Here is a 144,179-nt window from a genome sequence, read left to right on the forward strand (position 1 = left end):
GGATTTTAATAGTTATTCTTGGAGACCAAGTAATGTTGATACATTACTATGCAGATAGCTCCATGTTGCAGCAATGATGTTTTGTGCTTGGATGATAATAACTGTCAAAATGCAAGGGGTTAGTGAACAGGACCCACGGGGAATGGCAGGATGACACTCTATGCAAGACATTTTGCTAATAGGTCTGAGAGCAATTACTGTGTGGTTTATGATCACAACACTTAACCCTCTCACTCTCAGATTGTGGGAACCCTAGCCAGCAAATTGCTTGAGGAAATTTTTGACACTATATAATGTTTTATCACTAAAGTCTATTGAAGGAGCATGCTATGAAGACTGCTAAATATGTCTGTATATCAGAAACATCAACTTGGTCTATAACATAGCTGTTGTACAGGAAATGAGCAAATCAGAGAAGATAGGGGTCTTTTTAATTTACTAGATCCTGAACTAGCCTATTCTGGTTACTTGCACTTATAACTTTAAGTTCAGCTGATCAGCTACTCTTTTCTCGTCTTCATTAACCGCCCCTTCACATCAGCATTGAGATCTCTTCGTGTCATACTTGAGTGTTGTTATGACATTTTGCTAGTTCCTGTTTCATTTGAAGAAAATGTAATTATATCAGTTGTGTTTACAGAAGATACCATGGGCCCTTTACTCATCATTCAATATTCTTCCCAAAATATTCTAAATCTCCTTTCTGCCTTTCTGTCAAACAATAAGATACCTTGGCTTCTCAACCCCATCATTTTTTGTATACACCAACACATGTTCTGTTATTTATTTGCTCTTCATCTGCTATGAATAAAAAGGATCAAGTTATCTTCAGATTAAACCAGAACTAGGAGTGTGGGGGTCATAAACAAATGTAATTATTAAAAGGAAGCTTTATAATTTAGAGATCTGGGAAGAGGGTGACAATATGGTAGAGGTTAGATGTGACATTAAGTCACTAAGTGATTTGGAGATAGGCTCTGAGCCCATAGCATTCAGATGTAATACGTTTCTAATTCCAATCAGCCTGCCTTGCAGAGATTGACAAAAATTATCTTCAAATTTGATAATTATGTATAATATAGGCATTTTTATAAGTAGCCACTATGAGGTCCTTCTAAAAAATTTATGTTTGGATAAGTGAGAATATAGTTTTTTTCCCTAAAATCTCATACAATACACTTGGTATTCTTTTCTGCAATATTTATACTGCATCAATTTGCAAAATAGAAGGACAATTGCCAATAATAATAAGCTTCATTTTAAATGTTTATTAAAGAAAGTCATTTGAGGTACCTATCCAATCAGTTCATAAGAACCTCAGCCAAGGCTTTTTGATACATGTGTGCATTTGTAGTCATTATAGATGTGTAAGTACACTTATTATAATAAATTTCTAGCCTTAAGCAGTAAACTTTTGTTGAGAAATGAGCAGATTTTTAGAGTTTACACAAAGGCACTGTTTAGTCCAGCATTAAGGGTGACATTTTCTTAGATATGATTTTTAACCCCAAAATGTGAAGTCTCCAGGAGGAGTTGGTACTGCATGATTTTGCCTTCCTGGATAGAGCTGTTTGGCTCAGTGGAGGACACGTGCTCATGCTGGGCTGATCAGAATCACTCTCCTGGTCTATTCCTACTTGAAATCAAAAGCTACAAGGTGGTTACTTTTTGCCTTGTGATGAAGCCAAAGAAGCTAATCTCACGAAGACAAGAATCACAAACCGATGAAGAGAAGAATAGGGAAAAGAAGGAGAGGAGGCATAGTATCTAACAGTTGGTTGACTTCATTTTCAATGGTTTTCCACCTCCCGGCTCCAGGCACTTCTGAAGTCTGGCTATCTTTTGTTGCCATGGATTTTAGGAGATATGCACACATTATTTTAATGAAACAACTCCCTCCCATTTAAGAAAATCAACTTAGATTGAGCAGAGAATAGTATCCTCATCAATAGAAAAATTATGATATTAGAGATGGAAAAGAACATGGTGTGGTGAAAACCTACAGAAAAGACCTCAGACTCAAATTTGGGGAATGTAGTTATTTTCTTGGAGATAGTACCAACCATGGGGGTAGAGAGATGGAGTTAGCCAGAAGAATAACAGAATGGACTCCAGAAAGAAAAAACAGTGTCATGAAGGCCATGGATGAGAAAGATCAAGGGGAGTTGAGGGAAGGGAAATAGTTCAGGCTGGTGAAAGATGAGGCTGGACAATAAAACAAAGTTTAGATTTTAAGATGACTTAATAAACCGTCATGAAGAGTTTGGACTTGATCCCGAGAGCAAAGGAGAACACCATAGGCAGGGGTCAGCCACTTAAGATATTTGTAGACCTTGTGGTATTCATTATTTTTTATCCAAATAGCATGGGAAGAACAGGCTGGCATTTTAGGGAGAAATAGATACATCTAGTTAGAATTACTATAGAAATGTAGGAACTAAGTGATGAGGAAAAGCAGAAAAGGACAAAAGAAGATTACATGGTTATAAGAGATATTAGTAGATAGCAGATAAATTGGAATGAAGGGTTAGTGAGAGGGAAGGATCTTGGAGGAGAGCTGGCAGTATAAAATTTACCACATTATCAAGCAAAACTAGTGTCTTAGTTTATTTGGTGTTGCTATAAAGGAATACCTGAGGCTGGGTAACTTAAAAGAGGTTTATTTGGCTCACAGTTCTGAAGGCTGCACAGAGCATGGTGCCAGCATCTGCTTCTGGTGAGGGCTTCAAGATGTTTCCACACATGGTATAAGATGAAGCAGAGCCAATATGTGCAGAGATCACATGGAGAGAGAGGAAGCAAGAGAGGCAGGGGAAATGCCAGGCTCTTTTTAACAACCACGTCTCGTGGGAACTAATAAGTGAGAATTCATTCCCCACCTCCTCACTGCAAGAGGGCATTAATCTATTTATCAGGGATCCCCCTGACATCCCCCACAAATCAAACACCTCCCACTAGGCCACATCTCCAACATTAGAGATCACATTTCAACATGAGATTTGGAGAGGAAAAACATCCAAACTATAGAAAACAGTGTGAGATTTTTATTTCTTTGAGAATCATGTTTTTCTCCCATTTATTCACTTGTATGTTGTGACAAAATAGAAAAAACAGGAGCTATTTAAGATAAGACCAAAGGACCCAAATCACTGTAGAACCTATTCTGTCTGAGAGCACCTGGCTAGTCCCAAAAACTATCCAAGGGGTGAGGTGATCTCTCGTCTAATATAGGGAGGTGTTAACATTCAGAAGCTGTGTTTTTTGTTTTTTAACAAAAGCACCCTAGTTTGAATTCACTTACAAGGCACTATGCTAGGCATTGGAGGATGTATTGGAAGATATATAGAAGACACATCGGAAAACAAGGTATGAAAAGTAACTACCTTCATGGAGCTTATAGACTACTAGGAGAGACAGCCATTGAACAAGGAATTAAAAAAATTATTTATAGTTTGGGAACTGTATAACAGGGAGTTCTGACTAAACTGTATGTGTTTGAGAAACCTTGAGGAAGTAGTGTTTAGGTTGTATTATGAACCAAATAGGGTTCCCCTTCCAAATTTATATATTGAAGCCCTAATCCCCAATGTGATTCTACCAGAAGACAGGGTTTTTAAGGAGATAATTAAGGCTAAACTAGGTCACAAGATTGGAATCCTCATCTGATAGGACTGGTGTCTTCATAAGAAGAGGAAGAGACATCAGGTGAGTGTGCACATACAGGAAAGACCATGTGAGGAAACAGAGAGAAGGCAGCATCTGCAAGCCAGAAAGAGAGGCCTCACCAGAAACCAATCCCACTGGCATCTCGATCTTGGACTTTCTACATCCAGCACTGTGAGAGAAAAAAAAAAAATGTTATTTAAGCAGCTCAGTCTGTGGTATTCTTTTATGGTGGCCCAGACGGTCTAAGATGGATGGCATTCTAAGGGACGAGTAAGAATACACTTGCCACAGGGGGGCAGCAGGGGAAGAGTATATCCTGCCAAGGGAAGAGCATGTGCCTGAGGTGAGAGGCCTTGAGGGTGTTGCAACAACCGAGCGATCTGTGTGGGAGCAAGGAGTGAAGCAGCAGAACCAGAATGGCAGCCTTGGAGCCCAGGTATGTTGACCGCTTTGCTTTTTATCTAAAAAGTATTGGAAAACCCACTGAAAGGTTTAAATTAAGGGAGTAACATAAACAGATTTTCTATGAAAAAAATGTAATCTTGGCTTCAGTCCAGAGAACGGGTTGGAAGGAGCCAAGACTCAATGCAGGAGGTGAGGTCAGAGGCCGGTGTAGAAATTCGGGAGTGACAGTTGTGGTGGCAGTGCAGGGCAGGGGAGTGGATGGACTCTAGAGTTGCTTAGGAGGGGCCATTGACTTGTTTTGTGATTGGTGATGTATTTTGGGACGAGCAGACGGAGGTGTTCAGAATGGCTTTTGGTTTGGAGGCTTGCTTACCTCGGTGGATGACTTACTTAGGGAACCATAGAGGCAAATACTTTTAATGGGGAATATTCTCATTTTTGTGACAGGTGAAACCAAGAGTCCAGTGGGTCTAAACATAATTTAGGCATGGATGATTCCTTCTTCCTGAGCCTGCTCTCTCAACTTCCAAATGAATGAAAGTCCCACTCCTCCCTTGTAATTATTGGCCAGGAAGCAATAGTCAGGCAGCTGATGTATTTAATTATGTCTGCATAAATTCTTATTTAACAAATGTTTATGCAGTGCATACGCTAGTAACTTATTTTTTCCTCACAAGAACCTTATGAGGTACATAATATTATTATCATCATTATACAGCAAACGAAACTGAGTCATAGAGAAATCTGTGACTCTTGCTAACAAACTCTAGCTATTAAGAAGCATACAGCTAGGATTTATTTTTGGAATGTTGATCTATTCTTACCATACCTACTACAATATTAATTGATTTTTTCCTTTTATATGTTTAATTAACTGGAATAACATTGACAACTTATGTTATGGAAGACTCACATGTAAAAAGGCCTGTATCTAGTCCCTTTTGGTTCAAATGAACTCCCAGAATTGGGCCCCAAGTAGGTTCCATTATCAATCCCCACATTTTAGCAGGTCCTTCTTTGGTTTTGAAAAAAAAAAAAAAAAGTGTCACATGCCCTTTTAGAGGAATCCCAAGAATAAACCGTGGTAAATACAGTTGGTGCCAGACAGCCTACGCTAGAAACTGATTGTGTCTGCTTGGGAAGAGAACACAGACAGCCCTGGCAGAAAAGAAGTACAAGCTGTCCTCCCGTCGCCCCAGCGATGCATCCCAATTTCCACTACCTGCTGTTCCCACCTTCCTTTAGAAGGAGACAGAGAACTCTTATAAATCTTCTGCTGGGTTTGTCAAGCCAGGTTACAGAATAAAGCAGAAAACTCCCTTGCACTCCAGACTGCTTCGCAGCTCAGTTGTAGCTGCAGTGTGTGTGTGTGTGTGTTTCACACCAAGATGTGTCTCTTAAAGAAAGGCTGCAGCGAGGTACCATGAGCTGTTAGTGGAGAGAAGGGCTAGGGCACCAACCATCCACACAACTATCACCCTTAGGGGATGTTAGCTTTCGGGCTGCTATTTTTAAAAGTAAAGTTAAAAAAGAAACTTAAAATATGAGAAAGTACACAGTTATAATTTGCTCAAAGAGAATAATAGAAGGATAAAATTGTAAAAATCAAATAAAGAAAAAATAAAAACAAAATAAATAATATAGATGGCATAAAGGTAAAAGAACTGTTAGACAAAATAAATCTAAAGCTTAATACAAGCAGCATGAGACACATTGGTGAGGGCAGTTACAGAGAAATAAGGTATTCTGTACTTCCTCCCTTTTCCACAAAAAGCACCTAAACCTGGTGCTTTAGGCCTTGAGGCATGAGACCCTTGGAAGGATTGCCTCAGTAGAAAGTCTCAGGCAAAAGCACTAGAATCTAGCACCCTTGCCTAATTCAGACATGCCTTCATACCCAAGGTTTTGAAGGAGGTCTAATCAACACCCAGCTACAGTGGGGACCCTAGTATCCAGCAGTACAGTAAATACTGATAAAAACCAAATGATCAAGCAGAAATGTCCATTGCCCTCACCTCTATCTGCCTAGAACTTGCCTTAATTCCACTACTATTGAAGAACATATGGTTCCCCTCTCAATATTCACTTAGATTTTCAGTAAGAAGGTTTAAGGCCACCTATCCTATCTCACGGACATCAAATTTAGCCATAATATTGTTGGTATTACTGATAATAACTGTGGCATTTGTTGCATGGTATTTGATTCTGTGTGTGGCGAGGGGCTGTATTTTGAACATATTTTATTTCTTTTTTTATTAAATGGCACTGATTTAGGTAAGTATGTAGGTAGATTATATTAGTGGCCCTGAGTCTTCACCATTCCTTGTATGAAAGCCCTTTGCCATGTGTATTATTCAGGCTTTGATTTAAATATTAATCTCATCTAGAAACGACCTCACAGATATACCCCGAATAATGTTTTACCAAATGTCTGGGCACCACATGGCCCAGTCAAGTTGACTTATAAAATTAACTAGCCATATGAGTTTGCAGTTGCTCCCACAAAAAATATGAACTGTTTCCTCACCCTTTAACTTAGATTTGGCTATGTGACTTGCTTTAATCATTGAATGTTAGCTGGCATGTCATGACCTAAGGCTTTAAAAGCACTTTCGTGTTTCTACCCGTCCTCTTGCATCTCTGCTATCACTGTGAGATAACGTGTCTGGGATAGCCTGCTGGTCCCAAGGGGAAAATGAGTGACTCATGAAGCAGAACTGAGTTGCTCCAGTTGAACCCAGTCCAAATCAGCCAATTCCAGCTAACCCATAGCCACATGAACTAAATAAAGCCTTACAATTATAAGACTCAGAATTTGTTGGTTTCATTATGCAGTGTTATTGTGCTCCTAGTTAACCATTGCAGCATCCTTTTTTTAGGGCTTTTTAAAAATCTCTTCTATATGTTTAGTTGTTGTAAATTTTCTTATAATATCCAGTTCTTTCATCTGATTTTTATAACAATACCTGAAATTATTGATAGCACAGATGTTTTACGTAGGTTTAATAGCAACCTCATCAATGGTATAATGCTCACTTTCAGTACTGAAAGTTATGAAGGACAAGTTAAACAAAGCTAGCCCTCTGTAAGTGTATAATATAAGGGAGCATATACATTTATGCAAAGAACTAAAGTCTGTAACACAGAGATGTAATCCTGTCAGCCTCCTGTTCAAAACCCTTTGATGTCTCTCCACCAGCTTGCAGAATAAAATCCAGAATTCTTAGTCCAGTAGTCAGCCCTATGCCATTTTATCCAAACTCCTCTTTTTGTCTTGAGTAACCTATATGTTGAAGAGAATTAATGACATACAATTATAAAAGTAACTTACTTTTTAATCTTTCACCATCCAGTTAAACCTGTTTGGTATGTGTAATCCTTCCCCTGCTCCTAGATGCAAACTTAGACAACTTCACTACCTTTTTCTTCCTGTTGGACTTTTTCTTTCTTTTACTCCTATTAAGTTATATATATAATCTAAATTCTGTGACTAAATTTGCCAGTAAAACAGATGAATCAAAACTCAAAAGCTAATGTAAAGTCAAATCTCTTTTCTTTACCTGTGCTGGATCCTGTGAGAAACTACTGCTTGCTGTAGAAAAGAGAGATCTTCCTTTTTGTTCATTCATTTCCCCCTTCACTAGTCAACTACTGTTTCTGACCGTGCCAAGGTGGAACTTGGAGTAGGAAGGAGAGAGAGAGGGTAAGGGAAGTCTCATTGACCAACGCTAAAATAAGATGGCTTCGCGTTTTCTGGTCCTGGCAAATGTTTACTATTTCTTCCTCATATTAAACCTCTCTGAATGCATTTAACCATGAGAGCAAGTCCTCTCCCCCAGCTGCGTCCCCCAAATTTCTTTCAGCTCCCAGTGGTCCCACATAACCTCTTACAGCTGGAGGTTCACTCAGTATGTAAGACTACCATCTTGGGTACAATCCCTTTCAAAGCAACTAACCTGCTTTAGTTTCCATGGCCAGTCGTTCACATTTACATATATCTGACTAGCTATAAGTGGAGCTGTAACTCCTACTTTGCTGCAAAGACCATGGGGCCAGAGTTCTGTTGCAGTCTGACATATCCCTGATGACAGATACACACATTAAAGCCTCTGAGTGGCCCCCCATTGAAATTCCCACCAAATTGATGTGAAGAAGTCAATCAATTGACTTCTTGAAGAGAGAGAGATCCCCCAATGCAGGTTTCTCTCAAGAAATCCTTCTGTCTAATTTTTCCACCTTTATTTTTCAATGTTTTTGCAATGTGACACGCTGAGAAGTTCAAAAGAGTCAGATAATTGGTTTTCAGCCAAATCGTCGGAAATGTTTCATATGGTTCAGCATTCTATTGTATGTGAACGCCTCAGTCAAAACTTCCAATTTGTCACCTGTTTCACTTGTTTCTTAGTATTTCTCATGTGGCTTATTGTTCACTTTTACATGATTCTTGTGCTTCTCCACACTTTTAAGCATCCGTTCCCTCTTATGAGAGTGCTGCTCTTTTATCCACCCTTTTTGCATAAGGCTAAACTCTAGTCTTCTTTCAAAGATTCACATACTTGTTTTTTCTTTGATCTTCTGGTCAAAATCAATATTTCCTTCTATGTTTTCAGGACATGTTGCATCTTTGTTATAGCTCTTAATAAAGCATAGTGTATATTCGAGTTCTCAACCACCATATTTCATGAATTCTAGGATAAATAGATTTTTACACTAAAACGTATTTGGAATTGACATGCATCTTTCAGTGAATGCAGTGATACCTTATAATTACTTGGCAGCATTTTGTTTTGTTTTTCTTCTACTCTGTGTTACATGAAATAATGGTGCCTCTCACAACTGATGGCACCTTAGTAGTCTGTGAATCCCTTAAATTTCAAACTTTGCCTCATTACATTGTACATATTGCCCAGCAATGAATACAGCGCCTTGCATAAACTAGAAGCTCAAAATTTGAATGTTGAACAAAATGTGTGTTCTATATAGTGCTGGTATACTATGATTCTCTTCAGTGTCCAAAACATTCCCTATTACAATTTCTCTCAAATTAAAGAGGCTTTGATGGGACAGTCACTACCTAAAAAGTAACATTTATTAGTCTATCTGTTGTGATTGGAGCTTTAATATCATCAGGAAGAAGTTTAATTTGACTTCATTTTCACTCCATTAAAAACCTTGTAACAATGTTCATAAATTAGACCTCCAGAGTCATAAAAGTGTATGTCATAGTTCCAATCTGCACAATTTAGACCACTTTGGATATTTAGCATAATTTTAGATTTAGAAATCTCTACCATTTATACACATTAATGTTTCTCATGATTTTAATGAGGACACACAAATATATAAATTGTATAATTTTGGTCTATCCTGTTGTCAATGACACTCATAAACCAGGGACACGTTGCAGCAATTAGAGTTCATTTGTTTGCTTGAGATGAACACTATTTTATTGTGAGCTCATCATAGGCTTGCCTTGCCTACATAGAATTATAATTAGATATCATAAATACAGTCAACTAGACCTATTATTTTAGGAAAAAATAAGACCTAAGGGAACAAAATAAACTGAAATAGTAGTATTATGGAATGATTGTGATGCTTTAATGTCTTCCTATGCCCAAACCTTAATTACCAAGATTCTCAATTTAAAATCATTCGAGAACACACACATTTACTAACTTGCAGGAAATTTCACTTGTTTAGAGGAGTGTATGAAGACCTTAGAGTGGAAAAGGGAAAACAACAATAAAGAGATGATAAGTCTGCAGCAATAGGCCACCCTACCATACCTCAAATGTTCCCTTTCCTGAATGCCAATATGAAAACATTTGGGATGGGAAAACTTATTTCATGCATATACTGAGTGAAAACCTTCTCCTATGCAAGTAAATATGTAGGTTTCTACTAATCCATTTATTTATTCTTTCTTTAACTTTGTTCTTAAGTATTTTCTGAGTTTCTCAAGAAACAAAAATAAATTGTTGGAATTCTAATAAACTGTGAGGAAGTTCATCAAAAGATTGGTTACGGAAACAATAGTTCCTAACTAGAAAATTCATGTTCTATTGTATAAGGTTGTTGTGAGTAAAAGTCATTAGCCATGACTAAGAATAGTTGTTTTCTAAAATGTCCTTTTTGCACATATACTAATGAATGTTCACAATAACCCTGGAAAAAGTGTTATCATACTCATTTTAGATTAAAAAAATTGAGTAAGAACTACCATAGGATGAAGCTAAGATTTGAATCTGGGTCTTGATGTGTCTCTGTCTTTCATTCAGTTTCACCACAGACAAGAAATTTCTCTGTAACTCTATTTGTTCTAGAGTGGAATTATTCTTAAGGTTAGCCTTAAGATTATTTTAAAAATTCAAATCCTAAATGCATTGTGTTTAGACTACATTAGCTATTACTTGGTTCACCAGGATATGCTCTACGTAAAATTTTGCTTTCTTGTATGAAAGAATCTTGTAATGATTTAGAGCACTTCAACAATGGGATGAAAATAATTCTAATCCTGGGGCAGGACCACTGGCAGAGTTGCAGAGTTACCCTGCTTTGGAAGAAAGTTTGGACAACTTAGATCTGTAAGGTCATTTCTAATTTTCACGGTTCATGACAACATTGTATAAAGTAGCTGTGATGAAGTAAAAAGGGTAAAGGAATGAGTCATAAGTTCTAGAGTCAATAGTCAAGAGATCAGGTTTGGGCTTTTAATACAAGCCTGTTTGAGGGTTAACTTATTGATAGCTCTCTGTGTCTCACTTTATTCAACTAAAAAATAAAATGGGGGGCAGAATTGTGAAGTTCGCACAGTCACTATTAAAATTAATTGAGCAGTTAAAAGCAAAAACACATAGTAAACTTTAATATACTAGCCACTATATTATGTGTTGATACAAGGTATAGCAGATATAGTAATACACCCAGCATTATTCTTTAAACTGATCTTTAATAGGAACTTGTCCATTCTCAAGAGAATTAGTCTGTTTCCATTATATAATCCTAAGCCTCTCATATGGTTTTCATCCATTTTTTCTTTTTCACTTACTATTTCAAGTAGAAAAGTCTTTTTTTTTTTTTTTTTTTTTTTTTTTTTTTTTTTTTTTGTAGTACCATGTTTGAGATTTCTTTAGGAATTCAATATGGGTGCCTTCGGTCAGAATAATACAAATTTCCTTTAAGTGTTTGCAGCACATTTTTTTTTTTTTTCAGAAGCCTCTCTTTGGGCCCATGGCTCCATGCTAACCTACAGATAACACTAGAAAGTAACTGTTCCCTATCCCATTTTAACTTGTCTCTTCCCCTTCATGCACCTACTATTTGAAATGACTTCTTGTTCAGTGTAGAATATACTTGAATGTAATGGTTAATTATAAAAAAGGAAAAGTAACTGTTACACCTGCCTATGCTTTAAAACAAGTATACTTTACTCTTAACAATAATTATTGAAATAAAAATTTCTAGCATTTATTTGCTGCCAAACATTATTTGTTTAGAGATCATGTAGGATTGTTTTCTGGATCTTAAGCCTACTCCACTTCTGATAGTGTAAGAAGGGTTTGTGGGGGAAAAAGAAGAAATTTCCTGGGCCTCATTTCTTCCCTACTTGTATATTTACCTAACTCTCATAAGCATTTTATAACTTACTAAAACTTATCTGAATGAGAAACTCAAATATCGTAAATAATAAGAGCCCACAATGGAGGTGTTCAGTCTGTGTGGCTCCACAGGGAACAGTCATTGCAAACGAGCAGTGACAAGACTGGAGTAGTGGGGTCAAAATCAGGGCCAGAGCTTAAAGGAGAAAACTTAGCTTATGAGGTGTAGGAAAGATCAGCAATGGTCAGGATCAGATACTCTAAATTGAAAAAAACAGGACAAAATGTCAACATTCCATAACTTGTATAGAATAAAGCAAGCTTCAGCCAGTGAGAAGATAGTACACAAAAGCTGAGAGGGAAACCTGTGGGTCACGACAAATTATTAAGAATAGTGTTAACTTCTAGTCCCTGGTCAATCTGCTTGTATTCACCTATCCAAGACTGTCAGAATCCCCTGACTTTTGCAGTTGCCCAAGGGGAGACTGTATTGCTCCAGGAATAACATTCAGTTGTGGCAGGGATAAGAGAATTCTCCTGATCTATTCCCCTGATCTATGATAGGCAGTGAGACCATGTACCCAAGTCTCATAAAGAAGCAAATTACCAACCTTAATTCTGTATTCCTTCAAGCACTAAAATTAACATTTTCGGGGGAGGAAGAAAACTGAGTATCCTACAACAAAAATCTAACTTTTGTCTTTGCAAGAGCATGCTGACTAACAATTTCACATGCTTAAGGAAAAAATGAGCAATAGTCATCTCTTTTGGAGTCTCATAGAACTAGAGCACATATATTCTTCAACCAACTTTATTAATCTCTCTAAGGGAACAGTGCCTGCTTGACATTGGTTTACAATGTAGTATCATTAAGTTACTCCAAGTCGTTTCTTTGTCATTTCTCTTCTATGTCATTAGTGGTTTGATAGCACCTGCTAGAATTGCCACAGTGAACAGACTGTCCGAGTCTTAAAAATAAACTCTTGTTGGCAAGGGTTTATATTTGCAATTTGGGGTGGAAGTTTGGCACATGAAAGATCAGCTACTTAAATGATTTCTTTTTTGCATTTGTCTGCATGATAAATTTGTTGTACAGAGTTCTCACATAGAGAATAATAAAATGAAAGCCATGATCAGATCATTTACCTATCTCAAAATACTGCTTTTTAGGATAATTCTTTATTCAGTCATAAATTCTTATACCAAAACATTTTGCCACCTTCCTTTCTTTATATTGACATTTTCAATTGTAATTATTTGTGACCTCTTTTCCCTTGTCATTAAAAATACATGCACTTACAAACTGGATTTTGCTTTTAAAGATCTCTTATAGATTAGAATAAAATGTAGCTCTATATTAAACAAGCTTCCTCCACATACACACTTATATAGAAGATTATAAGTGCATTACTATTCAAGCTTAGGTAGTCCAAAATGGAAGTAGTAGTCAATGAAAATATAAACTCATTTTATCATAATTAAAATTATATACACATACTAAATATACACATATAAATTATATACACATATTAAATACACATATTATATACACACATATAAATTATATACACATATTAAATATTTTTTCCAACTCTTATTTTAGGTTTGATGGTACATGTGTAGGTTTGTTTCAAAGGTATACTGCATGATGCTGAGGTTTGGGTTACAACTGAACATGTCACCCAGATATCAAGCACAATACTCAATAGATAGTTTTTCAAACCTTTCTCTTTTCCCACCTTTCCCCGACTTGTAGGCCACAGTGTCTATCTTTAAGTCCATGTGTACTCAATGTTTAGCAACCACTTATAAGTGAGAACATGTAGTATTTGGTTTTTGTTTCTGGATTAGTTCACTTAGGATAATGACCTCCAGCTGCATCCATTTTGCTGCAAAGGATATGACTTCATTCTTTTATATAGCTGCATGGTATTTCATGGTGTATATATGCCATGTTTTCTTTTTCCAATTCACCATTGACGGGCAAGTATGTTTCCATGTCTTTGCTATCATGAATAGTGCAGTGATGAACATATGGGTGCATAAGTTTTTCTGGTAGAATGATTTATTTTCCTTTGGGTATATATCCAATAATATTTGAATAATAAAAGGTCACTTGTCCAAGACTGGTCCCCAGCAAGCTGGCCTCTCAGAAAAGAAGCTGATCCCCTACAAATATCCTAAAAAATTTACTACTGCCCTGTCCTTGAGGAAACAGATCTTGGTCCAGCAAAGCCTGGGACCATCATCCTCCTCATCACACCAGAAGAGGAGATAGAGCTTCCCGCAACATAAATGCGGAAGTGGCAAACCCTGCAGCAAGCTTCCTTTGTCATTCAGCTCCACTGTGTGCCTGGGACTGCAGCCCCCTGATTGCATAGTGTTGAGGAGGCTGGTGCTCCATCCTCCAAACATGTGCACTCACTTGCTAGAAAGATGAGGCTGGAGACAAGATTCCTCCACAATCATACTACTATTGCATCCCAGCCCATGCTCAAGCCAGGGAATTGATGGAGGGTTCTGTAATTTTCCTGCTTAAGAACTTCCCCGAACAGAGGGACTAGTCTTTCTTCCAGGGTTGGAAGTCTGGCTCGACTAGTCCTCTGTGTCTGCCTGAGAATGCATAGACAACCAGAGTCCCATCTTAGAATGCTGCTCTAGCAAGTCTGATGTGTGTGCTATCCAGCCACGTGCCTTGTTGACATGACATTAATAATAGTCACCATACAACTATTTACTGAGCTAAAGGCAAAAACCCAATGAAGTAATTAAATTGTCTTGAATTTAGAACTGGAATTGAAGTCAAAAAACATTAATTAACTTGCCCACATCTTCTTAGATAATATTGATGAGATCAAGTTTTAAACCCAGATTTGTCTTTAACGTCTTTGCTCTGAACCTATATAGTATTATTTCCATGATTTATACTTTTCAAATAGAGGAAACTTAACAACTTTAAGTCCTAAACCAAAAATCTTTAAATCACTGTGGGCTGAACATAAAATTTTCTGAAATGGCTAAAACCACACAAAATGTCCTCAGGGGATAAGTATTTATAATTTTTCTTGAATATATAAAGAGACAGGTGCTCTCATTTGGGGAACTGGAGCAAAACAACAAATGGAAAATGGCATAAGACACATCTAATTTTTTCATTGTATTTTATTTTTTCTGAAAAGAGTAGGCCACATTTTACTGAGATCATGGATTTGTTACATGTTACGTTTGGTCTTCTAACATTCTTCAGTGGATTTTATCTAAAGTAGGTATGTACAGAAAGAGTTGAATAGTTGAATAAAGAGTTGAATACTCTTTACAAAAGAGTAAATCATGTAATCATTGTGAGATTTTTGGGTTTGTCACAACTGAGAAATATTGCTGATGGTAGATGGTCCTCAAGTGTGAAAATGTTCCTTGTGAATTGCTTGCATCCAAAATATACACACAGCATTAAGGGCTGGTTTTTATTTTTTATTTTTTCCAATCCTCTTTTCTTCTTAAGGTGTCCAAGTCACACAGAACCGCAGAATCTCACAGGTGTCTCAGAATTCCTTCTCCTAGGACTCTCAGAGGATCCAGAACTGCAGCCTGTCCTCGCTTGGCTGTCCTTGTCCATGTACCTGGTCACGGTGCTGGGGAACCTGCTCATCATCCTGGCTGTCGGCTCTGACTCCCACTTCCACATACACTTCTTCCTCTTCAACCTGTCCTTGGCTGACATTGGTTTCTCCTCGGCCACGGTTCCCAAGATGATTGTGGACATGCAATCGCATAGCAGAGTCATCTCTTATGCGGGCTGCCTGACATATATGTCTTTCTTTGTCCTCTTTTTTTTTAATTATTATTATACTTTAAGTTCTAGGGTACATGTGCACAACGTGCAGGTTTGTTATATATGTATACATGTGCCATGTTGGTGTGCTGCACCCATTAACTCGTCATTTACATTAGGTATATCTCCTAATGTTATCCCTCCCTCCTCCCCCTACCCCGCGACAGGCCCCAGTGTGTGATGTTCCCCATCCTGTGTCCAAGTGTTCTCACTGTTCAATTCCAACCTATGAGTGAGAACATGCGGTGTTTGGTTTCCTGTCCTTGCGATATTTTGCTGAGAATGATGGTTTCCAGCTTCATCCATGTCCCTACAAAGGACATGAGCTCATCCTTTTTTATGGCTGCATAGTATTCCATGGAAGACATGTCTAATGTTTAAAGGTTGTAAATACGGCAAATAACTCATAAGTAAGACATGTCCTGTTCTCTTATCTTGATACATATATCTCAATAGCAACAAGATCAATGTATATACAAGTGCATTATGTATGCACAAAGCTATGTATTTTTATATGACTGCAAGCCAATAAAATATCAAGAGAGCTTAATTTAATTATTATTGTGCTTTTCTGAATGTTCTCATTAGGCTTGCTGTGCTCTAACAATAAAATGAAGATACATAATTCACAAATACATGTTTTTAATAAATTTATGTTTACCTTCATTTCAGCAAAATCACCAATTATGTAGTTGCAATCACTATTTTCACATAATTTGGCAATATTTACAGCAATCACAGATTAACCATTCTTTCTTGGAATATTGTAGCTCTTTGCTGATTTGTTTTAATAAGTTTTCATTTAGAGAAACTTCATTTTGTTAGCAAAGTAACACTTGGGATTTTTTAATGACATTTTAAAAGCATTCCTTATATTCAGAAATTAACCATGAATTTTACAAATTATGTTTATTCATTGCAATAGGGTAGAATTGGATGCATGATTATCATAGAATTTATTGCAAAAACATTTTAAATGTATCATGTAAGTCACTATCACCTATGCAGCAATTTCACCTCCTCTTAAAGCAATAACTAGGTTCACAGAGTATTTAAGTTTGACTTTAAAATTTTTAAACACTAGAATATTATAAAGAAAATTATAAAATGTAGTATACAGCTATTTCTTTTTCAAATTTCTCTTTAATTCAAGACTACACTTGATATACAATGTCAAGAAAATAGTCTGTAGAGAAATGATTTGGGGGATAATTTGTATCTGATTCTTCTCTTCACAGTCATATAAACGTTTCCATGTGCCTCTTACTTCTACATATTTTAAAATAATGTCATGTTTGTTACTTGGTTTATTTGAAAGTTTTCATGATTTAGGAAAACCTTTATTTTCCAGATTTTTACTAAAAAATCAATCTTTAAAAAGTGAAATACTCAAACTTATATCTGCTGGGAGTTTTTTTGTATTCAATAACTGTGAATAGAACAAATTCTAAATAAATTTTCTTTTCCATGAAAGACCATGATTTACACTTTACTTGATGATCTTTTGTTATTTAGCTCAAGTATTCTGATATGCCTCATATCTTTTGTAAGTTAAGTCAAATTAGTTTAACATTCATGAAACGACATTTCCTCTCATGTCCAAGAATCCTTGGGAAGAAACCCAGCAGGGAGCGAGTTAAGGGAAATGCCTTCATGGTCTGTTCTAGCTCTCCATTGGCCAAGGTTAGTGGAAGCCAGAAAGCACAGATAGAAGCTGTTGTTATGCAGCCCAGAGCTGTGAGATCCCTCTCAATGCTATGGTTGGTGTGCTCATTCCTCAGTTGCTGTAGGTGCTTCTGCTATAGACTTACACCTGCATCCTTCTCAGAAGGCTTGCCCTTAGGTGATTGAGGTTCCCTTACCTGGGGGTGCCTGGAAATTATACATTCTTTCCCCATCTAGGGGCCAATGGCCCAGGCCTGACTAGAGAGGTGCTGCAAAGTCCCTGTTTCCTTGTCCCAAGTTGGAAAAGACTCTGCATCAGAATTTACACTCCAGAGCTTTCCATGGGATCATGCCAAAGCTAGATTTCACCTGAAACCACATTTTTCCATAGCTCCTTTTCATTCCATGTCTTCCTCCCTCACTCCCCTGAAGGTTGCTCCTGGGAGCACTCTCTCAATACATCATGTGTACTCAAATTCCCACCTCAGGATCTATTTCTAAAGAACTTGGCCTGGGAAAGCATGGTGGCCTGTGGAATGTAGCCCTGGAGATCAGCCTCCAGAGTAGAGAGCAGAGTGAGAAGGGTAGAGAGTAGATCTGTAGGAGCACATGGAAGATTCTGACAAACTGGGATATTGTGCAGCTGTGGGAGGCACTGCTTGTTGCCATTTCTAAGTATGCTACTCCAGTCTTCCTTACTAACACTTTCTACATTTGTTAGAGAGTGAAACAGAAATAGCTAGGTGTCACAGTTCAGGTCAATGAGATGCAGGCAGAAATCTCAAGGGGGGCAGGAGGGGATTGTGTCTCCCTAATCAAACAAAGCTGCACTAGGAGAAAGATGTCTGACCCTTTTTCTCTTCCTCTTCTTCAGTCTGGAACACAGGAGCTGGAAGCCTGGAAGGGCAACAGCCATCTGGTGACCACGATCTGAAAAGCATGAAGACGAAAGACAAGATGTTAGGATTACACAGTGAAAGAGATTTCGGAGTCTGTTGTGTCAGCCTGGAATGCCTACCCCTCAATATCTGGTCATGCAAGAAAAATAAACCCTTCTCTTTTTATACTACTCTTGGTCAAACTTTCTATTATTTGTCATCATTTGTAACCCATTCCTATTACAGCAGCCATTAGAAGAATAAAGAAGAGTTATACCAGAGACTCAGAGTTTTATTTTATTAGAGCAACACCCACCTATAACAAAAGATTCACACCTTTTACCTCTAAGCATTCAGTCTAGTTTATGGTTTCTGCAACAAGTGCACTGAAAAATAAAGCCTAGCACTCTGGCAGGACGTATCAATGCATAGACTCTTGATTCTGTGGCCTGAGACAAACTATCTGGAGAGTATAAAGGCCACTCAGCATGCAGAACAACTTTAACAGGTGCAAGAAAATTAGCCAAATGGAAATGGGCTGAGGCTGAGGCTAATTCTTCACATCTTATCCAAAAATTTGTCTGGGAATTATTGACCAGTCCAAATGCTCCTGGCTCTGGTTTCAAATCTTGCCCAAGAGAGGAAATAAGTCTTGTCACAACAAAATATCCAAGTGCCTTTTTGGCAGATATTGTACATGTTTTCCAGGAGGAATAGTTTTCTGGGTCAAGTAACATTCATATTACAGGGACACAGACACAAGTGCCTTATTTAAACAGCAATGCACAGTTTGATAAGTGCTAATACTTCTGACAAGTGTTAAAGTTTAGGATCTATTTTTTAAGCCCTTGTGGGTAATATCTCTTTGCCTCTGTGACATATATATAATTTTATAGTCAAGTACCAGAAGCTATATCTCTGAGATTGAACTGAATAAATTGAGGGTAGAATTATGAAAAATATTGAAGTAACAATAACCAAAATTAATTTATCACAGCCTAAATGAATATGCAAAAGATGTAACTTTCTAGTTTTCCAGCAGAGGTGATGAAATTCTGTTTAGTCCAGAAAAGATGCTTTACAAGACATTTTTATGTTCCAAAGTAGACCATCAGAATATACACTATACATACTACACATACATATACATACACACACACTTCATACACATATACATACCTCATCCCCCTATAATCTTTCATTTATTTTATAGCTTGAACCTAGTGTCCTCTGTAGCTTTGAACAGTTCTTTATGAATCCCATTGCTGAAAACAAAATTCAGCCAACATTTATATAGGGGAGAATCAACCCTGAATGATGTAAGAAATGTATTTCCAGATAAATTATAATTTCTGGATGTAAAATGCTATTATAAGGAGGAAATTTAAAGTTTATTCTCACCAACTACAAAAACAATGGGTCTGACTACCTTAGAAGAGTGTACAAATCAAAGCTTATTTGACTAGTGTGTTTAATACAGTCAATGACTACATGGACCAGCAATTGTGGAGAAACACTATTTTAAAAATATTTTCAACTTTTATTTTAGATTCAGGAGGTGCATATGCAGGTCTGTCACATGGGAACACTCTATGATGCTGAATTTTGGGGTAGAGATGATCCCATCACCCAGGAAGTGAGCACAGCATCGAATAAGCAGTCCTTCTGCCCTCACCCCTCTTCCCTCCGGAAGTCTCCAGTGTCCATTGCTCCCATCTTCTCGTCTGTGAGAAATACTCCTTTTTGAGAAAAATCGTTTAGTTTTATGTTCTCAATACTCAAAAAGTTTTCATGCAAGGTGTAGATACTAGTGAACCACAGAAGAGGGTTCATCTTCTAGTTCAAGTGCAGGGCCTACTTCATTTCCTGTTCATTCACTCATTCATTCATTTAAAACAGATATTGACTAATTACTGTGTGACTGGCTAAGTACAGGGCTTCAAAGACATAAATGGCAAAATTCCTGAAGGAGCTTACAGCCAACTTAGTAGCAAATGCAAATCTATTAGGGAACAATTACAATTATAAATATATGTACAATAGACACACACAAACAGGGCTGTGTCATTGTACAACTCCAGAGGGAAATGTAGAAAAAGAATGTCAAGAAAAGGTTCACAGAAATATTTAGGCAAAATCTTGGAGAATCAGTGAGAATTTGTCAACTTAAAACTGAGTGTAAGAAGAGAATACCAAATGAAATGCCTTGCATAGAATATAAAAATTGTCATGGGAATAATTGTAACCCTAAGTCTGTGGCATAAGGCCTGGTCATTAAAATCCTTGTTGATCACATAAGGATTTGGATTTCAACGAGCAATGGGGCCTTATGGAAGGATTTTAAGTATGTAACATGAGCATTTATGTATTTTAAGAACATGACTTTGACAAATGTAGCTATATTGGAGGGGAATGAGAGTTGAAACAAAGACAGAGATAGCAGGGCAGTAAAAGAGTCACTTTTTGTATTCAATGACTGTGAATAGAACAATATCCAATAATATTTGAATAATAAAAGGTCACTTGTCCAAGACTGGTCCCCAGCAAGCTGACCTCTCAGAAAAGAAGCTGACCCCCTACAAATCTCCTAAAAAATTTACTACTGCCCTGTCCTTGAGGCAACAGATCTTGGTCCATCAAAGCCTGGGACCATCCTCCTCCTCATCACACCAGAGGAGGAGATAGAGCTTAGAAACTGGACTAAAACAGCTATTTCAGTGATAAAGTGGACAGTGCTGTGAAATGTTTAGATGTAGATGTTGGTGGGGATAAAAGATAAATTATCTTAGATTTCTACTTTGGAGGGTTAGGTAGATAATGGGGTATTTAGTAGTATAGGAAATATAAAGGAAACAGGTACATGACAAAGAGTAAAGAAGATAGTTCTATTATGGTTATTCAAAACACACAGGTACAATTTTCTGGTGGGTACTGGAAAATATAAATATGAACCTCAAAAGAAAGGTAGAAAATGGAAAATCACTTCGAGTAAGTAGAATTTAAAGTAAAAGGATTGGATGCAGTCTCCCTCATGGAATACATTTTTGAAAATGGGAGAGAATTAATGATAGATCCTTAGAAAATATTCCCATTTAACAGTCAATCCAGGAATGAGAGGATGCTAATTTTAATTCTATCATTATGTCTACTTTACTTATGTCTTTTTGTGTGCATTTATTTGTTTGAATATTTCAATCTGGATGAAATTCCATTCAATTGGCCAGTATAACGGGAAAAAAGCCTGAATTTAAATTCCATATCAATAAATGTACTAAATATTTTCAGATAAGTCTCATAAAATCAATATGAACCTATATTAAAATATTATGCACTTTTTTATTTGCATCAAGAATTTTGAGACTTTTGGAAGAAAAGATAGATGTAGCATCTGCATAGTAACTTTATACAGATATATATTTTAAATTTCTCCTCACTATTTTAAGACTCTAATACAGTGTTAACACAATTCTTTACGGTGATCAGACCTTAGATTATCAATTCACGAGTGAAAATCTGGAAAGCTGCCTAGGAGAATATAAAAAACATAGAAACCTTTCTGTGAAAAGAATCCCTTTTCTAGGTATATATGTTTTAATGAATATTTACTACTGGGTCAATAGTCTTTTTCATTTTTTTTAAATTTTCAGGGAATCTTAAGGGAGATAAAATATTAAGAAACAAAGGTTTCCTATTTGGAGAATAATAAGAACAACAACAAAATACAGTGTCTCATTTATTAATTGAAAAAGAAAAAATTAATTGAGATGGGGATTTCATATATATGACATCAATAAATTTTACTTTGTTGACTTAGGACAATGTAGCTTTGTCGTTGACAGAGAGTGATAGCTTTGTTAGAGTAACTACTGTCCCAGTTTTACTTTCTTACTGTTAAAGTAGTAGACAGAAGAGAACCTTAAGATTAACATATCTTCTGGCAAAACATTTTCTAAGCCTTAGCATTTGGCACTGTTTTTCCAAGTATGTTTCTGCCCAAGAAAATTCAAGAAAATCATTTATAAATTTCCTTTTTATATGTATAGTTTTATATACCACATTGCCTCATTTGATACTCAAAACAACCTATAGCATAGACAAAGAAGATATAATTATTTCAACTTTAGTGATGAGAAAATAATAAAATAAATTCGTAATTTTTCAAAATTAGCACGTTGCAAGCACTGTGCTATGAGCATTCATCTATAATTGATCTTATCTTCCAGCCAACTATAAGATTAATACTATTTTTAATTTTAGTATCCAGAGGAAGAAACTGAGTTTTAGAGGTTTGAGAAGTTGTCCAAGGTCACATAGCTAGTGAGTGTTAAAAATGGGACCCAACCAGTTTTGTCTGATGCTAAATTCTATGTTCTTAACTTTTGTTCTTCTTTCTGTATATGAAATGGCTTTGCAGAGTTCTTGTCAAAGAAGAGTATTTAGGAAGAGTTAGAGAATATGGATGTTGTAGCAATTGTGAATCACTTTGAAACATATGGCTACTAAATGGAAGAACTGGAATTGAATTCAGGTTTCTGACTCCAAATCATGGGACCCCAAGTCTTAATCTCTGTAGGGTACCCTACATACTGAAACACTTCAGTTAAACAGATGACCAAGTTCACAATCATCCATGAACTCCTTCAATCAGATGGAAAAGTAATTGCCAACTTTGAATTTTAAATTTTCATATCATTATATGATTATCTATGCTGACACCTAGAGTAGTTAAATTTATTTAGCACTGGATGTGTACTCTATCTAGGATTTAAGGACGGTTGACAAAATTTCACTTGAATACTAAACCCAGAAGAGTCATGGCAATAATGATGTCTTAGGAGTACTTTTTATGTTCTAGGCACTGAAGGTAATGATTTATCAACATTACCTTCTTTATTCCTAAAAGCATCTCCATTGTAAGTTTATTTTTTATATATGTGTCACGTTGTAAGTTTATTCTTTATATATTTAACTTTCAAGAGACATCAGGTTTTCAAGGGAACCAGTGTCCAGGAAATGAAATCAGGCTTCAAGAGTTAATAGAATGTCTAAGAGATTTCCAGAAGCAATATATGGAGTTTACAGCAGAATTTAGTGAGACCAAATTGGCTGTATGATTAAAAGGTATTCTTGTCATTCCCAGACTGGGAAGGTGACTAGAACTGAGACATATTCACCTGAATGGCTCAGCTCAGGCCTTCTCTGGGCAGAATGCATTTCACCCCTGTGCTGGCTGTGCTCGCTAACCAGAACCATGTTTTCAGTCCAATGACCCCCTGAAACAGTATGCTTTCAAGGCCTTCAGCTACAAGGTTTGGAAAGTCCTACACTTCGAAATATATTGCAAAAATTATACCATCATGAAGAACAAAGAGAAAGCATTAGAACTCAATCCTATCACAAGACAAAATGTGCTGAAAATGTACATACAGGGTAACTGCCTGTTTTTATTCGATTGCCAACTGTATGATATGAAAGAATCCGTTTGCTCACCTAGTGATTATATATGAAGAGGAGTAACAGCTTCCAAATTAAAATAATACTGTTCCTTTGGTGAGTGTACGTGAGCATAATATTTCATGGAATTTTTTCCCCAGACAGTTAAATTAACTCACTGGAAATGTAGCATACTAAATGATTTCTTCCAAAAAGTAACATGTAATCATTTCTTTTTCAGGCTTGATTAAATTTCCTCTGCCTGTACAAATTTTATATCTGTGCCCAAATTTTATGTATCCATTTCTGATCATTGAACAGAGCATAGACCCTGCATGATCCATCTCTATTATTAGGCAAACTCAAGTAACAGCAGTTCTAGGGCATTGCACTGTATTTGGGGTTATGTTCTAAGGAGTGCGATATACATAGGCTATGTGAATGGCACATACTCCCCAACAATCATACAACAGGATCTCGTTTTTATCTAGTGATAGGAGAGCAGTCTAACTAAAGCAGGTCTTTACTGTAAGTGAAACGCATAACCAACTCAACCTTTCCCATCCCTGTCCCTAATGACCTTCTCAGTAATGTAGAGAAACCAGATATCCTAAATGATCTTATCTCACCTTATCTCTGATCTCACCACCTAATATTCTAATCCCAGCACTGCATGCTAATAATGTAAGTTGTCCATCAATACACTGAATTATTGTTATTCAGGTTTAATATACAGGGCATTCCTATGCAGAGCTGGAGACCAGAGCAGAATCTCAAAGCAGAGTCCAGTAGACAAGTTAGAATGAAAGGGAGATTCCAGTGATGGTGGCAAATTAAACTAGATTGTGAGCATTTACATTCAGAGAGTCACCACTTGTTCCACCAGCAACATAAAGACATGCTTAAAGTATGAGGACAGGCACAGTAGCCGCCGCTGCGGCAATCCTGCCAGCCCTCCTTCTGTGGTCACTTCCCCAGTCACTGCACTGACTAGCTCTTCAGTCACAAGGGGAAGGAACTGGGGATACCACAGACCATTGCCAGAGCTTTGTTGTGGAATCATAGACAAGTGACAGAAATAAAAACTAAATGTGGAACTCTATAGCACTTATTATAGTTGATTATTGCCTACTCCTTTAGTTTGAAAGCATTACAAGCTATGTAGCAAGTTTATGAAACTCTTTAGCTGGTATATAAACTGATTTGGCATTTATTTTTACTCAAATATATGCGAAAAACATTGGAGAAAAATCAGCAAAAAAGGATTTTCTGTCTTAAAATTAAAATTAGGGATATTAGAAATTAGCCATATCCAAAAATCATTATAGTTTAACACTTAGAAATGATGACTGATATTTTCATCCACGCCTAACTTTCAGTGAACTCATAGTAAGAAATAAATGAAACCTCGGCAAAGCTATTAGGACATGTCATTTGAGAAAGCAATACCTAACCTTCGGGATTATATGAGATACTCCAGTGTCTTTGTAATAAAGTCCCCTTCTTCTGCTTAGCTTTGTTTGAATATGATTTGTCATTTGCAAACAAAAAGAATACCAACCGACAAACTGGAATAGTGACATTTCCCATGCAGATTTCTAAGATTTGGGTCATTTTTTTGAAAAGAGATTGGCACACAGTAGGCATTTCATAAATGGTGGCTGTTAATGGCAGAGTAAATTGATCATCCTAGGTTGACATTATGTGTTGTATCCTCAATGAAATAAAGGCAATGGCTATTCTGTAATGTTGGAACCACAGAAAGAGTGACAGATTGGTGAGGGATGAGGACATTGGATGTAGAAACAAAATTAATGCTGGTGGTCAAAAGATGCCAGATGTCAAAGCTGTGTCACTCTCATGTCCCAGTCAGCTATGCTGCCATGTTAATTCCAGGTGTAGCTGTTTAACAACACACAGTGCCTTCAACTAGGGTTAGGGTTAAGGTTATGTACAGAATGAGACTCAAACTGAGTTTAGTTCTAAAAAAAATGATTTAATAAAGGCTCCCTTGTAAAATTTATATATAAAACTAATAAACATTTAAGCTAACTTCCAAGAAAAATGTTAATTCTTTGTTAAAAATCAGAATAATTGTCACTCTAATAATAAACAATCTATTAAAAAACATGTTTAGGGTAAGAGAGACTATCCCATAATAGGATTAGGCCAGTCATGTTGAAAATAATTGAACAGTATTTCTATTTATTTATTTATTGAGACAGGGTCTCACTCTGTCGCCTAGGCTGCAGTGCAATGGTGTGATCTTGGCTCACTGCAACCTCCACCTCCTGGGCTAAAACCATACTCCCCCCTTCACCCCCCAAGTAGCTGAGACTACAGGCATGCACCACCACACCTGGGTGTATTTTTTGTAGAGCTGGGGTTTTGGCGTGTTGCCCAAGCTGGTCTTGGACTCCTGGACTCAAGCGATCTTCCTGCCTCAGCCTCCCAAAGTGCTAGGATTATATGTGTGAGCCAGTGCACCCAGCCATATTTTACTTTTATCCATTGATTTAAATGATTGAAAAGTTGAACTATAATTATTTTATAAAGACATGAGGTTAAAAATCAGGTATCTAAACTCAAAAGCAACTAAATATTAATCTTGCCTGTACACAGGACTTAATATGATTTAAATATGCATATGAAAATATAGCACATACAAACCTGTCCACATGAATTAGTTCAAATTGTCACCCCAAAACTGTCTTTATGCTCTGAGAAAAAAATGTATAAAATGAGAAATACACGCATAAGGGAAAAAATAATGTGTGATAAACCATGATAATAGATAAACGCGGCTATGATCTCTGTCACACATTCTCATCACAGTCATGTAGACATTTGTGGTTTGTGTTATAATCATCTTTATTTTAAAAGGTTGAAGACTGGTTGTAGATATTTTTAATCAAAGAATTTTACCTTAAATAGAAGGAATTACATATACTTGTATGAATATCATGACTGACATCTCTAGTTCCTTTCCAAAAATAAAGCATCTGCTGTCATAATTTGAAAAATAAATAAGCAAAATGTCTGGATTTTGGAGGATACATGAGCAATGCACTGAAAGCATCCCTCTATAGTTTACATCTAGTACAATTTCCAATCAGTAGAGGGCTCCCTCGTCTGTGCAAGGCCCACAGTAAAAATGCACAGTCTGTACATGCAGCAGTCACACATCATGTGCAGGTTCACGCACGCACACACACACACACACACACACTCTCTCTCTCTCACACACACACACACCATCTAGATTAATAAAGCTGTCATTTTTCATTGTTTTCAAATCACCTTTAATATCAGTTGAGTTTCAAGCTTAGGGGAAGGAACACACAGGCAGCACCCATTGGCAATATGTTAGAACATTCTCTACCTAAAAATACTGATAGGTGTTTACAAGTTTTCTTCATTTCACTGTGACATTCCTCAGCTCTGATGTGCATTTGGCTGCTTTCCTGAATTCACACATCTCTCTGCTCATGTGCTTGTGCATTTTGCAGAAGTGTCACTACCCAAGTTTTGCAAAATAACGAACTCAATCTTCTAAGTGACGTTGCTGAAGCTATGTCTTTATTACGCCCTCCAAAACTTGAGAGTCAAAAATAAAAATTAGAAAAATGAAGCAACTAGTAATGTTTGCTTTTGACTGAAGTCACTGAGTCCAGCTGTATTTTTCCCCACTGAAAAATAGATGAAGACATCCTAACTGGGTTGAGTTTTATTTGGGAATTTTTTCCCCTCTCCTTAGCCTGTAGGCTAGCTGATTCACTGATGCACAGCGAAAATGCCAAAAATACGCAAACCTCGCTGGGGTAGAAATTTGTAACAGAAAGGGAATTTCTGGCGGTGTAAAACCAGGGCTGGAATAATCTCAGACTGTACCCCCAGGCCAGTTTTCATGATACAGTTAAAAACTGGCTGGGCTGCCAACAGAATCAACTGTTTAAACATCTTGCTGATTGTTTATGGTAGTTGCCCAATAGATGCTTAAAAACATTGGTTTTCATGGACCTCTGGTGGAAACCTCTTATACCCAGCTGATCCTAGGTTATTATTCATATATTTGCTCAGTAGCCAGATCCAAGAATTCATCTGGAAGCTCTTAAAGGACAGAGAAGAGAAAGAGTCTATGATTTTTCAATTCTAGAATCACCATGTCTGAGAAATTTTTCTTGCCCACACTTTAATGCTCCCCACAAGGCCCTCTGCTTAATAATCTCACCAGTTTCTTTATGTGTCACATATTTCCATTGTCTACTCTAGCCTGCAGTTTAAAATGGGGACATTTTGAAAGGAATGTGCTGCTTTTTGCCCTTTATCCCACTTGCTCTTGCTAGAGTTCAACCTTGAAATGCCTCATCCCATTAGCTATATGTTTCCGGGCCTTTCCAGAAGGCATCTCACATATGCTTGAAACAGATCAGTCAGCTCTCAGGTGGCAACTACCGGATACAACAACCACTTTGGTTCAGGATTAGGAAGCCTGATTATGCCACAGATCTGAACCTTGTTCAGCAATCCAAAACTCCTGCCAGTGAAGCAGATATTTTGATCTCCTCTCCAAAGCTTGTGTTGATCTCTCCATTGGTTTCAAAACTGGAGTGGAAGAAAGAAGCATGATTAATCCTATCTCTGCTGTCCAATCTCAACAGCCATGTATTATGATCTTCATAAAGAAACTAAGATTCAGAGAGGTTAAGCAACATGCAAATATCATCCATTAGTAAGCGGCAGCCCCAGAATTCAAATCCACACTTTCTAAGTCTTAATCCTGTGCTTGTTTCACAGCTCCTGTAACATTAGATAAGAAGCTTACCCTTGCTCTGCAAGGGTTCATATAAAGATTAGTATACTTCTGCCTATAAAACATGAGATAAAAATATAATGGCCTCATAGACTGAAACGATACACAATTCTAAATAAAAACCAATTCTTTTGTTTCGACATTCAAAGTCACCTACTCTTTATGACCACTACCCTCATTGCAAATGCCTCTATTCTGATGTGCTTTTCCATTAAATAAGATTTGCACCATCCTTCTTTGGAGCCTTTGCTCATGCAGGCCTTCTCACATTCCCTCTATTCTTATTTCTCATTCATCCAATTCTCATTAATGCTTCAGAACCTTGCCTCTAACAACTTTCACCAGTTAGCTCAGGTTTTCCTCTTACAGCTATTGTTGTAAACCTCTGTTTGCATTTATGCATCTTCATGTTATTTGGGAATTGCAAGTGGATGTACCATTTTCACATGTCTGGATAGTAATCTCTTGAGATTATGAGTAGTCCTCGCTATATATGTAGATATTAAGGGGGCTTATTTATACCAGATATAGGCCATACAATCTCATCACTTATAGATGCTTTTTCACTGTATTGATAGATTAATGCTCCCCTTTAAACATACCTCTAAACTACTCAAACTCTATAAATGTATCTCCATATATCCCTGCAATTCTCTTTTTGAAACTAGAACAAAGTAAGGGAATTGTTTCTAAAAATTTGAGCTTGAAGTAGAAAAGAGGAGGATGAAAAAATAATAAGTAACATTTTAAACTTTTTCTTACTCTGTTCTATATTCAGAAAATGTTTTAATGATACAATTTTGACATCTGTAGTAAGACAAAGTTCCTTTCTTTTAATCACCAAGTCAAAGAATATTTCCATTGAGCTGGTTTCCATGAACAATGAACTCATATATTTCCATTGACTAACAAAGGAATATTGACATCAAACATATATATTTAATTATGGATGAATATCGATACATGAGCATGGAGTCCTTAGGAAAATTACAAATGCCGAAGTACTTTGTAGAGTATTGCATAACTGATTTTATCAGCCAGAATAGAGGATGGATCTCATGTTCTAAATATTTAAATTTTGGGGACAACTTAACAAGTTTTCTTTCATGGTCATCATTTTTAGAAATCTTTCTATAACTTAGGGAAGCGTTATAAATAATACAGAGTGGGAATATCCTAGGGAGAAATGAGAATTTCTGATTCTAAGAGGGACAGTACATAATTTCATCTCATGTACCAAATCTGAGTGGTTGGCAGTGGCTGTCGAGAATTTAGAGTGCTATGTTGATGAGGATTCTGGGTCTGGGGCCAGGCTCTGTCATGTCACGAGTGATTAGTAATGTTTGCAATAAATGCAGAATTGTAAGGGAAAGCACATATCATATTTTGCCGCTGCTGCTGTATTGCTGAGATTCTGCCATTTTTTTGTTCTTCTTTGGTGTCCAGGAAGGGCTTAGACCCATGAATGTGAATATTATAATGCCATATGGGGACCTACAGTAAAAATATATGAAAACCTCTATGTTCAGGGTACGCCCATCCTGGGATATGAATGGTAGTAGATCATAGGCAGTGTTGTGTAAGCAGATTGCCAAAGTGATGGGGCGAGGGACAGGGGAGAAGGCATTTGCTGGTTTCCATGCTGTAAAGACTTTTGCCCTGGCTGATTCCAAGCCACCAATGTGAGGTCATTAAACTCAGAGCTGGAAAGACATGTGTACAGCCCAGGCCAGTATGAGGAGGCTACAGCCAACCAGTAATTATAAGTGAAATTCTAGGGTTCAGGGTGCTGAGTAAACTCTGGGCCATAGAATAGAGGACAGACATAGGGATCCAAGGAAGGACCAGAAGGCCATAGACAGATCAGCTGTGTGCAGCTGGGGAACAGTATCAGCTATAAATCAGAGCTCAGGCCAACATTTCAAAGTTATGACAACATAAGAATCAGTTTCAATGCCACCCTCCAAAAACATACATTTTACTTTATCTACCAATATAATGCATCTTCCAGGTCCATATGCTGAGACAGCATAGTATATCAGTAATGAGCATGGTTTTTTGTTTTGTTTTGTTTTTGTTTTTTGTTTTTTGTTTTTTGTTTTTTGTTTTTTTTTTGAGAGACAGTTTCGCTCTTGTTGCCCAAGCTGGAGTGCAATGGTGTGATCTCAGCTCACCATAACCTCCGCCTCCTGGGTTCAAGCGATTCTCCTGCCTCGGCCTCCCGAGTAGCTGGGATTACAGGCATGCGCCAACATGCCCAGCTAACTTTGTATTTTTAGTAGAGACAGGGTTTCTCCATGTTGGTCAGGCTGGTCTCAAACTCCTGACCTCAGGTATCCGCCCGCCTCGGCCTCCCAAAGTGCTGGGATTACAGGCATGAGCCACTGCGCCCAGTCCTAAATGCATGGTTTTTAGAGCCAGACACCATGGGCTTGAATTCTAGCTCCACCATGTATTAAATATTAGCTCTGAAACCTTGAGAAAATTACTTAGCCTCTCTGTGCCTCAGTTTTCTCATCTATTAAAATAGGGATATTAATAGCACCATCGGGTCATTTTAAATTAAATGAGTTAGTAACTGTAAACCGCATAGAACAACGTGTGCATTTGCTGCATGGAGACTGATGCATAAGTGCATAATAAAGGTACATAAAATGTAGATTTGCAACTTTTATCAAAATATCATTTTCAGTATATAATTTGCCCTTGAACTTAGGACAGAGGCACAGGATAGCTATGATAAAAATGCTCACTAGTGTAACTGATTAACTACATTTATAAGCATAACAATTTCACTTGTCTTTCCATATCATCCCATTTATCTTGGGAAGATAAGTAGGAATAACAATTATAATAGCAAATATACACCATTTTTAAAGTTCCATTTTATAGTAATTTAGATTTTTTATGGCAAATTTAGTAACAAGGCCAAAATTGAGATGTTTTTATTCTTACAGATTTCATTTTACATTGAAAAGCGGCACTGTTTTTCTTATGCTGAAGAGTTTACTGAAGAAACTTCATATCAGAGATTTAGTGTTTTAATCTATAATCGATTGTGCATGTAATAAAGGACATTTTTTCCTATTGGAAATCTAAAAAATATGTCAATTTCTCAAACATAAATTCATAAAATAAAAATTCTGGCAGTGGTCAAGCTCATTATACCACAGTGATCCTGTTTTCCTCAGCACTAGATTTAACCTTCTAACTCTGTAAATTTCACATTTAGCCAAGTTTTTAGCTAAAACAAGTTAAAATAGAGCAGAAAGAACCTTTCCTGCCAGTTCTATTCAGTAGCATGTTAATCAGATTGCAGTAATAAGTATGAAACAATGCATGCAATTAGCAGTGGTTAATTTGAAACTACTTCATGTCAGTTTCTTTCAGAGCAATACGTTAGTAGAGTAATTATTTATTACCCTGAGGACATGATCAATGATATCCTTCTATAATAACTTCTGCAAAAAGAGTAGCCATCTTCATTTGCATAAAAGGAAGCTATAGAAACTGTTTTTTTTCTCAGCTAAATAAAAGCAGAAAACTGTTTCTAAGCTCTTTCTAACCATTTCATTAGTAGTAATAGATAAGCAAATCATTTGTTACACTTCAATATTTTTATGGTAACATAATGCTGAGGGGAAAAAAACAGCATTAATGATTTAAATCCACAAAGACTATCTTTATTGAGAAAGGGGAAAATGACCCATTTCTAAATGTCATTGTTGTCATTAATGTGTATGTGCTAGGCCCTTCCACACGCATGGTAATTCACTAGTTCCTTAGTTGGAGCTTGAGGATAGAATTTATGGCAAGCCCTAAGTGATAGCAAACACATAGCTATCACACAGCTGAGCCGTGGTTGGGCAAAGGCAAGAAAAAGATGTCCGTTTAGCCAGGTGGCCACAATTAGATGGTGCAGTTAAATAATTGGGAAGGTGATATTAGAGGATTCCATCTTGGCTTTCAGAGTCCACTGTGTAGGAGGCAAGAAATCCTGTATGTCTTCATGTCCAATTAATTCATCTTATTATATAAAATACCCATCTTTCTGAGGAACAAGAGAAATATTTCACCTTTGGCAGTAGTTAGTCTGGACAATGGAAAAGAGGAGACTGAAAAATGGAATAGGCTGGAAAGGCCTAGTACAGCAGAAATGGTTAGAATGATGCACAAGTCTGAGAAGGATCCTCCACATTTTACCACCCCAGGGGCCTCCATTCATTTGGAGAATGGCATTCTACCAGTTGGGCAGTTGACAGCCTGCACATCTATATGTGAGGGACCCAAACTGAGACGATGATTTGGGGCAGAGGTCGAGGTCAAATTTCAAAGTAGGAGGACCAAATGAAAGACACAGGCAGGTTTTAGAGTTCAAGTGAGGTAGGGGTCTCCAAATTCTATTCAAGATGTCCTCAGTATTTAGCCATTTGTGCAAGGATTTGTAGCTCTAATAGAGTCAAAGATAAAGCTAAACTGGTGAAATTACCAGTCATATTGTACCTTACGTACAGAAAGTCAGCAGAGTAACATGTGTGGAAGAAAGAAATTTTCAAATGTATAAAATGAAAATAGCCAGGCGTGGTGGCTCACGCCTGTAATCCAGCACTTTGGGAGGCAGAGGCGGGTGGATCATCTGAGGTCGGGAGTTCGAGACCAACCTGACCAACATGGCGAAACCCCGTCTCTGCTAAAAATAGAGAATTAGCTGGGCGTGGGGGTGCATGCCTGTAATCCCAGCTATTCGGGAGGCTGAGGCGGGAGAATCGCTTGAACCCAGAAGGCAGAGGTTGTGGTGAGCCAAGATCGTGCCATTGCACTCCATTCTGGGCAACAAGAGCGAAACTCTGTCTCAAAAAAGAAAAAAGAAAAAGTGAAAATAATAATCTTTAATAAAATAAAAATATTTGCTTTTAAAAGTTTCGAAAGGATTACATGAGAATTGTGTACATGGTGGACTTTTATGTTACAACCGCTCAGCTCCTTTTTGTTTTTCCAGGAATAGTGTTCCCTTTCTATGAGAGCCATCCTCCTTCCACACCATCATTTCTGCTGAGTATTGTTATACTTGTATATTACTCAGGCAACTTGATCCTGTATTATCAATGTGGGTATGGGAGCTACCTGCCCTGTCAGGCTAGTTTGAATTCTTTTTTGCAATGTTTTGCATTCAAATAGGGAAAGAAAGTAGCATCTGGTGTGGTACCCATGAAACATAAAATGAAGAGCTGTCAGCAGCAATGTTACCTATCATATGGAGGAAGATGGTCTGCAGTAGGACAGAAGAGAGCTGGCATGGAGAGAAGGAGAGAGAAAGTCCTGATGAAATTCAGTTCCCTATCATTTTATTTTTATTCTTTTAGGGACAGGGTCTTGTTCTGTCATCCAGGCTAGGGTGCAGTAGCATGATTATAGCTCACTGTAACTTCGAGCTCCTGGACTCAAGCAATCCTCCCACCTCAGCTTCCTGAGTAGGTAGGACTACAGGTGCACACTACTATGCCCTGCTATTTTTTTTTTTTTTTTTTTGGTAGAGATAGGGGTCTTGCTATGTTGCCCAAGCTCTTCTAGAACTTCAAGCAATTCTCCCACCTTGGCCTCCCAAAATGCTGGGATTACAGTCATGGCCTGTCTGCTTTATCGTCTCATTCTTGAGGCCCAGTGGAACCCTTGCTCTTCCTGCAGTTTATTTAGTCAACTCTTCTTTCAGTATTGTTATACACTCCAGTGTCCTTTCAATGAATCACCTTCTCTCCTTAAGCTACTTTGAATTAGTTATCTGAGTAAAGCAGAATGCACTATACTCTGCTTAGCATGAAACACATATGAGGTCTAAAGAAAAGAAGATGAAGAAGAAAAATAGAAAAAAGAGCAACATATTGAACATAAAATCCTATTAAGCTTATAGATATCTCTTTGTAGATGAGTATTTAATTGCTTTCTAATTGTTTCAGGTATATTAATCATGCTTTACTAAATAGTATTTGACTTTTTAAAATAAGATAATATATATTGTATATTAAGTTATCTCAAATAATATCCACTACAGTTCCAGCCTAAAAATAGTAAACAAAAAAAACTAATTAACTGATCTAATAATTTGCTTTTGTCCATTCACTTTTTAACTTTTCTAAGACTCTGGGTCACCACTTAATGCACCAGAAGTAATAACTTCCTAATGGTGTGCCAATGATAGACAGGATCTAAGGTACCTCTGGGGAGCCATTACCACTTTTTCCATCAGATTTGGCACAATATTTACATGATTCCGTGTGTTACTAATTTGACAAGAATGGTTTCACTTCATGAAAACCTGAAGCATAAAGTAGAATTTGGGGCAGCTTCTTAGTTTATCCACCAGCCAATAAACTTAGTAAAACCTAGAGTAATAGCCAAGTCCCAGACATCTAAGGAAAAAAGTCCTGAGAATCAAGTTGTTGAGATTTTTTAGACTTCTCATCCAGTACATGGGATAAGTACAGTTAGCAGCAAAGAGAAATGTTTCCTATTTGATTTTATTAACTGATTGATATGAATTAATGCATTAAGATATTTGATTGTGTCATAAAATGTGTATATGAGCATCATGATTCAATTTAATGTACCTATTACTGGTTGATGTGCCATTATATTAGGCTAAATTAAAAGATTTTATGGAAAAAAAATTACAATTAAAGACTCAAAATTGATTGCATTCATAACTTAAAAGAAGATATTCTGTTCCATTAATATTTTGAATAATTAAAATAATATATCAGAAAACAATGTGGAAAAATTGAGAGGTAGACAAGGTAAAACAAAGACAAATAGATATAAAGTCAAAAATTAAGTTCACTTTCTATGTTAAATCAGTATTTTCTCTTTAGCTCAAGTTTTTAAGAACTGAACGAGTAAGAAAAGTCACATAGTTAACTGCTTGTCTCAGCAAGTAAGTTTTAGGTCACATTGTCATAAAAGAGATGAATATCCCTCCTTTCTTCTTCCAAATTACAAAACAAATTGATTCCAAATACAGCATTTTAATTTTTTTAAATAATGTTTTCATAGACAATAAGATGACACTTTGAATAGACCATGAAAACTCTCTAAATGCAACATGTGCCTTATGAAGGGTGGCCATTTGTCCAAGACTGAGGGATTTCTGGGTCATGAGACTTTTAGTGTTAATATGAGGACAATCCTCCAGGCAAACTGAGGTGGTTGGTCATCCTACATGAGCAAATTACTTAGCTTATTTGTAAACATAAGTATCCAGAAGCAGATTTTTTTTTAATGTTGTGATTTACTCTTGAAGACTTAAATTTTCTTCTCTCCCATTTTAAGTAGATAAAGGCTGATTACTATAAAGATATATGGCATTGACATATTGGGATTTTTCTAAGATTTCTTATTTCTCTTAATTCTAAGGATCAGGAAATATTCTACTTTTCCTACTGGCAGTGTGGTCCACGGACCAAAACCATCAGCCTCACCTAGGAGTTTATGAACAGTTCATAATAATAAAATTAAACACAGGCATACTGAGAACACAGAATCTATATTGCTAACAAATTCCCAGGTGATTCATATATGCAGTAAAGTTTAAGAGGCACTGATCTAAATTCTCTTAAGAATTTTCTAAATGGACTCCAGTTTTTCTCTATTGTCAACTCTTTTGAATTCCTGTCTAGTCCACTACAAAGCCAATACAGCCTCATTAGCTCAGCTGCAATTAATTTGAGATGTGTAATCATTTGACCTGGGTTGGACTGAGAATTTTGCCCTGCAACCCTTGCCCTACATATAAAAAGGAGTTATCTAAGTAAGAGGGCAGAGTTGGAAAAACCTACCTTTTTAACTTGTTAACAAATTAATTCTTCGTAAAGTATTGAATGCTATCTGGAAATTAAAATAGGCCTAACAGGACCTTTATTTGAAAACTTTTTGTTTGCAGGCAATTCAAATTAGTGAAAGAAAGAAAACTATATGGGATTAAAAAATATTTACACAGCCATCCCCCAGTTGGCCTGATTTTGTGAAGTTTGATTGAACATTTTAGCAACTCCTGTCTAATTAGTTAAGCTCATTTAATGTACTTTCCTGATACATTATACTGCAAAATTGAGTCTAACTCTTGGAAGAAGCCATACTCTTTTAGGCCTCCATGTTTTCTTTGCCTTTTTGTTTTCTGATTAGGAATCCCCTCCGCACCATCCTCAAACCCCGTACCTGTTTTCTGACTGGAAAACTCATACTCATCCTTTAAATGTCATTTTAAATGCTATTTCCTAGGTAATCAATCATCCAGGTTTAGGTTCTCCCCTAGTGTCTCACTCTCTTTCTGTCTTTGAACAGTGTTTAACATTTATTACATTGAATTATTAAGGTTTGTATGTGAGAGACCCTCTAAATGGACTATTGAGTCCTGCAGGCAAATTACCTTTATAGGCTTAACAACCAACTCTGACTATGGGCTTAATAGGTATTTGTTGAATGTCTGAATGAATGAGAAACTGATTGAATGAATGAATATGTTTTAAGTGATGAAAGCTCACTGAGAATGAACATTTTTAATGTTCTTATATATTTATTTCAATAAATTCTTAATGTCCTAGAAGAACCAGAAGAGAGAGGAGATACAGACATGTGTGTCTAGAAATCTGATGCAGGTCCATCATTTCAGTACACATAAGCATGTTATGGAAGCTGAAACTGAAGTAACTGATGCTTTCTGCATTATTTCTTCAAAGTTTTCTTTGTTTAAAAAGTCAGCCCATTTGTACCACAAGGCAGATTGTTCTATGGTTTGCTCCAGTTTCCACTAGTCCTGTGCTATGATGACGGGGCACACACTGGCTTGGTCTTTCCAGTCTCACTGTAAGAAGATAGACCTTTAATCTCCTAATGCATTACTGGAATGAAGACTGGCGATTGAGATTTGTTGACATTGGCAAAAATGCCATTTAAAGTTTACAAAGAGCTATGAACTTCAAGGATGAAGACTGAAATTTAATTTTAAAGTAAATTACACTTTTGGAGAAGATTCATGCAAATTGTTAGATGTGAATTTAAGTCAAATGCTTGCCCATAGTTTTTGGAAAATACCTATCTATATGTATGTCTTAAAATTAGCAAAAAAGCACCATTCCGGATCAAGAAGCATAGCGTTTTATTTAGGAATCTAAATTAACTATATCTTAGTGTACTTAACACCCTTGCGGATTTGGGAGCAGGGACTGAATCTCAAATGCCTTCAGAGAGAAGGCTGATAAAGTAAATGAGTGAAGTGAGCCAGGTGGGGCTTGAGGTAACCCAAGAGTTTATGCTATGTCGAAGGGGTAACATTTACTTTGCCTCAACAGATTATGATCATGCAGAAATATGACTTTAAGATTGCCATATATTTTAGTTTTTCAAAAGAAGCTAATGTTCTAGACATTTATACAAAATATCCCATCATTTAAATGTTGGCAAGTAATTCATAATTTTAAACCTGTGTGAGTTAAATAGAATATGTCTGCTGAGTGGATATGGCTCACTAACTAACAATGTATACCCTTTGTTATGGAGGAATGTCTCTCTTTGAAATCTGAATTTAGACTGTTCTGACTCCATAAATAATTGGATGTCCTTGCATGGTAGAATGTGTTCTGAGAGAAGGTATTTCCTAGTTGTAGTGCCTAGTTGGAAAAGACTGCAGAAGGGTCATGTAGACTCTGTCTGGAAAGAAACTAGTCAAGGATAAATGCAATGCAATCTGAAATGGATGGGTGATATGTTACCCAAGGTAATTAGTTAAAAATAAATAATCCTGCCGGGCGCGGTGGCTCACGCTTGTAATCCCAGCACTTTGGGAGGCTGAGGCGGGCGGATCACAAGGTCAGGAGATCGAGACCATCCTGGCTAAGACAGTGAAACCCCGTCTCTACTAAAAATACAAAAAATTAGCCGGGTGTGGTGGCGGGCGCCTGTAGTCCCAGCTACTCGGAGAGGCTGAGGCAGGAGAATGGCGTGAACCCGGGAGGCGGAGCTTGCAGTGAGCCGAGATTGCGCCACTGCACTCCAGCCTGGGCGACAGAGCAAGACTCCGTCTCAAATAAATGAATAAATAAATAAATAAATAAATAAATAATCCACACTTCAAAAAATGTATTTCAAGACTCCAGTGATAGTTCCTCTGGGGACATCGAAATCTGTGGGGATGTTTCCCCTATGGAAAATAGTTCTTTTAAGTGTGGCCACTTTTAATAGGTGATGAAAGTTTCTCTACACCACACTTCACATCCGTCATCCCTGAGTCTTGTTTAAAGTTACAGTGTGATCTATTTTGTGCTATGGAAAATTTTAAAGCACCTATACAATGTTTTAGGAAGAATAACTAGTGAAAGAGCTGTCTCCTTTCCCTAAGACCATATTGGAAATTCCAGCAATAGCTATCAGTGAAGAACTGTTGTACCCAGTAATAGAAATCTATTAATAGTAGGTCATAGCAAAGGCAGCAGCAAAACACAGCAATAAAAGGCAAGAGAACCCAACATATAGCGTTTCCATGAATAAGCGCACTGGGAATTTTCCCTAACCCCCAGATAACTGGGCATAAATTGGCAATCTAATTTCTGGCAATAAAGCTTAAAGGGGAGTAATGCCATAATCATATATATTGTAAAAATTGTTTCTTGTATTATACTTTTAGGATGATGAGGCTTAAAATATATAGGTTACACTCTACAACACAAATATTTCATAATATAATGCTTTGAATTTTGTGAAACTCAATTAACAATTTTATACATCTGCAATCTAATATTGGTATTTACTAATATCAGCATTACTGCTGTCAGTTTTACAAGAATAAAGTATAAAATATGTGGCTTGTCACCCATGTTTGCTTTTTGCTCAATTCATTGGTGCTATTCTTACAGCTTAGCAGTCTGACAAACCCAAAACATTCCTTCTTCTCCTTGCCCTTCCAGAACCTCCTCTATAGCACCCCATATGCAAATCTACAATACAAGATCACTTTACTAAAATAAACTGAATGAATGTTATAAGCTATATGAATAGCAAGAAATAATACAGAATCTGTCCAAATTAAATGATTTATTTCAAGATGTTGGCATCATCTTTTGCTTCTTAATAATCATAATATCTTTACAAAAGAAATCGTCACAAGCTGGGCACAAATACAGGATTTATATTTTGTTTTTAAAGATCATCTCTGTTTATTGCAAAGCACTCACTCTTCCAAGATCTTCCACTGCCTTGTTTCTCTAGCTCTTCTGCAGATAGTCATTCTGTTTTCCATTCCAGTGTATCAAAAGAAGCTTGAACCCTATTTCTTACATTTTCATAATTTCATAATACAAAACATTTCTTACACTGATTGAAATGACTCAAATAGACAAAGAAAAATTGGATGACCATAATTTTTAATGCTTCCTCATACTTCCACTTGGTCAGAATACAACTTGACCAATGGACTCTTACACATATGCATGAATTTCTGCTATATTAAAAAATCTGTACAAGAGGCAGTGTGGGATATTAACTCAACTTCTTTTTAAATCTTATTGTCTTTGTCTATATTGTTTTGTTATCTATTCTAATAGAGGATAAATAAGGCATCTCCAAGTTGTTATTCAATTAATTACTCTCTATTTTCATATCTTTAGAGAAATTCACTTTTGATGGCACTTTACTGAGAAGCAGTATATGGCTTTGGAAGAGGGAAGCCAAGAGGAACAGTCAACAATACTAGAGGGCTTTACCTCTTTAGAAAATGAGTAGGACAGGGAAAGACACATTCATTTCAGCTTGGATCATTACCACACTGGTTCTGTTCCTCTGTTTCTAGGTGATAGAAACAATTAAAATGGAAATCTGGTTCAAAGGAGATAAAGAAGAATAGGTCATTGCCCATCACTCTGAATATCCAGACACTAGTTCGGCGTGACTCATCTATCCACACTGTGAAACCAGTCTGGAGGGCTGAACTTCTCACATATCTATAAATGATCACTTGTTTTATACTAAAAGGCTAGTATTATATCAGCTGTATTAATTGTCACCCAAATTAAAGTTTAAATATTATTTTGTTTCCATTTTGATTGGGGGAGGGATGGCTGTGGGGTTTCTTTCTATTCTAGCAATGAGGAAAGACCAAGGTGACTTTGGAGAGGAAGTTGCCTTGCGATACTATCATTATCAGTAATTAGCCACAGTTAGTAAGCTTCTATTAATCAAATCCACATCTGGAAAGACTTTAACTAATTCTGTGAGATGAACAGTGTTTGCAAAATTTAAAGCTTGGAAGGTAACATTGCATAATTTTGCAAGCCAATGCAGGGCAGAAAAGAGAAAAAACTCCATCATTAAAGCATAAATAACCTTGTTTAATTAAGCCTATTATCTATAAATTATATATAACATTTATATACATACATAGAATAATCATAACTATTCCCTTTAACAAAATTGGAAACTCAAAAAAAAATAACTTCTACATATATCCCTCTCATATATTAGTTAATGAGATATGATAGCAAATGTCTAAGCATGTTGTAAATAAATAGGCACAGGTAAAAATCTTAATTTTAGGGAACTATGAGTGTAAATCCTTGGCATTTCTAGGCATGAGGGAAATGTCCAAATTCTAAGGAAGAATGTAAGGGGTGAAGATGTGATATTACTATCCCTTTCCTCTGCCCTAGAAAAGGAGAGATGAAATATAAAGAGGAGGTTGGGCAGCACCTACTCTCCTGTACCTTTAGCCAAGTGTTCTGGGGACAACAGAGAGGTACCAATCCATTCCAAAAAAAAAAAAAAAAAGTCTAAAACTTGGAATTTTTATGTCCAAACACAGAGCAATTTTATCCCTGAAAAAAATGTCCCCCTTTGACTCATCCTAATATTAGTCAACTATACAACCCACGTGTACTAGTCAGAGTTCTCTTAAGGGAACAGAATTAATAGGATGTATGTATATATGAAGGGGAGTTTATTAAGAATTGACTCACACAATCACAAAGTGAAGTCCCACGATAGGCTATCTACAAATTGAGGAGCAAGGAAGCCAGTCCGAGTCCCAAACCTCAAGGGCAGGGAAGCCAACTGTGCAGCCTTCAGTCTATGGCCAAAGGCCCGAGAGCCCCTGGCAAACTACTGGCGTAACTCCAGGAGTCCAAAAGTTGAAGAACTTGGAGTCTGATGTTCGAGGGCAGGAAGCATCCAGTGTAGGTGAAAGATGAAGACCAGAAGACTCAACAAGTCAGCTCCTTCCACCTTTTTCTGCCTGCTTTATTCTAGCCACACTGGCAGATGATTAGATGGTGACCACCCACACTGAGAGTGGGTCTGCCTCTCCCAGTTCACTGACTCAAATGTTTATCTCCTTTGGTAACACCCTTACAGACACACCCAGGAACACTACTTTGCATCCTTCAATTAAATCAAGTTGACACTCAATATTAACCGTCATACCATGCTTTATTTAATTTTACTACCTCCTAATCCAAGACTTCCAAGAAACCATATTTATACCTAAATTAGCACAGTACCTACAGTATCTGCTTCCTGGTTTAGATGTAATGAAAAGAACATCAAGTCTTGAGCCTACCATTTTCTAGTCAGGGAATATTGGGCAATTAATTAAACCTCACTGAGTCCTGTTTTTCTCCTCTACATTTTTTTGCAAAAGTCAAATCATTTTATGCTTTCTAAATTGCTCTACGAAGGAAAAATAGTAATATTCTCACAAAATAGATACTGAGGGATGATTGTATTTGCTTATATATTTTTCTTTTATTGTTCTTTCATCCTTCTGACTCTATCTGAAACTTACCTCTTTCCCTAAGACATTCTTTTCATCAGAGCATTGTCTCCTTCTCTTTTTTTGTCACCATGACCATGGAGGTATGGCAAATGTCTTCCTTGCTTCTTATAGCTACTTTCAGATTACTGTCTTCCCCTACTCCCTGAAATCCCTGGATTTTAAGCTTATACAATCAGAATATATCACTATATATATCACTGAATATATCTCCTGTCCTTCCTAATAGATTTGCAGCACCTTGGTCCACTTGCCTTCATTCTGTAAAAATTTTAATCCCCTATTCACTGTCATTTCTCCTAAATACTGCAGCTCTACAATCTTTGATTATTTTAAGATTCATAAAGACAATCTTTTCAATAACTTGTCCCTTCATTTATAAGTCAAATATTTATTGAGTGCCTCAAATTTGTCAGGCCCTAATTTCAAGGTGGGAGATAGAGCAGGAAAGCAAAAAACAAAATCACTGCTTTTAAGGAAATGGCATTCAAGTGGAGGAGATAGATAATAAATAAAACCAAAAAGTAAAAATATATAGTATTTCAGATAATGATAAGAGCTGAGAAGAAGAAAAAGATAAACCAAGAAACATAGCTATGTAATGTATACGTTTGGGGGCAGGGTGAGGAGGGTTTGAAATTTTAAGAGTGGTCAGAAAAAGTGTCACTAAGAAGATGACTTCTGAATAAGGATATGAGGGAATTCAAAATACAAAGCCTTTTTATCTTCTTGACCATCTCTCCTCTAATAGTCTGTTGCCTACCCTACCTCACCAATGTGTCCCCATAGACACAACTTACATCTTCTCAATACCAAGGAATGTACCCTTCCGTTCTCTCAGTTCCAAGCACGCCACTCTCTTATCACCACCCCTATCATTCCAACCCCTACCTTCGTACATTCTAGCTCATACAGTCCTTCATTCCCACTGGATCTAGGGTTAGTTAATTGTCTTACCAACTTTTTATTATTTCTCATCCCTCCTTTTGTTTTTACTTCTTTCCTTAATTAGTTGGTATTAATGACCCACTACTAAAATGACTTTCTTGTATATAATATTAACCCTCAACTGCCCTGCCTACTCCCTTTATTGTGCCCACTTGGCAGAATTCCAATCTTGATTAATCTACTCAATCTTGCATCTCAACAGCTAAATGTGATAATTACCTCATACATACTTCGATCTCTTCAAACTTTTAATAGTTCCTCTGATTCCCTCAAACTCAATTGAGGATTATGTGTCTTAACATTTCTGAGAAACTTAATTTCTGCATATTTCCAACATTACATTTACCAACCAACCCAAATACAGCTAATATACTCTGCCTTGTTTCGTCTCAGCAAGAATAAACTGTCCATGACTTTTATTTATTTATTATTTATCTATTTATTTTTTTTGAGATGGAGTTTCACTCTTGTTGGTCTGGTTGGAGTGCACTGGCGTGATTTTGGCTCACTGCAACCTCCACCTCCCAGGTTCAAGCAATTCTTCTGCCTCAGCCTCCCAAGTAGGTGGGATTACAGGTGCGTGCCACCACACCCAGCTATTTTTTTGTATTTTTAGTAGAGATGGGGTTTCATCATGTTGGCCAGGCTAGTCTCAAACTCCTGACCTCAGGTGATCCCCCTGCCTCAGCCTCCCAAAGTGCAGGGATTACAGGTGTGAGCCACAACGTACAGCCCATGACTTTGTTTAGGATGAACTCCTCCTTTAATAGACATAAATTTTTCTCTAATCACATTAAATCCCTCATTTTACTAAATCCCCCATCAGCACACAAACATACTATAATATTTTATATCAAGAGAGAAAGAAAGAAAAGAAAGAGTGAAAGTGAAACAAAGAGGAAGGAAGGAAGGATGGAAGGAAGTAAAGAAAGAAGGAAGGAAGGAGGGAGTGAGGGAGAGAGGGATAGAGGGAGGGAGAGAGGGACGGAGGGAGGGAGGGAGGGAGGGAAGGAGGGAGGGAGGGAAATTCTTTTCAACTTCATATTCCTCTTCAACCACTATACCATATCTCTGCTTCCATTTACGGAAAAGCTTCAAAATAGTTGTGTGTACTCATTGTCTCCATTTCCTCTTCTTTCTTCACTCTGGAACCCACCAAGATTAGGCTTTTGTCTCACCATTCCGACAAAAAGCTCTGGTCAAAGTCCCTGCAATGTCCATTTTGATAAATCAAGTCCTGCATTCATAATTTTTAACTTAATTCAACCTATCTGTGCCTTCCACACAGTTGACCACTTGTTCTTGTAGTACCCTGTCATTTGGCTTCCAGGACACTATTCTCCTTGTTCTCCTTTCATCTTATTTACTATACCTGGTTATTTTACTTTTCTGGTCTCCTATCATCTTATAATAATGAACCTTTCCAGGGCTTAATCATCAGACCTCTTTCCTCTTTTTGGCAAAACCCACTGACTTTCATTTCACCCTATGGATGTAAATACTATGCCTATACTGACACTTGCAAAAATTCATATTTCCATTCAGTACCCTTTTTGAACTGCAGATTCTTATTTTCAACTAGTCACTTTACCTCTCCTCTTAGATATCTAATATATAACTCAAATGTAACAGCTGCAAAGGTGACTTCATTTATTTTCTTCTTCCTTCCAAAACTATTTTGCTTTTCTGAATCAGCGACACCTATTTCCTTTAAATTGCTCAGGTCAAATTTCCTGGGGCCATTTTCACTTTTCTCTTTCTCTCATACTCTAAACTGTGAAGGAAAAAAATGCTCTGGAGTGATTCATCAGGCAAGGAAAACTATTCGGCTCAGTGCAGTGGCTTCCACCTGTAATTCCAGAACTTTGGGAGGCTGAGGTAGAAGGATCACTTGAGCCCAGGAGTTCAAGAGCAGCCTGGGCAACAGGGTGAGACACTGTCTCTTCAGAAAGAAAAAAAAAACGAAACTAGCCAGTCATGGTGGCATTCACCTGTGGTCCCAGCTACTTGGGAGGCTGTGATGGGAGGGAGGTTGAGGCGATAGCAGTCACGTTCATGCCACTGCCTTCCAGCCTGGGTGCAGCAGAGCCAGGCCCCATCTCCAGAAAAGAAAAAGAAAAACTTTACTCAAAACTATTGCAATAAGGATCAAGTCTATTGCAAAAGGAGAGGTAGGTTGAAACAAAAAGTAGGAGAGATTTCAAGCTCAGGTGTGAGATAGTGCAAAAATACTGGAGAAAGTTAGCCAGGAGGTTGGTCAATGCCAGTAGACCATCTGTGTTTGCTAATTGTCAGTTTTTGCCCCCTTTCCCTTTCACAGAGACTGGGAGATAAGGGCCCTGTGTTTCTAGCTTATTACATTTAAAAGAAAAGGTGTCCAGGTCTTTTGGAGAGACATTCCTGGGTTGCAGAAAATTTACGTTTCAAAGAAATAGAGAAGGTTTTTAAGGTTGCAAAATTTCTAAATGAAATGCCTGAAGAAAAGGGAGGCCAAGGGCCTATACTCAGAAAAAAGCCTGTCTAAAGTTAAGTCAAGATGAAGGGAAGTCACAGCCATTTTAGTCAATATACAATCAATCACATATCTATCCACAAAATTCACTTCTTACAGGTCTTTGCTCAAAGGTTACATGACTAGGGAGTTTTCTTGATCTCTCTTTATAAAATAGCAGTCTCCCTCACAATTTTCCACTACACATGCACACCTGTCCATTTTATCACCCTTCGAACTGTGGCATTTATTTATTTAGTTAGCTCATTTTTTCTATTTTATAAATTTTTGTTGTTTTTTAGATTCAGGGAGTATATGTGCAGATTTGTTACATGGATGTTTTGCATAATGGGGGTTTGGAGTTCTATTGTACTCATCACCCAAATAGTGACCATTGTACCCAACCGGCAATTTTTCAACCCTCATGTCTCTCCCACCCTGCCTGCTTTTGGAGTTCCCAGCGTCTATTGTTTCCATCATTACATTCATGTGCACCTAGTGTTTAGCTCCCACTTATAAGTTAGAATGAGCGATATTTGATTTTCTGCTTTGGAGTTAGTTCACGTAGGATAATGGCCTCCAGCTCCATCCATGTTGCTGCAAAGGACGTGATTTCATTCTTTTTCATGGCTGCATATTGTTCCATGGTGTATATATACAACATTTTCTTTATTCATTCAACCATTGATGTACACTTAGCTTGATTCTATAACTTTGCTATTGCTATTAGTGCTATGATAAATATACAAATGTAGGTGTCTTTTTTATATACCAATTTCTTTTCCTTTGGGTATATATCCAGTAGTGGGGTTGCTGGGTTGAAGGGTAGTTCTATTTTTAGTTTTTTGAGAAATCTCCATACTGTTTTGCATAAATGTTTTACTAATTTACATTCCCACCAAAAGTGTATAAGCAAACCCTTTTTTCTGCATCCACAACAATATCTATTGCTTCATGACTTTTTAATAACAGCCAGAATGCAATTAATAGAAATTGCATCAAATCTGTAGACTGCTTTGGGTAGTATGATCATTTCAACTATGTTAATTTTTTAAATCCATGAACATGGGATGTTTTTACATTCATTTGTGTCATCTATTATTTCTTTCATGAGTGTTTTATAGTTCCTCTTATAGAGATCTTTCACCTCCTCAGTTAAATATATATGTATGTATTTTATTTACTCATTTTTGTATCTATTGTAGGAATTGACTTCTTGATTCGGTTCTCAGCTTGAATGTTACTAGTGTATAAAATTGCTACTAATTTTTTACATTGATTTTTGTATTGTGAAACTTTACTGAAGTTGTTTATCAAGTCAAGGAGTCTTGGAAGAATCTTTTGGGTTTTCTACATATAATAAGATTCTGTTATCAATGAACAGAAATAATGTGACTTCCTCTTTTCCAAATAGGGTGACTTTTATTTCTTTCTCTTACCTAATTGCTTTGGCTAGGACTTCCAGTTCTATGTTGAATAGAAATGATTAAAGGGGATATCCTTGTCTTGCTCCAATTCTTAGGGAGAATCCTTTCAACTTTTCCCTGTTCAGTATAATGTCAGCTGTGGGTTTGTCATATATGTCTCTTATTATATTAAGGCACATTCCTTCAATGCCTAGTTTGTTCAGGGTTTTATCATGAAGGTATGTTGGATTTAGATGAATGCTTTTTTTCTGCATCAGTTGAGATGATCTATGGTTTTTATTTTTAATTCTGTATATGTGGTGAATCACATTTATTGATTTGTGAATGTTGAACCACCTTTGCATTCCTGGAAGAAAACCCATTTGATCATGATGAATTATCTATTTAACGTGCTGTTGGATTCAGTTTGCTATTATTTTGTTGAGGACTTTTGCATCTGTGCTTATCAGGAATTTTGGCCTATAGTTTTATTTTTCTGTTATGTTCTTGTCTGATTCTGTTATCAGGGTAATAGTGCTTGCATGAAATAAGTTAGAGAGGAATACGTCCTACTTTATTTTTTGGAATAATTTCAATAAGATTAGTATCAGCCTTTCTTTGTATGTCTGGTAAAATATGCCTGTGAACCCATCTGATCCTGGGACTTTACTTGTTGGAAGATTTTTTATTACTGAATTACTTTCATTCCACATTATTGGTCTGTTAAGGATTTCTTTTTCTTCCTGGTTCAATTTTGGGAGGTTGTATGGTTGCAGGAATCTATCCACTTCCCCTAGGTTTTCCAGTTTGTGTCTATAGTGATGGTCCTAGTAATCTATGATAATCTTTTGCATTTCTATGGTACCTATTTTAATATTGCCTTTATCATTCCTGATTGTATGTATTTGAATCTTCTCTTTTTCTCATCGTTAAACTAGCTAGTGGTCTATCAATTTTGTTTATCCATTTAAAGAAACAGCTTTTTGTCTTGTTCATCGTCTTTATCATTTTGTCAGTCTCAGTCTCATTTGGTTCTAGTCTGATCTTTGTTATTTCTTTTCTCCTGCTAACTTTCAGTTTGATTTGTTCTTGTTTTTCTTTGAGTTGTGACATTAGGTTGTTAATTGAGATCTTTCTATCTTTTTGATGTAGGCATTTAATGCTATAAACTTTTTTTAGGACTCCTTTTGCTATATCCCAGAGATTTTGCTGTGTTGTGTCTCTATTTTCACTCATTTTGGAAAATTTTTTTATTTCTGCCTTGATGTCATTGTTTACCCAAAAGTCATTCAAGAAAAAGTTGTTTAGTTTTCATATACTTGTGTAACTTTAAGATTTCCTCTTAGTACTGATTTCTAATTTTATTCCACTGTGGTCTAAGAAGATATTTGACATGATTTTGATTTTTTTGAATTTACAGAAATTTACTTTATGGCTAAGCAGATGGTCAATTTTGGAGAATGTTCCATATGCAGATGAAAAACATGTATGTTCTGTTGTTCTTGCATAGAATGTTCTGTAAATAGATATCTATTAGTTCCATTTGGCCTAGAGTCCAGTTTATGTCCAGAGTTTTTTCGTTGACTCTCTGACCTATCTAGTGTTGTCAGAGGGGTGTTGAAGTCCTTAACTATTATTGTATTGCTGTCAGTTTATTTTCTTAGGCCTAATAGTATTTGTTTTATGAATCTGGATGCTTAAAACATTAAGTGTTAAGTGTTGGGTGTGTATATATTTAAGATAATTAAATCTTCTTATTGTATTGAACACTTTATCAACATATAATGTTCTTTTCTTTTTTCTTTATACTGTTGTTGGCTTAAATTTTGTTCTGTCTTTTATAAGAGTATTTACCCCTGCTCACTGGTTTTCCATTTGCTTGATAGATCTTTTTCCACCTCTTTACTTTGGGTCTTAGGTGTCCTTATGTGTGTCTCTTTTAGGCAGAAGATTATAGAGTCTTGTTTTTTTATTAATCAGTTTGTGGCATTTAAAACTATCTGACATATTCAGATATGTAATACATTTACTAATTTCTTTCATATTTATCTCCCCCTACTTGCCTGTAAACTTCATGAAGACAGGTACTGTTTTGTCTCCTGCTGGTTCTCCAGTATCTAAAACAGTGTCTGATGCATAGTATCCACTCAATAATTATTTCTGAATGAATTAATGAATGAAATGCCAGATTACTTCTGGCAATTAAATACACTTATTTGAGCCCCAAAGTGCCAAATTTCACATTACAAATATCTTTGAAAAATCTGATGAAAACTGTATATTCTTTCTGCAGAATGATACACATGAAGATGCACTCACTTGATTTTTTGCTTGTGATTTCAGAGAATAGTATGGATTTCATAAAGTCCTAGGGTTTCATGTAAACTCTAGGATCTCACTGATTCCGGGGAAACCTCTCTGGACTACCGAGTACCTGTAACTGTCTAAATATTTTGAGTCCCAGCAATCACATAGGCTTACTAATTTATACACAACATACTTCTACTGCAATATATTTCAACTTAGGAAACTGAAAGTAATGCATTTGAAGATCACACTCAAATCCTGCTAAATTGTCCACAAATGGGATGGTGTCAAGATTTCTTATAAACTGCTTCAGGAAAAAAAATGTTTTTAATATTCTAATACTTCGTAATATACTATTCATATAATGCCAAATAAGCATGTTTTTTATTTTCCTCTTTGAGAAACAGTATAGTACATGTCAGATTCTTAATTTCGTTTCTATATCTTCGACAAAGACCTGCGATCAAGGACAATCATTTCTATTATACTATTTAATGCCGCAATTATTAATAACTTCAGAATGTATGAAAAATGCACAAACATCAACTTACTGTTCATAAAGAAGAATCTGTTTTAATAAAAACCCATCCAAATATGCATAGCTTAAATATCCATTTCCAGAATGACTATGTAATTGTGTCAAGTGACTCAGTATTTAAACTCATTGATATAAAAGCCTACATTCACTTAATAAAGCCCTTTCTCTCAGTCTGCAAACGAGTATTCAACCTGGAGAGGCTTTTGTTTACCTGAGGTACATTCTTTATTATATTCTTGGATAGCAACTTGATACTGATTTCAATAGGCTAGAAAAATAAATTATGGAATATTTCATCAGAATGAAGTTTATATGCCCATTTAAGAGTATGGAGTTGGACAGGGCAAAATGATGTGTGTGAACGAAGAGAGTAGAGAAATAATGTTTAGGGTCAGTGAAGAACATCCAGGCTATGATACTGTTAAACATCAAAGGGGCCTGATTTTCTCTATTTGAACTTTGAACCAGTGGGAAAAAAGGAAAAATTGTGAAGCAGATACAATCAATGTATCACTTTTAATCCTAATAAAAGCTTAGGTTAGAACACACAGATTAAGCTTGAGACAATTAAGGACTTCCTAATTCTAAAGCCAAAAATTAAATAGAATAATTTCCAAATCACAGGCTGTGCTTGACTTTGCTTGTAGGGACTTGATGCTATAAATGTATTATAATGAAGAAACTAACAAAAATATATGCCTCCTCTGATTAGGTAGGTCCCATGAAGAATAGAAAAAAGCGCTTAGCTTTACAGCCCCAGTTTCTAGGATGAGGGAGGTATAGAAGAGATAATTAGCATTATATTAACGTATTCACAGAAGGGGACATCAGAAATGGGGTGTTAACGTTCACATTTAATTTGAAAGGAGGATTGTGCTATCTAGCCAAGGTGGACCACCAAGAGGGAACTTGTAGAAAACAAGAATCAAGCAAAAAGAAACATGAAAACTTATCCAAGAATGAGGGTCAAGGAGATCACTGACAAGGTAGCAGCAGACTAGAACCCTCACTAAGATGATTCTATACTTTCAGGCAGCTTTTCACACATGGCTATGACTAGACCTCATACAACCAACTTTTTCTGCTAAGATGTAACTTAGAAATCATTTATTTATTAGAATCATGTTTCTTATTTTGACACAATACTCCTTTTGCTAGAATTTTTATTTCACTCACTTGTGATCTAAGATCTTTAGCACTCTTTAAAAGCTTCTCATTATACGCTTGTTTTTTAAATACTCAAAAATTCTACTAGGTAGATTCATACTTTGAACCTAGGAGAAGTAACTTCTATTCTACAGTTCTATCCTGTGTATGCCAATCATCGATTACTGCCAAATTATTTTATACAATTTTTAAATTTAAAGACTGACACAATGCATTTAAGTGGGAAGACAAAGAAAGCCCAAATAAAGAAGAATATATTTATGCAATCAGCTTCTCCACCAAAGGCAACCATTCTTAACATTTTAGTGTAGGTCTTTCCAGTATCTTTTTTGTTCATTATACTTTTTCTTTGAATCAAATGGTAGCACTTTTTAATATTATTTAATAGCAATATTCAATATGTATTTTCTTAGGATAAAACACATTTTCATTCACAGACATCTACAAATTCAACTAACATTTACTGAACTCTTCCTATGTCTCAGGCACTGGGTTAAGCACTGGGTCTTTGAGGTTGAGTGAGAAAAACAGGCCTAGGCATAGCCTTCATGGTGCCTAAAATTAATGGATAGAGAGACAATAAATAAGTAAACAAACAAACAAATTAATCAACAAATACCCTGTGAGCCAACATGCTATTATATATGGTATGTTCTTATTTTATTTTCTTATTGTTTATTGAGAAATACAATTTATTTTTACATATATCAATTATTGGTGAATTAAAGATCTACATGTAATAAAACAATAACTACCTGGTAAATGGAGTAAGCACAGTCTACCCTATCTCTTCTACTGAATACAGCTATGAAACTCGGACAGAATATGTGAAGATGAGAACTCTGAAAAGTAAATAATATAAGGCAGATGAGAAAGATGACCAGAATTTGAAATATCAAACTGGCAGTGGGTTTTACCCAGAAGGCACTGGATCACAGAGATCACAGTATGGAAATCACAGAGAGGGAAAAGTTTAGGAAAATAGCCATAAAGTTGCTTATGGACGCCTGGGCTCACTCTCCACCTGTGCATGAATGGATCTAAGCTGAAGCATACCAAAAACCTTGAGAATTAAACTAACAGATAGTCAACTGCCCAGATTCCATACTGGCCACTGGGGCAGTGCACATAGAAGGAAACGTCAAAAAGGGGCATTACTGTTTGTATTTAATCTCACAGTTAATATCGGAATGATACTGCAAAGGCTTTGAAACTGAATTGACAAGGGAACCACAGCCTACAGAAAGTGTGTCAGAACTGGTGAACTGTCAAATCCAAATAGCTTGCCAATACAAAAATTATCAACATTCTCTACATAATTCAAACAAGACTCAGAGTCTCACATCATATGCAATGTATCCAGAACACAATTCACAATTACTCAGCATTTGAAGATCCAAGAAAAGCTTACAGAAGCCAGAAGAAAAATAGAACAAACTGCAAGAAAAGAGGCGTCAGCCGGGCGTGGTGACTCACACCTCTAATCCCAGCACTTTGGAAGGCCAAGGCAGGTGGATCACTTGAGCCCAGGAGTTTGAGACCAGCCTGGGTGACATAGTGAAACTCTGTCTCTACAAATTTTTTTTTAAAAAAGATAGCTGGGTGTGGTGGCACATGCCTGTAGTCCTAGCTACTCAGGAGGCTGAGCTGGGAGGATAGCTTGAGCCTGCGAGTTTGAGATTACAGTGAGCCAAATGGTGCTACTGCACTCCAGCCTGGGTGACAGAGCAAGACCCTGTCTCGGAGGAAAAAAAAAAAAAAAGAATAGAGGAGAAAAAGAAAAAATCTATCAACTCAAAATTCCATATTCAGTAAAATCACTCTCTAGCTGAAATTAAGACACACTCAGATGAAGGACAAATAAGACAATTTATTGCCATAACACCTGCTCACAATGAAATACTAAAGGAATTTGTTTAAACAAAAGAGAAATAGTGCCAGAAGAAACTTAGAGCATCAGGAATAAAGAAGGGGTAGATGTTCAATATACTGACAAATATAACAGCTTATCCTTCTCTTTTCGAATTTGAAAAATATATTTGATGATCAACTTCTAGCAAGACTTAAAAAGAAAAGTCCGAGGTACAAAGAAAAAACAGAGAAGACACAAATTACTAATATAAGGCATAAAACAGGCGATGTCACTACAGGCGCATCAGACTTTAAAGGAATACAAAGGGAATACTATAACCAATCTGTGCATATAAATTTAACGATGTAGATGAAACTGACCAGTTCATCATAAACCACAAACTGCAACAGATAACATAGATAACCTGAACAAATCTATTTGTTTAATATCTTTCCCCAAATATCTTTAGACCTAGAGTATTATAAGTAAATTGTATGAAACATGAACATGTAGAGAAGAAATAAAAAAATAAAAAGTAGAAATAATAATAAAACTACACAATGTGTTTCAGAAAACAGAAGGAAAAACACCTACTAATTTTTTTTTTTTTTTTTGAGACAGAGTTTTGCTCTCGTTGCCCAGGCTGGAGTGCAATGATGCGATCTCGGCTCACTGCAACCTCCTCCTCCCGGGTTCAAGTGATTCTCCTGCCTCAGCCTCCCAAGTAGCTGGGATTATAGGCATGCACCATGCCCAGCTAATTTTGTATTTTTAGTAGAGATGAGGTTTCACCATGTTGGTCAGACTGGTCTCGAACTCCCAACCTCAGGTGATCCGCCTGCCTCGGCCTCCCAAAGTGCTAGGATTACAGGCGTGAGCCACCGTGCCTGGCCAACATCTGCTAGCCTATTTTATGAGTCAGCACTACCCTGAGAGGAAAACCAAAGATAGTACATATTTTTTCATGAACACATATACAACAATTTTTGAAAAAAAAAATCAAATTCAGCAATATAGAAAAAGCATTATACACTATAAGCAAGTGAAGTTTATCCATATTATGTACTACTAGTTCAATATTCAAAAATTAGTTAATGTAATCCACCATTTTAACAATCTGAAGAAGATATGATATCATACTCAATGGTGAAAGACTGAGTCCTTTGCCTCTAAGATCAGAAACAAGGGAAGGATGTCCACTCTTACCATTTATATTCAATGTTGAATTGAAAGCAATTTCAAGTTTAACAAAGCAAGAAGAGAAATAAGTCATACAGATTGGAAAGGAAGACAATGTCAAAGAACCTGAAAGCAAACAAACAAAACTCCTAGGAATAATAAATGATTTTAGTAAAGTCAGAGGACACAATGTGAACACACTAAGATCTATGGTATTTCTATGTAAAATATTAAAAGAACACTTAAAACTCAACAATAAGAAAACAAACCCATTAAAAATGGGCCAAAGACTCTAACAGACAACTTATTGAAGAAGACATACAGATGGCAAAGTATATGGAAAGATCTTCAATATCATATATCATTAAGGAATTGCAGATTAAAACAATAAGACACCACACACCTATTAGAATGGAAAAGAAATGTAAACACTGATGGCACCAGATGTTGGCAAGGATGTGAAGCAACAGGAACTCTAGTCCATTGCTTACCTTGTGATCCAGCAATCATGCTCCTTAGTATTTACTCAAATGAGTTGAAAACTTATGTTTATACAAAAACTTGCACACAGATGTTTATAGCAGCTTTATCTGTAATTGCCAAAATTTGAAAGCAACCAAAGTATCCCTCAGTAAATGAATGAATAAGTAAACAGTGGTTCATTCAGACAATGGTGTATTATTCAGTGTTAAAAGGAAATGAGCAATCATACCATTTCCATGTAAAGACATGGAAGAAACTTAAATGCATATTAGTAAATGAAAAAAAGACAATCTGAAAAGACTATACAATTGTATGAGTTCAACTGTGTGACCTTCTGGAAAAGGCAAAGCTACGGAGACAGTGAAAACATTAGTGGTTGCCAGGGGTTGGGAGGAGGGAAAGATGAATAGGCACACCCCAGAGGTTTTTAGGGTGGTGAAACTATTCTGTATGATAATTTAGTGATGGATACATGTCATTATAAGTTTTTTTCAAACCCATAGAATGTACAAAAAGAAGAGTGAACCCCAATATAAACTATGAAATTTGGGTGGCAATTATGTATAAATGTAGGTTCATCAGTCATCACAAATGCGTCACTCTGGTGTGGAATGTCAATAGTTGGTAAGCTGTGCATATGTGGGGACAGAGAGTACTGTATATGAGAACTCTTCTACTGTTTTCTCAGTTTTGTATGGACTTAAAACTGTTTTAAGAAATAAAGCCTATTAACAAAAAAACTCGATGGTCACATTAAGATTAAAAATGTCTACTCTTTGAAAGACATAATTAAGAAAATAAAGATGCAAGTCACAGAATAAGATAACATATTCACAGTCTATATATACTTCTGTCAAATATATATATGTAACTATGTACATTTGGCAGAAGACATATTCAGAACAGATAAAAAAAAACTCTTAAAAGACAATAAGAAGAAAAGCAGCCCTATAAAATGGGCAAGGGCTGGGCATGGTGACTCTTGCCTGCAATCTCAACACTTTGGGAGGCCAAGGTAGGAGAATCACTTGAGGCCAGGAGTTTGAGACTGGCCTAGGCAACATAGCGAGACCCTGTCTCCACAAGAAAAAATAAAAAACTAGGTAGGCATGGTGATGCTTGCCTGTAGTCCTAGATTCTTGGGAGGCTGAGGCAGGAGGATCACTTGAGCCCAGGAATTTGAGGCTACAGCGAGCTGTAATTGTGCCACTGCACTCTAGCCTGGAAAATAGAGTGAGACCCCATCTCAGTAAAATAAAATAAAGAAAATGGGCAAAACATTTGAACAAACACATTACAAAAGAAGATAAAGTGCCCAATAAGCACATAAAAAGAGGCTGAACATCATTAGCCATTAGGATATGAAAATTAAAACCACAATAAAATATACCCCAGAATGGCTAAAATTTAAAAGACTGACAATATAAAGTGTTCACAATTATGAGGAAAAATACTCTTATACAGTGCTACTGGAAACGTAAAATGGTGCAGCTGCTTTGCAAATAGGTTAGCAGTTTCTTATAAAGTTAACCATTTATGTATGACCGAGCAATTTTATTTCTAGATATTTACTCACAAAGACTTAAAAACAAATTTTCATAGCAGCTTGACTCAGAAGAGCTAATAAATGGAAATAATCCAATGTTCATCAACAAGTAAACAGATAAACAAATTATGGTATGTAACACAATGGAATATTACTTAGCAATAAAAATAAATGAACTAACAATATATAGAGAGCAACAGAGATGAGTCCCAAAAACATTATGCTATGAGCAAGAGACCAAACACAAAAGAGTACTTATTGTATAGTTTCATTTATGTGAAGCTCTAGAAGAGATAAATCTAATTTTTAGTGATAGAAAGTGAATCAGTGATTGCCTATGGCTGAAAGTTGGTGGCAATAACAGGATAGGGGAGCATGGGAATTTTGGGATATTAGATATCTTCTATGTTTCAATTGTGATAAGAGTTACATCAGTATATAAACTGGTTAAATTCATTGGAAATATACAAGGTGTATGCATTTTATTGTATTTAAATCATTCTGCAACAAAGTTAATATTTAAAAACTCTCAACGGTTTTACTAAGACTCTTGCTTTCATGATACTAAATACACCTTAAATTTGAACAACAAAATAATTTATTGGCTTACATAGCCAAATATATACTTTATACACTCATACTATAGGAAAGGCAGGCGGGAAGCCTACCTCAAGTAAAACAAGAATCAGGAACTCAAGTATTGACAAAACTCTCTCCATTTCTCTTCACAGAACTATCTCTATTGCTGGCCTTGATTCCTCAAGATGGCAGAAACTAGGGCAGCTGACAACTCCTGCACTTACATTCTCATGGACTCATCAACCAGATAAAGATCTGTCTTTTGGGGGTCAAATTTGAAAAATCTGGAGAAGGGCTTCAACTGGCTCCACTTGAGTCATGTGGCTATCTCTGGATGGACCACTGTAAGGGTTTAGGGTACTATGATTGGCTCAGACTGAGGTAACTGGTGATTTCCTAACCAAGCATTCTAATGAGAAAGACCAAGTTATACAAGAAGAAAGAGGATGCTTTTAGAATATAAATTAAAACCAGAAGCAAAAGAGACTTTTTATAAAAAGAAAGAAATAGTATAAACAAGGCTACTGAATCATTTAAAACTAAAAATCTATTCTTATTTATTTCAGATAGTGAATATTAAAGAAAAATATTTTAAATTCTCGAAGCCTGTGTCTAGCTGAGACAAAAAATTCATAAAGCATTTATTTCCATCTCTAAACTTCGTATTTACTAAGAATCTGAACATTTTATACCACCAGAAGTTGATCAGGCTTTTTTACTCATGTTATGAAAGAAGAAAACAGTTGTTCCTATAATCATAAAATTGCTCAGTTCAAATAGAGAGATGAACCCACTGGGGACATCACTAAGTCCCTTCTTACGTGTATATTGTAACATTATTACACTGTTGGATTCCTCTTCATAAGTTGGGTTACATTCACTGCAGATGGTACCTCTGACTTTAGAGCAGGTGTTGTAGCAGGCCTGGCCCACAGCATCCTGATGCTTATCACCTGGACAGTTTCCAGCCACAGATTGGTCTTTGAGTTGTTGAGGAGATTGTCAGAGAGATTAATGGTGTGAGCCATATTGGAATTACCCATGATAAATGACACGATTTCCTCCACCCTTCTCAAAAGACAAGCTGTGAATCACTAGACTGCTCAGCTAAACTTGATGAGTACTTCTTTCCACATGGAAGTTGTCTAAAGACATATTTACATCCAGACTTGGGTCACCTGCACAAATCAGAGCATTTAAGCTTCAATGACTCGCTCTTGGAATATGGAAATCAACTAATTGAGTATAAGATTTGTAGACCTAAAAGATAGTTTTGGTAATTTTTTTGTTATTTATTTTGCGAACTATTACCTATTTTATGCTTAGTACTGTGCCAGTTAGGTTAAGCTAGGCTGAAATAACACATAAAGCCTGAAATATCAGTGTTTAAATATAATGCAATTTGTTTACTCATTTAATAGTCAAATGATATTGCTGAAGTGGGAGGGAAGGACCAGTAGTAGAATCTACACCAACTAGTTATTCAGAGACATGTTTCTTTTAATCCTAATGCCTCTGAATTCAATACGTCTCTTGAATAACTATTGGAAGAGGAAGAAGATGACAGATTATGTGGGAGAGATTTTTATGGGGCAGATCTGGAAGTAATATTTACCATTTCTACCGTATTCATTGTCTGAATCTGGATTACATATTCCAAATTTAACTGCAAGGGAACAGAAAATGTGGTTTAGCTGTTTAACTAGGAAGAAGAATAGGGAAATGGATATTGGTGATTATTAGCAATCTTTGCTACACAGGCACTGCAGCCATGCAAATGGGAAAACAGCAAGTTGATTGAAAACTGAAATTTACTGGAATGAAGTCAGTGATTTTTCATCTACAAGGAAGTCTCATACTTTTATTTATTTCTTTATTACTACTGGATAAAATTCTCTTCTTAGAATGGGTAAAACTATTTCTCAAACCACAAAAGTAAAGTATGTAAAAATCTCCAAAATTTCAATATTGTCAGCTCAGCTATCATAGAGAATGATATGTAATTTACCAACTTAAAACATGCTTTAAACAGAAGGCAAACTAAAATTCAGTTAACAGATTTATCAAGAGAGAAAAGGTGCATTTAGAAAATTCTCAATTAGGCCAGGCATGTTGGCTCACACTTATAATCCCCAACACTTTGGGAGGCAGAGGCGGGGAGATCATTTGAGGTCAGGAGTTTGAGACCAGCCTGGCCAACATGGTGAAACCCCATCTCTACTAAAAACTAAAAAAAAATTAGCCAGGTGCTATGGCCCACACCTGTAATCCCAGCTACTGGGAAGGATGAGGCATGAGAATCACTTTAGCCTGAGAGATGGAGGTTGCAGTGAACCAAAAACCCAGAGAAACCAGTAATAGCATTTTTTAATAGCTAAATTACATACAAATTTAAAAAAAATTATAAATAATCCACAATCAAGAAAAAATATCTGTATTCTTTACTTCTGTTCTCTTTATTGTCCCCTACCCCAACTCTCTGAAAGTAGAAGCATAAGTGATTTACTTATGGCTAAATATGGTGAGAAGCTGAGAGAGTAGTTTACTTCTGAAATGTCGGAGGAGACCTCGATCATGATTGCTGGGGTCTTGATAATTACATGGCAGTAATGTCCATCCTAGCCCGGACTTTATCCACCGTGGTCTTCCTGGACTCAGGAGCTAAATGGCTCCACTCATCATCCCCATATCAAACCTTGTAGTGATGTACTTTTCCTGGCCTGATAGGTAATTTACCAACTTTCATTCATTCATTCATTCATGATAAGTTGTGGGGTTTTTTTAAAAAAATTCAATTTTAGGAAAAAGAGAGAAAGAGGGAAAAAGAGACAGAGATACTAAAGAGAGATATCATTCAAGAAGTGTATATATGAATACATTACAGACTTAGATTTCTTATGCAAATTCAATCCACTACTAACAAAATACAAGAGTATTATGCCATATTTACCAAGTGCTCATATTTCAAGAAGCATTATTCTAAATGCTTTAGAACAGCAGTCCCCAACATTTTTGGCACCAGGGACTGGTTTTGTGGAAAACAATTTTTCCAGGACCAGGTGGTGGGGGATGGTTTTGGAATGATTCAAGTGCATTACATTTATTGTGCACTTTATTTCTATTATTATTACATTGTAATATACAATGAAATAATTAGACAACTCAATATAATATAGAATCAGTGGGAGTCCTGAGTTTGTTTCCTGCAACTGGACGGTCCCATCTGGGGTTAATGGCAGATAGTGACCGATGATTAGGCATTAGATTCTCTTAAGGAGCATGCAACCTATTTCCCTCGCATGTGCAGTTCACAACAGGGTTTCCCCCACTATGAGAATCTAATGCTGCTGCTGATCTGACAGGAGGTGGAGTTTGGACAGTAATGTGAGTGATGGGGAGCGGCTGTAAATACAGATGAAGCTTTGCTTGCTCTCCCGCCACTCACTTCCTGCTGTGCAGCCTGGTTCCTAACAGGCCATGGACTGGTACTGATCTGCAGCCTAGGTGCTGGGGACCCCTACTTTAGAATGTCTAATGTGTGTCTAACGTTACTTGGCATCACTATTATCTCTTTCCAAGGCCTCCCCTGAATGGCAGAAGTGAAGCTGGGAGATTTGTTTCCCAGAATCCTCCTTTCTGTAAGATTCCTGGTTAGAGTTTGTAAATTATAGGAAACTGAAACCAACTAGGAAGATGTAGGTGAAGGAGCTCTTAGTCTCCAAAGGCTGATCTACTCAGACTCATAGACTTCCTGATGAATCCTTGACAGCCACCTGCTTTGCTGCTACAGACAGAAAAATTGATAAAATATTCTCAAAGATTCTGGAGAATTGCAGCAACTTCTCTTAGAAGTTTTATGAGAACCACACTATTTGTTGCTTTAATATGAGATCTTCAATGATTGCTTCCCTGAAATTGGAGGCAGCTTCTTGCATTTCTAGTGGGGGTTTGAGGGTCAACAATCATGAAAGTCTCTATTTTGATATTAAGCACTTATTATCCAGAAAACATGTGATGACTTCTGTTTTACTGACCACACATTACTTTGATACAAGTAATCAAAATCATTTTGTAACATAGACATATTAGTACATCACCTACATTTTTTCAAATGAAACAAAAGCTTAGAAATGTAAATATCTTGTTAAAGTTTTCACAGCCAGAATTCAAACTCAATATGTTAACTCCAGAAATTATGCTTTTCCTTATAATGTTCTACTCTCGATAAAGTCAGCACTGATAAGAGATAGAATTTTATAATAAAAGAATAACTCAACAATATTAAACATGCACCTTCCTAATCAGCCACCATTCCTCTTCTTTTTCCTTAAAAAAAATTAAACCCTTTCTACAGCTTCTTTTCCACAGTATCAGTATTAATGGTTTGCATTAGCTTTCTCATTAATCAGCCACCATTCCTCTCCTTTTTCCAAAAAAAAAAAGAACTTTCTAGAGCTTCTCTCCTACAATATCAATATTAATGGTTTGCATTAGCTTCCTCATCATGTCTACAATCTATCAAATTTATCGGTAAATGTTGAACTTTCTAGACTCCTAGATTTGCTCATGATCACCTTAAGCTATTGAATGCTCAAGCATTGTAGTTTCTGCTTAGTTGGTAGTTACAAGGCCTAGAGATAAGAGACATTGTGATTGGCCTTGAACATAATTCAACAACAGAAGAGAGCAGGCCTTCATGGTGCTAAAGGGAATTCTGTGTAATTGAAGCATGGAACACCATTGAAGAACAGTAATAGAAGAAAAAACAGAAGTAAACAGGGATAGATAACTCAGGGTTTTGGAAGCCATGTATTAATTTTACTTTTTTACTGATAACTTGATTTCAATGTTACAAGTATTTTTTAGCAAATACTTTTCAAGCATCTATTACGTATTAGACTCTATTCTGTGCTAGAAATTTAAGATACATCTACAATATGCTAGATTTTCAAGACACATCAGTGAACAATAGAGCAAAATATTCTCTGCCCTTCTGAAGCTTATATTTAACAAAGAAGATGCAATATACCTAAGAAAGCATAGAAGTATGAAGAAAAAGAAAAAGCAGAATAGAGTTGAGGGAGTTGTGAGAGGAATGAAGTTGTGTTTGAAATGCACAGCTGTGGATTGGCTTCATTCAGTATCTCTTCCCTGTCTTTCTGTGCTCTCTAGTTTAATTGAGAGCATCACTGTCCACCCTGATACCGATGTTAAAGCTCATTGGTTGCTAAAGTCTTGGGACTCTGCTTCTCCTTTTGTATTCTCATTGCCATTGCCCTACACCACAGCATCCTGTGCCCTCATTCAAATTATTCAACAACTACCAGTCTGTTGGTCTCCATTATTTCTCCGTTATAAATTCTTCTTCATCCTTAATCAGAGTCTTCATTCCAAATGACAAGTAGTCATGCCACTCCGTTGTTCAAAAACATTTCCCACTTCTGTAATGTCTACAGATAAGGGTCCTGACACCATGTATGACATTTAAAATCCCCCAAAGTCGGACCTCTGACTAGCTGTGGAGCTGTCTTCTAAAATTTTTCTCCTGTATCCCACCAAGCTAATAGAGCATTTAAGCATGGACTTTTCCTTCTTTTGGATAATATTTTGCCTATAATGTTTTGTCTTTAATGTCTCCCTCTCTCTCCTCATCATTGTATTTTTGTAGTCAAAATCTCCTCTATCTCTAAAGCCAGGTCACATTTGCTTTCATTGGTGAAGAGTTTCCTGTATCTTCCCAGTCATTCTAAATAAGTGTTCCATTTTCTGTTCTCCCAAGGAATTATGTTTTTTTCCTTATGGCATCCAAGTCTTGTAGTTTCATTCTCAGTAATTCTGTCTGTAATTGTTACAGACAGAAGACAGTGCAGTCATTAGACTGTAAGTATGCTCAGGACAGGGACCTTCCCGTTGCTCATCCCCTGGTTTTCCTGCTATAATTATGGCTCAATGTTTTCTGTAGAGTAGGGGCTCCATGAGTGTTGAATTTAAATTCATTTTCTTGAACTCTGGTTTAGGCAATATTTTATTTTGGAGGTCAATGTATTAGCGAGCTCATTCATAGAATTAACATGATGGATAAGAACATTTTTAACAAGCATCTTTTAATAATTATAAATGCCAGATTTCATCAGAAGCCTAGAGCAAGTATTATCACTGTGAGACAAAATAAATGCTACATGTGTCAATATTTACACAAGCAGATTACAACAGTGTGGTCTCATCAGTTCAGCTATTGTGTCTTGTGAGCTTAACTAAATTTCAAACTCCATAAGGAACTGCATTTTCCCCTGAAGTTATTAAAGGGTAGATTTCTTTTAATTAAACTCATTTGCATGACTAAATTAGATTTAATTACTCTCATTCATTTCACTAATACCTTTCTTTGATTGGAGAAGGAGAATTTTTATAATTGATTAAAATAGGATGCTCTGGCCTTCTCCATTGATTCTGGAGAATAGTTCTATTTTATGCTTTTAAATGACTAGGGAAACAAATTTTTTTTTTATCTAGTGCTACTGCCAACACTCTTCATGAACCTGGGATGGACACATAACCAATCTGCTCCTCAGCTTCTCCCTCTGATAAGCACTGTAGTACTGATGGCAATGATACTTCTTTTGGCCTATCATGCAAAGGCAAATGATGCTTTCAATGTGGAAGTGCTTGAAACATTCATATAGATTATAAATCATGAATATTATTGAAATCATTAATATCGGAAATTAAAGCTTTTGTTTTAAATGTTTTCTAAAAATGAAGTTCCTCTTTACCTTTTGGGTGGTAATCATTGTTTTCATAATTTTAGATTATCAAAGTTTACTATTGTATTCATTCATTCACTCATGCCTGCATGCATTTATTCAGTGTAAATTTGTTTTCACGCAATATTACAGTCATGGTGACTGTCATTGGACAGAATTAGATAAACTCTTAACAAGTCTAATAAAACATATTCCTCCCTCAAGAGTTCAGTCTTGAGAGAGAGAGGTTAATATGTAAAGAAATACATTTTGATAAATGGAATAAAAAAATTGCATACAAGTTTCATGGTTGAAAAGGGGAAGTTTTTAACTCAGCTTGAAGGTACGTAAAATAGATCTTATGAGATAAATGCATCTAAAAAGATAGGAGAGGAAGGTTATTCTAAGACAAAGGAATTCTGCGTTCAAAGGCACTCAAGCAAGAATAGAATGACATATTTGGAAAACTCTGGATTACTTTGGCTTAAGTTTTGGCTTAGAGCATGAATGGACAGGGAAAGGAGTTTGGAGAATAACTCATCCTGGGGGTGATTTGGCTTAAAGCAGGTAAGTAAAATGAATATATTTATGTATTAGAATGATAATGAAATAGCAATATGGAAAGTAGATTCGAGGGAAATAAGTCCAGTTAAGATATTCTTCAGTTCAAAGATAACATATACCTGCAATAATGTAGTAACAATAAATTTGGAGAGAAAAAAACAAATGTAACATATTTTATTGGTATTTATTTAGCAGATAGAATTGTCAGGCAGAAGCTTAAGATATCTTCTATGTTTCTGCATTGGATGATATTTTAAGTAGTGGTAGCATTACCAAAAGCTTAAGAAGATAAATATGTTTAGGGGTGTGACTAGAAGGGATTCTAATTCAAGCTTTGGGGATGTAATTTTGAAATGAAGACAATACATTTGTCTGGGTCCTAGGATAAGGGTACAGAAAAACGTTCTAGATTTGAGAGTTGTAACTGAGGTTTTCATGTGTTGTTTTGTTTTAAATCTACTCTTTACTTTCTTTTGCAAAACGCCCCTTTCCTGAGTTACTGATTCTGGTTTGACTATTAAAAGGCCATGCCTTTCCCTCTGATGGTGGAGGGCGCTTGAATCAAGTCAGGCCAATCAGAAAACAAGCATAGGTACTGGTGAGGATGCTGGAAGAGAGGTGGTCATGTTTTTTCCAGTGGGATTACTAGCTGTTAGAATAAGTAAGCCCAGAGTAACTGGTGGTGTCTTTGTTTCTGTATAGGTAAAGTTTGCAGATGAAACAATACAGAAATTAAAAAGCTAACAAAAGAAACAGTTCTGCTGATATTTTTGCACTACTGGATCCAACCAAGCCTTTAGTTAACTTTCTCCTTAATGTTTTAGATATGTGAGCTAATAAATTTTGAGTTTCATGCCTTATGCATGTTTTTATTTCTGTTACTTGTATCCAAAAGCATCTTAACTAACTCAGAGGTTTTCACCAAGTGAGTCGTAATTCACATTGGGAGGAGGAGTGTCATAGCTCAGGTCAGGGTGTGGTAAGTGAGGAGAGAAAAAGATTAAGACAGAATAATCAGAGGAAACGTGAAAATTGAAAGATAGATGGAGGGAAAGAATCCCATGAAGAAAGGTAGATCAATTAAGAAGCTTAGCAAAGGGTAGTATGATAGAAGCAAAAGAAGTAAAGAAAACATCAAGAATAATGGAATGTCATAGGGAAGAGATGAGATCATATTAAATAGGATAAGATATATCAAAATGTCTGTCTGATTTAGCAATCTGAAGGTCATAGATGACTTTAGTAAGAACTGTTTCAGTAGAGTGGTGGGTGCAAGACAGATGGAATACGTGTGAGAAAGTGAAGTCAGAGAACTGATTTTGTCTCTCAAGAAGATTATGTGTAAAGGGGCAGTGGGAGGTTGGGCTTTGTCTTCAGTGAAATGCATAGTCTTTCTAAAGGCTAGAAAGAGGGTTTTTTTCCCTACGTTGGGAAAAGCAGCACCTGTGTAAGTGCTAAGTAAACGCACCATTTTTTCTTCTGTCTTTTCTTGTTTAAATATGGTACTTTTTACATGGCTTTTACAAGAAAACTTGTGGTGATTACCAACATAAAATGCCAAGTAGATAAGAATAGTGACAAATATAAATCAGAGACCTGTTGGTTTCTTTCATTCACTTATGTAAGTCCTAGAGGTTTCCCATATTCTGATGCTTCAGTTTTCTTTCATACTAAAAAGTAGAAAATCTTTTTTTAACCAAAAAATGCATACTGAGACATAGAAAATCATAATGTATGCCCTGTATCCATATCATAACACATATAGGAGCTAATGACTGGCTCCTGCAAATATTTTCAAAACAATGCTCTTGATTTCAAAACCTGTGTTTTGTTACTGAACAGAACTGTTTTCCCCACAGAGGATTGTCATTATTCATTTTAAGACACCCGTGTTTGCTGAAGTTGATATAATATGATTTATCTCAATAAACTAAGCTCAAAGCTTTGCATTATTTGGTGCCATTTCTACTCATTAAATGTCATATTTTTAATCTCTCTATTACAATGGATAAGTAACATTTATCAAACCACCTAGGATATGAATCTATTTGTCAGTTTCATGTTTTTAAAAATATAATAATAGTAAATATTGAAAAGAAACATTTAAAAATAAAGCACTGTATTGCTTCTTAAGTAAGGCATCACATTGTTAATAAGTGGCCTATGTACTCATTAAAAATAAAATTCTCAAATATTGCAGTAAGTAATAATGTAGTAATAGTCATGTCTGTCTCTTCCAGCCTATAAACAAAATCTAGGGTAGGATAAGCGAAAATAACTCACCACAATGGATCAATTTTTGGAGAGTTAAAAAGCCTATCAGCATTCTGGATGTAGACACCTGATTCCTAATCAGGAAGTGCTTTGAGGTGAGCACCTTCCCTTTCAAGCCTGCATTTGGGTATTTGGTTTGGGTGTACACAGTCATAAAAAGGAATGTGTCATGAAAAGAAATGGAAACAAACAAGCCACAATATCAAAAGGAGGAAAAAAAATACCACAAACCACACTTTCACAGTCCTCTATTTATACTAGCACATTCTGGGAAAATCACTCAAAAACCTGTTACTAATCATTTAAACCTTAGGCTGTCAACATTTTTCTGCTTTGCTAGCCAAATAGTCATGTGCAGCAGCCAGAGGGTTAAAGAGCCAGATTTCCTGTCCCATACTGTAGCTTTGTGTGAGCAATATGGAGGACCCCATCATCACTGCAGAGGCTCCTGTTGAACATGAAGAGGTCTATCCAGGCAAAAATATGTGCAGCCTTCTGGGCCAGATTTGCTCCGGAAGGGCTTCTGAGTTGGCTGTGCAGTGAACTAAGCTGTCCAGACCTGCTGTTCCGGAAAGGCCAAGATTCTCCCTTTGTGCGTCTAGTTCTTCAGCCACCAGACCATACAAAGCCTACTTTCCCTGGGTCCAGACACCCTACACGATCATAAAAAGGTCTTTGCTTTGTTTCAGGAAATAAAATACACAATTTAATATAAATTTGATATTTAGATTTTGGTAGACTGAAGACAAACATTTCAATATTCACATTGAAATGAAATAAGTGAAACCGAACAAATAACTAGATAGTTCTGGGATTTAGACTGTGGAAGGCAACAAAATTTTCTATTACTTGATTTAAAAAAATACTTACAGTCTGTCAATTACGCAACAGTTTTATTTCCAGTGGCCTAGGCACAGTGTTTTATTTGTATTATTTTAATGGAAGATTTATGATATGCTGATAATAAGTACTGTATCCTGTATTTAATACATACATTAGGAGAGTTCATTGTCAAGGGAATGGGAAATTAATGCTCTCAAGACCCCGGTCACACATCATGATTGTACTTTGTGACTTGGAGTGAGAATTCTTGATTTTAATTTTCTCCAGGCTCTGCTCATTTGACTTGTGCTCATCCCTGCTTAATAAACAAGATAAGGACAAAAATACTTAAAGTCGGCAATATTTTGTGGACAATTATTAGTATTTTTCACTTCATAAAAATTCAAAGTTCAAATTCAGTTTGACAAGAAACCCACCCACACTACCTCCTTCTATGAAGTTCCTCATTGACAGTCTGAAAATCTAGTCTCTTCTGCAATAAGAGACAACAGAAACCTATAAAAACAAGCAAGAAGTCTGTGTCACACACAGGCTATAGACGAGGACTGCTCTCTTCAATACTCATGTGATTCAGTCATCATGAACAGAAATTTGAAATTACACCTTGCAGGTGAAAACAAAACCAGTGAAACATTTGATTTATCTTTGACATCTAAATATCATGTCTTGCTTGTTTGGAAATCTGACTAAACGAGATCGACCATAAGTCCTGTTGTAGTCAAAGCTCAGTGATCTAGAGGAGGCGAAGTTTGACTCAAGATTAACATAAACCACTGTGGGTCCTTGGAGTCAGACTCAAAAACTTAGATTCCATCATGCCCTTAATTATCAAATGTGTTTCCTGTGAAGAAAGGAGTACCGTTTAAAATGTTTGATAATCTGACAAGGCCATAAGGCTTAATGGAATCGATGATTACACACAGATGGACGATTAACTCTCGAGATTTAACGTTAAAAAAAAAAAAGAAACTGTGCTGGATTGCTACTTAATGGAATTACACTGCCCATATGGAAAAGAACTATACCCTAAATATACCCAGAATGATGGAACAGGTGGCAGAATCTGGGCAAGACTGCTTGGAATGCACAAAAGCATTCTGAACTTGTAACTGCCAGAAAAGATTCCTGGAGAAAAAAAAAAAAAAAAAGAGGGGAATCTTTGAAAGTGTGTTAACTTTTCTACATTTTGGAAATATGAGTTGCAAAAATAATTAGAAAACTGAAACCCAAAGTACATTTTTTTCTAGTAGGTCTTTTTTCTATACTATCTTTTGGAAACCTACACACTATGACTGAGGTAATGTTACAATGCATGAATTAGTATTTAGCTCCAACATGAAATCAGCAAGGGCAGAGACCATTTCTTTCTTAGTCATAGCTTGATCCTTCAAAAAATATACTTGAGGAAAGGAAATTAAAACTATTAGCAAAAATAGTTTTAAATGAAGATTGGCCATCATTTCTGAATTTCATATTCTTTACTAATGTTTTACATCCCCCCTGCCATGAATAAACAAAAGCTGCATATGTGAAAATAGTGGCAGGATATGAACACAAGTAAGCATTTACATATAAATAAGCAAATGATAAGGTAATATAATTCCAATTAAGAAACTACTGCTGATAGAAGGTAATTTATTTGTGATGTTTTGCTCCAACTCGGCAGGGTTTTTATTTTAAATATTAATAACCTTTCAGATCACACAGACTCCATCCTTCACAGACATGGAGGGGCATGAGGACAGAATCTGGAAGGCCTTAGTAATAATAAATTTAGCAGGGAAGTGGCCCTGAGCACTTACTACGTGCAAGAATTAATTTATTTATATGCATCTTTTTATTTAATTCTTAATATAGCCCTTTGTGTTGTTTCCCTATTTTACCAATGAGGAATCTGACATTAAGTAGCTTCCTAAGGTCACAGAGCTAGTAACTGATAAAGTTGGGACTAAAATAAGAGACCGGTCTTGTCAAAGTCCTTTCACATATAACCATTTTTGTCAATGCCTATTTAGCATGGTCTCTCCTTGCTTCTGTGTTACTTCTCCAGTTTTGCACATGCCTGAGCATTCTTGGACTCTTTCTTGTGCCTGATGCCTTCCATAAACATTATGGATCCACACTATTATTAAGATCTTTAGAAAAGTCATAAGGATAGAAAAGACAAGAGAGCCCTACCCACAACAAAATAGTTAACCACAAAAAAAAAAAAATACGAAATGATGAAATGAGTGTAAAGAAGCTTTACAACATTTGGTTTCTCTTCCATAAAGTACTAAGTTCTTTTTTTTAAATTAAATGTTAAATTCTTAAAAAAATTTTGTTGGTGTCTCTGTTTTATTGATGCCTGTAGCATATGCTTGTTATGCCTACTGGATAATTCAGGAAAACTCTATCCCTGGGTCTACTAAACAATTCTTGCTGTGGACTGAATATTTGTGTTCCCCAACCCCCAAATTCATATGTTGAGGCCCTAATCCCTATTGTAAGGGTATCTGAGGGTCAGGCCTTTGGAAAATAATTAGGTCATGAAGATGGAGCCCTCATCAATGGGATTAGTGCCCTTATAACAAGAAACATGAGAGATATGATCTCTCTCTCAAACATGTGAGCATACATCAAGAAGGTGGCCATCTGCAAACAAGTAGGAAGCTCCTCACCAGACGTCAAATTTGCTGTTACCTTGATCTTGGACTTCACAGACTCCAGAACTATGAGAAATAAATATCCGTTGTGTAATCCACCTAATCTATGGTATATTTGTTGCAGCAGCCCAAGGGAAAACCATTCTGAAAAACTGAAAAATAATTACCTTGGTTAAACCAATCACTGCATTTCATCATATAATTTTGGCAAATTAATACTTTTAGATCTCTTTTATGACTCTACCATGAAAGTGAAACACACTTAATTGTTCTCCATAAAAGTAATTTTGACATAATCCCACAGACCAATTGACTACTAAAATTATAGACACAACTTCTTCTAACTGCTTGCTCCTTAGCATTCCATATGCCTAGGATTTTTTATACATTTTTATATATGTATACGGTTAAAATATTTTTTTCAGACTTTTTTCCCTACCCAGAGGAATTTTATCACTGACAAGATACAAGATAAAACAGAGAACAGACTTCTGGTCCGGTGAGAAGACCTCCTTTTAGTCTTTAATATTTTATTTTCTGCTAATTAGTTGCAAACTTTTTTCTCTTATATGTTCCAGGCTTCCATTTTTCTCTTAGGATACTTACCTTCATTATATAATAGGAATTACAAGACAAATTAAGAATGAAATATGGAAAATTACTTGAAAAAATGTAGAGTAAATGAGCTGTTGAAAACTGGGGACAATATGCTTTCCTTCCTCGCCATGCACTGCACAGTATAGATGTTCAGTCAGCCTTTACCACAGATAAATGAAAATAGTTCTTATCCAAATAGGTTGTAAAAAACTTGAGAGTAAGGGGCTTACCTTACAGTGGGGCCACAAAAAAATGTTGCTTTTGATAAGGGATTCTACAAAATACAATGACTAGAGTGGCATAGAGTGCAACGAAATCCAAATATTTTAGGTAGAAAATATATGCACTTTCTTTTGCACTTGCACTATGGACATAGTATCCTTTGTTATTGTGCAGATTTTTTTTTGGAAAATAAAGAGTATTTTATCAAGGTAATATAAATTATTTATGCTACTATCAAACTTATTTTGTGCCTATCTAGAAATCTTGAATTTCTAGAATTCTAGAATTTCTAAAACATTTTGAATATCAATTATAGGCTTATTTTCCAACAATTATTATAGCTTCCAGTTCTACCTAAGATATTACTTCCATTTCCCAGCAAACAGCTTACTGTTTTGATGATGTGGAGTAAGGGAAATACGTTGGTAGAAACTAGTGTTGAATTATATCTATCTTTTTAGCAGTTGATAGGTGTACTTTTAATAAGATATAAAGAATCACTATTTAATATCCTTAAAACATTTAGTATTTCATCACATTGGACATACTTCGAAAATTTCTTATTAGTGTTTTTTAAATGGTGGGCTTGTTTTATTTATTCATTTTTGATACAGTGTATTTTTGCCTGATATATACTCAGTCTTATGATTGAAATGAAATCTTAAAAACTTATCCTAGTGCAGAGTGGCTGTCTCAGGGAAACTATTATGCTACAATGTTTAATGCAAGGTTAACTAATTAGGAAAAATCCTAAGGCAGCCTGTGAGATGGAAATCACCCGAGGACTCTTCCCAAGAGTAAATGGGTTGGTAGAAATGCCACAGTTGCCCAGATAGAGACAACGGAAATAACGGTTTTCCTTTGAGACTGATAGCAGGCTCTCTATTTAAAGGCACAGTTTTCACACTGGGAATTTCAACACATTTTGCTTTTGTTTCTGTAGATCTAACCATGGTCCTGAAAATGATCCTGGTCACTTACTTCTTGGTTGGTCCAAGTATATGACTGCCTCACTAAAGGCCAAATAGAAGAGAAAGAATGGTGATTTGTCTACTGGATGGACTTCAAAACTAAGAAAGTAGAAGTCGTTGTTTATTGGTTTTATAGAAATATCATCAGAGAAGATGAGAAATTGCAGGCTCTGGAGAATACACACACACACACATTCAGTCAGTTAAGGGACAGAGGGTCAAGTAGAATGAACAGTACCGTCCAGGTTCCCTATCATCTACAGAACATTATCAGACATGGCTTTTCTTAGCAGGGCCAAGGAAAGAATATTTACAAGATCACAGCTACTCAAAACCCAACATGGCAACTTCTAAATATACGCCGTAGGAATGTATAGGAGTGGAGAAAAATACAAGAGCTTAGAAATGTTGGTTTTTGATGCTTTTGAACCAATTCTCATGGCGATTTACACCATAGCCTGCAAGACATATCTCAGGCATTTCTTGTGCAGAATAAGACTTTCCCAACAAACAGCATAATAGCTTCAAACCACACATGATAAAAACAACTTTATCTTGATTGTTCTTCCTTATAAGACATCAAAGGTAGAACAGAGCAGAATAGTCATGACACAGATGAAAAAAAAAAAACATAATCGTCAGTGCTTGTTTTTACCATCCTCCACCTAAATGTTTTCTTACACTGTTTTCTTTCTGCCTTCTCCCCTCTCCAGGCTCTGTTATCTTCCCTACATTCCAACTATATTACTCTAATTTTGCATTCTGAATGTCTTTATGCTTTGGTTCGAAATCTCCTAAAACAGGTCCTGATATTTCATATTTAGATGTATATGTATATAGTCTCATTCTTTTACTTACGAGTGTTCATACACACACACACACACACACACACACACACACAAGATACAGAAAAATGAGAAAAAGGAATATCTCAATTAAATCATGATTAGCAACTTCTCAAAGACAAGGTTGTAAATGTCAGATCCAGGGAAGTTGGCATAATGAAGTGTTCCTAATTTTAGTTTCCATTGAAGGTGAGTGGTCTGTGGCTAAAGATTAACATCCCTCTCTAATCAGAAATACCTGAGACACTCTTTATTCAGGTATGCCTAGTTCTTTTTCTATAGATGATTCTAGTATAGCTTTATATTTCATGAGAGTCAGTCTATGAAACCTCCTATTTCTGAACCCATAGTAGTAGTCCCTTAGATAGGACTTCTCTTCACCCAATCACCAATACATACACAATTCCAGCATTCTTTAATTCAAAATCTGGATATTTTTCATCATGTGGCTCCAGTGAAACTGGCGTTTCACAATAATCTACCCAAGTTATATGTTCAATACCATTCACTTACATCTGAATGATCTGTTCTATAACCATGAAGGATATCCAGAATGCATGGTTACAGAGAAGCAAGACAAAATCAAAATACTATGAGCCCTATCATCCCCTAAGGTCCAATTTTAGGCACATTAAAGGTTTTGTATATATTTAAAATATTCATTATTCTTTATTAATTCACTTTCAGAATTCCTTATTTTCCCATAGCTTCTGGGAACCAGGTGCATAAACTTAGCACGAAATTCTTGTACAAATTTACCCTTGTGCCTTTACTGCCAATCATTACATGTCCTGTTGACATCCTAAACCAGACATGCCTATATTATAATATAACTATTTATTATAATAGCTTAAATAGTAAGCTATTATAAGAAATATACTATACAGACTTTTATCTTAATATAATGTCATCTATATGTTGCTGTGAACCTGGATTTGAAAATATAATAGGATGGTCATTCTAAGGCAAGAGCGAGAGGGAAGTATAAGGTTTTTACAGGTACCTTCAAAAGCCTAATTCAAGCTTAAATGTGGTGACTGACAAGCGTTTATTTCATTCTTTAACTGAAAGCTATTCTGGGGTTTATTTTGTCATTTTAGGGGTCTTCTTTTGTTAATTAAACCATCCTTTTGGAGAGTTTTAAAAATATTTTTTTCTTTGTCAGCTATTGGTTATTAAATTGTAGTCCTCAGCTTGTGACTGCAGTAACAGATGTCTCCTAGTTGGAGTGAAGTCAGAAGGTTCCTTCTGAATGAACGTAAGGAAAATACACCAGTACAATAGAGCAAAAGGTATGTATGTCCCAGACAGCTGAAGAAGTCTGCTCGGGATACGAAGTAGAGATAGGGCATTAGTGCACTTAATCACTTTTGTGTTTGGCCTAAAATAATTTAATGATTAACTTAGAAACCAAGGAAACAGTCATAGAAAGTTGACAGTTTCATCCATGTAATTTTCTCTTAAAATGTATTTCACTCATGTTAGCAAATAATACTAGGTAAAGCACTGTCCTTTCACATCCCTTAGAAACTGTTACTGCAAAAGTATTTATTAGCAAAATTGAAACTGTCACTTCAGATTTCACTTATACATTTTCACATAGCTCACCTTCAATGTGATCCTATATTTACGTCTGTCTAAGCTCAATATCTTTCAATATTTACTTATTCAATTTAACATTTACTGAGTACCTTTTTATGCCATAAAACATACTGGAACGTGGCATCTGCCTTGTATCTTGAGGATGCTATATAAAGAGATAGATAAATATAGATATAGATGGGAGGATTGATTTATAAAAATAAATGCAGAAATGAATATGTAAAAATAAATATAATAAGGTGATAATACAGTGTGGATATTTAGAGAGTACAGAGCTTATTTAAAAATGCTTTTTATTTTAATATATTTATCTCATTATTTAACAACTATTTATTTGTAAGCCTGGCAATACAGTTGTCATGATTCATACATATTATAGAAACTTCAAAACAGAAATGATTCCTAGATTCTGTTCAGTGTTAGAAATTGTTATTAGATTGAATGCCAATTCATGTCTTATGGAACAGCTCCATTTTCAGAAACTCACAAAAAATGTCTATCAGTCAAATCCCAACGAAGACCCAATCATTCATTTATCTTGAAAAAAAAAAAATTGCTCAGTTTAAGCTCTTTTATACTATACTTTTTAATTATCTAATTCCAGATTATTTCTATTATTTTCTTCTCCAAATATAGTTTTTTTAATTTACTTTTTTTGTTGTTTTGAAAATAGCTGTGTTTTCGACAATCTGAAAGCTGATTCAGGTGCTTTACTCTCAAATAAAAGGTCAGCATTTCTAGATTTCCCCCATGGAATTTTCTAACATTGTTATCTATGTTGTTTCAGTGTTAGGAGTTCTCTGACAAAGAATTTAAAAAACCAACCAATCCTAGGACATAGTGCGAAGGGAAAGAGAAGAGAGGCTAACTCTCTCTACCATTTGCATTGAAATCTCTGCTAAAGCTTCCTGGAAGTTGGTATACCCAGTCCATCAGGAGTCATATTATCTGATACTCTCCTAACTGAAATCTCGACTTCTTTATTACTTTGTGAAGCTCCTACAGCCACGTTAGATGAATTATCTGAAAAGCTATTAATAGGTTAATTGTGAATCCACCAAATAATCACATGTCCTGTCACAATTCCATCAACGCTGGACTCATTGAAAATTCAAATCGTAAATTGTTTGCCAGGGAAATATGTGATCTATTTTCAGTGTGTGCTGGTGTTCAGTAAGATGCTGCAAAACTAGAAATAAACATCGATTTTTAAATTGAATATAATATTTTCTTGAGCCACCACTAGATTCAATGCACTGCAAAAAATACAAATATGAATAAGACAAGCCTAACTCTCAAAGGTGGAGATTTCAAACTGATAGCACAGGATGTGTTTTTAAGACACATGTTAAACAATCCTGTACATAATAAATGATAGAGAATTTTGGTAAAGGGAGAATGAAGGGCTCATGAGTTCAGGGTAAAAAGGCAATTAAAGAAAGCTTCAAGCATAGGTGAGATTTGGGTTTGTCTTCAGGGAAAGACAGTGAGTGGAGAATATTTTAAGCAGCAGAAATCAAATGAGCAATAAAAGTAGAAAACTGCAAATGCTTGATAAACATTTACTGAATGAAATGGTCCTAGTAACAGTCAAATCTTTTTTCTTTTTTTTTCTTTCCTTTTGGCAGTGGTAAGGATTTCCCCATCTTAAACTCTGAATTTTGGGGATGTTGAGTGTATTTTATCACTTTTTATAACTGATTTCCACAGATAAAGTGGTTGTTTCCATATCTATCCATCTGCTAATCAAGGATCATTTTGGAATTAAGTGTAAGGAAAATTTTTTAAAAAAAGAGACCATGAAGCTGTGTTACATCTTGAAGTGCATTAAAATATAAAAACAAAAAATAGGAACACACTCCAAATGACTCATTTGTGTTTCAGTATTCCAGAACTTAGTGACAATAACTGGCAGTAGATAATTTCACAGTGTCATCCTGGTGGAACATAGGGTTCTCATAAGAATACATTTCTATCTCCTTCAACATCACTATTAAAATGACTTATTTGTTTCTGATTAATTAGGACCCGGTTTCTTCCTTCTTGGCATTGAGTTTTTCCTCCTGTTCGTCTATCTGGACAGGCTAGATCTGCGTGGGCATGTACCAGTTTGTGAGATTCTGGATCAGAACTCAGTGGCTTTGCAACAGTGATAAACCTAACTTCTGGTAACTGTGAATTTGTGTTCCAAAGTGCCACAAACCGCACGGTAAGATGCCACAAAAAGGAGCAGTAACTAGGTCGAGTTTTTGGCAGTCTCCATGGAGCAGTAGCTCCAATACTGGCATGCCAGTGATTAAACAGAACTAAGAAATATTTTTTCCTTATCTTCCTGTAGCAGAACAAAAGAGCTCAGATTAACTGATGGGGAGTGCAGAGGAAAAAAGAAATCTTTTTAGATAAGAGGAGTGTAACTGCCAACTATCTAAAATCTAATTATTTATGTCCAGTATGAACAGAACTCAAATAAGGGTACATACCATGGGTATAGCCAGAATGTGTGTGTGTGTGTGTGTGTGTGTGTGTGTGTTGGGGGAGGGGTTTCTGTTAGAATGGGGTAGAGGTGAGTCTTCTTTTGCTTTCCCACAGTGCTATCATAGCCTATGGTTTGCAGCTGTGAACAAAGTCTTCAGAATAATGCCATTTCCCTAATACTTTTACTGAGATCATCATTAGGTAAGTGCTAAGACATTTGCTATTTCGGAAAAGCAAAGGAATGTGCTAGACTTGGTAGTATAACATTGAACTCCAGGAGAGGCTAAGCCTCCTTCCTGGGAGCATGATAGGAAGTTCACTGTAGCGCACACTAATCATAAGTGTCATTGCTGTTCATATTTTTCATATTTGCCCCATGCAAAGATGTACCCCAACTCCCTAATTCTGAGTGTACTCTTTCCAATGAGTTCATGACTCCCAATAATTAAAAAATAAATATGCAAGAAAGCAAAAGACTAAAACAAAACTGGCGAGCAAACAATTGAAAAAGCATTGAGAAAGCTAATTGACATGCTTTGTAAAATGCCAGAATTATTACCTTTCTGTGTGTTTAGAAAAGAAATTATCTTAAAATGTAACACTTCTTTCTCTATTCATCCTAGTGAATCCAGTCGACAGGATTTAGCACTGGGAAGAAACCCAGAAGGTTTGAAATCCTGTAAGAAAGAAAAGTATATTTTTAGAATTATGGTAACAGCTGCTAAGAAATGTATTTCTATTTTGTAGTTAGTCTGAGCTGCCTAACATAAATGTGTGGTAGAAAAAAGATAACAGAGATAAGGCAAGTGGAGAGAATTATAGCAAAGTGAACACTATCTTTGGTTGTTGTTGAAGGAAAAATTGAGTACTAAAGATGGCATTTTATCAAAATAAAACTATATATTGTACATCTAAGAGCTAGAATTAGATGTCTATCCTCTCCCTCTCTCTCTCTTTTTCTCTCCACTCTTCTCCTCCCGTCCTTGTATTTCTTATCTATTTTTAAATCTTTTCCTAATGGAATCTTAGGGAGTATTAACATAATAATACTGATCTCATTAAAAATCACCTTCTAATATTCCCAAATCTGCTACCAACTGTCAAATACACAATCTATCAAAATTTTACATTAAAACTAACAAAGATATTTAAATAAAGCTCTAGGAAGTCAATTATTTTGCAAATGACTAAATAAAAATTTTATTATTGTTTATTTTCTCATGCAATTTTGGTTTCTTAGATTTTATTATTAAAGTATAGGGTAAGTACAAATAGAAATAAAAACGCATTGCAATTTCTTCACATAATGAAATGGGTATAATATTTCATATTTTGTCTTGCCTGTGATTGGGTTTGTTAAAAAATAGTGACATCGGCCATGCGCTTGGCTCACGCCTGTAATCCCAGCACTTTGGGAGGCCAGGCGGATCATGAGGTCGGGAAAGCGAGACCACCCTGGCCAACATGGTGAAATCCTGTTTCTACTAAAATACAAAAAAATTAGCCGGGCGTATTAGTGCGCGCCTGTAGTCCCAGCTACTCAGGAGGCTGAGGCAGGGGAATCCCTTGAACCCAGGAGGCAGAGATTGCAGTGAGCCGAGATCGTGCCACTGCACTCCAGCCTGGTGACACAGCAAGACTCCGTCTAAAAAAAAAAAAAAATAGTGACTTCACATATTTGGGAAATGGTTAAATATTATCAAACATAATACACATTTGTGTTATGTTTCTACCTCTTGGGCTTATTTTGTCCTTGGATTTGATGGAAAGGGCCACTTCTCCAAATGAAAGAAAATGGATGCTTTTTCTTTGAGGACTTTTCAATCTAGTCTCCACTGGGAAACAGCCTGGGCTTGGTATCAAAATGACATAATGTGCATGTGGTTTGTTACCTAGGGGCTGCTATAGAAATTTAACTTATTGTCTCATAAATTAACTACATTAATAACATACATATTGTTGTTATGGTTAGTAACAATTATTAAATGAATACCTGGGAGGGTCAATGTTTTACAGGTTGAAGAAATCTCAAAAAATGCTCTTAATAATTATTCCTTGGTCTAGAATAACACATTTTAATTAGTCTTTAATTTTGCTCTCCTAGATTTTCTTGGAAATATTCTATGGCTTTTTCTATATTCCATACACACATATAAAAGCCAGGACACCATATTTTTCTCATTCATATCCTAGAAGATGAAATTTACCATCATTATCAATGATTACTCCTTCTACTCCCTTCCCCAACGGCTCAAATTTATGTGCTTATTCTCACTCTCTTTCTCTTTCACTGTGTCCTTCTTGTGCTGTGCTGTTCCGACCACCATAATTTTTACAAGGGAAAAATAAGCGGCTAAATAGTATTGGGACATTTGAAATATTGAGAAATAATGATACATACATCTGCATGCACAAAATATCTATTTTCAGAAATACACTTTATGAATCAGATAGAGAGAAGAGGATGAGAAAATAATATTCATCATGGTGAAAAGTTTGAAAACTGAAAGATTGGTTGAGAGATCAGATCTATTTGAAAAGAACAGATTTTTTAAATGGCCACAATTCTTTTAAAATTGCCACTGTTTAACTGTTTCTCTTCTGTCCCTAAATCCCTCCTCTTCACTGTGATGTATTCCATAGATTTGAAAGGGTACTCCTCAGAGGATTCAAAAGGTTTTTGTAATTTGTTCAACACATAGCCCACCTCCAACCCCCATACGAAACTTATTCCAGATTTTACAATGCTATATTTCTCCTCTATTGGCAACCTTTAAAGAAAAATAATTAATAATAATGTTGTTTGTATTTGACCATGATATATGCCCAGGAGCCACTTAAAAAAATACTGTCATCAACATGGTAGCCTGGGATAAGATGATTATAGGGAATCTTTGCACTTTATTGTTAGAACCATGTCTTACTCTTCCTTATACTCACAACATCTATCAGAAGGACTAACGTAGCAGGAGATAGTCCAATATCTGTTGTACCAAATTTTATTTAATTTTTTATTTCTATTTTGAAATATAAATTGAACATTTCAGGTTTAATTTTCCCAATCAGTACTGTTTACTGAATTCTAAAACATTTTCTCCCCAAATTAGTTACATGATACAACAGAGACCAAAAAAAAAGTATTAAAGCTGGTCAACTGAAAACCAGTTATGGACATTTGGTTGTTAATCAAAACATCTGTTATGTATTGAGTAATTCTATACGTTAGGGACTGTTTTAAGTGTTTTACACTTGTGGTCCAGTAGCACCATCACTCCACCCACTTAACCTCATTTAATCCTCAAAACAAAAGTATAAGGCGGGTACAATTATTATTTCTAATTTACAGATGAGGAAATTCAGGCACAAAAAAGATAAGCTACTTGCCCAACAGATAGAGTCAGGATTTGAATCAATGAAACCTAAATAGAGAGTGAACAAATTTAAAACTAGACTTTCAGGTTTATATGACAACCTGGGACAAATTTGATTTTGATTTCCACAGTAGATAGTAGTATATATTTATATAACAAATTTGGTTTCCACAGTAGATAGTAACATATATTTATAATACCATACTGGACACAAAGTTTAATTATTTAAACTTTCTTGTTCTATACTGTTCTGACCACCATAATTTTTACAAGGGAAAAATAAGCAGCTAAATAGTATAAGGACCTGTGGAATATTGAGTAATAATAATACATCTGCATGCACCAAATATCTATTTTCAGAAATACACTTTATGAATGAGATAGAGAGCAGAGGATAGGAAAATAATATTCATCATGGTGAAAAGCTTGAAAACTGAAAGATTAGTTGAAAGATCAGATTTATTTGAAAAGAGTAGATTTTTTAAACTGCCACAATTCTCTTCTCCCTGAATTTGAGTTTCTGCTAATTCTCCCATCAAGAGAATTCTATTTCTCCATTTCTTGAATTGAATCTTGTAACTTGATTTGGCAACTAGAATGTGGTCAAAAGGATTTGCCAGTTCTGAGCCTAGGTTTCAAGGAGTTTTCCATGATTCCACTCTTGCCCTTGGAGCCCTGCAACTACCATATAATCAAACCCTGCCTACCCTGTTGGTTGTTAAGAGAAACGTGGTCCAGTAGCACCATCACTCCACCCAACAACCAGCCAACTCCCAGAAACAGAGTCACCTACATGACCTGCTAACTGAACATAAATGCATGGGCAGGTCCAGTCAAGATCAATCAGGCCTGGATCAGATCAACACAAAAGTCCATCTGATCCATAGATTTGTGAAAAGTAATACATTGTTATTATTATTATTATTATTATTATTATTTTGAGACGGAGTCTCGCTCTGTCTCCCAGGCTGGAGTGCAGTGGCACAATCTCGGCTCACTGCAAGCTCCGCCTCCTGGGTTCACGCCATTCTCCTGCCTCAGCCTCTCTGAGTAGCTGGGACTACAGGCGCCCGCAACCACGCCCGGCTAATTTTTTTGTATTTTTAGTAGAGACGGGGTTTCACCGCGGTCTCGATCTCCTGACCTCGTGGTCCGCCCGCCTCGGCCTCCCAAAGTGCTGAGATTACAAGCTTGAGCCACCGCACCCGGCCTACATTGTTATTATTTTAAGGATCTAAGTTTTGGAGTGGTTTGTTATGCAGTAATAGGTAATGATACAGCATGTATTACAATGACTTAGATATTGGTAGTGCTGCTTTAATGTGAAAATGTGCTTGGTATTTTCCTGGAATGCCATGACTCAATATCACTCATTTTTAACTGTTTAAACTTTTTTAACAAATCAAAATGAAAAGAAAATTTGCTTATCTGAGAAATTTCAGCTTTGCTCTCTATGGCAGTGGCATTACCCATAATGATTTGTCATGCAATTTTATTTTCAAAGCGCAAAATTAATTACAAACATGAAACAAATCATGGTGTTAAGACATACATTAAAAACAAATTATGATCTGAAAATGCATAATTTACCGCTTGGAAAATTAATTGATTAAACCCAAAGTGCATAAAAATAATTGGAAAAACTGAGGACTGAACAAACCATTAACAGTGTTATCTAACTGAGCAGAGAATAATGTATAATGAGCAAAAATCACAGCCAAAAAAAATCAATCGTCATAATTAAATCATAAGAACCTGGGTGGAGATAGGTTGAAATTCCAATTTGGGGATATCTCTATATTACAGTGATGGGCACAAGAAACCAAATCCCATCTTTCCAATAAAGTCAAAATAGAAACTATAATATTGGCATCAAAATCAATCATAATTTTTAAAAAAGATATGCAATAAATTTTACATATTAAAGCAGCACTACACACATAAGTAATTTAAATGTGCTCTGTCAGTTATCTATTACCATTTATTCTATTCTTTCCATGTTATTTTGACCTGGCTTTTGTGAAATATATATGTATAAAATGTATTCAAGATATTATCTATAAATCAGAAATGATAAGAAAATAAAGCAAATAACACAGCATTTTTATACCAAATAATATTTTGTTCTAAGCTTTTTAGATTGTTTAATACCCATTTTTAGAATGATGAAGATTTGAATTTTAGTATTTAGAACTAATATTATAGGCATTTAAACATATATGATGGTCAAAGAGTGTGTTTCAAGCAATTGTCTAAGTGTTAAAGTTTTTAGGTAGCCAAATTTCCATTTTATGGTGTATCAAATGCGTTATGAACAACTTCGCAGAGAAGTGCAACACAAATAAAACATTTAATCATCATTGTTTTCATAACAACCTTCAATTCTGCTTATATTTAATATTGAAAAATTGAAGTAGACTAGGTTATTCAGTTTATCCATAAAAGTTTCTATGGGCTCAACTTTTTACCAAAAAATTCAAACTCCGTATTTGGATCCCCTTTGGTCAGAGTTTGGCGGCTTTTCAGAGGAATTATATCACTAATTCACCCATGCCTTCATTTGGATTTGCCCCATAGCACTTGGAAACCAGATCTTGTATTCAGGTACTTTATTTGCTATTGATTCAGGCAGGAAAAGTGAGTGAATGGGGAAACTGAGCAAGGAAGGGTGAAAAAAATCAATAAATAGACACGGATTTACATTTTGCCATTGTTAGCAACTGGGACTTAAGCTTTCTAGAATTGAATTACGCGGAGAGCAGTAAAATCCTGTGAACTAGCTGGACTCTCAGTCCCTGTGGAAAAACTTGATAAACTCCAAGTGTTATTTGAAGTCAAGAGTTAGAAGAAGATAAAAGAAAAGAATGAATGACCTAAACAACAGAACTAAAAACGTGATCTACGCATTCTAGTAAACTACTTATTTGTTCATTTATTCATTTACTTATTCACAAACATTTTCTAAGTACTAACTATAAGGACACTTATCAAAGTCTTTGGTGATTAACAATCTTATTCTTGCATAAGAGACCTATAAACACATATTTTGCACTTTACTAAAATACATAGAGTAATGTGATTCCTGAATTTATTCATGCTATCATTCAAACATTGTTTACTGAATAATTTTATGGTTGTGGGTTGTTAAGAAGTGTTATGAAGGTAATTCAGGAGAGAAAGGATAGGGTTTTCCAGAAGTAATGTTGATAAAATTGGTCATCCATATGCAAAAATAAAAAGCCTTCAAACTGTGCCTCATATCATACACAAAAATTAACTAAAATTAATCTAAATGTAAAACTGCACATGATAGAAGTTTGAGAAGAAAACTTGGACAAAAAATCTTTGTGACTCTGAATTAGGCAAAGTGTTTTCAATATGATGCAAAAATAATGATCCCTAAAAATTAAAAGTGATATATTGTATCTTATTGCAACTAAAAGCTTCTGCTTGTCAAAGCAACTTCAATAAAATGAAAAGCCATAGACTAAAAGAAGATATTTTCAAAGCATGTATCTGATAAAGGACATATATCCAGAGTATATAAAGAACTCTTAAACAGAACAATAAAAAGCAAACAACCCAATTAAAATAAGCAAAAGATTTAAATGGACACTTTACTTAAAAAGATATAACAATGGCAAATAAGTACACAAAAAGATGTTCACATGATTAATCAACAGAAAAATGCAAATTAAAACAATAATGAAGTATGGCTACACACCAATGAGGGTGGCTAAAATAAAGACTGATCATACTATGTCTTGGGGAAGGTGCAGAAGAACTAAAACTTTCGTACATTGCTACTAGGAAAGTAAAATGGCAAAACTACTTTGGAAAAGTTTGTCAGTTTCTTAAAAAATGAAAAATATAACCCCCATATTATCCAAACAATCCAATTCTAGATATTTTCCCAACTCAACAGAAAGCATACATTTATGGAAAGATTAGTACGTGAATGTTCATAGTATTAAGAGTTTTATTTGTAAGAGCCAAAAATTGTCAAATATCTATTGACAAGTGAACAGGTGAACAAACTTTGGTATTTTCATACAATGAAATGTTATTAATACTTAATAATAAAAAGGAATGAACAATTAATGCACACAACATGGATAAATCTTAAAATTATTATGCTGACTGAGAAACTTCAGTATCCACTATATGATTCCATTTAGCATCTACTATATAGTTCTATTTACATAAGACTATAGAAAAGGCAAATAAACTATAGTGACATAAGTTATATCAGTGGATTCCTGGAGAGAGGGAAAAAGAATGGGGGTGGCTGGAAAGGAAAGACTTAAAAGGAACACTAAGAAACGTCTGAAGGCAATGGATATGTTTCTTATCTTGATCGTAGTGATTGTTTCACAGATGCAAATGTTAGTCAAAACTTATCAAATTGTACATTATAATTTATTATACATTAACCATACTTCAATAAAGCTGTTAAAAAAAGAACTCTATTCCGGTATAGGTTGTGTCAGGCATATATGGAAATTGTAGCCTTATTGGTCATAAGAATATTAATTGCCCAAACTGAAAAAATCTAGATGTGACTAAATGTGATGGCAGCGCAGAGAGGTTGTCCTGAGAAGGGAATACCAAATGGTACAGTTGAAAGAAACATCACAGCTAGAAGATAGTGGTAAACTAGGACTGAGGGGATAGATGAATGGCCCCAAGAAAAAATACAATCTAGCTGAGACACATGGGGTTCGTCCCTCTCCTGACATTTAATATTTTCCTCTGTGCCATCTTTGGCTACTGTCGCCTGCCCCACATTACTGCTACCAAAATTCTAAATATTGCCATTTCAAGTGAATGATTGTTTTTTTCCAATATGCAAAAGAATATGCTGGCAATATGAACATTTCCACAAGTGCAAATAATGAGTTCTTTGTTTTAGAATTTGAAATCAAATTTGGTAAGTAAATGTGTTAATGTTCAGGGAACTTTACGTCTGAGATGATCATGCTACTATAAAGACACATTCACACGTATGTTTATTGCGGCACTATTCACAATAGCAAAAACTTGGAACCAACCCAAATGTCCATCAATGATAGACTGGATTAAGGAAATGTGGCACATACACACCATGGAATCCTATGCAGCCATTAAAAACGATGAGTTCATGTCCTTCGCATGGACATAGATGAAGCTGGAAACCATCATTCTGAGCAAACTATCACAAGGACAGAAAACCAAACACCTCATGTTCTCACTCATAGGTGGGAATTGAACAATGAGAACACTTGGGCACAGGGTGGGGAACATCACACACTGGGGCCGGTCAAGGGGTGGGGGGTGGGGGAGGGATAGCATTAGGAGAAATACCTAATGTAAATTATGAGTTAATGGGTGCAGGAAACCAACATGGCACATGTATACATATGTAACAAACCTGCAGGTTGTGCACATGTACCCTAGAACTTGAAGTATAATAATAAAAAACAACAACAACAAAAACCACGTTTGATCACTCAGCTGTCAAGTTGAATACTTCCTATCCTCCTTTCCAAAACCAGCAAGTTAAAACTATTTAAATGATTTCCTGAAACACTGTGGTCAGTAGTTGCCTCTGGAGAGAGTGTTCATTTAACACAGGACTGTAAAACTTTAAAACCAATCCATGCTTCTTCCTGACATATAGCTTCAACACCCGTTTCTCTTTCAGCTAAAGCTCTTTCTTCAATTTAATTCGTCTTCAGACTCTTTTAGACAGAGTGCTATACCATATTTTTCTGTTAAATCATGAAAAATGATAGAATTTCTACCCTTTTGCAAGAGTCATTGTCAAATTATGCCCTCCAATAAGTAATATACAGCTTGAGTCAGTAATTTCAACTATTTGTATGCATTTCAGGTTTGCCAATTACCCTTCCAAGCTGTAAATTGCCTATTTTGAGCATAATTTGATTTTTAATGTTTGTGTTAACAGCCTTATTTGTTTTGTCTTTTGATTTGTTTCACATTTTAGTAATTAATTTTAGACTGAAAATGTCTCTCCTAAAAGGAAGGTGGAGTTTGGAAGACTTTGAGAACTACAGCCGTTTGATACCGACATAAATTTCTGTCTAGGGTCATAGACCTTAAGCAAAAAATGCCAGGCTCCATTTTCTTTTCTTTGGAAAGAAGTCATCACTTCTTTTCCAGGAGATATGCTATTTTGAGTTTCAAATGCACACTCTGTAACCCCCCAAATATAAATACACATGAATTAGCAAAATTGGCCCCAAGATATATACTCAAAACAGAAGTGGTATTTCTCAAGGAATCAGTCTGAAAATAGACTAAAATGTGTCTTGGGGTTATATAAGTGTATTTGGTCTCAAGTGTCTTTTGAATTCATTCTGCATCTTTAGCCTACTGACAAAAACTGTAAGGTGAAAGCAAATCTCTGGTTCCCAGACACTGTAAAAATTCTGTTAGAGTTACTTGGGAAACACTAACACTTTTGACTTAGATCTATAGCCTTTAACACCCTCAGTAGCATTTTTAGTTAGTTCCGTGGGATGCAACAAGTTTTTCCTCTTATACATTTTTTTGAGAATGAGTGTAGCAATGAAGAAGGTAACCAAAAAGTAAGATGTGTGAAAGCATGAGAAGCAGATCACAGCTGATGGAGAAGGGAGAAATAAGGGACACTCAGGAATAGAAATTGGAAATAAAATTGGGGGGTAAAGCTTTCCATGACTTGTAAAACATGTGAGGGAACCTCTCCAAATCATTTAATAATTCCCTAATGACACCAAATTGCCAAACTATAAAAAAGTGTGATTTCTGTTCTATTTTTGCAAGAACATAGAGTACCCAATGTCTTATAACTGGTGGGCAAATTGAATTAGAGGCTTTTTTTTTTTTTTTTACATTTAATGTCAGTAATACATTCATGAAAGACAGAGTTTCTTTCCATTTGCAATATGTAAAATGTGCATAAATTATAAAAAGAGAATGGTGTCTGAATATATCGCCTGTTCCAAATGGGGAAAACTTTCTATATTTCAATTACTATTTAGAAGTATTGGACAATGTAGATAGGAGAGAAGAGCAATTAAATGGTTAATTATCAGTCTAGAGCACACATGTTCTCCTGGAACTATGTGTTGGATATTTAACCTTCAATTTACCGAATTCAAACATTCCAAATAAAAACTACTTGTGTTTGGGGAGTTGAGAGTGAATTTGAGATCTTTTGGGGGATGGCTTTTTTTTTCCACAGCTACTTGTTTTATGAAGATTGTAGATTCACACAGAGCTGTAAGAAATAATTTCGAGGAATCTCATCCATATTTCTCTAGATTTTCCCAAAGGCAATATCTTGCAAAATTATAATACAATATCACAAATGGGATACTGACATTGGTGCAGTAGAAATACAGAAACTTCCATCGCCACAAGGATTCTTCATGTTGCACTTTTATATTCATACCCACTTTTCTTCCACTCACTCCACCCCCTCTTTAATCCCTAGTAACCACTAATAATCTTCTCAATTTCTATAACTTGATCATTTCAAGACTATTATATAAGTGAAATCATAAAGTATGTAACTGGAATCAACTTATTTTCACTCAGCATAATTCTCTAGAGATTTACCAGGTTGTGGCATGTATCAGGAGCATTTTCCTGTTCATTGTTGAGTAGACCACCATGGTATGGATGTATCATAGTTTAGTCATTCATCCATTGAAGGACATCTAGGTGGTTCCTACTTTTTTCCTATTATAAGTAATATTGCTATGAACACTACTAACGTACAGATTTTCATGTGAATCTAAGATTACATTTTTCTGGAATAAATGTCTAGGAGTACAATTGCTGGGTTTTATGATAATTGCACATTTAGTTTTTAAAGAAACTGCCATACCATTTTCCAGAGTGGTTGTCCACTTTACATTTATGCAAGTAAATATGAATGATCCTAGTTTCTCTGCATCCTCACCAGCATCTGGTGTTGTTACAATTTTTTGTTTTAGACATTTTAATAGGTGTATAGGGATGTCTTCTTGTGGTTTTAATTTGCATTTCCCTAACAGCTAATGATGTTAAATATATTTTCAAGTAATTCTTTTTCAACTTTATAGTATTTGGAAAAATGCCTGTTCATGTCTTTTGCCCCCTTTCTAAATAGATTGTTTATTTTCTTAATTTTGAGTTTTAAGATTTCTTTATGTGTTCTAGACATAGGATAGATACTAGATTCTTGGGAGATTTGTGATTTGCAAATATTTCTCTTAGTTTGCAGATTGTAAGTCTTTGCATAGCCCCAGATCCCAAAGACTTTGTTTTAAGTTTTATAGTTTTACACTTTATATTTAAATCCATAATCTATTTTGAGTTATTTCAGTTTAGAGATGAGGTTTAAATTGAAGTTTTTTTTTTCCTTTTTTGCTAGAGATTTTAAATAGCTCCAGTACTATTTGTTGAGACTTTATCTTTGTTGATAGATTTGTTGACACTCTTTCTTCTATTGTATTTCTTTTATAACTTTGTCAAAAATCAGTTGCATTTATTTATATAGATCTATATTTTGGGTTCTGTATTCTGTTCCACTGTTCTATGTGTCTATCCCTCTGCTAATAGCATACAGTCTTGATTACTGTAGCCATATAAGTCTTGAAATCAAGTAGACTGATTTCTCCCATTTTATTCTACTTTTTCTAAATTGTTATGGCTACTCTAGTTTCTTTATTTTTCATATAAATTTTGAAATAATTTTACCTATATCTATGAAAGTATTGTTATGTTTTGATAGAAATAGCATTAAATCTGTATATCAATTTGAAGAGATGTGAAATTTTTAGCATACAAGTCTTTCATATCTTTGGTTAGAGTTACACCAAAATATTTCATTTTTTGAGCAATTGTAAAGAAAACTGTATTTTTAATTTTACTGCACTTATGTCTATTACAAACAGAAATTTGATTTTTGTAAGTTAACAGTATTCTACAAACTTGCTTAACTTATTTATTAATTCTAGAAATTTTTTGTACATTACTTTGTATTTTCTACAAAAACCATGCTATCTGCAAATAGGTACAGTTTTCTTTCTTTCTTTCTAATCTGTATGACTCCTTCTCCTTTTGTTTCCTTCCTGCAGTGGTTAAAACTTCCCATACTATGCTGAATAAGAGTGGTGGCAGCAGATAAGTCCCACTTGTTAATAGAACTGGGGAAAGCATTCAGTCTTTTACTATAAAGTGTAATTTTAGCTGCAGATTTTTTTGCTTCACATATTTTGCAGCTCCACTGTTTGGTTTATAGACATTTAAAATTGCTACACCTTCTTGATAAGTTGATCCTCTTTATCATTATGCAATCTCCCTTTCTGTCTCTGGTAATTTTCTTTGCAGCGACGTCTATTTTATCTTATAATAAATAGAAATATTCCTGCCTTATTTTGATTAAGGTTTGCATGATGTATTAGTCCATTCTCGCATTGCTGTAAATACCTGAAACTGGGTAATTTATTATAAAAAGAGGTTTAATTGGCTCACAGTTCTGCAGGCTGTGCAGGAGGCATAGTGGTTTCTGGGGAAGACTCAGGAAACCTTTACTCACGGCAGAAGGCAAAGTGGGAGCAGGCATCTTTACAGGAGGCATCTTTACAGGAGGAAGAAGAGAGAGAAGGGGAGGTGCTACACAGTTTTAAATCACCAGATCTCTTGATAACTCCCTCTTACCACATCACCACCAAGGGGGATGATGCTAAACCATCAGAAAGTACCCCCGTGATCCAGTCACCACCCACCAGGCCCCACCTCCAAAATTGTGGATTACAATTGAACACAAAATTTGAGCGGGGACACAGAGTCAAACCATATCATATGATACATATTTTTTCCATTGCTTCACTTTCAACTTATCTATCCTGTTATATTTGTAGTGAGTTTCATGTAGGCAGCATATTGTTGATTCATATTTTTAATTCACTCTGCCAATCTCTATCTTTTGTTATATTCAGACTATTTCTATTTAAAGTAATTGTTTATATGTTAAGGCTTAAGTCTGGCATCTTATTTTTCATTCTGTTGTTCTTTCTGTTTTCTTTTAAAATGTTTCTCTCTTCTTTTTCTTGCCTTTTTGAGGGTAAACTGGAAGATTTTTAGAACTCTATTTTTATTTTATCTATATGGCATTTGAATGAATCTCTTTGTATAGCTTTTTTACTGTTTTCTCCAGGCAGTATATATATGCTATATATATATAATATGTATATATTATATAAATATTCTATAGATAGATGATTGATTGATTGATTGATCAATTGATTGATTTCTCTAGTCATACTTTTACAATAAGCCTAGTGGTCACATACTCGTAGTTTTCCTTTACCTGAATATGTTTTCATTTCTCTTCAGTTTCTGGCAGATATTTTCACAGAATATAGAATTATAAGTTGACCATTCTTTTCTTTCAGCACACAAACATGGAAATGTTGTGCCACTTCCTCTGTCACAGGTTCTGAAGCGAACACCATTGTAATGTCAGTTTTTTAGTCTTTTCCCCTATAAGGTGACATTTTGATCTTGATGCTTTCAAGATTTTTAGTTCTTGTCTTTAGTTTTTAATTATTTGTTTATGATATCCCTTGATAGGAGTTATTCAGAGATTTATCCTGTTTAAGTTACACTCAGCCTCTTAATCTGTAAGTACATATCTTCACCCAAAATATGGAAAATTTTCAGCCATTATTTTTGAATACTTATTCCATTCCACCCACTTTTTCCTCCCCTTCTAGGACTCTGATTACATAAATTTTAGATGTCTTGTTATAATTCCACAGCTCTCTTAGGCTCTTTTTATTTTGTTTGGCTTGTTTTCTCTGTGATTCACATCAGGTCATTTCTGTTGTTCTAATGTTCTTTCCTCAAGTACAATGAGTCTTTCCTCTGGTCATTTTATTCTGTTACTGAGTCCACTCATGTTTATATTTTGGTTATTGTATTTTTCAGCCCTAAATTTTTTACCTAGTTCTTATTTATATCTTCTATTTCCTTATCGAGAATTTCCATTTATTTTATTTGCTTCAAGTGTGTTCATAATTCCTTGTTAAAGATTTTTTTTTTGTCACTGCTTCAAAATTTTTGCTAGATAATTGTGAGATCTCTAGCATTTTGGTTTTGGAGTCCATTAATTTATTATTACATTTAAGTTGAGATTTTTCTGGTTCTTGGTATGATTAATAATTTTGTAATGAAACTTAGACATTTTAGATATATGTTATAAGACTGTACATTCTATTTAGACTTTCTGTTTTAGCTGGCTTTCTCTGATGCCACTCCAGCAAGAGAAGAGGTGAAGGGGATTGCCTCATTATTTCCGGATGGGGTTAGAAGTCCAGGTTCCTCACTCAGCCTTCACTGATACACAAGGAATGGTGGAGCCCTCTTTGCTGTTGGGTGGCGGTGGGAGTTTGGCACCCTTCTAAGCCTTCACTGTTACTTCTCTGGCTGGGAGAGGTGGGATTGCCTCATTACTGTTCTCCAGATGGCCGGACATGGGAGTGATAGTGAGATTGCCTTCTTACTGCTGGGCAGTAGTGAAAGTCAGTGGGGGAATGAGCATCTCATTGCTGTTAAATCAGAGTAAAATTATAGGCTTCCTACTCAGCCTTCTCTTATACCACCCCAGTAAGAAAATTAGGGTAACTTGTTTTATCTTGGCAAAAATGATTGTGTAGGGTCCCCATGTGATCTTTGCTAGTATGGGTGGAGTGGGGCCACAGTTTTTTTTCTGTGATGTTTAGCTGAAGTACAGTAGCTTTTCTCTGAAACATTTTTGTTATCCTGCTAAGCACCTTTTCAGGCTTAACTAAAGAGAGAAGGCTTTTGTTGGAGCTGGGTGTTTTTCCTTTGTTGTTTTTGTTGTTGTTGTTGTCTTCTACCATTTGTGTTTCTTGATTGCTGTTTACTTCAGGTCCAAGTCTAGGATATATGAGGCAATAAATACCTACCTACATACATACATTCACATGAAACTCACCACCATGTACTTACTTGGGACTCAAAGTCCCTAACTGGTCTGCCTTCCTTTCTCCACATTTCGAAGTCTTCTATTTGTTTTGCACATAATTTCCAGGGTTTTTGTTTATTTAGTGAGAGGAATAGGAAAAATTAAATCTATTCTATTCGTGGCTATTTTTAAATAGGAAGTACTGAACACCATTTTCTCTTGTCAGTTTTAAGTTACTAAAGGAGTATGAATCCCTTTACCAAATTGTTTTGGTGGTAAAATCTAAAAATCACTTTGATTATAACACATTAATCAAAATAGATGCAAATGCAATAATTGCAAGTGAGAAATTCACAGTAGTTTATATCAATAACGTATTCATATTATTTTATCTTGAAATGGAGATAATTTTAGTAATATTTTAATACTTGACATCTAAGCTGAAAATTAGAGATAAAAATAAGTCAGACCAAGTTGCCACAAGTAAAGCAAAACAGAAAATTATCCCTTTACCTGGGGCTAAAACTTTTCTTCCTCCTAATATTTTCTAAATTTCTTATATCATTTGTAATAACTTAAGCAAAATAACACACTTTAGTATTTGAAGAGCCTAGCAAAATAGATGAGGCAAAGAGACATTTTCTCTAAGTTGAAGTGTTTAGATAAATCCTAATACACCGAAAACCTACTGTTAAAGTGAACCTGCACTGTCCATTAAATTTCATGGAAGATAATATGAAGAAAAAAACAATAATTTGTGTCATTTGTCACAGATATGAAATAATTATGGAATTTGACAATCTTGTAAAATATGCTTCTACAAACTGCATAACTTCTAAAAAGAATGTATAATTTCACAGTATCTTAACAAGTACTATTTCAAAGTCCTCCTAAAAACAAATACAGATGTCTAAAGTGATTTCAACAGCACAGGCCAAATACCCTACTATTGGTAGGCTAGTGTAAGTAGCTCCTTAAGGATTTTTCCATTTAGCTTAACTTCTGAAGGACACGAAAGTTCAAATAAAAGGGAACAATGAAAATAATTATGCCAAGATGCACTATGTTACTACAGAGAAAAGAGAACCAGGATCAGTTTAAAGAGGTACCTGTCTTTAATATAGTTTGTGTAAATAACACTAACTGCTATAGCCTGAACCTTTGTGCCCTTTGACCTTAAGATTATCCCCAGTGTGATAATCTTAAGAAGTTAGAGCCTTCGAGAGGTAATTGGGGCATGAAAGCAGAACTCTTGTGAATGGGATTAGTGTAAGCTAGTTTGCTCCTTTCATCCTGTGAGGACACAGTGAGAAGTTGGTAGTCTGCAACCTGGAAGAGGGCCGTCACCAGAACTTGACCACGTTGGCACCCTCATATTGCACTTCCTACCCTCCAGAAGTGTAAGAAATAAATTTCTGTTGTTTATAAGCCATATAGTTTATGATAGTTTGTTATAGCAGCCTGAATGTACTAAAACAATTATATCATGACTATATAAGTAGTTTTCCAATAAATGAAGCATTGTAAGCATCACCTTATCCTCTTCAAACTCTATTGTCTTACATAAATACAGATGTTTAGCATTTTTCACTTCACTTCCTCTATGTATTTCTTGCCTCAGCTTAATGGAAGAGGCAATGTGCTATAAGGAAGCCATGAAGTAAAAGTCCAGTGTTTCGAAAGGTTTACCTCCTGCTTCTGTGCAGATTATCTCATCATCAGCAAGCCAAATGAGCCATTCTCCTTTGCTTAGATAAAATGGGATTGATAATAATAATTAAAGACAAAAATAATAACAACAAAAACAACTACTACCAAAACGATGGTCTGCCTGCCTTAAAAGCATTAGCTTCTCAAATTCTAGAGCATACCACAGGTTGTTCTTTTTATGGTACATGCTTATAAAACAATCATCTTGATTCTTAAAAATGAAACCAGTCTCATCCATAGCATTGTCACTGATACAAGTGCATTTTATTTGCACTTATGCAGCATGAAATAGTGCAAGAAAGCCTTTTATGGTGATAAAATAACTTCTTAACTAGGGTGAAAAGGGAAAACTGTTAACTTGTGCTCACAGTACTAATGCTCACATGTAATTGTATCTATATATGTCCTAGATGCTATGATCCTTCCCATATTTGAAATCCTCCTGTTGATGTCAATCCAAAACACTATGCTCATGTTACAGTATCTCCTCTTCATCATCATGGTAAATTCACATTCTGAGTTACAGCAGCTGAACGTCTAGTCCTCAAACAGCTGACTCCAATTTTTCCTTCCCTGTCCATTCCTACCCTTACTGTTGTAAGATGGGCACATTCTTTGTTCCCAAGAAAGATGCTTAACCATTGTCTTGTAAAACAAAAAACAAATAAAGAAACAAAACAAACTAAATAACACCTCCTCAAAGATAACATATACTGGAGAAATGTTTGTTACATTGAACTAAATTGCATTCCTCAGAAGATAGAAGAGGGTACCATGAATGTATTCAAAACAACTAAGTTAAACATAAAATAAACTACAAATCTTTTTCTGCCTGAATCTATCTTCTTTTTTTTTACTTTTCCCTCCTCACCAAAATACTGAATAGGAATGAAACAATTCAGATATCTAGATCATAAATCTATAAAATTTTACGTTTTCTATCAGTATGAATAAATTAAAGCAAAGCAAATAATGGGCAGAATTTTTGAACATGTACTCTAGAAGTGTTTTGTTATTTCTATATCTGTACATTTTATAAATTATTGAGTTTCAATATTTTATTGAAAAATATATCATGATTCAATCCAGCAAAGTTATAGAGGGTGACATGCCTCCAACATTAGACTCACTGATTAGTTTAAGCATATCAGAGACTGTATCTTCAGTTGTCCCTCAGTATCTGTGAGGGATTGTTCCAGGAAGTCTGCCCTACCCTGAGCTGCTCCTGCAGAATACCAAAATCCAGTGATGCTTAGGTCCCTTATATAAAATGGCATTGTATTTGCATATAACCAACTCACATTGTCTCCTATAATTTAAATTATCTCCAGGTTACTCATAAAATGTAATACAATGTAAATACTATGTGAATAGTTGTTACACTGTATCATTTTTTATTTTGTGTTAGTTTTATTGGTGTACTATTTTTTTTCTGACATTTTCAAAGGCAAGATTGATGGAAAACATGGATACAAAACCCATGGATATGAAGGGCTGACGATAGACTTACAATGTTTGGGTATAATAAAAACTTACTAATGCTTCAATTCAGAATTTTGATTTTAGCATCTATATCCTAAGATGAGAAGAAAAAAATATATCTTCCTTTGCTCTGAGTGGTTTCATCTTTTCTTTGACGTTTTGATAGGAAAAAAGATTTTTAACTCAATTTAATAGTTGTAGGAATATGCCTACTAATAATTGTACTGACTTCTCCAGAACAAAATGAATTGTATATCCAATTCTCTTCAAACTGTCATGCTTATCTCAGTGTGTATGTGTCACTATAAGATGAGAAAGCCTGTCAACACCAACTTCTTCCTTCTAAACAAGAACACTAGGATGTTCATTTCTGGTTGAAAATTTGAACTTCTGAGCTGTCTCCTTCCCTTAACTCCTACCCTCCAACACAGAACATGCCTGACATCAGACCCTTACTCCTGAGCCTTTTCCCACCTCATTCACCTGACAGCCTCCTCCACAACAGACATCTTATCAGACGTGACTGATTGCTATAATCTGTACTCTGGGCAGCCATTAAGCAAATTACCTGAATCATTGCAAGGATTAGTCTCATTAACACATGATTAGCATCAAATTAAAATAATGAGTGTTTAACTTCTGATGTCTTCCAGTTGTTTGAACAGCTTGATCAGCCACACCAGGCTGGCAGGGAGGTGGAGGTGTCAAAGAGCCACAGAAAAAAAGGGAGGCAGCACTGTACAAGACAATACAGCTCACCAGTAGAATGAGGTAAGATCAGACTCAAACTGTCTGGATGAAAGGTTTCTTCCAGACAGCAAAGATGCCAGGTCCAAACAGAGGTCTCTCTCTCTCTCTCATTGGCACTGTACTCCTAACCATTCATCTGAATCAAGGCTTTACATACTAATGGTGCACAACCTCGCCCTCTCCGCATCCTGGATATTTTATTTCCGCTGAGCTTCCCTGTTTCAAGAGCACAGAATGCAGCTTTTCTCTTTCCTTTTCAAAACTTTATCAGACTTAAGACCCCTAATGTGCTGGGAGTGTGGTAGACTGAAGATCAGAGCACAGATCCTCCTGAGTTCCCACATTTGTCGCTGGAAATGGCTGACCAAATATCAAAACAAGAGAAAGCTTGCATCAGCTCTGGAAACTATGAATAATGTCATCCACATATAGAAAGTTAAAATAATCTGCTAGATCCTACATAGACTGGTCCCAAATTATGATGGTCTGACTTAGGGTTTTTTGACTTTAAGATGGGTTTATCGGGGTATTAAATGCATTTAGACTAATGATACTTTTGATCTATGATGGATTCATCCAGATGTTACCCCATTGTAAGTCAAGGAGCATCTGTGCCCATGTCGAAGATTTGATGGAAGCCTAAAGGACCAACTCACTTTTGTCCTACCTGTGGAAGATCAGCATTTATGGAAAGTAGGTGGGTAGCTTACAGTGACCCTTCCACTCCAAAACAGGGCACCTTATCTGTCTGGTGATGGTCAAGACAATCAGAGAGCCTGGATGAGCTCTTTTTGCCTGAGCTAGTGAATTAAATAAAGAGCTGTTGTGATAAATTTCTCTATCATTCCCTTGAAAAAGATTAATGTGAGGATTTTAATGTTATGGAAGAAACAATCTATGATCAGGAAAAAAATGTGAAGATAAAAATCATTGCTAATATAAACACCCACAGTTAGGTATTTCAGGAAAGGAAAACAACAAATCATTTCCTCTACTCATCTTAGGTTCTCCAGCAGAGGCCCTGTGCATTAGACTAGCCATAGACAGATTAATTAGAGACAAACAGGCGGAAGTTTTCTCAGTGGCCTTTAACAACAGCAACAAAAAAAATTGTATTCCAAAGAGGCATATTTTGGAGTGATATATTCCAGTATCCCTCAGAATACATTTCTGTCATATGAAATAATCCCATGAACCATAAAGGAACAAAAAAACAGAATGTCTGTAGATCAGACTTTATTTGCAATATTAAATGCTAAGAAAAACAAAGGTTTACAGAGCTTTGGACAGAAAAGATTGAGATCCAAGGCATATTAGTTAGAAAAGCTCATATTTATATGCTAGAGCAACAGAAAGTTGTTTTTAGATACACTAGACTGAGAGGCAATGTCATCTAAAATTCTTTGTGAAAAATAACTATTTGACTAGTCACTTAAGTCAACTAAGAAATAAATATAAATAACTTAGCAAATAGAATTCTTAGCTCTATAGAGTGATTAGCTTTAAAATTTCAAATGTAGTACTTATAAGATAAAAATACATAATATTAAGCTAATAATAATAACCTTGATCTGAAATCTGAGATTATATCAACAAAACAGTGTGAAGGAAAAATAGAAATGTGAAAATTATGCCAAATGTATCATCTGAGCTGGAGGGATGTGAATGATAATAGTTACTGTTTTACTCTGTTCATAGATGATGAGAGAAAAATAGATTCAAGTAAGTCTTTAAAATGCTTAAAATTTAGAAAATTGAACTTTCTATGTATCTGTATTAGTCAGGATTCTCTAGAGGGACAGGACTAATAGGATAGATGTATATACAAAGGAGGGTTTATTAAGGAGTATTGACTCACACGATCACAAGGTGAAGTCCCACAATAGGCCATCTGTAAGCTGAGGAGCAAGGAAGCCAGTCCAAGTCCCAAAACTTCAAAAGTAGGGAAGCCAACAGTGCAGCCTTCATTCCATGGCCAAAGGTCCAAGAGTCCAAAAGCTAAAGAACTTGGGGTCTGATATTAGAGGGCAGGAAGCATCTAGCATGGGAGAAAGATGCAGGCCAGAAGACTCAGCCAGTCTAGTCTTTCCACATTTCTCTGCCTGATTTTATCCTAGTTGCACTGGCAGCTGATTAGATGGTGTCCCCCCAGATTGAGGGTGGGTTTGTGTCTCCCAGCTCACTGATTCAAATGTTCATCTCCTTTGGTGACACCCTCACAGACACACCCAGGAACAATACATCCTTCAATCCAATCAAGTTGGCACTCAATATTAACCATCACGGAATCCTTTCCAAATCCCTAAAAGAAAAAAAAAAATGTAGACAATATAATAAACAATAGCTAGAAAAGAAATAGGTGAGCAAAATAGAGAATCTCTAACAAGATAAAAAAGAATAATATAATTAGTGTAAAATGGTTTAGTAGTTCAATTAAAAACTAAAGTCTCTCAAATTTAAACATTATTTTAAAATATTTACTTAATAGAAAAAGACCAAAAGTTAAATGTCAGAGAAGTAGTAAGAAATTTTTTAAATGGCAGAAATACATCATAAATACAAAGAAAAATAAGGAAATAATAGCAATCATAATGTAGAATAAAATATAATTTGAGATAAAACTGGTGAAGAATCACACCAGGAACATATCAGAGAAACCATTTCACATATCACAGACCATTTGAAATAAGCAGCTTGCCACTGGAAACTCCATGAGACTGCCAAAAAACTGAGTGCCTAAAGTATGAGAGGGGGAAATCCGTCTCCAAACATACATCGGCCCTGGAGAACCTGAAAATCCAGAAGACGGGAGAAGAGTTTAACCTTACCTAGAGCTGAAATGAATTTAGAGAGCGAGTGAAATAGAAAAGTAAAAGAAGAAGTGGGAAAAGAACTGCAGGCACTCTTGGTCCCCAGGGAAGCCAAGGATAGCCATTTCTGACTTTATCTCACAGGGGTCCTTGAGGAGGGCAGCCAGTGGAATTGGGGAAGGTCCACAGGGAGAAGGAGACTTCCAGCTGAACTTTGTAATAATTTCCAAAGACAACAAATTTTCCTAGGCAGAGTCCAGGGGGTTGGGGTGTGGGGAACGGGAAGTACAGATAGGAGCACAGAAGCTGCAACAGGAAGGAAAGGGTGAGGACTGAAAGCCATGCTTGCTCTCTCAGCAGGGAGGCTTGTAGCCTGGGGCAAGATCTCAGCCCTGTGCACCGGAGGCCTGGATATAAATTCATAAATTCGGCACTGTTGGCTGCTGGGGGATTTGGCGGGAATGAGACTGGCCTTGCTGGCTGCATGGGAGCTGGGCGAGGCCTGTCACTGATGGCTTTCCACCACTTCCTTGGCAACCTGTAGGAAGCAGCAGAGGCAGCCCTAATCTCCCATAAAACATAACTCCATTGGCCTGAGAAATGCCCCACATCCCTCACAGTGGCCACTGCAAGCCCAAGGAGAGTCTGAGCTGAGACCCGCCTAACCCTGCCCCCACCTGATGGTTTATTCTACCAGTCCTGGTAACCAGAGACAAAAGATATAAACTTGTGGGAGCTCTATGGCCTCACCTATTGCCTGAGACAACTGAATACTTACCCTGGCTGACTTAGGGCAAGCCTGTATCCCCCTTCTACTACTGCAGCTTTTGCTGTCTTGGAAGTGCCACCTCCTGGCTGGAGGTCAACCAACTCAAGCCATTACAGCAACTTAGAACAATCCTACTCCAAGAAAGGAGAAAACACCACCTGTAACACCCTGGCTAACCAGAGGTCCTGACTCTGTCCACATGACAGCTTCACTGCTAGCAAACCAGCATTTGAGAAAACCTGCACTCTAAACAAACTACAACCAGCACTCTCACAGAGTCCACCTTGCTCCCCTGCTACCTCCACTGAGGCAGGTACTGGCATCCACAGCTGAGAGACCTGAAGACAGATCTTCACAGGATCACATCACAGGAATCTTTGCAGACACTCCCCAGTACCAGCCCAGAGCCCAGTAGCTCCACTGGGGGACTAGACACAGAAGAACAATAACAATCACTGCAGTTTTGCTCTCAGGAAGCACCATTTCTAGGGGAAGAAAAAGAGCACCACATCAAGGGATCACCCCATAGGAAAAAAAAAAAATCAGATTAGCAGCTCTTGAGTCCCAGATCTTTCCTCTGAAATAGTCTACCCAAATGAGAAGGAACTAGAAAAACAATTCTGATGATATGACAAAGCAAGATTCATTGACACCCCCAAATGATCACACAAGCTCACCAGCAATAAAAAGCAAACAAACAAAAACAACAACAACAAAACAAGGTAGTCAGGCAACAACTAGCAGGATGAATAGAACAGTACCTCACATCTCAATAATAACATCGAATGTAAAAGGCCTAAATGCTCCACTTAAAAGATACAGAATGATAGAATGGATAAGAATTCATCAATCAAGTATCTGCTGTCTTCAAGAGACTCGCCTAACACATACGGACTCATATAAATGTAAGGTAAATGAATGGAAAAAGATATTCCATGCAAATGGACACCAAAAACAAGCAGAATTAGCTATTCTTTTATCAGACAAAACCAACTTTAAAGCAACAACAATTTAAAAAGACAAAGAGGGACATTATAGAATAATAAAAGGACTAGTCCAACAGGAAAATATTACAATCCTAAATACATATGCACCTAAAACTGGAGCTTTAAATTTATAAAACAATTACTCCTAGAATTAAGAAATGAGATAAGAGGCGACACAATAATAGTGAGTGACTTCAATACTCCACTGACAGCACTAGACAGGTCATCAAAAACAAGTCAAACAACAGACTTAAACTATGCCCTAGAACTAATGGACTTAACAGATATATTCAGAACATTCTACCCAACAACTGCAGAATATATGCTCCATTCATCAGCACATGGAACATTCTCCAAGATAGATCATATGATAGGCACAAAACAAGTCTCAATAAATTTAAGAAAATCAAAATTATATAATATGCTCTCAGACCACAGTGGAATAAAATTGAAAATCAACTCCAAAAGGAACCCTCAAACCATGCAAATACGTTGAAATAAAGTAATCTGCTCCTGAATTATATTTTGGTAAACAATGAAATTATAATGGAAATTTAAAAATTACTTGAACTGAATGATAGTAGTAACATAACCTATGAAAACTTCTGTGATACAGCAAAAGCGGTGTTAAAAGGAAGGTTCATAGCATTAAATGCCTACATCAAAAAGTCTGAAAGACCACATATAGACAGTCTAAGGTCACACTTCAAGGAACTGGAAAAATAAGATCAAACCAAACCCAAACCCAGCAGAAAAAAAAAAAAAAAAAAAAAAAAAAACAGAGAAGAAGAAGAAGAAATAACAAAGATCAGAGCAGAACTAAATGAAATTGAAACAAAAAATACAAAAGATGAATAAAACAAAAAGCTGATTATTTGAAAATATAAACAAAATTGATAGACCATTAGCAAGATTAACCAAGAAAAAATGGGAGGAGATCCAAATAAGCTCAACTAGAAACATAACGGGAGATATTAAATCCGATAACACAGAAATACAAAAGATCATTCAAGCCTTCTATGAATACCTTTACACACACAAACTAGAAAACCTAGAGGAGATGGATAAATTCCTGGAAATATACAAACCTCCAAGATTAAACCAGGAAGAAATAAATACTCTGAACAGACAAATAACAAGCAGCAAGATTAAAATGGTTACAAAACAAAATTGCCAACAAAAAAAAACTCCAGGAACAGATGGAATCACAGCTGATTTCCATCAGACATTTAAAGAAGAATTGGTACAAATCCTACTGAAACTATTCCAAAAGCCAGAGAAAGAGGAAAGCCTCCCTAAATCATTCTATGAAGCCAGTATTACGCTAATACCAAAACCAGAAAAGAACATAAAAACAACAAAAAACTACAGACCGATATCCCTGACAAACATAGATGCAAAAATTCTCAACAAAATACTAGCTAACCAAATCCAACAGCATATCAAAAAGATAATCCGCTATGATCAAGTGGGTTTCATATCAGGGATGCAGGGATGGTTTAACATCTGCAAGTCAATAAATGTGATACATCACATAAACACAATTAAAAACAAAAATCGTAAGATCATCTCAACAGAAAAATAAAAAGCATTTGACAAAATCCAGCATTCCTTTATGATTAAAACCCACAGCAAAATTGACATAGAAGGGACACACCTTAAGGTAATAAAAGTCATCTATCACAAACCTACAGCCACATTATACTGATTGGGGAAAAGTTGAAAGTATTTCCCCTGAGAACTGGAACAAGACAAGGATGCCCACTCTCACCACTTCTATTCTACATAAGATGGGAAGTCCTAGCCAGAACAATCAGATAAGAGAAAGAAATAAAGGGCATGCAAATCAGCAAAGAGGAAGTCAATCTGTCACTTTTTGCTGATGATATGATCATATACCTAGAAAACCCTAAAGACTCATTCAAAAAGCTCCTAGATGTGATAAACAAATTAAGTGAAGTTTCAGGATACAAAATCAATGTACACAAATTGGTAGCACTGCTATACACCAACAGCGACCAAGCTCAGAATCAAATCAAGAACTCAACCAATTTTACAATAGCTGCAAACTAAATAAAATATTTAGGGATACACCTAACCAAGGTGGTGAAAGACCTCTACAAGGAAAACTACAAAACACTCCTGAAAGATATCATAGATGACATGGAAACACATCCCATGCACATAGATATGTAAAATCAATATTGTGAAAATGACCATACTGCCAAAAGCAAACTACAAATTCAATGTAATTCCCATTGAAATACCATCATCATTCTTCACAGAACTAGAAAAAACATATCTAAAATTTATATGAAACCAAAAAAAAGCCTGCATGACCAAAGCAAGACTAAGCAAAAAGAACAAATCTGGAGGTATCATATGACTTGACTTCAAGCAATATTACAAGGTTATAGCCACCAAAACAGTATGGTACATAGACCAATGCAATAGAATAGATATCTCAGAAATATAGCCAAATAGTTACAGCAAACTGATCTTCCACAAAGCAAACAAAAACATAAAGTAGGGGCCGGGCACGATGGCTCACACTTGTAATCCCAGCACTTTGGGAGGCTGAGGCGGGTGGATCACGAAGTCAGGAGATCAAGACCACGGTGAAACCCTGTCTCTACTAAAAACACACACACAAAAATTAGCCGGGCGTGATGGCGGGCGCCTGTAGTCCCAGCTACTCGGAGAGGCTGAGGCAGGAGAATGGCGTGAACCCGGGAGGCAGAGCTTGCAGTGAGCCGAGATCACGCCACTGCACTCCAGCCTGGGTGACAGAGCGAGACTCCGTCTCAAAAAAAAAAAAACAACATAAAGTAGGGAAAGGACACCCTATTTAACAAATGATGCTGGGATAATTGGCAAGCCACATGTAGAAAAATTAAACTGAATTCTCATCTCTCACCTTACAAAAAAATCAACTCAAGATGGATCAACTACTTAAATCTAAGACCTGAAACCATAAAAATTCTAGAAGATAACATTGGAAAAACTCTTCTAGACATTGACTTAGGCAAATATTTCATGACCAAGAACCCAAAAGCAAATGCAACAAAAACAAAGATAAATAGGTAGGGCTTAATTAAACTAAAAAGCTTTTCTGCACAGCAAAAGAAAGAACCAGCAGAGTAAGCAGACAACCCACAGAATGGGAGAAAATCTTCACAAACTATTCATCTGACAAAGGACTAATATCTAGAATCTACAAGGAAGTCAAACAAATCAGCGAGAAAAAAAACAAATAATATCATCACAAAGTGGGCCAAGGACATGAATAGACAATTCTCAAAAGAAGATATACAAATGGTCAACAAACATATGAAAAAATTCTCAACATCACTAATGATCAGGGAAATGCAAATTAAAACCACAATGTGATACCATCATACACCTGCGAGAATGGTCCTAATTAAAAAATCAAAAAATAATAGATGTTTCCTTGGATATGGTGAAAAGGGAACAGTTTTACACTGCTGGTGGGAATGTAAACTAGTACAACCACCATGGAAAACGGTGTGGAGATTCCTTAAAGAACTAAAAGTAGATCTACCGTTTGATCCTGCAATCTCACTCCTGGGTATCTACCCAGAGAAAAAGAAGCCGTTACATGAAAAAGACGCCTTCACACACATGTTTATAGCAGCACAATTCACAATTGCCAAAATATGGAACCAGCCCAAATGCCCATAAATCAACAAGTGGAGAATGAAAATGTTATATATCCACACACACCATGGAATACTACTACTCACCCATAAAAAGGAATTAAATAATGGCATTCACCGCAACCTGGGTGGAGTTGGAGACCATTATTCTAAGTGAAGTAACTCAGTAATGGAAAAACAAACCTTACATGTTCTCACTTATAAGTGGGAGCTAAGCTATGAGGGTGCAAAGATATAAGAATGATACAATGGACTTTGGGGAAGAGTGAAAGGGGGTTGAGGGATAAAAGACTACACATTGGGTACAGTGTATACCGCTTGGGCAATGGGTGCACCAAAGTCTCAGAAATTGCCACTAAAGAACTTATTTATGTAACTGAACACCTCCTGTTCTCCCCAAACCGTTTTTTTTTTTTTTTTGAAATTTAAAAATTGAATATTTAAATGTACTTACTCTGTAGAAGGGACTTTCTATGCACTGGAGACAGCAATTAACAAAACAGAAAGTGATCCCTGCCTTCATGGAACATCTTACTGATTTGAACAGATGATGATGATCATGATGATCATGATGAATACAGATACATAGATAGATAGAGAGATAGGCGCAGTTCCGCAGGCTAGAAGTCCTAAACCAAGATATTAGCAATGCCATTTTCCCTCTGAAGCCTCTACGAGAGGATTCTTCCAGGCCTCATTTCAGCTTTTGGTAGTTCCAGGCATTTCGTGGCTTGTGGCAACATCACTCCACTCTGCCTCTGTCTTCACATGGCTGTCCTCCCTGTATGACTTTGTCTTCTTCTTATAACAACAAGTCATATTGAATTCGCCCCCTCCCTCGCCCCACCAACAACCTCATCTTAATTGCATCTCCAAATATTTTATTTCTAAATATGGTCACATTCACAGATACAGGAGTTAGGACCTCAGAATATTCTTTGGAGATACAAAATCTAACCCATCATACCTCTCAAGAAGCTAAACAAAACAAAATAAAGCAAAAACACTGGATTAAACAAAAAAAATAAAAATATAAGTAATAAGTAAACTTGAATCAAAACTTCATCAGCTAGAAAATAAATGTACAGTAAAGAAAAATAAATAAAACCAAAAATCAGTGCCTTAAAAACACTAAAAATTCAATTGACTTCCAGTAAGACTGAAATGAAAAGAGAGAAATCACAAACACCATACAAATAATAAAGTGGTAATAAGGATACAGAAAAAATACCTTATGCCAATAAATAAAAAAATTAAATGAAATTAAGAAATGCCTTGAAAAACAGCATCTTAAAATTATAAGAATAAATTAAGAATCTAAATAGTCCTACATCTACAAAAAATTAATTTCTAATTAAGACTCTTCCCTTAAAGCAATCTCCTGGCTCAGATGACTAGTAAATTCCTCCAAAGATTTAAAGAAGAACAAAAGTCCAACATTATATGAAATCTTTCAGAAAAGAGGAAAATTGAAAACACCTCCCAAATTAATCTTGACACTAAATCCCAAATAAGACAATAAAAGAAAGTTAAATGACAGGTTAGATTCTCTAATAAATGCAGATGTAAAACTTCTAAATAAAATATTGGCAAATCACATCCAGTGACATACAAAAAAGAGCACAAATCACAGGCAAGTTGCTTTTATTCCAGGAATGCTGGATTTGTTTAACATTAGACATCAAATTAATGTTATTCACTACATTAAGAGAATAAAGGAGGAAATATATAAGATCTTTCCAATAATCATTTGATAAAATTTAACACAATGTGAGTTTTTAGAAATCAGCATACTAAAAAGTAGAGAAACAATTATTAATCATAACCATACTTGTTGAAAATTTGAGATTACTCTGGAGATTGTGAATTAAACATTGATACCCACTATTACCACTTTTATTGAATGTTGTAAAGAAAGACCAGGTCAGTGCAATAAGGCAAGAAAAAAAGAAAGAAAGAAAATAAATAAAACTATCAAGATACCAACATCCTTTTTTTTTTTTTTTTTTTTTTTTTCAGATGGAGTCTCATTCTGTGGCCCAGGCTGGAATGCAGTGGCACGATCTTGGCTCACTGAAACCTCCGCCTCCCAGGTTCAAGCAATTCTTGTGCCTCATCTTCCCAAGTAGCTAGGATTACAAGCAGGCACCATGATGTCCTGCTAATTTTTATATTTTTAGCAGAGACAGGGTTTTGCCATGTTGGCCAGGCTGGTCTCAAACTCCTGACCTCAAGTGATTTACCTGCCTTGGCCTCTCAAACTGCTGGGATTATAGGCATGACAAATATCAAAATACTTAAGATAAATATAATAAAAGATACATACAAATGTTATTCCAAAAAGTATAGAATAATATTGATAAAAATTAAAAAGCAAAGCAAATACAGATATCATTTGACTCAACAATTCCACTCTCAGATATATATTCAAGAGAAATGAAAACAAGTGTTCATGTTTTCATGGACTTACACATAGATATATATCTTGGCATTTTTTATAGTAACCAAAAAGTGAATAAAACCCAAATGCCTATCACCTGATGAATGTGTAAAAAAAAAGTGATATATCTATACAATAGGATATTATTAGGTAATGAAAATAATACAGTTCTGATACATGCTACAGCATAAATGAACCTTGGACATACTATGCTGAATACAAGAAGCCAGTTACAAAAGGCCATATTATAGAATCTTATTTATATGGAATATTTAAAACAAGTGAATTGATAGAAACACAAATTAGACTGGGGTTTCCAGGGACTAGACAGAGGGTCATGGGAAATGACCTGTAATGAATGGATGTGTTTTCTTTTGGGGTAATGAAAATATTCTAGAATTAGATAGTTATGATTATTGTAAAAGTCTGTTAATATATTAAAAACCACTGAATTGTATACTAATGTAGATTGTATGCTAGGTTAATTATAGCTCAGTAAAGCTATTATAATAAATAAGATACATTATTTTATTTATTTATTTATTTATTTTTGAGACAGAGTCTCACTCTGTTGCCCAGGCTGGAGGGCAGTGGTGTGATCTTGTCTCACTGAAACCTCTGCCTCCCAGGCTCAATCAATCCTCCCAGTTCAGCCTCCTGAGTAGGTGGGACTACAAGCATGTGCCACCACACACAGCTAATTTTTGTATTTTTAGTAGAGATGGGGTTTCACCATGTTGGCAAAGCTGGTCCTGAACTCCTGACCTCAGGTAATCCGCCCACCTCAACCTCCCAAAGTGCTGGGATTACAGATGTGAGCCACCACGCCCAACCTAAATAAGATAAACTATATACTATGATTATGGATTAGAAAGCCAACTATTTTAAAGATATCAATACTTTCAAATTAATCTATAGATTTAATGAAATTCTAATCAAAATTCAAAAAAATTTTAGTAAAAGTGGATGTTATTCCCAAAATTTATAAGAAATATAAAGGATCAAGAATACCCAAGACATTGGGAGGCCAAGATGGGCGGATCACCTGAGGTCAGGAGTTTGAGACCAGCCTGACCAACATGGTGAAACCCCATCTCTACTAAAAATACAAAAATTAGTTGGGCATGATGGTGGGCACCTGTAATCCCAGGTACTCAGAAGACTGAGGAGGGAGAAAGAATGGCTTGAACCTGGGAGGCGGAGGTTCCAATAAGCTGAAATCTCAGCACTGCACTCCAGCCCTGGTGACAGAGCAAGACTCCGTCTCAAAAAAAAAAGAAAGAATAGCCAAGAAAATCTTCAAGAAGATGAATAAAGCTGAATGACTTACACTACCAGATATCAAGGTTTATTAAAAAGCCACAGTAATTAAGACAGTTTGGCATTGTACAAGTATAGAAAAACAGGTCAATAAATCTTAATAGAAAGTAAACAAAAAGGTCCACATGTATTCAGTCATTAGATTTATGGCCAATGTAAAACTGCAGAGCAGTAAGGAAAAGATGGAGGTTTTGTCCATAACGAGTCCATCAGATGGCCATATAAACATACATTTTTACCCTTACATTATACGAAAATCTATTCCAGATACCCTCTACATCTATATGTCTATGTGAAAATGGGACAATTAAAAAAACTCTAGGTGGAAAAAACAGAAACCTTTCCTTATGATTTTAGAATAGGCAGAGATTTCCTTAACAAGAAATGAATTACAAAGGGAAACAAAAATAACTGTACAAAGGAAGAAAAAATTGGATGTCCTCATGAAAAAGAATGTAATTGTATCCTTATCTTTCACCATACAAAAAAAACCCTGCAAAATAAATAAAAGACTTAAACCTAAGGCCCAGAGGAAAAGGAAAAAGCTTCTTAACATTGATATTGGCAGTGAATTTTTTTTATTATACTTTAAGTTTTAGGGTACATGTGCACAACGTGCAGGTTTGTTACATATATAAACATGTTCCATGTTGGTATGCTGCACCCATTAACTAGTCATTTAGCATTAGGTATATCTCCTAATGCTATCCCTCCCCCTTACCCCCACCCCAGCACAGTTAACAAAAGCAAAAAATAAAAAGACAAATAGGATTGCATCAAACTACAAATTTCTGCACACCAAAGGAAATAAGCAAAGACTTGAAAAGTCAATGTACAGAATAGAAGAAAATATATGCAAACCATATATCCGATAAAGAGTTATTTATAAAATATAAAAGAATTTATATAACTAAACAGTAATAGAACAAAAACCTGATAAAAAATTGGGCAAATGACATGAACAGACATTTGTCCAAAGAAGACATACAAATAATCAACAAGTATATAAAAAGGTACTCAACATCACTCATTATCAGGAAAATGCAAATCAAAACCACACTAAGATATCACTCCATGCTTTTTAGGATGGCTATTACTAAAAAGACAAAAGATAAGTATTGGCAAGGATGTTGAAAAACAGGAATGCTTGTTGGTGAGTACGTAAATTGGTACAGCAATTATGAAAAACAGTATGTAGGATTCTCAAAAATTAAAAATAGATCTACCGTATGTTCCAGCAATTCCACTAGTGGGTATATATCCAAAGGAAATTAAATCAGTATGTCAAAGAGATATCTGCACTCCCATGCTCATTTCAGCATTATTCACGATGGCCAAGATATGGAAATAATCTAAATGGCCATTGAAGGATGAACAGATTTTTAAAATGTAGTTTGTGTGTGTGTGTGCGTGTGTGTGTGTGTGTGTAATGGAATATTATTCAGCCTTAAAAAAGAAAAAAATCCCCTGCTATTTGCAACAACATGGATGAACCTGGAGAACACTGCTAAGTGAGATGTAAGACACAAAATGAAAAATATTCCATGATCTCACTTATATATGTGATTTAAAATAGCCAAACTCAAAGAAGCAGAGTGTACAGTGATGGGGGAGGGGGAAAGAAGGAGGTCATGGTCAAAGGTACAAAGTTTCAATTATGAAAGACAAACAAGTTCTTGAGATCTACTACTGTAGAGTTAGTACCTTTATCTAACATTAGAGTATAAATACTTGTAATTTGCTGAGAGGTTAGATCTTATGTTCAGTATTCTTACTGTACACAACAGTAGTATTAGTAGTAGTAGTACTAATAATAAAGGTGGACAGAGGAAACTTTGGGAGGAGAAAGATATGTTTATGGAGTTGATGGTGATTATTGTTTCAAAGGTGTATGATTATCCCCAAATTCATCAAGTAATATATATTAAATATGTACAGCTTTTCACATGTCAATTATCTCTCATCTAAGTGATTTTTAAAAACTTACACAAAATTGTTTTGGTTATTCTAATTACTTTGTTTACCCAAATACATTTTAGATTCAATCTGGTAATTTCTATCAAAAATATTCCTGAATTTTAGTTGTGATTGTGTTTAATCTATAGATCAACTTGAAGAAAATTGATACTTAAAATTCTAAATCTCCCACTCCATAAACACAGTATATTTCCCCATTTATTTATTTTAACCCTTATATCAGTATTTTGTTATTTTCTGCAGAGATTCTGCATATTTTGCAAGATTTATTCATAAGTATTTAATGATTTTTGTTGCTGTTACGATTGGCACTTTATTAATTTTAATTTCTAATCTCTTATTGCTAGTATTTAAGAACATAAACATATATATATATATATATATATCTTACCAGTAAAGCTAAATGGATGGACACATACAGTAACCTGTATTATTATAATTTTGCTGCATAGAATTTAAATGACAAAAATATGAAAAGTTAAATCTATGTTAATGAACACACAATACATAAAGATGTGATTTGTGACATTAATAACAAAATGGCAAAGTGAAGCTGTAAAAGAAGTAGTTTTTGCACATGATTGAAGTTAAATTTTTAGCAGTTTAAAATAGACGGCTATAATTTTGAGATGTTTATATAATTATAATAGCAACCACAAAGAAAACCCAAAAAAGGAATACCCAAAAAAGGAAATTAGAAGATAATCAAGGCACATCACTACAAAAAATCAAGAAAACACAACAGAAGGCAGAGTAAAACCAGAGAGAAAGTACAAAAAACTACCAGACAACACAGAAAATAATTGACAAAATGTCAATAGTAGGTTTTTCCCTATCAGTAAATGTAATGGACTAAACTTCCCAATCAAAAGGCCTAGACTGGCTAAATGCATTAAAAAAAAAATAGAGTTTAACCGTATGCTGACTACAAGATATTCACCTTAAATCTAAACACATACATTGAAAGAGAAAAAATGGAAAATGATTTTCAATGAAAATGGAAACAAAAGAGAGCAGGGGTGGCTGTACTAACATTAAACAAAATAGCAAGGCAAAAACATTTATAGGAGACCAAAAAAGAATATTATTTAAAGACAACATGGTCAATTTACCAAGAAGATTTAAAAGTTATAAATATTTGTGCATCAAGCCTCAGAATTCCTAAATATATGAAGCAAACTCTGACAGAACTGAAGGGAGAAATAAATAGCAACAAACTTATAGTAGGAGACCTCAATACTCTACTTTCAATAATGGATAGAACAATCAGACAGAAGATCAATAGGAAATAGAGAACTTGAATAATACTGAAGATTAATAGTACCTAACAGATACCTACAAAACACTCCAGGCAACCACAACAGTATACACATTGTTCTCAAGTTCATACGGAACATTCTCCAATAAAGAGCATATATTAGCCCACAAAATAAGTCAAGAAATTCAAGATTGAACTCATACAAAGCATCTTTTCTTATTACAATGGAATGAAACTAGAAATCAATAGCAAGAGGAAAATTGGAAAATCCACAAATATTGGAAATTAAACAGCACACTCCTAAACAACCAATGGGTCAAGGAAGAAGTTACAAGGGAAATTTTAAAAATGCCTTGAAATAAATATAAATGAAAATACAGCATACAAAATTTCATGGGATTCATTGAAAGCTGTGCTAAGAAGGGAGTTTATAGCCATAAATAAATACATTAAAGAAGAAAAATCTTGAATTGATAACCTAACTTTACATTTCAGAGAATTTGGAAAAGAACAAACTAAATCTGAAACTAGCAAAAGGTAGGAAATAATACAAACTATAAGAAAGATAAATGAAATAGAGAACATTAAAAAAATCATAAAGAATTGGTTTTTTGAAAAGACCATCAAAATTGAAAAAAACTTTAGCAAGATTAACTAAGAAAAAAATGAAGACTGAAATAACTAAAATCAAAAATAAAAGAGGGGTCATTAAAACTGATTCCATAGAAATACAAAGAATCATATGAGAATACTATGGACAATTATACACCAATAAATTAGATGACCTTGAAGAAATGAATAAATCCCTGGAACACAAAATTTGCCAAGATTTGTCCTCAAGAAATAGAAAATCTGAACAGACTAACAACTAGTATGGAGATTGAATCAGTAGTCAAAAAACTCCCAACAAAGAAGAGTCCAGGACCAGTTGGCTTCACAGAAGAATTCTACCAAACATTTAAAGAAAAATTTTCACCGTCCCTCCTCTAACACTTAAAAATATTGAAGAGAAGGAAACACTTCCAAGCTCATTCTATGAGGTCATCAATATCCTGCTACCAAAGCCAGCCATAGACACTACAAGAAAAGGAATCTACAAGTCGGTAACTGATGAGCACTTATAAAAATACTCAACAGAATACTAGCAAACTAAAATCAAGAGCATATCAAAAGAATATGCAGTAATAAATTATCTAAGTAAATTATCAGGTGGTATTTTCTTCTCAAATGCAAAGCTGGTTCAACAAATGAAAATGAATTAATGTAATACACTCCATTAATAGAATGAAGAGCAGAAACCACATGATCATCTCAGTGGTTGACATTCTTCACAGAGCTAGAAAAAACTGTTTTAAAATTCATATGGTACCTAAAAAGAACCCAAATAGCCAAAGAAATTCTCAGCAAAAAGAACAAAGCTGGAAGTGTCATGCTACCCAACTTCAAACCATAGTAGAGGGCTACAGTAAGAGCTTTGCATGGTACTGATACAAAAAACAGACACATAGAACCATTGGAACAGAATAGAGAACCCAGAAATAAGACTGCACGCCTATAACTATCTGATCTTCAATAAGCCTGACAAAAACAAGCAATAGGGAGAAGATTCCCTATTCAATAAATGGTGCCAGGAGAATTGGCTAGCCATACTGCAGAAGATAGAAACTGGAACCCTTCCATATACCATATACAAAAATTAACCCAAGATGGATTAAAGACTTAAATGTAAAACCCAAAACTATGAAAACTCAGAAGACAACCCAGGCAATGCTATTCCAGACATAGGCACGAGCAAAGATTTCATGACAAAGATGCCAAAAGCAATTGCAACAAAAACAAAAATTGACAAATGAAGTATAATTAAACCAAAGAGCTTTTGCACAGCCAAAGAAACTATCAACAGAGTAAACAGACAACCTACAGAATGGGAGAAAATTTTTGCAAACTATGCATCTAACAAAGGTCTAATATCCGGCATCTACAAGGAACTTAAACAATTTTACACAGAAAAAGCAAACAATCCCATTAAAATGTGGGCAAAGGGCCAGGCATGGTGGCTCATGCCTGTAATCCCAACACTTTGGGAGGCCAAGGTGGGTGGATCACGAGGTCAAGAGATCCAGAACATCCTAGCCAACACGGTGAAACCCCATCTCTACTAAAAATACAAAAATTAGCTGGGCGTGGTGGTGTGCGTCTATAGTCCCAGCTACTCGGGAGGCTGAGGCAGGAGAATCGCTTGAACCTGGGGGGGCGGAGGTTTCAGTGAGCTGAGATCACAAGGCTGCACTCCAGCCTGGGTGGCTGAGCAAGACTTTGTCAAAAAAAAAAAGAAAGTGGACAAAGGACATGAACAGACATTTCTCAAAGGTAGACATACATGCAGCCAACAAGCATATGAAAAAAAGCTCAACATCACTGATCTTTAGAGAAATACAAATCAAAACCACAATCATATACCATCTCACACCAGTCAGAATGGCTATTGTTGAAAAGTCAAAAAATAACAGGCAAGGTTGTGGAGAAAAGGGAACATTTATACACTGTTAGTGGGAATGTAAATTAGTTCCACCATTGTGGAAGACAATATGGCAATTCCTCAAAGACCTAAAGACAGAAATGCCATTCATCACAGCAATCCCATTACTGGGTATATACCCAAAGGAATATAAATTGTTCTATTATAGAGACAAATGCACATGTATGTTCATTGCAGCACTACTCATGATAGCAAAGACCTGGCATCAACCTAAATGCCCATCAATGGTAGACTGGATAAAGGAAATGTGCTACGTATACTTTATGGAATACTATGCAGCCATTAAAAAGAATGAGATCATGTCTTTTGCAGGGACATGGAAGGAGCTGAAGGCCATTGTCCTTATGCATAACTAACGCAGGAACAGAAAACCAAATACCACATGTTCTCACTTATAAGTGGGAGCTAAATGATGAGAATACATGGACACATAGAAAACAACACACACTGAGGTCTTCCTGAAGGTGGAGGGTGGGAGGAGGGAGAGGATCAGGAAAAATAACAAATGGGTACTAGGCTTAAAACCTGGGTGATGAAATAATCTGTACAACAAACCCTCATGAATTTAATAATTAAAGTTTGCTTAAAATAAAAAAGTAAAAATACTTGACATTTATTTGCACTACTGAAATAATTGTATAAATAAATATGCATGTTTTCCATTTTTCCCCTGAGACAAAAGGAAGAGATGAAGCTATAAAATGTCTCACTGGTCAAAATGTAATTGAATAATTTTGGTTCTCATTTATATTTAGAAGAAAGCCACATATCCTTCATGCCTAGATTGTTTCTGGTTCAGTTTCTCCAGAGAATAAATCATGTTTCCAGAGAGGTGAATGAGTGTTAATTGCCTGCCCACATGATTGGAGAGAGGGTAAGGAGGGTGAAAACCTAGATTACCTATTATTCCATAAGTTGACACTCAAATGATATTTTTGATTTCAGTTCTTTTCTCCAAATTTGCCTTCCCTGGAATCAGATGGTTCCAATTTTTTTTTTTTTTTTTTTTTGAGATAGTGTCTCGCTCTGTTGCCCAGGCTGGAGTACAATGGTGTGATCTTGGTTCACTGCAACCTCCACCTCCCAGGTTCAAGCAATTCTTTCTCCCACCTCAGCCTCTTGAGTAGCTGGGATCACAGGTGCCTGCCACCACACCTAGCTGATTTTTGTGCTTTTAGTAGAGACGGGGTTTGCTATGTTGGCCAGGCTGGTCTCAAACTCCTAACCTCAAGTAATTCACTCCCCTCGGTCCCCCAAAGTGTTGGGATTACGGGCGTGAGCCACCACACCCAGTCTGGTTCCAATTTTTGAGCTTTTCCTGGAATTATTCTGGGAAAATAACTCACTTTTTGGCAATATCCACAGCTGTGGAACACTTAGGAAGGATGTCCCAATTCTGCTAAATGATTCATCGTTCCCACAATCTAGTTGGCTTCCCAATGCCTCCTATTTTCTGTGTATTGTTTTCCCTGAGTTCTTAGAGCAAGCTTCAAGAGATGAGAATGTAAAAGTACCTTCAAAATGGGTGTTTCCCACCATATCAACTTAAAATGGAATCTGCAATGAGTTGAAACAGTGGTTCAGTTTACCAAAATCCAATTTGAAAACAATGTTTTCAGCACATATATGGTACATTTCCTGGAAGTGTGCAGGACAAACAATGGTTCAGGAATTACTGTGTTTCAGAATTTAAAGAACTATTTTTTTTCTTTAATACAATGAAGGGAAAAATCAAAGCTTAGAACAAATAGTTGTGTCCAAAATCATATGACAGGGCCACGTTCAGGTAACACATATATTATTCACTGATCCAGTAGTCTAAGTGGTTTTCTATGATTAAACTGTTATGTTATAGACCATAATTTTTTGTCTTCATAAGAATCAAAATAAAGCCCAATTAATTAATACATATGTGTTTTATAAAACCTCTTCATTAAACATATTTAAATTAGTCAAGCAAATTGTTCTACATATCTTACCCATAAATTGTGAAAAGATAAAGATTATATTTTGCTTGAAGGAGACAGATACAGGGGTGATATGGTGGGAGTGAACTGCATATCATGTTAATTCTTCCGGTTTCCCATACCTCTCTATTTCTTTGGGAGTACTGTTATTCCGTTGATAATATTTTTAAGACTATCAGTTTCTTATAGGCTAAGATTGACAGTCATTTTACTTTAAATTCAGAAGCCATTCTAATCACATTATTTGAGATTCATAGGAATTATGTGAGTAATTTGATGATTTGTGGGTTCCCTAAATTTGGAAAAACAGCAAAGTTCTCTTTCTAATAAGGACCCTTAAAAATGGTCATATCCAATTCTTTTTATAGGCAGAATTGTAGTCATATGGGTACATATAGGCAAATTACTTAAATAGCTGTAACAACATGCCAGTCACATTATTTAACTATTCACCAGAAACAATCTAAAGATCATAGGTAAGATATTTTTATGTGGAAGAGTTTGCTGTTCTATTAATTTCCATTGAACTGTACAAAACAAAATGTAAAAGTAAGAACAAAGTAAGACTGGTTAAAAATAACTGAAACTAACAAATAAACAACAAACAACTATCCCCACCAAAGTACAGTTGTGCTTTAATACTCAGAGACCTACAGAAGAATCACATAGAATGTATTTAAGATGAAGTATTAAGACTCGGGATTTCTTTGCTTAGCTGTGGGGAGCCAAAAAACTTCTTAGATACTATAATGCCAGTTCAAACTTCTGAAAGATGACTGATAGCCAGGTAATAAAATAATAAAAAATACTTGTAGAGAGCAATAATCGTGAACAAAAATTTGGAGGCATAAAATAGCAACGATGAATATGTGGAACAAGAATATATGATAAAATTACCTACTAAATTTTATTTCATTGAACAAGCACTTATTATTTGCCAACTACTGCCAGTCCCTGTGCTAAGCAGTGAGACTCTAGAGAAGAGAATACACATGTTTCTTGTTCTCATGAGGCTTACTCTCTACCTAACTTAGGAAGTCTTATTTGGTGAAGAAGTTTTCATTTTCTCCATTATTTTAACATTCACAAGTCCGGTATTTTCAGTAGTACATCAATATTTGTTTAATAAATTAACATACTGAGGGAAGGATATAATTATGCTCATCATATCAGATTAGCAGTATGGTTTAATTGCAATTTTTAAAAATTCATCTGATGTCAGGCTTGGCCCTAATGAAAAAGAAGGATCAAGAAAATTAGGAAGAACTCTGATTGAATATTGTTCTCAAATTTCATGTTTTCTCAAATGTACCTTCAAAAACTGATGTAACATCAACATGTTATTTCATATTACTTATAGTTAATTACTATAAATAAGGAAGAACTCCTACATTGAATAATCTCCTCAATTGTTGATCATGTCTTGTTACCACCATAGAAATAAGTTAATTCCATAATAACTAATTTGGCAAACAACATTATTATGAATAATTGGAAACAACTGATAATTAGAATTGTAGAAATCACTACTTTTGATATAAAAAGGCAAATTAACATGATTTACTTAATTTATTACTGCATATTTACAAATCATATTTTAATATGGAAGAATCAATGCTGAGCCTGTCAATTATTTATTTTTAGTCTGGTTAGGATTTGTGAGTTTAAATTTCAAAATATATCTACATAGCAACAACATTTATATAGCTTTTATTTATAACAACTGTACTAACATCCTTTGGGCTTTCGTTTGACTAAGTCAGCTCTGGTTTCTAGAATCAGATTTTGGATGCTAAATGGCAACAGAGGTTAAAGAATTATATATGAATAGTAATACGTATGTTAATATAAATACTTTAGATAAAATAAGCATGTCCGATTAGGAAGAGATGACTATTAAAAGATTAATTACCTTCACATTTAAATTGAGTCAGTGAAAGGGAACAACTATTTTTAAACGTCATAAATTCTTTTATGAAAGTAAAAAGTTGCTCCTTGTCTCAATGGAAATTAAAGGCAGCATTAATTAAGGCACAGAGATACTTTAAGCCACAAAATAGCAAGCCTCATAACAGAAACAGTATAGACTTTTAACTACGATAGCATGTATGGCAAATGATTGCAATAAGCAGGGAGAAGTGTTCTGTGTGGTGCTGCCGTGATAAATATTCATGGAATAGAAGATACTAAAACTAGAGCAGTAAGCTCTCTTGTCACCACTTGAGTCTTGATATGTCTTCATTGCCTGTAAATGTACATGCTGAAAAATTCAGGGACTGTGTCTGAAAAAGAAATGTGATTTTGTCATCTGTCCACCCTCTGTCTTACCCATTACAGCATATATTATCACGTCATTTGCTCTATCAGTTCTTCATCTTCTCTTCATTACTTCTTTTGAATACAAATGTCATATATTATGTGCCTATATTAAATTTCAACTTGAAAAAAAATCTAGTGTTTATCAGACTAGCAGGTAAATGAGACTTCCGTGCTGCAGTTAAAGAAGGAACGTGATGTCATTACATAAATTGCAATCTGAAGTTAGTTATGGACAGGGCTTTTTTATTATTATTGTTCCTGATTTACTGACTCTGTAAAAGCATGCTAACATATTTATCACCCAGTGGAAAGTGCCCTTGCTGATTAGAAAACAGCAGAAATATTGTATAAAAAGTAATTCCTCCAAATATTTGAAAGTACATTCAAAATTTTGTTTTGCTCTGAAGAATTTTATAGAGTGTTGGGATGAGGCCAATGAGTCAACAAAAACTTGCTCAAAGGGCTCAAGAACCCCAATTAAATTGTGATGCCAAAATGGGGTGTAACTAGTTAACTGCCAGTAAAACAACTGAGCCACTCAAAGATAATTGACCTAGATGTGTTTCTCTATTGTGAAAGGTTAGTTAATGTGACCCAGTGTTTCCTAAAATCATTATTATCCTGACTTACACAATGGTAAAACAGATGTTTCTCCCATCAAGAATCACTTCCAACTGGCAACAAAGGCAGAAGACACAGAAACCTGGAAATGCTAAGAGCAAACCCATTTTATAGATGGAGAAACTGATGCAAATAGAGCTATAAAATTTGAGATTTAAAAGGGAATTTCAGAATAATTTACTGCAAGCTCCTCATTTTAATAAGTGAAACTACTGAGGAACAGAGAAGTTAAATATTTAGTGCAAAGTCATATGCTAAATAAACTCAAATTAATCAGAAAACTATAGGATTAATAAATGCCTTTGACAGTTTAGTATATTATTCAATTTCACATGCCTAGTTTATTCTGAATACTTCAGCCTATGTATGGGATCCTTCACTAGTTTAGAACCATATTTTCAAATACTAAAAATATGGTTAAATCAACTGTAAGGTGATGAAATACAAATGGTCACAAATCAAAAAGGCAAGTTAAGATTTTATTTCCAGAATCAAGGCTCAGTACAGCTCAGTAGGACACATATGGATCTACTGAAAACATTTGACAATTTGAACACATTTTCTGTGTTTCATTTCATTTAGCCTAGAATTTTCCTAGATCTGGCTCTGATTAAAGACGGCATGTAGAGGGGCATCTGGAGAGTCCAATTCAAAAATGAAAAACATAATTCTCTTTCTCCACTAATTCAGTTTTCAGTGTTAAATGAAATAAAGTTCCAATTATGAGTATAAGAAAGATTCAGTAAATAACTACATTACAGATTTTTATTCTTTTTTGATACAAATTCCTCTGTTATCATAGAGAAAACCATGGTCTTCTCTCTTTGTTTCATATCTCAATTTTATTTGCCAGGCATGCCAAGTTGCGGTAATGATTCCAGAAGCTGTGTGAAAGGCATCAAATTATTCCACAAAGGAATGGAACCAATTATGTGTTTTGCCTTCTTGTTCCTTCCTTCACTGAAAGACAGAATATTTCCTTATTCAGTCTTCCATGCCCTATTTTCTTGAAATTTCCCCCTTCTCCATCTCTGGCTGCTTCCTCTGTTCCTCAAGATGCGAAGTATGTCAGAACTTGACTGAAAATACCTCAATCTTCAGAGGTGTCCTCTATCTATCAGGAAGTGAAGAGCTTTTGTTCTAAACCAAACATTCTTTAATAAAAACTTTACCTTAAACATCACATTATACAAACATGTCTGTTATCCCTCTACCTTAAATAGCCTACAAAGAGGATAAAGAAAAATCCTTAATTAATTTTAAGAGGAAGAAATAAATGTTCTTTTCTGACATTTGATATTTTTATATAATTTTTGCATAATTGAGTCCAGATGTTAAGTAACAATAGTCTCAGTGCTAATTGTGAATATCATTTGGGCTATTCAAATACTGAATTTGCATTTTATATAACACCTCTCAAACTAAATCTGGTGCTTCTTAGTGATATTACCTAAAGGCTTTCGGAATAACTTACATTTATTCCTACCAAATCTGTACAATTTAATATGCTTTATTAATTAGAGTTAGGATTCTTTTAAAAGTAGAGTATGTTTAGTATGGCAACGTTCATAGCAGCACTGTTCACAATAGCCAAAAGGTGGAAACAAACCAAATGCTCATTGATGTATGGATGGATAAACAAAATGTGGTATTTACAAACAATGGAATACTATTAGGCCTTAAAAAGAAATAAGATTCTGGCTGGGCACAGTGGTTAACACCTGTAATCCCAGCACTTTGGGAGGTAGAGGCAGGCAAATCACCTGAGGTCAGGAGTTCAAGACCAGCCTGGCCAACATGGTGAAACCCCGTCTCTACTAAAACTACAAAAATTAGCTGGGTGTGGTAGTGCGTGCCTGTATTCCCAGCTACTCAGGAGGCTGAGGCAGGAGAATCACTTGAAGCTGGGAGGTGGAGGTTGCAGTGAGCCGAGATCGTGCCACTGCACTCCAGCTTGGGCAAAGAGTGAGACTCCGTCTCAAAAAAAAAGAAAAAGAAAAAAGAAGTAAGATTCTGACCCATGTTACAACATATATGAACCTTGAAGACAGCCAGACAAAAAAGGATTATGTGATTCCACTTACATAGGGTATCTAGAGGCATCAGACTCATAGAAATGGGAAGTAGAATGGTGGTTGCTGGGAGCTGGGTGAAATAGACATGTGGAGTTAATGTTTGATTAATACAAAGTTTCAGTTTGGGAAGAAAAAAGGATCTGGAGATGCATGGTGAGGATGGTCACACACATACAAACAGTGAATGCACCTAATGCCACTAAACCGAACACTTAAAAATTGTTAAAATGGTGGCTTTTTAGCTATGTATATTTTACCATAATGAAAGAGTGAGTTTAACATTAATAAAGCTTTGTATTTTGATATTCACTGATTCTAATAATAATAGCTGCAGTTACATGTCACCCTTTTGCAAGGTAGATGACATAAATTATCTTTGTTTCGCAGATGGGGGGAAGTATAGGATAATAATCTCCATAAAGCCTTAGAAGACATCAGTGTCAATATTAGAACACATTTCTCTGATATTTATTTTCTTTCCACTATAAGAAAATATGGTCATAAACCAAAAAATGTAAAACTAATCTTTTGTAAAATTGAAGTTGACCATCTGTATTTTCCTGACTCCTCCCTTTAGAATACAACCTCTAATGGCCAATTCCTTATTCTCCATGCATTAACTCAAAGGCAAGATCCCTTCAAAACCCCTCCCCATACTTAGTCCAGTGTTTCGAAAACTCATTCAGACCTACCCTCTCAGACACCGGAATTGATCTCACTTTTTCCTGGTCACTCACTCAACCTTGCTGATACTCCTCAAGCTAAATTACTCTGGCCTCCTTCGGCCTAGACTAATCTAATAAATGAAATAGTGTTCAATTACGAATGAATAATGATACAACAGTATGGTTATTCCTTCCAGAAAAAAAAATTCTAGGGTTTCCAATATTTTGATTTAAAGAGTCAATTAATTCGGAGAGTTCTCATGTTAAGCCAATCCGTTCAAGGTGAATTTTTTTGAACATAGGAAACATTTTTTTTTTTTTTTTGAGACGGAGTCTCGCTCTGTCGCCCAGGCTGGAGTGTAGTGGCGCGATCTCGGCTCACTGCAAGCTCCGCCTCCCGGGTTCATGCCATTCTCCTGCCTCAGCCTCTCCGAGTAGCTGGGACTACAGGCGCCCGCCACCACGCCCGGCTAATTTTTTTTTTATATTTTTAGTAGAGACGGGGTTTCACCGTGGTCTCGATCTCCTGACCTCGTGATTCGCCCGCCTCGGCCTCCCAAAGTGCTGGGATTACAAGCGAACATAGGAAACATTTGACACTACCTTGGAAACATTTGACACCACCTTGGATAGGTGACTGTCAGCCCCACCAGACCTTAGGCCAAAGGTCAAATTTACACACTGATTTCTTCCTTGCTCAATACCACTATGGAGAACCTATATTGACAAAGGGGACCCATGCTGAGTAATGCACAAGCTACTCTGCCTTCTAGAACCCTACAATTAAAAAAAAAAGCATACATGCGTTAGAAATAAGATAAGAAGTATCTGTAAGGATGCAGATAGTATTACCAGTCATCAGAAAAGAGATAGATAAATGTTATTTTATAAATCCAATAATACTTTACAGAACAAATGATTCTCAAATATATTATCTTATAATCTCAAAATAATTTTGTGTTTTATCTGTATCTGAACTAAAGTACTTATGTCAAAAATACTTTTGAAAAATAAAATAACTCTCAATTTTTACTTTTTAAAATGTTTATATAGTAATTGCTTAAAGATACATTTAAAATTTATAAATAATATATTATTTCATTTAATTTTTAGGGTTCTACATGGTATTTAAATAAACTAATTAATACAAAAATTTTATATGCTCATGTTAAGATAAAACAGTAAACAAAACTTCAACTTTTACTAATGCCTAGTTTTCCTTTCACACTTTTTAATGAATAGAGAAGTATATGTGTACATTTTTGTGTGTATATGTACATATATATTTGCATATATTATTAAAAACCCAAATGGATATTATACACAGTGGTCTGAGGCTTATTTTATTTTTTTAACTTAACAATTCATCTTAGAGATAATTTTTTTTTTTTTTGACTCCTGGCTAATTTTTTGTGTTTTTAGCAGCGACGGGGTTTCACCGTGGTGTCGATCTCCTAACCTCGTGATCCGCCAGCCTCGGCCTCCCAAAGTGCTGGGATTACAAGCGTGAATCACCGCGCCCGGCCTAGAGATAATTTTTATTGAAACATATAAGCCACACTATTTTTTACAGGTCTACTTGGTCCTCTCCTTATTATTGTATTATTATGACACAATTTGTATAACCATGGACATTTAATTTTTTTTCCCATCCCTTTCTATATTTAAACCAATACTATATTAATATTCCTATGCACACATCTTTCTGTTATAATATGGTTTTAACTTCTAGAAAATACTTCCAATATCTGTAGACTAAATTTCTAAAAATAGAATTACAGGATGAAAGGATGTGTATATTTAAGCATTATTTGTTGGGTATTGCCACATTGCTCCAAAGAAGTTGCACCAACTGATATTCTAACTAACAGTATATGAAAGTACACTTTCCCCACACACTGGGTAATTCTTTTGTTTTCCTCAAATTTGTGATCTTGCTGTAAAATGGTATCTCATTAACGGTTTATTTTACATTTCTTTAGTCAAATAAACATAGAGAATTTTTAATATGCTGATAAGCCATTCATACTTCCTTCCTGTGAAATACCTGATGAAGTCTTTTCCTACATTTTCTTTACGAGAAAAGCAAATCTAGAAGAGGCAGAAAGCTTGATAAAAAGCCTAACTGGCATCTATTGAATGAATGTCTCCACATGATGATGCATATGTAAAAATTAACACATCTTTAAGAAATTTCATAAAGAAATTTGTGAAATTTTGCACCTACATATGCATCCATTTAGAGATGACAATTCTTAGTATGAAGTATGACTCTAAGAAGAAGTGAGTCCATGGGGAAGAGGTAGGAGAGGAGCATGGAGAAGAGCATCAAAAAGTGGAAAATACGAGAGAGAAGAAAGAAGACAGACAAAAAAACGCAGAAGAAGAGAGAGAAGAAGGTGAGGTACATAGAGGAGAGGAGAAGAAGCAGGGGAACAAAAGTCTGTCTATGTCTAAACTGATTTTGCCCCACTTGAATAGAGTTGTTAATAACGCACAAATCATTTCATATATAGTTTCTCTGAATTTTGCTTTTCAGGCTATCAGTAGAAATATTAGGAGGTTTGGTATACACTTGGCAAACTTATGGCATATCTTTTCTTCTAAAGCTAACATCTGTTAGCTTATAGTTTTCTGAGATGTATGATTGTTACTTCATTCTTATTTGACACAGAGTCTGTTTCTTGTAATGAATACAGTTGGGACCTCTTAAGGCAACACACTATAATACTTTCCAACAGAGTCCTTTTATGTCTTTGTATTCAAATCATTGTGGATGGGGTCAAAGAACAACTCATCTTATGTTGCACTCCAGCCAAGAACAAACAGTGTGCTAGGAAAAGCCCAGTGAATCGTTGTAATTGTATTGTTATAATTAGTTTCAGAATTCGAGCAAGAATTCAGTCACTTTTATATAACTTACAAAGCTTACCAAATTTTATAAAATTCTGATCACTTTAATTGCTCATCCTTTGATTTTTTTTCGAATTACTGTATTTAGTGTTTCTGTTTTCTAAAGAACTGTGACAGAAGCAGCAGCAGCATGAGGTCCATACTTTATCCACCTGTGCTTTGCAAAAACCCATAGTGATTCCAAGAACAATGCATCTCCGAAAGAACAAAATTAACTGATTATTAGGCTGTAACTGCAAGAGGGAAGATAATTAGTGGCTTTGAAAAAGAAAATTGTTAATAAATTAAAAAGAAAATTTTTATTTGGCAAAAATGTTTAAGAGTTCTGAAATAATTCATTTTAGAGAAGACATCCAAGTAACTAAATTATAAACCTTCACTAAACAAGTACAAGGAAATGGAACACTAATTTTCTGTGATAAATTAAGTTGGTAATATTTAGAAAGGTATTAAACAATTTGGAAGCCTGACTAAAATAACTGAAAATTTGTCAGTATAATAAATATGACAAGGGCAGGTGGTGTGCCCCCAAAATATTTCATTTTTCATATATCTTTTCAATATTGTATAAGTAGAGCATTATATCAACGCATAAATAATCTGCTGGTAAATCCTTGGCTCTTCTTGACTTATACAAAAATTTACATTAACTTGAAATAAAAAGCTAAGTGCTTTTCTTTTCCTTTTCCAGCCAACACCCATGCCCTACTCTCAGAATTCTGTGTACTATAGAAAAGTCATGGAGCATTGCTCCAGCCTAAGAACATGTCATGAGTCAAATATGTATTCCTGCAAAATGAGATGACCAAATGGAATTTCTGTTTGAGCAAATGTTAGTATTTAGAGCCAAAACAGAATTCTATCATCACAAATTCAACTGAAAAGGGAAAGCATCAACAAAGAAAAATATTTAAATATTTAGATAACTTATCTAAATATTTATCAACATAATTTGCTTTACCAAAAATCTACATACATCATATTTAAATCTGTTAGTGTGAGAGAGTAAGACAACAGGAATGAAATTCAAGCTTTGTTGTTATTTTTTTAACGTCTGTCACTAAACAGATATACGGCCCTGGAAAAATCACTTTATCTAGGGCTTCAGTTACCTATCTGTAAAATGTAGGAGTTAGACAAATAATTGTTCCCAAAATGCATTTCATGCAGGGTTCTATAGAACAATGTTTTATAAAGTAGCCCTTCAGGAAAATACACAATATTGTAACACAGTAATGATTCAGAAAATCCCTTTAGGAAAGAAACCTGTAGGATATTGCTTAACCCTCTCTCCCATACTTATTTGACCATGAAATTTTCTTCAAAGAAAGGCTACAAGCATCCTAAAAGTACTTATTAATTAAAAAAAGAAAAAAGGAATCATAAGTTTCTTTCAGCTCTAAAATTTTATATTTTAGAAGTTATATAACTGAAATAACATACTCCTGATTATTAAAATTTGACATCATACTTTAAGAAATAACCTTAGTAATCAGTCATAATAATAATGTATGTAAAAATCAAATAATTTGTATCAAAATTAATTATAATCATGCACTTCTAATTTTGATCATTCGAATTTGAAGGTTTTCAAAATAACGTGTTCATAGACTAGCTCAGTAGATGACCTGAGCCAAGACATATAAACATGTTTCTACTGAAAACCAGGAATGTTTTAAATAAATATATTTTAATATTCTGCTTTTCAAAAAAACAAAGTGAAAAAATTCTTCATGTAGTAGTAGTAAAGTAAAACATTAAATTGTATATTATAACAACAAAATAATTTTTATTTAAGAAAAATTCACCAAATATTGAAAATCTCAAACTCTTTCTTATATGCTTTCCTATGGTTTGCCCTTTGTGAGTGTGTTGTTGGTACATGAATCAAAAAATTCCTATTACACATTTATACTACTGGTTCTTAATTATAGAACACAGATTCCACTGAGAAGGGATCTCTGGGTGCTAAAAGCTAATCAGATAATCTCAGAAAGTCCCTTCTGACTGCCATTCAACATTTAATCATGCATTTACCATAAATTAGGCATTCAGCCTCTGCCAGCCTTAGAGTAGTTTGGAGGTGCAGGCTTGCTATTTACAATTTTGACCTGTTACCAAGCAGTTCATTCACTTGCAGAGAATGAAAGCTTAAAGGGTTGATGCTTAAATGTAGGCTAATGTAAATTTAAATTGGTCTTTCTAACACTGGCTGATTAGAAATTTCTTAATATTTGTATCTAGCATCCTTCAATGATCCAAACCTGTCTCCTGAGCTTATCAAAAATCAAAACTACCCGATGTGTGCCCTCTTCTTGTATCCTTGACTAGGATAGAACACTCCACCATGCTTAAGTGATAATGGGAAAAGAGATTTCAGAATGAGACCTCTAAGAGTCAAACTCTTAATCCACAGGTGTCATGACAAGCTGCTTGGCCCTCTCAGAGCATTACTCAGGGAATATTTATCTTTCCCCAAATCCTGAAACAACCTCACAGATAAAGATATTCAGGTAATCTGATTTTTATGATAGCTTCATATTCCAATATATCCCCTACTTGGTGAATGAATCATTACCTCTTGAATTGTACAAAAATTGTGTGTGTATGTACAAATAATGTGTGTGTACTTTTTATGTTGTTGCTAATAAAGGTTGATTGAAGTAAGATAATAGGAAAGCTGGACGGGAAGTCAGAGCCATTCATATCAACTAGGTGACTTCTTTAGAGACATAGAGCTGGTTTCTTATGAACTGCTTATTTTTACTCCAACCTATTAACATATACTTCCGTCTTTCCCATCCCTACACACTCCTTATAATCATCTGTCCCACTCCAATGTTATCACAGTTTTTGGTTAATCATTTTTTCCTTTACCCTCTCACCTTGTTTTGGGAACTGCTTCCTGAGTGAATTACAGCCGCAGATGCTTCAATTTTCTTCCCAAAACCAAACTTTCCCATCTCTGACTCGGGTATTTACAAGTGATTTTTTAAACAATGTTTTCATCATGTCATTTCTGTAATCAAAAGATTGAAGTCTTATTGACTAACACACAGTATTGATAACCCACACATAGGAAATTTATTCAAACGTAAAGAGATACCAGCCTTAGTAATTCCTACCTCCTCTCATCCTCCTCAGCTGCTATTCTAATTTGTTACCTTCCTCAAATCTATGCCTATCTCTGCTTCTAAAGGAAAACAGATTACTTCTCACTTTGCCTCCCACCACAGCAAGAAACTTGAAGTCAGCAGGTGTGGATTAGTTCACAGTTTTGCCTTTCCATACTTACCTACATTGATTACAATTATGTTCCTCTCTTCCATCACTGAAGACAAGCTATTTCTCTACTTGTTTATTGCTAATTCCTATCTTTGTCTGGGCTATGAGTCACATCCTCTGCAGACTCTTCAAGTATTGTGGTCCATCAGTTATCCCCTCCTTCTTTTCTGTTTTCTCTCTCCCTCTCTTTCTAATGGTCCTTTCTCCTCATCTTATAGACCCGCTGAAATCTCTCCCATCATTAAAAATCCTTACTTTTCCCAATCTTCTGATTTTCTTAGTCAAGACACTTAAGTCGGTTGTCTACATGAAACTCCACTTACTTATTTGGTATTTGTATCTCAACCAATGGAATCTGGTTTCTGTGTCTACTACTCCTCTAAACTCTACTGGATACTCTACTGGAAAAGGTCACGAATTGTGGTGGGCAGATTTCTTAAGAAAAATCCTCCAATGATCTCCAACGCCTGGTACTCATGCCCTTGTGTAATCCCCTCCCCTTGCATGTGTTTCTAACCAATGGAATACTGCACAGGTGATAGGATGTCTCTTTCATAGTTAGGTTTCAAAAGATCGTGACTTCTATCAGCCTTTTTCTATTGCTTTCTTGGCTCTTGTGATTTGATGAAGCAAGCAGCAATGATGGAGAGCCCGTGTAGCAGGGAGCTGAGAGCAGCCTCTGGCCAACAGGCAAAGAGGAACTGAGGCCCTCAGTCCAACGACCTATCAGGAACTAAATCCCGCCAACAACCACATGAACTTAGAAGTGGATTCTTACCAATATGAGCTTGTACATGAAACCCAGTTCTAGCTGACACCTTGACTGAAATCATCTAAGAGTCTGAAGAGATGCCTTGCTCCTGTTCTTTACTCACAAACACTGTAAGAGAATAATTGTGTGGTTTTGCGCTGCTAAGTTTTGGGGTGATTTGGTATTACACAGCAATACATAACTTCTACACACTCAATTCTATATTTTCAAATTGATTAAATAGCTCCCAGGTTTTATCTAACTTGACTTTTATATCATTTTATTTTAATGACCATTTTTCTCCCTTCTTAAATTCCTGTTTTCTTTGTTTTTCATGTCTTCACTGTCTAATTCTTTATACTTACCTTTCTTTATCTCCAAACATCCTGAGCTTTCTCCACTGAATTCTCTTCTGTGTACACATTAAATTTTGAGAAGGTTAAGCATTTGCCTTCTGTGTCCTTCTCCTTTCACTCCATGTCTCCTCTCCTTTGGATCTCAAACTCCTATGATTTGGGCTAACATTTTCATTCTGAGTACAAAACTAATGTATCTAATTGTTTACTATACATGTCTACTAGATATTTCTACTTCAAACTCAATATATGTAAAATGAAATGCATTATTATCCCCTTACTAATGTATTTTAAGAACCATATCTGACTAGTTATCGAAAGCTTGGTAGTTTTGTCTCTTGTATCCAAACTTTGTCTACCACTTCTATTGCCTTTGCCTTGGCTGTGGCCCACATTACTTCCAGCCTGAATTGTTTCAATACTTCCTGACCAAATTCCTGCTTCCATAATTATCCTCCTTACATCATTCTGAAGGAGAGTGGGTTATCCAAAAGACTATTCTAATGATGTTACAGATCTGCATAAAATTCTTCGATGACACATAGTACCAACAGGTAAAAAACAACTTTCTTAAAGATCCTCCTTATCTGCTCTCAAGTGCTTTTTTCTTCTAGCCACCCTGATCCCTCTCTTTCTCTTTCCCACTCCATTGACACTTCCCAACTACTAATAGTTTAGTATTTATTTAGTTTATTAATAGTTGCCTGAACACAGTATGTTATTTCAAGACCTAAGATTCTTTCTCCTACAAATTCTACCCACTAGCCCCATACCTAATTACTTGAAAAACTCCTGATAATCCAATTCTGCCATCATTTCTATTCAGTATATTTAAGTTAAGTAAACATATGTGGATCAATATTTATACACCATGCATGAGATGAGGTCCTGGTGAAACTAACAATAATCTAATGGAGCATTAGAAAATTTAAAATTTCATGGTAGCACCATGCCCAGAGTTTTGTGAGAAGAGCCATTCACCCAGATAAGAGATTCAAAGAAGATCTTCTGAAAGTGATTTGTCATCAGTTAAAAGTAAGACATAAATAAGTGGGGTGTTTTAGATACTACAAGCAGTTTAGTAATTTGATCTTTTCTCCCTGCATGTCTCTCTTTTCTCTCTGCCAAGAAAAGGCTAAATATTCCTTGTAAGTACCGCATCTTCCTTTAACACCCTTCCATTGTTGTATTTTGCACACTGAAGTGGTCACCGTTAGAATTATAATATTCTTAATTTGATTGTGAGCTTTTGCAAGTTGAGACTAAAGCTGAGTTATCCCTGTAGTGAAGCTACTAGTCCCCGTAACTTCAGTGACTAGTATAATTTTGATAACTTTATAGATGCTCAGTAATTGCTTATTTTATTCAAAGTCAGGTTTATTGAAGATAATTTACATAAAGTAAAACAAAATTTATATACAGTAAAATGCATGTAATTTAACTGTACAATTCAATGATTTTAATAGTTGCCTCTTGATTACATTAACTTTGCACTCTTTTGTCATCTGTTATTTCTCTGACAATTTTCTATGCATCAAAGAATAAGATCCAACCGGACAGTTTCTTATAAATTGGATGGGCTCAATAGTTTTTTAATAAATGAACAAGCTCACCAAAATGTTTCCAAACTATCACTTCATTGTTCATAAAGGGAGAAAAATAATAAAAAATGTAGTAAAGTTAAAAAATATATATATTCATGTTACAGGGTACTGACAACCCATGTTAAATAGTAAAGTAAAAAAATATATATATGTAGTAATGTTACAGGAAACTGACAACCCATGTTAAATACTCAAAAAATAATTTTCTTATGTCCCAGAATCCAGACTGGTCAAAACTATTTTTAAATCAAAACTGAATTCTTTGGCATTTGTAATTTTATACAGTAATTTGTTAATAAGCTGCTTCAGAATCAAAATATCACTTACCTTCTGCTCACCACAAATTTAGAAATTACTCACAAGTAGGCAATTACCTGTGCCACAAATCACCTACAAAAATTTGGGCTGGGTTTTTGCCAATCACTGTACCAATTAATTACCCCACAAAGACTGGTTGGCACTGGATCAAGTAAAGCCTCATTGATATGCAAGGCCACTCCTATTAGAAAGAAAACAGGAGAGAAAAACAATAAGATACTTAGTTCAAGGAAAGCTGGTGGGAGGCGAAAATATATTTCTTTAATGTTTCTTAGACTCTCACAAATTTCTAAGGACTCTAGTCCCACCTGGATCATCAGAATTGGCACACAAACTCATCCTGCAGATGGATCAGGCCAACGTCATCTGAATAGAAAGCAGAGACCGTAGCTGCCACACAGGTGTTTGGTACTGGGTTTGCCCCCAAACAGAAGGCAGTCTTGGGTGATAGTAGTGGAAGGAAAGAAATGAACTAGTAACATAAATCATAATTTTTCAGAGTGATATGTGTGTCAATTTTCCATTTAAGATAAACGAACACTGGGAACCATTGCACACTGGAGTTGATCCTCTTCGATTTGTAATCCATTTTTGTTAACAATGGAAGTTTAGAGGAGAAATGATATTAATACCTTGCTTTTATCTAGGCTATTTTTATCTGTGCCAAAAAACTGAAGTGGTGCGTTTTGTCCATGTACCATCAACTTTTCTCGTTCCCCCTCTCCTGCATTTTTTATGGTTTAAGTGAAGACATATTTTCAACAGAGCTCTATTTCTTAATACTCCTTTGGTATTTTGGAAGATATTTCATCTTAATAAAGTCACTGGAAACCAGAAATAATTAAATAACTCTGGACTTTAAATCCGAGTTACTCTAGGATAAAAACTATAGAGGATATTTGAATGGGTACAAGTATATATAAACCTCATTAAAATGATTAATAAATACATAATCAAATATAAAGATGCATTCTACAGCTTATTCTTATAAAAAAGTGATTTATATTATCAGCAACTTAATTCAAAAGCAACTTTTAGGGAATGTTATAGACCCTTCTATTAAATTTTCTTAAAAGAAGAGAAAATGTGTCCCCAATAATTTTATAGTGGTTGACAGATAATAGATGCTAAATAAATGTGAAAGAATAAATGCCATAAGTGCATATTAAAGCAAAAAGCAGGTAATGATTTCTTGTACAATGAGGAAGTGAAACTGATAACAGGTTATATGAATCAAAGACAAATTAAACAAAGTTCAATATATTTTTCTGACAATTCTATTTTATCATCATCCTTTACTTATGTTTGCATGGCAAAATGTCTCATGCAGGTAATTTTCTTACCACACACACACAAATAGCTCTAAAAGTGTATTCAAGTCACTCATTCTTACAATACAGAAACTTGTTTGCAGTTTTAGAAAAATATGTTTCTTAACTTCTACAATTCTCATTAAAGTGTCACAGATTTAGGGACCAGATTTCATCAAGATGCCAGCTCAAAGTATCATTGTTTTTTTGATAATTCTTTCTTCCACTTGAAGAAAACTGCCAAACATATGACCTAGGAATGGAAGATTCACCCTAAGATTGTAACAGAGGTCCATTTATCCTTTTCACATCTTACTCCAGGAATATCTCGTTTTTCCTTTTTGTATTAATTTCTTGAATACACAAAAATTTTATCCATCTCTAAGATGAGCATGTAATAAAATCTTAGATGATAATTCATGCAAAAACATGAACACATTCACAATGAAATACCAATAATCCAGTGTCATATAAAGGCAGAATTTCCAGGCAATTGGAGAAGAAACAACCTTCGGGATTAATTTTTTCACACAGCCCAAGAGAACAACAGCCCAAATCAAGACACCTGTTAAAACAAGTTGGGAAAATCAGAGTCCAAAAACACGCAAGAGAGAAGATTAAAGAAGTTAGAAGCTCATAAAGTAAGGCACATATAGAAGAACCAAAATGCTCTAAACATTATCTGGCAGAACAGTGAGGAAAATCATGGATTCAAGTATATCAGAGAAGGATAATGTAAGCACCAGTATTAGGGCACTGGTAAGAAATACAGATGCTCCGGTACTGGTACCAAAACAGAGATATAGATCAATGGAACAGAACAGAGCCCTCAGAAATAACGCCACATATCTACAACTATCTGATCTTTGACAAACCTGACAAAAACAAGCAATGGGGAAAGGATTCCCTATTTAATAAATGGTGCTGGGAAAACTGGCTAGCCATATGTAGAAAGCTGAAACTGGATCCCTTCCTTACACCTTATACAAAAATTAATTCAAGATGGATTAAAGACTTACATGTTAGACCTAAAACCATAAAAACCCTAGAAGAAAACCGAGGCAATACCATTCAGGACACAGGCATGGGCAAGGACTTCATATCTAAAACACCAAAAACAATGGCAACAAAAGCCAAAATTGACAAATGGGATCTAATTAAACTAAAGAGCTTCTGCACAGCAAAAGAAACTACCATCAGAGTGAACAGGCAACCTACAGAATGGGAGAAAATTTTCGCAACCTACTCATCTGACAAAGGGCTAATATCCAGAATTTACAATGAACTCAAACAAATTTACAAGAAAAAACAAACAACCCCATCAAAAAGTGGGCAAAGGATATGAACTTCTCAAAAGAAGACATTTATGCAGCCAAAAGACACATGAAAAACTGCTTATCATCACTGGCCATCAGAGAAATGCAAATCAAAACCACAATGAGATACCATCTCACATCAGTTAGAATGGCCATCATTAAAAAGTCAGGAAACAACAGGTGCTGGAGAGGATGTGGAGAAATAGTAACACTTTGACATTGTTGGTGGGACTGTAAACTAGTTCAACCATTGTGGAAGTCAGTGTGGCGATTCCTCAGGGATCTAGAACTAGAAATACCATTTGACCCAGCCATCCCATTACTGAGTATATACCCAAAGGACTATAAATCATTCTGCTATAAAGACACATGCACACGTATGTTTATTGCGGCACTATTCACAATAGCAAAGAGTTGGAACCAACCCAAATATCCAACAATGATAGACTGGATTAAGAAAATGTGGCACATATACACCATGGAATACTATGCAGCCATAAAAAATGATGAGTTCATGTCCTTTGTAGGGACATGGATGAAACTGGAAACCATCATTCTCAGTAAACTATCGCAAGGACAAAAAACCAAACACTGCATGTTCTCACTCATAGGTGGGAATTGAACAATGAGAACACATGGACACAGGAAGGGGAACATCACACTCTGGGGACTGTTGTGGGGTGGGGGGAGGGGGGAGGGATAGTATGAGAAGATATACCTAATGCTAAATGACGAGTTAATGGGTGCAGCACACCAACATGGCACATGTATACATATGTAACAGACCTGCACATTGTGTACAAGTACCCTAAAACTTAAAGTATAATAATAAAATTTTAAAAATACAAAAATTAGCTGGGCATTGCGACAAGGGCCTGTTAGTCCCAGCTATTAGGAAGCTGAGGTGGGCAGATCACTTGAGCCCTGGAGGTCAAGGCTGTGTTGAACAGAGATTATGCCACTGCACTCCAGCCTGGGCAACAGAGTGAGATCCCATCTCAAAAAAAAATCATTTTTGTTTTTGTGGTGTTCTCTATTACTGCCTTATATTATTATCTACCTTTCAATGCATTGCCCTTCCCACTAGATTGTCATTGTCTTGAGGTGAGGATCTGTATCTTTCCTTTAATTTTCCACATTGTTGCAGAGTACGTCCTCAAAACTTACGTTTTCTCGCTCCTTGGATGGGGGAAGGGCCCTTATTTTTTAGCAAGATGGTTTACATATATAAACAATAATAATTTAAAAAAAAGAAATACAGATGCTCCTTAACTTCTGATGGGTTTACATCCTGATAAACCCATTGTAAGTTGAAAATATCCTAAATCAAAAATTCATTTAGCACACCTAACCTACCGAACATCATAGCTTAGCCTAGCCTACCTTCAGTGTGCTCAGATCACTTACATTAGCCTACAATTGGGCAAAATCTTGTAACACAAAGTCTATTTTATACTAAAGTGTTGAATATGCTATGTAATTTATTGAATACTGTACTGAATGCATATCACTTTTGCACCATCGTCAAGTCAAAAGTCATAAGCCCAACAATCATAAATCAAGGACTGACTTTGTAAGACAGTTTATACACTTCTGAGCAGAAAGAAAGAAGCTAACTTGAATCACAAAAGTAAGTGGAAGACCACAGCTGGAGTAAGAGAGAATCAGGGACTATAAAGTCAGCTCCAGACAAAGAAGGAACTAGGCTGGAGCAGAAAACATTCACTCCATTAACAATAAAAGAAAAGGTAGCATAGGCTCTGAGAAACACACTCCCCAAAGTGATACAACATGCTCAATATAGCTGAGAGGAAGCCTTTCAGCATTTTCTCACATGGATCGCCCCATCCTACCTGAATAATGCTTTCCCAATAAGGACTCTCTCTCTTTTTTTTATTCTAGAAAAAGTTGAAAGTCAAATTTCAATGAGAATTTCTTCATGACTAAGGACAACTGCCCTCCTCTATCATAAATAGAAATGTGCATTTAGGTGAAATGGGACTGAGAATTTATTGGATGGCAGTTTTAAGCGCTAGTTCTTGAAATTGTTACTGTCTCCTGATGTAGTCAGAGAAAGATATATTGACACTATAAGCTCTGACACTAGAGTGATTAGCAGACATTACAGCCTGTTTTGGAGTATTCATAGGGGATCTTAATTCACACAAAACAATCTGCAAAGAAAATCACTAATAAGGATTACCTATTACTGAACACCTCATCACCTGAAAAAAGTCTTATGCTGACATTTTCATTCAATGATTTATTAAAAAGTTTCAAGATCCTTTAAAGCCTATTTCTGTTATATTTAAAACATCACATACCATTGAAAGAAATAGGCTCTATTTTTAAAAATTGACTTGGAAATTAAGTAACTCTGTTTGGAATAAGGTAAAAATCAGTGTGATAAACAACGCTAAATGAGATGACATAAAGACATCATGATCTGCATGTGATAAGTTTGAAGCTGGGGTTGTTTTATGGAATAAAAGATGTGGTTCCCTAACGTAACTTCAAATGGGGGAAAGCTTACAGAGAAATTAGTTAGAAAAGGCATTTTACTGCTAATTTCGCTACACTTGTCCTGAATTCTCATGAATCCTGCTCCACAGCTTTCTCTCAGGCATCTTCCTTTCTATAGACGACAACAGTCAGCCCCTTCAGAGAAACCAGAAAAGCCAGTAAGTGACTGGAGTTTTCTGCTCAGCACCACCATCAGTGTGTGCTAGTTCTGTGATTTGTAAGCTGAAGTAATAATTCTAACCCTTGCACAGTAAAGTCATACAGATCAGAGAGGCAAATATTTCCAAACTGTCAAGTGGTACATAGGCCTGTTAAAACAATGGCCATAAAAGTAAAAACTTTGTAGTCTGGAGAACAGAGAATTGTACCAGAGATAATGAATACATTTGACTCTGGAAAACCAGTTTAATTTTCTAGTTTTCCTTACCAGCTCTGCTAACTCCAGAGTTATAAAGAATATTGAAGGAGGTATTAAAGATGCTCTGAATAAAATAACAGAAATCCAGGGTTTTTGTTTTTTTTTTTAATCACTATTGATCCCTGCTTTCCACAATGAAGAAAGGCCTCAGGTACAACCAGATTCTGAGGGATATATCTGACTTCCTTACATATTTGTTTCTCACTTTTACCTTTATTCTTTTTTCTTCCCTCTTTCCCTTACTCTCTTCCTTCTTATCTCCCTGTTAATTCTTTCTATTAAATGAAAAGGAAAAAAGCGTATTTACCACAAATAGACCAATACAGAATTTATTTCTAAAGTATTCTCTCTCCACTGGTAACATTTACTCTTAAGGGAGGCAGAAAGAGGACAGAGATAAAACAAAAGACACAAAAGCAAACAAACAACAAACAAACAAAGACATTGTCCTTGTCACCTCCCTTTTGCGAATGTTGGGGAGCAGAGACTTCTATTTTCTTTTCAAGGTCATTTCATGTGTGTTGTCATTTGCTTGCAGCATGATAGTCTACTGCTCCCTGGTGCTTTCTTAAGTTTAAATTAGTTTCCAATAAAGATGCTTTTGCACCTTGCAGGGGGAAAGCATTGTTTTTCATACACTTGTAACTAATGCTGCTGGTCCTTGGGGAGTTTCAAAGGACCTCAAAGGCAATAGTTCTCTACCCGGGAGCAAAGAAGCCATTACAGCTTGTACTGGAAGATTTAATAGGTGTCATAATTTATCATGTAAACCGAAAAGTGTTTCTTAATTAAGTGCGTACGTTAATGAATTTTTTAATTTGATCCCTGTAAGTACCTTGCTATACTAATTGCAATATTCTACACATTAGTCATCCGCTGTTGCCCTTGGCTATTTTCTACCCTGAGAGGAAGAGAAAGAGAGCTTTTCAGTTAAAGTTCATTTAACTCTTTCCACCCAACAGATTAGATTTAGTCTACGTTGGAGTGACAGCTGTAGTTGAATTTCTTTGAGCTTTCACAGTACTTGCATGTGGGAACCAGCTTACATTTCTGTTATTTTCAAATAATAGGAATTTGGGGTAACTGGCCAGAAACTGAAGCCCTGCCCTTTCCTAAAGGGATACTTATTTCAGTTCTCTTAAGACTGAAGAGTTTTATAAGGGATAAGATGGAGAAGGGACACATTTTCTTCTATTCTGCTGTAAGAGTCTGACATAGCATGATTAATGAAAGGCTTAAATTTGTATAATGTGTCCCAAACCCCAAAGAATTAAGGGAAAAAATAAAACTTAGATGTATTTACTTGACTGGACATTAGATCTACAATACATACAGTGTTATTTGTAATAAAAAAGGAAGTACTTATGATATAATATGAAGCCGAAAAGCATTATTATCATACACTATGGTACAATATTATTGTAACTATGAAAAAAGTGTTTAAAGGAAAATATTTAGAAAATAATATGTTCAACAATTAGAATGATTGCATTCTGTTGATTAAGTTGTGGGTAAGTTTTTTCTTTCTCTGTTTTCTAAATATGATGTTCATGTGTTATCTAATAGGGAAAACCCTTTATTTTTTTAAAAAATAGCAAAATATTATTGTATGAGAAGACTTTAGGTTTCAGACTGTTTTAGTTAGAGATACTCTTCATTTAAATAGCTATTATATAGATTTTTAATATTTTTCATATGTTCAAATTTGTCCACAGTTGAGAGTTAACAAAAAAAATCACGATTACAAGGTGTTATTAAAGGATAAAAAATGAAAAAAAGGAAAACCGTTAACTTTTTTTTTTCCTTAAGTGGACACATTTATTCAGAAGAAAACAATTGTGTTATAATAAATTGTATTTGGTTTTCTTGCAGTTAGAGACACATAATTTTCTCTTTTATGTGCTATCTACAGTAACCTGATTGAGCTGCATATGAAAAATCAACAAATGAAGAAAAGAAGAATATTATTTAATTGACACAGGTACCAATACCTTAGTTTTTATATATTTACATTTTACAAATAACTCTCCTACCAAGAGAACTCATTTTGCATCTTAGTTCCGATATATTTAGCCATGGATTTTTAAAAAGAGATTTAAATTGAGTCTCTGTTATTATGTCACATGAATAGAATTATGAAATAAGCTACAGGATGCCCAGTTAAATTTGAATTTCAGATAAATAAGGAATAATTTTTAATGTAAATATATTGCATACTATTCGCTAAATCTGTCAACCCTACAAATGAAAGAATTAGGATGCATCAGAATCAACTAGATAATTTCTGTTATTTTGTTGTCGTTGCTGTTGTTGTTGTTTCATATGCACACCTCACTCCAGAATTTTACTCTTCAGGGGTTGAGGTCCACTGATCTAAAAATAAAAGATTATTACTCCAAATGATTTTTCATAGGGACTGCAACTAGTGTTTGGGAACCACTGTTGTGCAGCAGAGCTACTCACACTTTAATGTACTTAAGGATCACTGAGGGATCATATTAAAGTGCAGATTCTCATTTGTAAATTGGGTTGGGTGTTGAAGGTCTCCATTTCTACCAAATTCCAAAGTTATGCTGATGCTCCTGGTCCTTAAATCACATTCCAAGTAGCTAGAGAGTTTAGATGACCTCTGATGTCTCTGTTAGAATTTATTGATTCTATGATTCTGTTTTTACATGCATTATTTCATTTTATTAAAATTGTTGTGTATGATGACAAATTTCTCATTATAGAATTCTTATACTCTACATGGCAACTCAGAAAATTCAGTATGGTATTATAACATTAGACTTTCATAATTTTCGTCTTGACCAGATAGTAAAAATAAAAGTTAATCTGAAATATCAGAACTATAATATCATTCTTCATTTTTGAGATTTGTCTCTTTTTTAATGAGCACTTATTGTATCCCTGCTATGTATCGGGCTCCACTGTTGATCAGCAAAGGAAACTATTCAGAGAAATCTATAGGCTTATTTAAAATGGGAAAAGTTGAACTACGTTTCTCACCTTGTGGTTTCACCACTCTTTCTCATCATCTAGTGGTCAACTTGCTCCCTTCTTGGACTGTTTGTACTGGAGCCCTCTTTTCCTATGCATCTTTATGTAGTTGGCTCTTTCTCACCACTGAAGTCTCAGGTCACAATTTCAACTCCTTAGAGAGCGTTTCTCTGTCTCTAGGCAGAAAAGTACTCTAGTAGATACCAGCCTACCACTGTTTTATGATATTACTATTTTTAATGATCTGAAATTCTCTTATTTATTTATGCATTTATGCATCCATGTATGTACATGCTATTTTCTGTACCCTGCCCCACAAGTGAACAGCCACCTTGTATGTTTTGTCCACTGTGCTATTTCATAACTACTTGTGAATTAGATGAGTCTTTTTAAATCTAAGCTCAAGTCAATTGAAATTTGCATTTATGTACACCAACATGGCACATGGATACATATGTAACAAACCTGCACATTGTGCACACATACCCTAAAACTTAAAGTATAATAATAATAAAATAAAAAAAAGAAATGTGCATTTATGTTAGTAGAAGTAGAAACTTCAATAATGATAGGGCAGTTTTTGTAAGAGTTTTGTTTCTTTTATGCAAGACCATATGGATAATCTAGCAACTGTCTAATTCATTGTTTGATCTTGGAAATTTTTATTTATATTATTATTGGGGTCACATACAAATAGAATTTATATTAAATTGGCCCTCCATATTCATAATGCCATTCTGAATATTTTGTGTGATATTTTTCTAAATAATTCCAGAAAAAGTGAGGAAATTTCAATAAAAGCCAATATAACAGTAAAAGTATTTTTCTTTAGACTCAAACAACTGGAATTAGATTGGTAGAACAGATAGAAGAAGAACAATAGAACAACACAGAGAAATTCAACATCATTGACAACTTTTAATTTTTAAATGGCCAGAATAAAAATGCTTACATAAAAGTAGTCTCAATAAGTGCAGTAAAACAATGTCTGGCCTAACTTCCATTTGATAGTTTGTTCAATGTTATACATATGTTTTTAAAATGTAAAAAGTCAACTGATGATTTTTAGGCCACGTATTTGGACATTTGTATTTCTGGAATTAAGGTTATAGGGTACATAATTACTGACTAGACTAGCAAATCTCCTCATTATAATTTAGGCTCTAATATATGGAAGCTGGTCTCCTAATTCACTCACACTGTTACTTAATCAGAACCCACATCTCAAATCCTGACCATCCAGTTCCAGAAGCTATTGGCCTAATTATTGGCCAGGTCACCAAGACTCACAAGCGACTCAGCCAACACGCTCTGGAAAGCTGAAAACTTCATTTTCAGTGTCTTCCAACTGTGCTCTGAATACATTATTGATTCGTTTAGCTGGAAGTTCTGCTGCAAGCTTATGTGTGCAATTAAGTGGATTACAGGGAACATGTTAAATAGCCTAAGAACTTCTTAGGCTGGGAAAGGCTTTGGGCATCAGCACTGATTCACTCACTCAACTCAGTCACTCACAAGTGAGACCAAGGAAATTATAGCAACCATACAACATTCTATACTTCATGAAAGAAAAGCTGTCCTTGTGGGTGGCTGTCTCTTGCTTTGAAAAAAATTCAAAGTTTTGCAAAAGCTGTTTCAAACAGATTCTTCCCTCACTTAGCCTGACATCATTGTCTATTGTGCTAGTACGAAAAAAAAAGTGTGCACCAACTAAATCCTTACTATTTTAAAACACCATTTATACCACCTAGGTATCTGATATTCAGCATAATGCCTCCTTGAAGAGCTTTCTTTCTCTCTACTTTCTAAATACTTTAATGAATGCTTTGACTCATTTCTATAGTTAATCATACAGTATATATCAACAGACTAATATAACAAGGTAGTATTAACATTGAATATAGATGTGAAGCTCCTTCGCTAAGGATTCTGATATTACAGTCAAGAGTTTTGTTCCTCAGACCCTCTTATCTGTACCTAAAAGCAAAATGTAAATAAAATAAAAATGAAAGTAACAATCTGGCTTGTATTGTTAATTAAAAACACATAAACAGACTACAGTAACAATAAGACTTCAAAGCGTCTAGTTGATTATTACAGTCAAGCCCAAGAATTACATGAAGAAAGCCTCATTGACATGATTTGCATGTCTTTAAAATGATCCAAATAAAATATAGGATTTTTCAATGTCTTCAGGAACAGTAATAATGTCTGGCAAAACGGGACTTTGATGTACACCCTAACTGTTGTTGTTACTGAATGTAAACACAAGACCAAAAAGCCACTTTGAATATATTGGAGTACAGTTATTAGTGATATGTTAACTTGCTGCTACTCTTTTTGTGAATTTTGGTTGGCAGTAACTGCAGCCAACTTAAATCTCCTTAGAAAAAAAGAAGCCCTAAGAAAAATTATGTAACTTATTTTTGGTTTACCTTTAGTTCTAAGTGAAATGGTATAAAGCAGGATGAAAAACCAATAAGCTATTAGAATGATAATAACAGCGGCAAATGTATTACACTCCAATATCTGAGATCTGCTGCTTAGGCACTAGCTGCAATTGAAAAACACTGGATTGAGGGAGAAACTGACTTTAGCCTAATGGTTTAATATTGTGAGGCATAGCTCTCTTTCTTCTATCAGATAACATAAAAACTGGATATGCTATCAGTGAATAACGGCTTCCCTGGTTCTCTGAATAATAATGTTTTAAGATGGTAAAAGAATCTCAGGTTCTTCTCTCATCTGTAGAAAACATTTGTTATTCCTTTCATGGTCTTCAGTATCTTGTGTGAATACAGGTTATCACACGTCTTACGTGAATATTATTGTGTGAATATGAACTATTCTATAAATTTGGTATTGGTCAATCCAGGACAAAAGTTAAGATAAAATAAGGCGTTTCTTGATAATCACCTTTGTATAAAAATCAAATTGGATATTGGTCTATATCATTTTTACAAATTAATTCTTAATTTAATTTTTTTAAAAAGAAAGGAAGATGAATTCTACTTGAAGTAGAAAACAACAAATAGAAACTGGAAGAAGTTTAAGCCTACCTTGTTCCATCACTAGACACTAAATTTTGTTAGGGCAGAGAATATGTCTATCTTATGTATTCCTTAAAGGAAGATTTTGATACTAGATTAGGTCCATGCAAATAATTTTTGAGAGTATATAGTCCTATTATACAGATACAAGTGAAATGAGTCACAGACTTCTGCTTTTAGAAATCTTTCTTTTATTAACTATGATTTCCCATTGAACCAGACTACTGGGAATATTTTGACATAAGCTATTTCATACCTTTTCTGAAAATATATGCAAGTCAACACAGTCAGTTAAAAATGATAGAAGAAGTGGGCATACCATTGGTAAAGAAAGCTCTATCGCCAGAGCTAAGTTAATAAAATATATACTTCCACTTACCAAGAAAAATCTAAAAGCAGTATTGTTATAGAATTATTGAATGCTGGATTTGAAAGGAAATACATTCAGAGAGTCTTTCTCTCTTCATTCCATGTAAAAATCCACCTAAATCGCACAAGGGATGTGCATTTATTCAAAGCCTCAGGAAACATTGCTTTAATAGAGTTGAGTTTAATCTCTCTCCCCTATTGCAATAGTCTTGACTGTAATTACAACAGTCCTGAATAAATCTTTCTTGCCTATTTAACTCTATTCAGTGCAATTTTTCTTTGTGCCCTGAAGAGCTTCTTTCAAATTATCTATTTTTGGCAGTATGAAAACATCAGGTTTTAATTCAAGGCTGTCATATTAGGGTTCTCCAGAAACAACAATCATATATATACATATATAGAAAGAAATGTAAGCAATTGGCTCATGTGATTAGGAAGGCTGAGGTGTCCCAAGATCTGCAGAGACACCAAGATGGAGACCCAGGAGAGCCAATGGTGTAGTTTCAGTCTAAATCTGACCGTGTAGTTCTACTCCAAGTTCAAAAACCTAAGAACCAAAAGAACTGATGGTGTAGTTCCAGTCCAAAATTGGTGTACTTTCAGTCTGAAAGCTGGTGGCTCAATAACGAAGAAGAGCCAAAGTTTCCATTTGAGCCTGACGGCAGGAAAAACTAATGTCCCAGCTTACAGGTAGTCAGTAAAAGGAGAGTCAACATTTTTGTTCTATTAAAGCCCAATTGATTGCAGAGGCCTCACTACATTAGGAAGAGCAATCTGCCTTACTCAGTCTACTGATTCAAATGTTAATTTTGTCCATAAGCACCCTACAGATACACACAGAATAATGTCTGACCAAGTGTCTGGGCACCAGACAAGTTGACACATAGAATTAACTATCACAACTCTGTTTAAGAAAAATTGGCTTGAGTTTATTATTGTGAGATATATTTTATATAAGTAGAACAAAATATTTTTCCCATGAGTGGCATTTTAATTATGTAAAACTTAAAAAATCAAGATAGCATAACCAAAAAAAGTGTAGGTGAAAGATGTACTAAGAATATTTGTCATTACGGGAATTTGTTTCACGTGCTTTGTAGAAGTTATTCAAACTCACCCAAAAATTTGATTTTCTGCAAAGCTACAAGAAAGTCTACATGCTAACCTTTAGTGATTCATTTTATTATTCATGTAAATCAAATGATTTATCAATAAGGTGAAAGGATTTTACTAAAATATATTCACTATACAATATAAGCAAATATTCTATCTAGAAATCATTTGCCATTTTTCACATTTTATAACAGAAAATTCAATGATTTCATTTTGAACTTTTTGTTCTTCTGTTATCTGTTTCCAGTAAACCATAGCAACTGTAACTAAAATCCTTGAAACATGCCAATACATACCATACTTGATGCATAGTATAGCTACTTCTAACATATTACACAATATTTGTTTATTCCTAAGGTTTGATGAAGATTATGTTTAATCTTCAAAATCTGTGGAAAAACAAAAAGTTTTTTACATTTAGTTCTCACTTGCCAAATTTCCCGGCCTCTCTTGGGACTTTACTTTAAGATGTAAATTAGATGTAACGTGAAATTAGCAATTGAGTCACATTCACTATAGGTCCAAGAAAAGCCCCGGTTGGAATTGACACCAACAGTTGAAGATGCCACTGTAATCTAAGTAGTTGAAAAATCATTGTTTTCCCATGTGGAAGTGAATTTACTTTGCTTACTGTATATCAAGGATCCCAAGATTATTTTAGAAATTAGTGGCCATTCATGGTCTCTTTATACTTCTCAACTTTGCTGTTTTGATTTTGAGCCAGAGAAAACATCTACTGGTCCCCTCCACTGCTGAGAACTGAGAGATTGATCAT

General features: G+C 35.5%; 1 long non-coding RNA gene across 1 annotated transcript; it reads right to left on the minus strand.

Moving 5' to 3' along the window:
• Nucleotides 1–26,765: 26,765 nt before the first annotated feature.
• LOC116474993 (uncharacterized) lies at nt 26,766–98,509 on the minus strand. The gene is made up of 4 exons (XR_004249793.1): nt 98,333–98,509; nt 97,514–97,957; nt 76,937–77,054; nt 26,766–28,085 (listed from the first exon to the last, which is right to left on the minus strand). It is a non-coding gene; the product is annotated as an uncharacterized LOC116474993 (long non-coding RNA).
• Nucleotides 98,510–144,179: the final 45,670 nt, after the last annotated feature.

The sequence above is a fragment of the Hylobates moloch genome, unplaced genomic scaffold, assembly GCF_009828535.3.
Source record: "Hylobates moloch isolate HMO894 unplaced genomic scaffold, HMol_V3 SCAFFOLD_2, whole genome shotgun sequence".
NCBI classification, from domain to species: domain Eukaryota; kingdom Metazoa; phylum Chordata; class Mammalia; order Primates; family Hylobatidae; genus Hylobates; species Hylobates moloch.